We start from the raw sequence: 144,179 nt of genomic DNA on the forward strand, positions 1-144,179 counted from the left end.
TGTTATCATTCCTTCAGAAGCTCACCCGAAGGGGATATTCTGGTGATCCTCATCCACTTTCCAGCTGCCTGACAGGGGCTGACTAGTCCCTTCAACGTATCTCTTCTTTCTTCCTTCTACCCTCTACCTCTGGGTAGTCTTCCCTGAAAACACAAATTCAGATATCACTTCTCTAGGGGCAACTAGTCATCACCTGAGACTTACCTACAAATCTGACAACCAAACTACATCTAGAAAGAAGATTCTTTCCATGTAGCATATTTTAAAAGAGGAATTTTCCATCCATCGTAGTGTCAAAACTATCATGCAGATTCTTATTGACAAATATCTTGCTTTTTGCAACATTGTATTCTGTGAATTTAAATCTAATTTAGCCTGCTGTCTATCTAGCAGTGTGTTCTTGGCTGTTAACTTTGATTGTAACGCTCTTTTCTTTCATATTTCCACTGATCCTTCCTCATAATAGGAAGCACAAGCTGCTTGTCTTCTCTCTGAAAGCACTTCTTGCCTATCACACCTCATGGAATACTGAGAGTTTACCTGCAATTGCCATTTGATCCAGGATGCAGGTCTTCATCACTCAAATTCTGGATCTTTCATATAAGTGCTTTCATACTGTCTCCTTAACAGCCCATCATGCTTAGAAAGAGCTCTTGATAAATACTTTTAAAAAAAATGATTTAATCATATTCTTTTAAAGTTGTCATAGCTGTGTTTCCTACCAAAGTCTTGAAAACACCACTCCAGTCCAGTCTCCTGCCTGTTACAGACCAACAGCGTCTCACTCTCTGCAGATGTTCCCCATCAGCTGTCTCGGTGTAAATCACATCAGGCAGTGGCCAGGAAGTAGCCATGTCCTGCGCTTACATGGCATGATAGTATGCTAGCCCATGGCTAGTGCTGCCAGGCATTACGTGGGCCGTCCGTGGGGGTTCTAGCCTGCCTGGCTCAAACTGAGTGTTGAAATCCCAGCCAGCTCCTGAAGCCTGCAGGCTTCCTCCGCAGAGCTGGCTCCTGCCTGGGCTACTGCCTCCCCCATTGCGTACAGGAAAAACTCAGTGCTGAGGCTTATTCCTGCTCTCAAAGGCTAGGAATTTCACTTGCAGATACTTTCCTCATGTTTATTTTCCAGGTCTGGGAGACCTTCAAAGGAGCCTGGGCTGCAGAAGGGTGACAGGTTCTCCTTCCTTAAGAAATGAGGAAATGCCAGAGACCTCTTTCCCCTGAAACCCAGTACTGCACTGCACGTCGCCTTCAGTGTCAGAAGGCACCTTTCTGAAAGTCCAATTATACTTTTATATAATTCAGACACATCCAGAAATGGAGTTGTATTTGTGGGGAGGTCCTGATACCACCGTTTACAGAAAGGACTCCGAGACTCATCTCTGGGTAACTGTTGAAGACTCAGCCCCGTGACTACGGGTTTGTACACCGTACAAAGGAGATCAGTTCCTGGGGTCCTCACAAATGTAGTTAACACTTCTGTTTGATTTCCCCTTCCTCTGTTTGAAACTGTTACTTCTCATCCTATTGCTCCACTCCCTGACAAAGAGTCCCTCCCCATCTTTCCTGTAGGCCCCCTTCAGGTACTGGAAGGCTGCTATAAGGTCTCCCCGGAGCCGTCTCTTCTCCAGGCTGAACAACCCCAACTCTCTCAGCCTGTCTTCGCAGGAGAGGTGCACGCTTTTTATTTGTGCATCAGAAAATTGTACCCATGTACGCTAAAGATGCTACTCCTGCAAAAAGTCTCAGTCTCAGCTGTCTGTGGCACACAACCTGTCACATGAAGTTAGAGTGGATATGGGAACTACATGTCTTGGAGAACTCAGGTTGCCTGTAGTCATCCTCCACTAAAATAAAATATGGCCTCTGTTGCAACAAGTTATTTCTCTCTCTCTCTCTCTCTCCCCTTTGGAAAGTTTCATTGTGTAAGTAGATTGGGGAAAATAAAGACCACAAAGCACATATATACATGCCTTATTTTTTGCGCTCTTTCCCACAGCATCCACTCCAAATCCACTTGGAGACCACTGACGCTGGAGCTGGAATGACCTTGACTGCCCTAGTACTTAGGTCTGTGTTAATTAGTTGGTGGGTCCCAGCTCTGTAATTCCTGGATTATGACAACACTGAAAGGTATGAGGTGCCCTGCGTAGCACAGTGGGATCTCATACACCGTAACCGCATAATGACAGTTATGATAAATAAAGATTTGACATCAGGAGATATTCTTATGTATTGTTATTTGACTTTAAAAACTCTTTGCATGTCATACTAGTGGTTAAACTAGTATAGTACTACTACTGTACTACTACTGTACAGTAGGTAAGTGTAAAGAAGGGCAGCCCAGAGGTTACAGCATTGTCCAACAACTTGGAAAACTCAGGACCAAGTTTTGACAGTTGCATACATCCCTTTGGATTTCAGGCTCATTTTGTATTCAGCCTCTTTGTGACTCATTCTGCTGTCTGCAAACTGAGGATACTGATGCTTCTCTGCTTCAGAGGAATATTATACCGATAAATACAGTCAGAAGTTCTGAGGTCTCAGGATGGTAAACACCATACAGCCAGACTTCATTTATCTGTGGTCAGATTGTCCGGGCCGTGGATGAAAAGCCAGCTTGGGTCTAACACGATTTATTAGCTCAGGCAGAGCGCCACGTGAATGCAGTTACACTCTTCCTAGAGCCAGCTCCGCTCTGGATAGAGCACATCTGCTTTTGTGAGAACCTAGCTGGCTCCATCCCGAGGCAGCTCAGGTATTTCAGCACCGCATTCCCACAAGTAGAAGTGTTGAGGGGTGGAAAGGAGCAGAAACACCCAGCACAGAGCCGGCCTGGATCCAGCTGGGTTTACGAGTCCTGGCTTTGTGCCATCAGTGCCAGACCCACGCTGCCTCCCCAGCCTTCGCACCTGCTCCGTGGCACCCCAGGTCCTATGGGGCTCATTCGGTCAGGCACAGCAGGTCCAGCACCGCGACCAAGGAGCCACAGTCCATCGGTACCTGCAGCGCTGGGGAACAGGCTGTGAGCGAGGAGCAGAGAAATGTCTCTGTGGGGTCAGTGTAGTTGATGCTATGAGGAATTAACAGACCCTCCTGCATCAGAGCTAAATTAATCTCGAACCTCTTGGGCGCTCCCTTGTTTCATCCTCTCTTATTCATGCTATTTGGGTTCCCGCTTTACCAGCTCTACAATTCCTCTGCTAAGTGGCTAGAAACAGCTAAAAACCACTTGCTAAAGTTGTACTTTAGGATTTCAAGAGCCATCTTCCCAGCACAATGAAAGTGGGACACCAAAGAAGAGGCTCTGGAAGGTGCGAGACAAGATTTTAGGAAGCCAGAAGAAAAGGACAGGAAAATAAAGGTCTTAAAACCAGGGGTGAAAGAAAGAAAGAGAGCTAAGTACCAAACACTGCAGGAAGGAAAAAAAAAAAAACACCACCAAAAAAAAGAGGGAGAGAAGCGAGCAGGACAAGGCGCCCCGAGGCTCTGAGCGGCGCAGGGAGAGGACGCGGAGGGTTTTCGGGGAGCGGAGCAGCCCGCCGGGGAAGAGCCTCCCGGGGCGGGGGTCTCGGTGCTCGGGGCGGGCGCTGGGGCCCGGAGGGGCGGGGGCGGGGGCGCGGCGCCGGGCGGCGCTGGGGCCGGGCGGCGGGATGGCGGGTCCCGCAGCACCACCTCCGCCCCGCATCCCCGCCGAGCCCGCACGGCCCCGCCGCTGCCCCCGGCCGGCGGCCCCCGCCCCGCCTCATAAAAGGAGCGGGCGGCGGGCGAAGCTGGGGGGGGAGCCCGGCGCGGACGCATGTGGCCGGGAGCCCCGGCCCGCTCCTGCCCGCGGGGGGCTGTCCCCCGCACCCGGCGGCGGGGCGGGATGGCGGCGGGGCCGCGCCGCGGAAGGTAGGATGGGGTCGGGGCGGAGGGGGCGGCTTGGCCCCGCCGTGGCCGCGACCTGAGCGGCGGTGGGCGGGGTGCGCCCCTGCGCCGGGATAAATAGCGCTTTCCCCCGCCTGACAGCCCGTCCCCGGGGCGCAGGGGGGTGCCGAGCGGCAGCGCTCGCCCGCGGCTGGCGGGGAAAAGTTGGGGCTCTCGGTGACTGCGCTCTGTGGTCCCGCTCCTGCCCCGACCTGGGGTTTTTGGTTTAGTTATTTTTTCCCCCTTTTTTTTTTGTTTTTCGGGGAGAGACGGAGAAGGGGGAGGACCGGGAAAGCCACGAGCCAAGCTTTTCCCCTCTCTCTCTCTCTTTCTCTCTCTCTCTCTCCCTGCAGCGCGGGGGAGATGCTGGAAGCGGCTGTGAGTTTGCAGCGCCCGAGAAGGGGAGCAAGAGGCGTGTGAGCTCCTGCCGGGTCCCTGCGGCGCGCCGCCGGCCCCTCCTCGCCCGGGGCCGCTCGCAGCCCCGCCGGCCGCCCCTCGCTGCCGCTGGAGGCGGCTGCCCAGCCCAGCGGCCCAGGATGCGGTTTCGCCTCTTCTCCTTTGCCTTGATCATCCTGAACTGTATGGATTACGGCCACTGCCAAGCCGGCCGCTGGAGACGCAGCAAGAGAGGTGAGTAGCGCCGCTCGCCCGGGACGCTCGCCCGAGGCGGCGGGCGGGAGTGCTTGCGGGGCAGGAGGCGGGCGACCGGAGCGCTGCGTGCCCGTCCCCTCCCCGCCGAGGAAGGGGAACTCGCCGGCAGGTGAGTCGCCCACCCGACTGCCTGGTAGCCACGTGGGGCGGCGAGCAGGACGGGGGGGCGCGGGGCCGGGCCGGCGTGGCGACCCCGCCGCGGGGCTGCTCGCCGCCCTCCTGCCGGGGAGGCCGGGCCGGGAGCGGGAGGAGCGGCGTGGACGGGAGCTCCGGTGAGAAAGGACCGGCCGGAGCGGCGCGGCCGCTCCGCCACCCGCCTTGGGGCTGGCGAGGACGGGGATGCGGAGCGGTAGGTGCCACCCCCCGAGGTCCCCATCCCCCGCTGCGGCGGTGCCCACCTCCCCAGCGGGGCCGGGGTCGCGCAGGGCGCTGCCCGCCGCGGGAAGGGCGCTGCCGGCAGCCGCCGCCGGCCCCGGCCGCAGCCAGCGGTGGAAGTCGCCGGTTTCGTCCTCGTCCAACAGCAGCCGGAGGGTCGCCCTCAGCCCCTGCTGTTGAGGCTGGCGAGGCCGTGGGTGGGCTTTGAGGCTGCCTTCCGTGGACGGACCCTTGGAGTGACCGCGGCGTTTCCGCGGCTTCCCCCGGCCGGCCCGCGGGAGAACGGCGGCGGCGGAGCCAACCGCGCCTTTCCCAGCGCCTGAACCCGGGGGTTTCTCTGCCGCCAGCTCTTGCTCGAAAGGCGCAGAGCCCTTTGAAGGGGGGAAAAAAACCAGAGAGAAACGGTGCGATAGGGTCTGTTTTCCTGAGATGCTGGTGCCGGGATTGCCAGGGTTAGGAGTCGGGGCGGTGAAATGTGCCAGTACAGCACCCATGTGGACGAAAAGGTTTACTGCAGCTCTGCCCCAGCTGTCAGGGCTGTCTGTGGGGTTTCTCTCTTTCTTATTTTTTTTTCCTTTTTTTTTTTTTTTTGCGGGGGGGGGATACACCTTCAGCATAAAATGTTTTTATTATCCACCTATTCTGAATTATTTTTCTATCCCTTTTCCTATTATTTTCTCGGTCGTGTCTTCCCCCCCCCACTTATAAAGTTAGCTGAAAATCAGGTGGCTCAGCCGCTGAGAAATCTGTATTTTTGAAAGAATTGCACTTTTAGCACAATTACTTGGAAGGGATGGGAGCTGACATCTCCAGTGTTAAGCCGGTACGAACAGTAATAAAAGCGTGAAAGGAAAATAGTTTGCGCTTTCATGCGTATGTCACCTTCAGTGTAGGTACAAATAAAATTGTAAAGCGGTTTAGTTTTGATGGTTTTTCAACAGATGGTTTCCAGAATTTAATTTTTGTGTGTGTGGCTAAACCGATAGCAGTCCTTTAAAGTGACCAGACTATCTGTGCTAACAAAGGGTATACTGTGTCTTTAATTAAATGTGGAACTACTTAGAGTGCTGGCTAGACAGCGGAGGGTGATAGTGGTATTTCTGCTTTACAACAGAGCTTAAGGATTGCATTGTGGGAGTACCGAAATGAATAGACATCTAACTCGAGTTGTGTGAATTGTCCTCCTACAAAAACTTAAGCTGGTTTTAATTGATCTCATGTTCGCTGATTGATCTTAGACCAATTGTTGTGCTTGTCGAACAGTTGGCTTTTCCAAAGGAGATTGATTTAAATTAGTTTTTAGTTTAGTTATTGGATAAATACCGTCAGTATTGACAGTTGACTTACTGGCACTGTTTTGTGCTATCACCTAAGGGTTTTGTTTTGCGCTTTGAAGAATGCAGTCTTTTTCAGTTAATAAGGCTCAAGAAGTGAGCATAGCCAGTTCTAAGCACTGAAAGCAAAATCTAAGAATGTATTCAAATTATAATAGACATTTGCCATGACACATGCAGTCTGAAGTAATGCTTTCGTACAGGACCCAAAATTCCAATAATTTCACAATTTTTCCATATCCCATCTGCAAATAATCAGGCATTCACTGTGGGGTACTGGCAGTTAAAATTTCTCTGGCATTCTGTTTTGTCTGTTACATGATCTCAGATGCTCCATAATATCATTTTCTTAATGAAATAAAAGTTTTGGCATGGATTAAGTCTCCTGTGCGGTAGAAATCAATTGCATTCAGTCTGGAATTATGGGCAAATATCATGTGTAGCTGATTTTTTTCTTTTAAAGCAGCTAAATGTACAGTAAACTTTAAGTCTATATGCCTGTATTGGCATCTGCGTGGATTTGCAGCTGGTGGAGAATACTCTAGTAAACAAGAGTTTAGTAAATTTGTGGGGGATGGTTCCTGTTCAAGGAGTGTCATAAAGGCGAAGATGCATACTCCCCTCCTGGATGTTCGCACTCCGTATTAGATGTACGTACAGAAAGGGGTAATATCTGTGGCAATGAGTGAATAGTTAGCAACAGTGGTGATGGCAAAATATCCTCAGGTGGAGATAGGAGGAGTGCCCGGGGAAGGAAATTTCCCCAAGTGTTTCTCAGATCTCAGTATAGCTCCGTGGGTGGTGTTTATAGGAGTATATGTATATGTGGAGGAACACAGTAGCTGGAATCAAAATTATGTCAATTAAATCTCTATCATCTTAATGTAAGATGGCAATCGCGATGACAAGCCAGTTATTAATATAGGAAGCTGTTACATGGATTTTCAACTAGAAGAAAAACCTGTTCAGATATGGGGGAGTGTAATTTAGCTAACGAGACACTTACCTGAGACAGAGATAATCTTGGAACCCGTCTCAGTTGGATTGTGTGGTCAGACTTTGGGGAAGATTGATGATTTGAGCACTAGGGAAAAGGAACCAGTGTTAGAAATATTCGATTGAAGTAAATACCACATCTGCTTTTATAGAGACTTCACTAACTGCAAAAGAGTAATTTACTATCTGAAAAAAAACCCCAAACCCAAAAAAGCCCCAACCAAACCACAAAGAATATCTTTTAATTGTCCAACATTATCCAATAATTTACCTATTCTATCTTCCTCTCTTTGAACTGGAAACATGTTTTACATTTGGAGGACATTTAACTTTTTGTCTATGGGTTAGGTCTTAAAATCTTATAAGGAAGCTGTACTTTGAGATATGTGTTTTCCTCAGGTGTTACGTTAAATGCTTGTAACAGAATTGGTAGAAGAACAGAGACATGTTAACGCTTTTGGGAGTAATTTCCTTGGTACTTGTGATCAGTAGTAAAGCTTTGGAGGGTAGCTTCTGTTCCTCAGCCCCTTACTACTTAGGATAGTTAGTCATTAAACATTCTTTGTATACACATCATTACTACAGCAGTAAGACTATCCTAATAGTATAAACGATTGAAAAGTCAAAATTTTTAAACTTTCAGCAACTTACCCTCTATTGTCTGGTAAGTCTGAGGAAGTTTCTTAAACTGAAATGTCAGCAGAAGTCAAAACTTCGGTGTGAATGGCTGAATACTGAAGCAGCTAACGATGCAGTGTTACCGAGGATGACCAATGCTCCATTGCACTGGGAAGATTTGCAGAAGAGATGCTCAAAATGCCAAGAGCGCGATTCACCATGAAAACAGACACCCAAGTTTAGATGCTTGGTTCAGTTTCCCGAAGTAGGTTTCTAATGCTGCTTGTGATATTTAAAAGGTTATTCCTTCGGGCCTGGCATGTACACGACCTTCTTGAGCAACCAGAGGCCAGGCAGGATGCTCTGGAGCGAGTCAGATGCATCTGACACCCTTTAGGTATCTCAAGGCCCATTATGGCGGAAACTGAAAATGGGGAGCAGTGCTGGGTGTTGCTGTAGGTATGCTTTCCCTTGCCTGTATCCATCCCTTTAGCTTCCATTACAGGTCTTTTGGGGTGAGGATACTGGGTTAGATGGGTGCACCTGGTCAGACCTTGAAGTCTATGCTTATATGCTTTTGTATTAAAACCTGCGGGAAGACTTACATTGTGATGAAGAACTTACATTTTTCTGCTTGATAAATATGACTTAATTTTTTGTTTTTCCTATTTTGGGGAAGCGGGGGATATATATTTTCCAGGGCTTGGCTGAAATCTGTTACTAGTGCAACGCAAAATGCATGAAAAATACCAAAAGTGAGTTTGTATACTAATACAGGGAAGCTAAGATGGTAACGAAGAATGCAGTTTCTCACTTAAACATGTCATTTAAAATATACAGGCCAGCATAATTACTGTGATAAAGTATGTTAGCATGGTGTTGTTTACATAATCTGCTTTTAATGAAAAATATGACATTACTTAAAAGCTAGAAAGTGGAAGAGGTGTTGACTACCAAAATTCAAGGCATAAAGAAATAAACAATGGTCTTTCTGTAAGCTGTTTCTTTGTTTTTTTTTTTTCCTTTCTCTTGCTATTTCTGCCAAGAGCGTGACTATCCCATGGAGGGCTGCATTTCATTTCTGATTATCTAGTTATTTTTTAATACCCCAAAACCTTAGCTAACCATAGTTGAGAGGGGACTGTCTAGTCAAACCTGCAGACCATCACCGGCTGCAAACTTTTCCCAGTATGCTACACATCACTCAGAAGCTTATAGCTGACCATAACGTCCTTTTCCAAAAGTGTGTCCTTGATTATAAACTCCAAGCGTGGGATTCATGTGGCTACATGTAATTACCTGCAACATGAATGTCTACATTTTCTTTTATAATTGATGTAGTGCTAGTTGGTACAGTCCATGGAGCTGTCGGTACAATTTAACTCATCCTACAACAGGTGCCTGCCTTTGATCAGATAAAGTGTACCCCAAATTCAATAAGTATAAAATAAGATGACTTGATTACCGCAATCTGTAATTGAGGTGTAGTTCAGATGTACACGTCTTCATTGTTAGCCCCTGAAGTAAGCTGAAATCAGCCCCCCATGAGAAGGGATCCACCACATCCAATCTTCTCAGCTATATTAAAATTTCATGTTGGTGCAGCTCTTAACTTTAACAGATACGGTCCCTGAAAGTTTTATTTTCTCTTGTATTAGAGACTTACTTAGTTTCAGGTATTTTTTTAATGCTAAATTAAATTCCTCAGGCATGCCCTCTCTTTTCACCTCAGAGTTTTGTTCAGGCACAGTTGGAGAACCTTCTGTATTTGTCTAGGCTCCAAGTATTTGCTAATCCTTTCTTAGTGAAAAGCATGACTTCATACATGTTGGCTCTTGATAATGCACAAATGTAACAGCTTGATCCTTTCATCATGGCCTGCTTTAGACACCAAAATTAGGTGCTGCCATGGTTTGTATACTCATTGTCTTTGTACTTGTTTAGCAGATGCAGTGCTTCGGAAAGTGTCAGTTGAGTGCTGCAAAGTCACTTTGTGCATGCAGAGTAAATCTGTCACTTTTTGGGACAGTAGTGTTGGGCTTAAAGCCTGTTCCCAAGTAAGTTTTGGTGTAGAGTATTGAACAGACTTGTGATATGACTCTCTGATACTTGGCTTCTGACAAATCCATCTTAGGAAGTAAAAAGTGTCAAATGGATCTTGCTTCTGAGTACCATCAGGCAGATGCAGAGTTTGGGTCGTACAGCTATTTCTCCTGTCTACATGATGGCTTTGTCCAGCCAGCTCCATACATAAAGGCTGTTTATTGACCAGGGTCTACTGTTACCCTTGTTGAACTTTGCAAATCTGTGTGCAATAAGGTAATGTGTAAGCCTGACTTGAAACCTAGCTGCATCACTTCATTCTCTCTACATCTGGCTGTTCCAGATCTCACAGGGTTTACCATGAGGTGAACCGTCCTGTCCATTTTTATAGAATCATAGAATGGTTTATGTTGGAAGGGGCCTTAAAGATCATCTAGTTCCACCCCCCTGCCGTGGGCAGGGACACCTCCCACTAGACCAGGCTGCTCAAAGCCCCATCCAGCCTGGCCTTGAACACTTCCAGGGATGGGGCATCCACAGCTTCCCTGGGCAACCTGTTCCAGTGCCTCACCACCTTCACAGTAAAGAATTTCTTCCTAGAATCTAATCTAAAACTCCCCTCTTTCAGTTTGAAACTGTTACTTCTCATCCTATTGCTCCACTCCCTGACAAAGAGTCCCTCCCCATCCTTCCTGTAGGCCCCCTTCAGGTACTGGAAGGCTGCTATAAGGTCTCCCCGGAGCCGTCTCTTCTCCAGGCTGAACAACCCCAACTCTCTCAGCCTGTCTTCGCAGGAGAGGTGCTCCAGCCCTTTGATCATCTGTGAGCCCTCCTCTGGACCTGTTCCAACAGGTCCATGTCCTTCTTATGTTGGTGTCCCTAGAGCTGGACGCAGTACTCCAAGTGGGGTCTCACCAGAGCGGAGTAGAGGAGCAGAATCACCTCCCTGGAACTGCTGGCCATGCTTCTTTTGATGCAGCCCAGGATGTGGTTGGCTTTCTGGGCTGTGAGCGAACATTGCTGGCTCATATTGAGCTTCTCATCAACCAACACCCCAAAGTCCTTCTCCTCAGGGCTGCTCTCAGTCCATTCTTTGCCCACCCCTAATTAGCAAATACTTTTTCAAAACTCTGAGGAGAAATGAAGTCGAAAGGGATCAGGGTGGTGGTCTCCCCAGTGTATGGCCCCAAAAGGCAGATGATGGTGCAACATAGTGTCAAACATGGGAGAGGTCAGAGTGAAAGAATGAGTCTGACAGACACTCTAATTAATGTCACTTTTCAATGCAGTTTCTGCAGTGGGAGGGAAGGCAGGAAGGAGGAATTACAAGAAACTGGTGTTTGTACATAATCCTATTTCAAAATACTTAATTGATGTGAAAGTCGATGTTCTGAGCATGGAATGGAGATGAAAACTGTAACTCATCTAAAATGATGGAGTATCACAATAGTTTCTTATGTAGATCTTCCTCTGAGACTACAGGGATTTGAGACCTTAATCGTGTGCTTTACTTTGGGATTGTTCCATTTTAGCACCTTGATTTTGAAGCTATGCACATCTCTGACCTTTATCTATCAAACTGTGGTCCACGGAGCAGGCGTGAGCATTTTCTGGACATGTACAGGTCACACTGTCTCATCCTTGTGTTTGTACCTAAATACTCTTGAATGCAACACTCCAATGAACATATATAGCTTTGCTTTAATCTTGCTCTATTTGGGTGCAATTGCTTGTAGCTTAAATGCGAAGTTGTCGCTTCAAATTTCTTTTTACTTGGTAGCACGTGAAAGATTGGTGACTAAGTTTCCTGACCTTTCCTCTTGTTTATGGACTTGAATGTACAAAGCCAAAGGAAAAAAAAGCAAAAGGACAGAAAAAAAAGAGTAAAATTGTTGCACGGGGCAGAAAGAGATGATTGGTTTTTTTAAGGGAAAGCAGAGAAGCAACTAGCGTTTTAGGCACCTTGATTATGTGATCAAGGGGAGGTTTTTAAGATCCCATCTATTAAGATCCAGTGAGCAGTGTGTCCTGGCAAAAAATATTCCTTCTCTTTGTTTCACTGTAATAGGAGAAATATCTTTTGATAGCAGGCACTTTGCAAGTCGTAGCATCCAGTAATTAATCAGTTATGTATTTCTTTTTAAACACCAATTTCAGTAGAGCCAGGTACCTGATGTATCTGTAAGGCTTTGTCCTTTTATGAGGGAATGGAATTTATGCTATCTGCTCTCATTCCTTTTTTTTTTTTCATTGTTTTTATGGCATGTTTGTATGACTGTAACAAGGAAAGTGTAAGTAATTACAGGTAATATTTAGAAGAGGCATGCAGTTCCATAATTATGTTTCAAAATAAACACTTTTAATTGAATTATGAATGTTATTTGAAGAGGGTAATAGCAAATCTCATGTAGGATTAACATAGATCCAAAACATTATGAAAATCTTTCTAGTACGATTTTCTGTTTTTAAAAAACAATTTTTGCTCTCTAGGATTTAAAAAATGTAAATCTAAAAATAATCCAGAGCATATGGTTTAGGGATTATGAGTCTCAAATTTACCTCACAGAAAGTTTTGTCTATTTTTTTGGAGAATTGTCAAGGTTTTCTCCATCTTGATGAAAACCAGACCCAAACATAGATGTAGTGAGATGGAGGGAGGGACTTAAAAGATAAATAGTGTTTGTGATGTTGGCTTTTAGGTACTGCCTAAATCGGTGCTTTTTTTTTTTTTTCAGTCACTGGGCAGTTGCATGAACACTAACTGGATCATGTGCAGCAATGAAGACCATGTCTGTGCCTTCTTATATATTGGGAGAAACTTGCACTGCTTTGCACTGCAAAGGGACAACAGTATTTGTGTTAGAGAATTGCAGCGGTGTGACAAAATATAAACTTCCTGATCCAGACACGTTATTTTCTTTTTTGAATTGAAATGCTGGCTGAAATATGTTACACACAAATACATACTCTGCACTAATGTATGGTCTTTTCAGCCGTATGGTTGCCACCTTTGAAATACCAAAAAACCCCCAAACTAGCCACATCAGAGAAATGGCTGTTGTGCATGCACAGATTAATCTGCACATGTAGAGCAGCGCTGACAACACCCAGCGCGTCCATACTAAAACTTGCTGGCCAAGTTGGAAACCACTGAAACAGCAACCATGCTTAGCAAAGATAGGTGTTACTGATTTCCTCTTTTTTCTTTCTTGAATTACTCAAAAAAAAAATTGGTAGATACGATATTGTGTGCCCAGGTGGCCAAGAAGGCCAACAGCATTCTGGCTTGTATCAGGAATAGCATGGCCAGCAGGAGCAGGGAAGTGATCGTGCCTCTGTACTCGGCACTGGTGAGGCCTCACCTCGAGTGCTGCGTTCAGTTCTGGGCCCCTCTGTACAAGAGGGACGTGGAAGTGCTGGAGCGTGTCCAGAGGAGAGCTACCAGGCTGGTGAGGGGTCTGGAGACCAGGTCATATGAGGAGAGGCTGAGGGAGCTGGGCATGTTTAGCTTGGAGAAGAGGAGGCTGAGGGGAGACCTCATTGCCCTCTACAACTACCTGAAAGGAGGCTGTAGAGAGGTGGGTGTTGGCCCCTTCTCCCAAGTGAATGATGACAGGACCAGAGGAAATGGTCTGAAGCTGCAGCAGGGGAGGTTTAGATTGGATATTAGGAGGAATTACTTTACTGAAAGAGTGGTCAGGCACTGGAACAGCCTGCCCAGGGAGGTGGTTGAGTCACCATCCCTAGAGGTATTTAAGAAACATCTAGATATGGCGCTTCAGGGCATGCTCTAGTGGCAGAGATTGTAGGTTGTTTGGTTGGACTCGATGATCTTAAGGGTCCTTTCCAGCCATGAAGATTCTGTGATTCTGCGATATATTTTCATCATAAGCCTACCAATTTACCTAGTGATTCCACTGACAAGTGTGTAGCTACATCTCTTGAATAGGAATTAAAGTTTCATCATCTTTCACTTTGCCTATATTGAGATGGTACTTAAAGTTCCCAGCTGAGGTGAGGCCCTGTAGCATTGTCCCTGCTTAGACAATAACCTCTGAATTAATGTTGCCAGAGCAGAATCTGTCCCGGATTTCCCTCCACTAGCAGAAATGTTCTTTGGCCTTTCATTACAGCTAGTTCAGATCTGGTCTAGGTGTCATTTTACACAGTGTATGCTAATAACGTTAAGGAACACGGATTCAGTTTTGACTCAGCAAGAGTAACCGTCACTCAGTGGCAATGCACCCAAGGAGCATTAGGTTGTGTTCACAGCACAGCAACACAGCAGCTACTTGCTTTTAGTTTGATTAAAACTATTGCCAATTATTGCAAGATGCTTAGAAGTAGCCTCTGATGGCTTCACTCTTGCAAGGGACATAAATCCAACGAACATTTTATAGAGGGTTTGTTTATTTATCTGCCCTCAACAAATTACATGTTTTAATACTTTAATCATGAGCATTCCCAGGAGGTGTTTCTACCTCTAAATTTGGTCTCCTGTTCTCTCCAGAATGGTCAATCTTCTCTCCCCTACTTTGCTGAAGAGTCTGTTGTGACGAAAGTTGACTTTCTGAGGGATGTCCAAGGGAAGGCACCTTTCGGAGTAGGGCAGTTGTGTGCCTTTGCTGTTGTGATCTACTCCTGTGGCAACAGATGATGACAGGACAGTTCTTCAACGTAGGCTCCTTGCCTGGGACATCAAAAATATATCTGGCCTGTTTGTGTCTTTTTTGGTGATTTTTAAGATGTTCAGCAAAGACTGATTGCATGTGGGCAGATCACCTGTCTCATGTCTCTGTTGTCTATATGACGTGGTTCAGTGCTGGGAACTCTGCCTTGCTGGTAGGAGGGTACCTTCAGGAAGTCAGAAGGATTGCTTTCACTGTTAGTCTTCCCACAAGTAAAACTTTTGGTTACTACATGTATGCGTCAATGGCAATGGGAATAGAAAATAAATCCCTCTTTTATGTAAATGCTTAGCAGCGTTCCAGTGTGAAATGTTAATATTATGGCAGTGAAGGAGTTAATGATGGAAGCGTCTAATTGAAATGGTTCTTCTAGACAGGTGCTTTGGCTTCCAACTGTATTTCTCACAGCACTACTGCAGCATGCTGGAGCGCAGCAACTTCACTGCTGCTGAGATGACAGCGGGTCATGGGTTCTCTTTTTAGCTCATGAAACTGCAGAATTACAAGTTCTTACCATAACTCTTTTATTCAGTCTCAGATTTTGCAGCACTTCACCTGTAGCCCTTGCCCTTCAAAGGTTTTATTTGGAATTAAGTTTTAGCAAACATTTGTAGCTACGGCTGGGAAGTAAAATGAGAAAAAAACCCAACTTTTTTGTAGTGTTTAAAGTAACTGTTTTTTTCTATAAAGCTTGCTTCCATTCAAGTTTACTGTGTTTTGTCTGGTTTTTTTTAGTATAGGTTGTTGTAGAAACAGAAAACTATGAACTGCTTCAATGCAATATGTGCTGTGAAACTGAGAAGCAAATCTTCTGCAAAATCCCATATTTAGGTGAACAGAACCTGTAGGCCACCTTGTGCTATACGGTGTTTGTCTCTACTGCTGTACAGATGTGTAGTAGTAAAAATAGGTACTTCTGAAGGGTTCAAGTAAACAAAACTGACACGGGGTAGGAAGGGAAGAGGAGGCGCAGAATAACCTTGTGATTAACAGTTTGGGACAAAGCTGGCCATCTGAGCTCCAGTTTTGATTCTTAGACTTGTTCATGTTCTCTGGATTATGTAACCCCTCTGTGTTAAGGGCACGTGCTAGCACAAAATAAAGTATTTCCTCCATTTCAGATAGCAGAGTTCAGCCTCATCTGTATCTCTCTCAGCAAGGAAGTCAACAATTTTCCTGTTATCTTCCCATATTTGTGCTGCACATGCTCTATCCATCTCTCTCTCGCATAAGCTCTTCAACCCAATACAGACTCCTATATTGCGTCGAAGGGAATTTAGTTTCACTCAACTTTGGGTACAAGAAGAGGAGGATATTGTCTGTTCTTCTGCTAAAAGTGTCTTGTTATTTGCATCTTGTGCCAGCAGTATTCTGGAAATTACCCCCTATCCAGGGGGACCTCAACAAGCTGGAGAAATCAAAAGGAACCTCATGAAGTTCATGAAGAAGTGCAAAGTCCTGCACCTGGGAAAGAACAACCCCATGCATCAATATATGCTGGGGGCCAACCGGCTGGAAAACAGCTTGGCAGAAAAGGCCCTGGGGGTCCTGGTGGGCGCTATGTTGAACATGAGCCAGCAATGTGCCCTTGCTGCAAAGGCTAATTGTGTTCTGGGCTGCATTAGGAGGAGTGTTGCCAGCAGGCGGTCCTTCCTCTCTAGTCAGCACTAGTGAGGCCACACCTGGAGTACTGTGTCCATCTCTGGGCTCCTCTGTACAAGAGAGACATGGACATACTGGAGGGAGTTCAATGAAGAAGCACAAAGATGATTAAGGGACTGAAGCACCTCTCCCATGAGGAAAAGCTGAGAGAGCTGGGACTGTTCAGCCCACAGAAGGCTCAAGGTGGATCTCATCAGTATAGCTGAAGGGAGGGTGCAAAGAGGACAGAGCCAGGCTCTTTTCAGTGGTGCCCAGTGTCAGGACAAGAAGCAATGGGCACAAACTGAAACACAGGAGGTTCCCATCAGGAAACACTTTACAGTGAGGGTGACTGAGCACCAGCACAGGTTGCCCAGGAGGTTGTGGAGGCTCCATCCTTGGAGATACTCAAAAGCTTTCTGAATGTGGTCCTGGGCAACTGCATCTAGGCGGCCCTGCTTGAAAAGGGTGATTGGACCAGATGACCTCTAGAGCTCCCTTCCAACCTCAACCATTTTGTGAAAGGTGGTTTGGAAAAGTATCAGGTACCTAGCTTCTGCCTGCTTGGTTTTTAGTAATAGTCAGCTGTGGAGAGGAAACACAGAGTCCATTCCCTTTAGGAGTCCTTGGGTTACGTGATTCATGTGCAGCTGCAATCACTCTAATTTTGTTGTAGTACTGAGATCAACCCAGAGCAGCCTCCTGGTATTTAGCAGTGACACAGGACTTCCCAGCTCTGTCACTTCCTCTCAACAAGTCTAGCAGGACTCTTGAAATAGCACCCGCTCCACCTCTTACTTCCCATCTCCCTCCTATTCACGTTTCCATGCAAAAAAAAGCTGATGATGGGCAGTGGAAATGAAAGGTGAGAGATGAAAGCAAAGGGAATACAAAACCCCCAAATTTTTCTGGGTGATCTGAGCCATTTAAAGTTATCATAAAAATAAGGTTCTATATCATGCTAATTTTGCATCATATGAGTTCTTGCTCCCCCAGTTTTTTTCTTTCAAATATTTAGAAATACCAAAGAATGCATTGTGAATGCAATGATTAAGATACTAGATCTAACTTTGGTCTCACTCATTTTATTGTAAATCTGAGCATAATATCAATATGTCTTGGGTATAGCGTATATTTCTGAAGTGGTGCTTGCTCTGGTATGTTGTTCCCTCATGCAGTATTACTGTCAGATCCTACAGAAAGACTGAAAGTCAGGCGCTTCTCTTTTTTAAGAGCTGAAGTTCACTTTGCTAATGCTGTATTTGAGAACTCTTTTTCATTACTTTTAGTTCTTTCCATCAGACTCCTGGAAAAATTCTTGCTGCTTCCAACTTTTATTTCAGTTATTGTAACATTATCAGTGGCATCAATATGTAGGGTTTTTTCAGCTTTTGGAAAAGGGTTGAAATGTGACTCTATTAAACCTGAATCTGAAGACAGACTTGGTTTCATATTGTTTTCTCCTAATAGCTTTCCAAGCAGCCGCTAAGTGAAACTACTGCATATTGAGCCCGGTGTAATATGAGGCTCATTGGGTAAAATAACATTAGTCTGTGCTACTTAAACACACTCTGGAAGGCTTAAGGAGGAGAGGAAGGAAAATATTTGAAGAGATCAACTGGATGTGGTCGAATACAAGTAATGTCACCTGAGAAGGATTAGAATTTGCCAAAGCTTGACCTGAACGAAGACCTCCATTTAGGGCTTGTGTTCCTACCAGATCAGCTGCGGTAGTTTTTCCATGCACAGTTTTCTACCAGCAGTCATATAGTGAAAGAGTCCAGTGATTTACTTGGCTTCTGTGTGTCAGCTGCATTAAAGTTTTCTTTTTTTTTTAAAATAAAAAAAAAAAATCCCAGTTTAACATTCCTTCTCCTTATTAGCTGCAGCTGGCTTTTTCTAATTACTAAAGCCTTAACATTTTTTTCATCTACTTTCTGTTGCTTTTATCCTTGCTGGTAGCTCAGTGTACGCACTCTAGCTGATAAATAGCTACGTGTGTAGTTCATATCCTTAGATGCGGACAGCTTCAAAAAAATACGTGCATTGACACTTCAAAATCCAGGAGAAGACCCAGTGCAGTGGTTAGTAGCAATGATATTTCATCCACCTTTGTCTTTGTTTTCTGATTATGTGGGGTTAGCAAACCCAGTGGCCTCGTATTCTTAATAGCATGCCTACTGTGATGGTGTCTTTTAAAATCACTTGTCTTCTGTTTTGTGATTGTGTTTTGGAGTGCTCAGGACACTTTCCAGTGCACCTCTCTGAAGCGAGGCGTATCTCTTACAGGTATAGAAATTGAGTCCTGGGGTTATAAAGGCCCGAGTTCCTCCATAAGGTAAAAGAGAATGAGGATTTGGGATGCTTAACACCTGTGAAAAAACAAGTCACAAGTGATTTTTTTACTCAGCCCTGCTATGGCATTGGGATAGGGGTAGAAGGAAAGCAAATGATTGATGGTGCCCACGTCCTCCTGCGACTGGGTGGATGCTCACCCCAGCAGGCTGATAGAGCCATTCCTGCTAAGTCTGAGGTTTGACCATTGCAGGGTAAAGTAGGAAATACTTTTTATGGAAATAAAGAAATAAAAACCTTATTAAGATTAGAGTTTTTCAGAGGAATTACTTCATCTCATGCTTCCAGGTTTAGACTTGAGTATCACAGACTGGCAATATTCTTAATGTGGAGAGGAATTTGCCTTTACCGACAAGAGGTTTCTTATACCTTTTCCTAAAGCATTATTGACCGCTGCTGGAGCGAGCAATGCTTTTGCTCAGTATATCAATTTCCGTGTAAAATTTTCATTACAAAGTTTCTGTTTCTACAGAAAATGGTAATCGATTCTAGATTTTTTTGTGAGGTTCAGCATAGCATGTGCCTTTCTGGGCTCCGCCTTTCTCCTTAAAAATACCTCGAGTCACAGTGAAGCCTGGCGGATACGTAATGAGAAAAAGCCCACAGTGAAATGCAGCGCTGTGGAGCAATAGCATGTCTCTCCAGGGGCTTGTATTGAAATGATTCAATGTCAGAACTATTTAGTGTTATCCTCCTTTTGCATTTACACCTCACACCGCTAACTTACGAAACTGTGACTAAGCATTAACCATTTTGTTTGGCCACAAACATAGTTGACTGGTTTTTCATCACTGCTTGTTACCGCGTTAATTTGTTCCTTGATTTTGTCATTCATGCTTAGTTTGTAACAAAAACGCTGTCTCCTCTTTCCTTGTAGTAACCATGTAGAGACCCCATGATATTCTACTGCATGGAATTATTTCTCTTTTGTTTACATATGTTTAGCCAAGGAGAAATCTGACTAGCTGAATGCTCTTGATAGTATTCAAATACATCCTAGAGCTTTGCATTTGCTGTTTGATGTTCCATTTTACAGCTTTACTTAAATGCTCTGCAGGGATTGTGGTTTAGCGGCGAGAGCATGAAATTTGAATCCAAGGTGCCTGGTTCTCTTACCAACAGAGCTGGTCAGCGTGTTTAAAACCAGATTCTTCCACCCTACCACCCCCATAATGGATTTTTGCATGTGTGTCTGAAAAGAAGTTTTTTTCCCCTTAAATAATTGTTGAGCACTCGCATCTTAAGCAGGCACTGAAAGTCTGTCTTTCACTTCTGTGCCTCAGTTCCTCCGGTGCAGAGGGCAGTGTTTTATCACAGTGCGCTTTAAATTATGTCAGTGACTTGCATGGCTAAGAGGTCCTAGAGTGTTAATCTCGAGGCAGGTATATGGTTATTATGAAGGATAATAACCACATAAATAAGTTTCCTGCCTCCAAGTTTATTGACTGAGCGCACACCTGCATGCAGAACATTTAATCCATGGTAATGATCTGAGAGATTTAGGAAGTGCTGGCTCTATCTGATGTGAAGTCTTCTGCGTTCTCGTGTCTGTCGGGGATGAGATAGCAAAACCTGCGTGACTCTGCATTACTGCTCTGTAGTGTGCAGAAATTACTACCCTTTTTTTCCACTACAAGATACGTGTCTGAAAAAGTATTTAAATGGAGTTTTATGCTGACATATTTTATCAGCTTTCAGGTACAAAGGATGGACAGTTTCATATGTAAGTAGGTACTTGCAGTAGGCTGACATAATTGCTGTAAGAACAATTTATGTGTTCATAAAAAACAAAATATGTTTTATTTCATACCAAAATAAGATAATTATATTATCAGATTTTGAAAATGACGAGAGCCTTGAGGCATCTCAGACTTGGGCCATGAAATTGAGAAGTTTCAGAGGCCTGCATTTAGAGATACTTAGCTGAACACCTTACTGACTTTAACTTATCCGAAAATGGAGACATAATTTTGAGAATTTCTTAAATTTTTAAAGCTAAAAAATGTATGTTTCTTATATTAAGAATGTATTAAAAAAGTATGTAGCATATTTGTCTTTACCTCCTCTGAGCTGCCAGTATCGTTCCTTTAATTCTACAGTCTTATTATTCACGTTACAAACTTATGTAATGTAAGCCAAGTGGCTTTTAGTTTTTCATAAACATATGACTTGTCTGTTTTTTAAGACTGTATTTGCATTCCCACAGAATAACCAATAAAAAATAAGTAGCCCCTTGCCAAATACTAATTTTAATCTCTGCTTGAAATGTGCTGAATGCTAAGTAGCCAGAACGCACAGGTAAATTTAATACATTTGTATTTTTTATCTTCTTTATGAGGGAATTCTGATTTGGATTAAAAAAAGCCCTGTAGCCATTAAGTGTCATTCTTTCAGGAAAAGACCCAGCCTGCTGTGATTTAAGTGGATCTGAAATACAGAAGCTACTTCATTTAATTCCATTTTTAATGGTATTCCTGCAAGATGAGGAGATAAAGCTATACGTATCTGAACAGCAAATACGCTCCATCTGTTCTACTTCAAGATTTCTAAGTCCGTCATCGTTGTTTGATGTCTCAAACTCTGAGGTCTTGGGCTGACAACAGGGAGGATGACAGAAGATTTGGTGGATGTTTTGAATGTGCTAAGTACATGCAGGATGTAAAGCACAGTGCTGTTGGATTGAATTAAAGCGATGTCCTGCAGCTATTAGCGTAGCGTGGAAACCGTGGGAGTTTGAGTTGCCTTTTCCATATATCTTTCTGTAACTCAGATACATTCATACGTGGTAATATACGCCTATTTCCAGAGTTATAATTTTCCAATCTGGTGTTTCTCCACTATGTTTGAAGACCCCTATTCTGCTCTTCTACCTTCCCCATTTCTAATTAGATTGCTTTGCTGCTCCTCCTCTCAGTCATCTGCAGCTTTGACGTCATTTTCAGCATTTATTCTTCCTTCACGGTTTTTCCAAAGTGTCTATAAGCTCTTTTGTCTTGCCTGCAAGTCCGTCATTTTGTCTCTGAGCTTATTGCTGAAACTTACGTATTTATTGGAAGTATCACCTTCTTCCTGTCCCCCAACCTCCAAAAAAACCTGTCTTTATTGAAAATGGTTGTATTGGTTCATTTTTGCTTTGGAAGAAAACTTTGTAGGAAGTTTTTGAAGTCTTTTAAAGTTTTTGAAGTCTTTTAAAATTTAGTAATTTGTGTATTTTAAAGAGTTCTATGAATTATGGTTTTGCAATGGTTATGTTCAGTTTTACTAAAGATTTAGAAGAGGATGACTGCAATGATAAGAAGCTGCCTCAGGGTACAGATCTATTTTCCCTTCCTGACACTCTGCCTGTGTGACCTTGGTGAAGTTGTTCAGTCCACCTCCTGTCTTCACCTTTCTTCATCTGGAAAATGGGACTACAGATTTGCCCCTGGCATAGACGTGTAACAGCACTACAATGGTGAAGACCGCACATGTCTCAGAAGAAAGAAATGCAATTCTCTTATCTAGTTTCTACTTGCATTCTGCTACATATGCTTTTTTTGTTCTGATGTTTATAACTTGGAAGACCTGTTCCTTAGCATTCAGTATTTTCTGCTTTTAGTGCCTTTATCCAACATGTTCTTTGGAAGCTTTCTCCATAAAGAGCATCATGATGGTCAAAACCTCACGCTTGGACTTCAGAGCAGCGTACTTCTATTTGTTTAAACTGCTCTGTAAGTTCTTTAGGGCAAAGATATAGGGAGAATTCTGGCCCCGTGAAAAGAATGGCTCATCTTATGTTCACCTGAGTGGAATGAGAATATCACCATTGGTTCACAAGTGCCATCTGAAATGCTGTGACAGTTGGATATGTCTGTGAACAAACCTTGCTTATCCAGTGATTTTCCTGGTTCTGGTAGGACTGTGTTCCTTTGCTTATTTGCCCAGTACTTTCCATGTCTTGTGCAGATTACAATGAGGCCTTAGGTACCTTAGAAGTAGCTGAGGTGAGCTGGAAAATAGGCTGTTTCCAGTACAGAGTCAAGCTTGTTACTAATGCACAATAAAAATAAGAGAATAGGATTTCCTTCAGGTTTCTGAATTTTATTTACTCAGCATAGTCTTAGCATGTAAAATCTTATGGGCATGAATGAGATTAAGTAACATACGCTCTTGTTAGCAGTGTTTCAGACTTGGCAATAAACAAACGGTGCCCTTTCCAGCCTCTCAGTAGATAAATGCTTCATATTTTATTAGAACAATTTGGCTCCTGACATGAACTGTAGGCCCATTAATCCTGTAATATAGTGAATAAGATTGGAAAAATACAGGATGTAAATATGTTCTTCATTATGCAGTTTAATACCAACCAGATATATAGTGTGCATTCTAGAACATGGTAGTCGGAGTGTACTAAGCAACTAGCAAATTGTTGACAAGGCTCATCTGCTATTGGTTTATTTTGGGGTTAAGAGCAAAAAGCCTTAAGAAATTTCAACTGTATGACATTATATGTTGATGCCTATCACATTTTGCTGGATATAGCTTAAATAGATAGGACCAGTGGCTTTGTTACCTTCAGCTCAGGATTCTTCCTTGAATCCAGAAACAAGACAACTTAAAGAGTATGTGAAGAGTTCTTCAGTAAGTCTTACAGAAGAAAGACAACTCAGTTATGAGAATGGTTATATTTTTACATCGGGGATAATGATAATAATAATAATAATAATTCTAGTCAATGAAGCAGTAAATCCAAGCTCTTTTTAATTTGGGACTAGTTTTCCTTCCAAAATTTAATCTGAAAGTTACTCAGATCACTTAAGAAGCGGGAAAGAATAAATTCCTATTGATACCATAGCGTGAGCTACAGGAATCTTAGAAGTGATGATCATAACGGTCTCAGTTGCCATACGTTCAGGTGCTACTCAGCGGGGAAAACAGACGTCCAAACACTGGGCTCCAAACTGGAAAGTATACTCCAGCGAATAGCCTGTGTATCTTATCTGTAGCTCATCCGTGGGGAGCATGCGGAAAGGAAGCTTGAAGGCCTTTGAATACAGTTTTAATTTTCCCATGCAATATTTTCCTCTTGGATTGTCAAGTGCTAGACTTCTGCTTGAAATTTGTGAAGGGCAAAATATTGATCAAGGGCCTTCATTATATGCAATGTTTCATAAGTTTTTGAAGTCTGTAATTCCAGAAATGGACCCACTGTGTACTGCAGAGTTTCATATTGTTTATATTGAAAGCCATCATGTTTTTTTATAAAGTTTCCCTTTCTTCCCCATGGAGTTTGTCCTGAAGATATTTCAATGCGTTGGCTTCCAAGACTTTCAATACATTCGTGTAAGTGAAAGGGCAGTCACGTTATAAATGAAGGAGGAGATGTTCTTTTGAGACCACCTAATAAATGCTTGATTACTTAATTATTTAATAATGCTGAAAAATTCTGGTATTGCGTTAGTGTGCTGTCATATTACTTCCTCTTCTTACAAGACAGCGTAGCAGAAATTTCAGATCTTCAATAATGGCATTTGTAAGAACAAGCCAAGTTCCACGGCACTGGCAACCGAGCGGCGAAAGACGCAGTGAAAGAGAACTTGTAGCCTTACTTTGTTCCCTTCTTAAGTCTCAGATCTTTCCTTTAGGACCGAGATCACTGTGCTTCCACAGCACAGATATGCTAATGTGGAAAAAAGAGCAAAGGAAGGAGTGTATTTGGTGGGGAGAAACGAGAAGTGTTTTCCATTGTTGGGGGAGGTTAGGCAGAGAAGTAGGAAAAAAATCCCTTTTCGTGAAAAGCAGACAGCTTTCATAGAAAGTATCATTTAGTAAAGAGAAAAATAATTGCCAAACAAGACATCAGTGTAGAAGCTTACTAGCAGTCATAGAAAACAGTACCAAATTCACTGGTATGGGATTTTGGGGTGCAGGTTTTATTGGGTCTGACAAAGTGAGTTGTGATCTCTTTGGAATGAGACTTCATGGAAATATACCAACAGCCTGTGCACAGATTCAGAAAACATTCCTGTATTTGAAGTGGTTTAGCAAAATTCATTTATCCATTAAATCAAGAATTGTGTTTAGGCTGCAGGACCTGATGGCCCACATAATGTGCACCGGGCTCCTAGCAGTCATATGTAAACTGTCTAATCACTCTCAGCTGTGTTATAACAAATAATTGGAAACTTAATATCTACCAGCAGTGGTACCTGTATCTGTAACAGTAGTAGACATTTCTCTTACAGTTCCTTAAAAAAAGATGAGATCTCTCAGAAAAGGTTGTATAGTTTTCTTTAATTTTTTTTTTTTTTACTGCTACTTTTAAAAGCTGCTGTTACAGCTTGGCTGCCTGTTGTCCATGTTGCATTGTTTTCTTTGAACAACAGCCAGTCCTTTTTTGGCAAGTACTTTGCCATTTGAACAACTGTCAGGAGGGAGAGATGCATTTCTGTGTTGATACAATGATGATTTTAACAGGTCGCTGGATGCAGTGGGGGACGCTCCAGAAACATTCCTGGATACAGAGGTCCTGGCTATGAACCGTGCGCTGTGCACCCCAAGGCGGCGTGCAGTGGGCAACTCTGTCTCATGCGCTGTGTTGGCTTTCATGTTGCTTAAAAGACCAGTAAACCCTTTTGTGGTAGCATTTGATATTACTCCTTGCTCACTTTGGGTGCGTGGGAGGCAAAAGCAATGAAAAAAATTGCTCCCTATGTTCTGTAGAAAGATTGCTTCTGTTTTTGTAATGTTACCCGATCTATTGGAATTTTCCAGATATTGAACTGAGGAACCCAAATCTGCTCAAATGTGTTACAAGACCTGGGAGAGTACCCTGAAGGTAGGGTTGTGGTGGTAGATAATACAGCGGTGTTTTATGTGCGGTCCTCTTAAAAAACATAAAGGACATATTTATGTGAAAAATTATGAATAGTTGAAGCAAAGTTGTAATGAGATCTCTTGAAAACTATCATTATGTGCACTTTCATTTTAACTCGACTATGAAACGAGAAATCTTTTTTTTCCTCAACGGCAGTGCCTGAGCAGATGTAACGATTTTGGTCTTCTATAGTTAGCCCAGTAATTAGCTGATGATTGCTCAGCAAAGAAGCCAACAAATCAAGAATATAAAGAGTACCATGAGTCATCTGAGAACATTTGCTGTGTGTTATATTTGATTGTTAATTCTTAGTTATGTGATTGCTGTATGAAGCATTCAAGGGTTTATAACTACAGAAAGGAGATAAAGTGTAAGAGCTGGCTTTCAAAGGAAGGGCTTTTCTCGGGTTCATGTGGAGATGATCTTTCTCTTTCCCATTCAGAATAAAGCCAACGAGGACAAAACAGGAAGGAAAAAGCTGCAATAGTGTTGTTGTAAAGTTGTAGGTGATGGTATCTGCTTGATTAACTGGGAACCTTTTATTCACCTAAGTCTAGCTTCAGCTTCGTTTGTAATATTTAACAAGTGCTGATAAGTATTAGCTGCCAACATTTTCCAGGATATGATCAACTCCTTTTTGGTCTCCTCCTGAGCTGAACCAAGCTGGTGATGGGGTCAGTGAGACGCAGGTCTGCTCAACAGAGGACCTTGCACATCCTCATCTCCACGGCCTTGTAACACTTCACAGGCCGAAAGCTGGCATGTGAGAATGAACAGTCTTAAATGGATGGTCCTTTCTTCCCTCCCCTTTTCTTCAGTGTATTTACTTCTAATGGCCAGTGTGAGATACTGCATTCGTGGACTCTCAGATTCCCTTAGAACTCATGGCAAAAGCTCACACTTGATGGGACTAGATGTTATCATGTTGAATTGAATGTGGTCGTCATATGGACTTAAAAAATTGCCATTTTCAGTAAGAGACGGACGTTAGTTCCTTTACTCCCATTTGTGTCTTGGAAAATCTTTCTTCTTAACTACTTCAGAAGTTTACTAAACCTGGTCTTTTTTTGCATTTTAACTGCATTTCCCAGCGATAGCGGGATGAGTAAAGATAAGTGAGCTCTCCCGTGTTGCTTTCTTTTAGTTAGTCTCTGCTGTGAAGTTTTTGAGTGACAATCCATATATGCATAAGTACATGTGCAAGTGCAGTGCATCTATATTTTTCTAAGTATCTCTTAAGCTTTACTTCTTGCTATTTGTTATTTGGGTATGATGGTTTGCAAGAAGACAGTCACTTGAACCTTGCGCGTGTGCCCTGGTCCTTGCCTCTTGGGATCTTCCGTTGTAGCCCTGATCTTGAAGTAAGGTATATGCAAGGGGTTTTGTAGGTTCATAATGAGCTCCACTGGATTCAGGAACCACATGTAAGACTGAGGCTAAACTGCTTTGATGAGGAAGTCCAAAAGAGCATAAAGAAAGAAAGGAAGGTGGGAAAACATGGTGCTGGTGTAAGAGGGCAGAATGTGGCACCAAGAGGAAGGAATAGTGAAAAAGACAGTTTTTATTATGGAAGGGAGATCAGCTGAGTTGATCAGATTCATGTGTGGGATTCTTTTTTAAAATATTTGTTTATAGAATTAAATGTAAATTCCTTACTTGGGAATATTGTGGTTGAGTATGGTTATGCATGTGTGACAGAGGATAGCAATGTATACATTAAAAAAAAAAGAGAAAAAGAGACAAACCATGCAAAATATCAGGAGATTTACAGGAGAAGCACCTCTTCATTGACTTTAACAGCAGCTAAGTTGTGTGTCCCTGACTTAATTAGTGTCAAAGTTATTTGGCTCTTGTCATATTAATCTCCTATTTGTTACAGTTAGCTGAAAAACAGTTCTTGACATTGTTTCAGTTTTAGGTGCTGATGACAAAGGTTGTGCATCTTATAAATTGCATGCAACGTGTAGAACTCTTATTAATTGGTGGTGGAAGTTACAATCCATATTTTAAATAAGTAGCATAATACAGCCATTCAGAATTACACCACAAAAAAGAGAGAGGTTTAATGGACTCCATATGTCTGCTTTTAGAACTGTTTGAGTAAAACTTTGCTATACCACATAATGGTAAACCATCAGTGCTATAATGTCTTTGGGGTCTTTTAAGAACCTTCTTTATAGACACTCTTCTGACAAAGATTAATTCATTAATGGATTCAAGCCAACAGTACTATGGTTTATATTGTTACAATAAGCAGGCATCAGCCTTGGTTGCATTGTCCCTTTAAATTCCTGAAAACTGAAATGCAATATCCCTGCTCTTGAGGAAGAACTAATTTTGAACAGCAAGCAGCTTTTCAAGTATATCACTTGCATTTTAAGACAACTGTTTCAATGCATACCTTAGTTTATGTTCTTTCAGAGCAAAGACTAAAAGAGTAGATTTAGGAAAATGTGGATATAGGATGCAGTCTTCCTGCATCAGTGATAATTTTTTATACAGAAATGTTAATAACTAGTTCTTAGATGTTTTTTTCATGGCTAAACATTTAAAAAAAGAAGCATCTCTATTTATAATTTTGGAGAAACTATTGCTTAGGTACTAATGGGTAGGTAGCCTAGGGCCACATAACGTTAAGTGCTCCAATTGCCTGCTCCTCCTTCCTCCCCCCCCCCCCCAAAACCAAAAGCACTTCACTTGGGAGTATTTCCAAACCCAGTGACCCCACACGGGTGCTGCCTGGCTTAGCCACTCCCTTCGTAGTGAAAATCAGATCACTGGATTCTGTATCAACATTCCTGGGGCAGACCACCATGTTAAAAACTCTGCAGCGATCCCTCCTTGGCGTCCACCCTGTAGGCACAGGCTGGGGAGGAATGTCCGTACCCACATCACGTCAGGGGATGCGCCGCTTCCCCACCCAGACCTACTTGGGTCTGCCGCTGCACAGACCGAAACCACAGAGCAGCACTGAGACATCTGCAAGAGCCAGACAGAAACTATGGATGGATTCCGAGGTGGAAATTCTGGACATTTGCATAGGTGTACCCTAACGAGACAAGCATGTTTTGGTAGAAAACAAAGGCCTTGGATCTATTAAAAGAGCACAGACAGGAATCTAATCTTCTGTATTTTCATTATATGTCTTAAAATTACTTGTGTGGTTCAGAAAAGTGCGTGTAAATGTGTGTGTTTAAGTATGTGAGAGCATATAGGGGAATTAGCCCATACTGTTGACGTTCTTACTAAGTTCTATCTAGGTGTCACAAATAAAAATCTTAGAAAAAAGCATATAAAAATATTCTTTTCCAAGACTTTTTTGGAAAAACTAATAAATTTCAACCTTTCTATTACTTTCCTTCTTTTTTTTAATCTTTTCATATTGAATTATTAATTCCTTGAACTGTTTAGGTTTGCTTGAAAAAGTAGACTGACTTTGAAAGGAGCTGTTTTACCACCCGCTTTGAGGTCACCCCCTCCAAGTGACAGCCGGAGCAGTTAGTTCTGCTGTTGAAAGCCACAGACCCATGTTCAGGTGCATCTCCCACTTCCACGCTCCGCACGGATATTCACACTTCATCTCCGATATTTCTATAAAGCAACGGAGGTAAAGCAAAAAATTAAAAGCTCTCGTGGTCTGTAAAGTATTTCATGCATTTCAAGGCTGTTGTACAGACTGACTGCAAACTCAGACAGACGCCGCTTCCTCTTTTTTTCCCTTTCAGATCTTTTTTTTTGCTTTTTTTTTTTAAGAAGAAAAGATAGAAATTCCATTGTCTGCTTTTTTATTTATCACAGGAGTCCAAGACCCGGGTATTTGGGACCCCATTCTCCCATATCTTAAGCGTTGGCAATGCCACCTTTTGGGGGCTCCGCTCTTTGGCATCAGCCCTTTTTTAAATGGCAGCTGGGACTAATTGATCTACCAGGGCTCGTCCACCCATGCATTTCACCAGAAAACCAGATTGCTGCTGGAAGGAAGGGAATGATACAGCTGTCAGAGAAGGGAAGGAGAGCTCTCAACTCACGGCAGTTTATTCTTAAGTCCTCATTTCTGTTTTCTTAAAAGGCTGATAATTAATTAATTTAGTTGCCTGTCAGCCCCACATTTGATAAAGAGGTAGTTACTGTAGAAACAAACATCCGTTCGCTATTTCAGATGTCGGAATTTAATACATGCTCGCAGTTACCTTCTGCACATATGTAATACATTCGAGCTTTTTATAAGGCTGTTGGTTACAAATAGCTTTGAAATAACAACCATGCATTCCAGCTATAAAATCCCATAATAATTATTCATTATATCACCATCACTTTTATTATGCGAAAAGGGATTCCTCCACACCCCCTCCCACAGCAGAACAACGCCGTAGAAGGGATTTCATTTGCCCACATTAATTCGGGATTGTTCGCCACCGCAATCCAGCTATATCATCTTTGTTTTAGGGGAAACCGAATGGAGCGAGACGGCCGCTCCATGAAACTTCAGTAATTGGATTCATGTTTAAATAACGTGTGGGCAAAAAAACCCCTTCAGCTTCCTAGCTTAATTCTTTTTACTATCTGCATGTAATCTGAGTAGGTTCTAACTAGAAGTTCTCTAAGAATTAGGCTAGCTGGCTTTATAGCTATAATTTAGGCATAGTTATACATACCTCTGACAATTCCCACTTCCTGTTACATATTCAGAACATAAAAGACAAGGATGTTGAGATGGTAATTTGTTTCTGAAAATTAATTCTGATTCTTTTCCTTTTAACCCCTCTTTCCCCAGATCTTAGAAATATTTCTGGAGCTTAGGGACATTTATTTGTGTGTGTAGTGTTTGGGGTTTTTTCAGTTGGGGTTTTTGGTTTTGGTGGTTTTTTTTTGTTTGTGGGGTTTTTTGGGGTTTTGTTGGGGTTTTTTTGTTTGTTTTTGTATTGTGTTGTTTTGGTTTTTTTTTTACATTTAAAACTGCCAGAATGAAGTCTGATTTTAACTTAATTTCAATGTGGTGTATGCCGTTATAACATCCAACTGCTTAAACATATTTTAGGCTTTAAATGCACTCATTTAAGCTGCTTCGGTTCCAGAGCATCTGATTTAGATACTTGTGCGTTCACTTCATAAATAAAGTGAAAGCATATTGTGTCATACAGGATTTTTTTTTTTTTTTCTTCATTATCTGATCCTTATGCATTTGAACTTAGGCTTCATTGACAAAGACACAGTTGTTTGTCCGCTGATTGAATTTAACAAGAAGCTGGTGTTCTCTAAGTACGAGCGCCTCATTTCCTATAGCGTAACAGTACAGTAATGCTGAATGCACATATGTACAGAAAAGCATTAAACCCCAGAAAATCCCCTTAAATCTCAAAGCTGGAAATTCAACCACTGAAAGGTAATTGTACTGAAATTTAAGCCAAAAGTAATTTTCTTATGTGGTTAAGGAGTTTTAAATGTAATAAATAAACTGTGATAAAAGGGATCTTTAGAGGCAACCTCAAGGAGATGGTATGAATTCATGTGCAGCGAGTGATCATTTCCAGCCAAATGCACAGCAAAAAGATATTTTCAGCCCTCTTGTGAAATAACAGGCAAAATAACCCTCATTTTACTGCAGCTTCTCAAGTCTTTCTGTTAGATATTTATGTAAATGGTATATTTTTGGAGCTGCTGCCTAGTAAACAGATACTGCTGGCAAGCATCTGTCTGCCTACACTAAAAGTTAGCATCCTTGCATTGCAGAGGTTGTTAGAACAAAGAGAGTATAAGAATGTCATAGATTAAAGTTTAGAGAGGGACCCATTTCACTTAGTTTTAGCCATCTGAAGGTTAGATTCAGTCTCACCCAGCCGTTAGTCAGTGAAACAAAATTGGCATCTCGGCAGGGATGTTCAGCCCACTCAGCCTTTAGGTTCTCCTACAGTCAGTGGAACAGGGCGAGCATCTCCAAAGGGCAATTCGTCTTATCCCAAGGGGCTGACCTAAGAGTGGATCCTAAAGGTTTTAGCTGGTGAAGTTTGGTGAGGTGAATTCCATCCTTAGCTGGCTGAATATTATAGCTTCTTACTGGGCCATACTTGTTTATGACTTGAGAATGATTCAGGATGTTTGTGGGGGGAATTAAATCACCATTCAGTTGTTACGAACTTTAATAAAGCAGAGCATTTGTTTTAATGTAGTTGAGCACAACAGCATTTAGAGTTGTGAATTCGTGAAAAGAAATAGCTTTGTCAAGACTCAGAATCCCCCCGGGTGGGCTCTGGTCTGGGAAGTTCTGGTAGAGCTTGAAGGCCGAAATTTCAGTGAATTTTTTTGAAATATCATTGCATTATGGAACGATAGCAGAAAGGATTATGGTATAAAAACACTTTTAAGAGGGAATTTAAAAGGATTACGACAAGTATTTTACATTGTACAACCTGCTCAGGTCCTTTTCTGTTCTGTATTCCTGTATTTCAAAACTTTGACTTCACAAAAGTAGATTGAAGTCAATACATCCTGCAAATCTTTGTGTACACAAAGCTAACGCAGTTCCTACAGATGACGTCCCTATTGTCACAACTGTCAATGAGTTGATGGAAATACTTACCAAATAAAGAAAGCTGCTTGTTGCCAATTCTGTTAAAGCAGCTTAAAAGCTGAAACCTTTTCAGCAGTGGTGTTCATGGAGAGTCTTGCCATGGTAGGTTGAATTTCAGGATTGCCTAGAAAGCACGTGAGGATGTTCTGCCAAGCTCCTAATCTTGGTATGTTCACTTGCACAGAAATATTAACCTCTCCATAGTATTCTGTATATATAAATAGGTTATTGTTTTCTTCTGGTTCCTGTCTGTCTTTGCATAGTTACCATCCTGGGCTGTTTTTTGGTGAGGAGGGTGGAGCAGTGGTTTGGCTCTTAAATTGTTTTGCTTTTTGGCAGTGGTGCTTTACTGGCTTCTGCCTTCTGTTTAATTCCTAGATACTTTTTTCTTTGCATTGTAGTTACTGATCTTTATCTCTAATACTTACATTTGTGGTGATATGTTTGTTGTAGAGTTTCCACAGTATGCTATAATTTGTTCTTTGTATTGCTGCATATGTTCACTTACTGACTTGGAGAGCAAAGAGGAAAAAGAAAAAAAAAATAAAAAGGGAAAAGTGTATGTTTTTTTTTTTTTTCCCAACATTTGTAGTCAACACAAAATACACTGTGGAAAACACAGTTGTTTCAACAGACTCTCAAAGCTGAAACCTGGGTAAAGTTTATAGTTCCAATGGGACTCAAGGGAACGCGCATTTTCTGCCAACTCCAAAAGGACTTGAAAATGTGTTGAAATCTTATATGTATTGTATTTGTTTTGTCTGTGTAGGCAAGTGCTTCTGTGTGGCCCTTGCCTTTCTTGATATTCTCTACAGCTGACCTGGTAGGTGGGTTTTATGTCTCCGGTGTCGATCAAAGGAAGTTTGTAAAGTGCTTTTAAAAAGTGTTTTAAGAGTTGGTCTGACTCGTGTTTCATGGGTTCGAAAGATTTATTGAAAATATGTTCAGCAAATTAATTTCTTTTCTTTTCTATGAGGAATTTGAATTCAGTTTCTTGAGTATTTAGATTTTTTTTCCCCTCCCTACTACAAAAAAAATAGGATTTTCCTAAGGTATTTATGTCTTATTTAAATAGACAACAGAGAATTCCAATTTCATTCTCTGATTCCTTGTAACTGGGTGGGTAATTTTTCTCATGGTAAAGTTACTGGACATGCGCAGGTGAAAATACTTGACTTGCATGCATCTGTACGTTAAGGTAGGTTTTTTAGAGTGGTACGTATGGTCTCGCAACTTCTAGCGCCTCATTAGAGCCATTATTTGTGCTTGTCCTTTCTTGTTGCTGTGAGCCACCTTATTCCAGTTCCACCAACACCTATTACTGTAAGACCAGACTTGGTGTAGCGAGGGAAGGGTTTGGGTATTCTGCTGTGTCGCTTCAGCTGGCAAGGAGAGAACAGGTACTTGCTTCTGGATGTCAAGTGAAAGAACAGCACTTGGTCTCTGGGACACGGCTTGATTGATTGACTTATTGTCCCAGGCGTGCTGGTTTGATACCAGAATTGTCTAGGCTCCCCTATCATTTCACTTTGGAAGTTACTTTCCATACTCAACATTTCCAAACAAATTCGAATTTGTACAGATGTAACTCATTTTAAATATCTAGTCAAACGAGGCTGATTTCAAGACAGTTAAAAGTAAGGAGTAGCAATATACTTTCCATTTATGGCTATCGTGCAACTGTTTTCCTAGAATTGCACAGTGACTTGGATTAAGCTGGTGATGGATTCCTGTCACTACAAGTGGAGCTGAGCAGATTCGGCCTCATCTCTCCATGATGGTCTCTTCTTCACAAAGGTTCTGTTCTTAGTCTGTGAAAATGCTATGCACAAGAAGTATGTAAAGATGGGAGATCTCACAAGAACATACTTGAAACTGCACCACATTTGTAAGCAGATGTTATTTTGTGGTTTATAAAGATTAACTTTATTTTTTTTTCCCCCCAGCTGTATGCCAGAATCTTGCATTTGTGCACTTTCTGGATACGGTCAGAAGTTGATGTATCAGTTTAGCAAAAACCAGTCTGTTCTCTCATACATTTGTGCCTGGTGTTGCCAAAGACACTTAGATACATTTGGATGAGCTTTTCCTCCTTTGGATGCATTTTTATTTGTTTGTTTTGACACACGATATTTTGAGATCACACGTGTCTGCAAGAGCAGCAGCCAGAAGGAGATGAGACTAATCCTTAGCGTAAACAGATCAAGGACTAAACTGTCACAGTATTGTTTTTAGAATCTCCGAACTGTTTTACTACAATCATATATTTAACTGCCTCTATTTTAATAAATGCATTTTTATTTGAGAGAGGGGAAATTTGAGAAGGAAGTGATTTGGGGGATTAGAGGAGGAGCTGATGTCAGTCTGGGCTGATCTTTGCCTTTTTTTTTTTTTCCCCCTTGAGTTTTACTGAGTCATGGTCTCTTTTTCCGATGGCAAATGGTGGAGCTGTTCAGCTAGAGATCAAACGTGTGTGTGTGTGTGTGTGTGCGCGCGCGCGCAGTGTTATTTGAAATTCTGCTTCCCGTCTAAAAGAAGCTTAGGGCTCTAAGAATAAGAGTGAAAGAGCCACCCCTATCCCAGCAGTGCAGGCTAGCTTTCCTTTCTTGGCTTTTTCTGAAATTTATATCAATCCTTGTTTCTAAGGACAGGTACTTTTCCTCAAACTCTCTTGTATTACAGTGTTGAAAAGTTCCTACCAGCAGGTGGAGAGAGATTAAAAAAGGCAAATTGACCAGATGCTTACTCCTCGTTATGAAAGGTTTTCCAAATATCTAACTTCATTTTTCCTGTTCTAAATCCCACTTTGGCATATCCCATTAAATTCTGTTGGCTGGAGAGCGTATGCAGAAAAGGGCATTTGGAGGGAGATTTCCTGAGCCACAGGAACCTTTAAGGAAAAGCTGATGAACGGGCAGAGATGTTACAGCTGCCCAGCGGGACTCCATAACGTTTTCTGTGCCTGGAAGAGCCTGGTGATTCCCTGCTTTTCCAGCTGAGCCTCCTCCACGGGGATGAAAAACCTCCGAGAATTCTGCAAGCCCTGCTAAGTGTGATCTGTCCCTTCATGTACATCAAACTGACAATTCCTACTGCTAAGTGAGAGGAAAGCTTTGGGATTAGCACATTTGCAGTTAATACTTTCAGCCTTTCTGGTCTGGTTCCAAGAAGCTTTTTTTTTTTTTTTTTTTGTCTTCTATTTTGAGGACTTTACAGGTAACATACCACAGGATGGTTAGGTTTTTATCTAGCCTAAGGTGGTCTGGTCTTAACCCCTGGGCTTGTGAACTAGATGCCAGTTTGGGGTTTCTTCTCTGGGAGACGGCAGCAGCAGAAGCTCAGGACAACCTTGAGCTGTGTTGGAGGCCGACCTCTCCTGCTCCTGGCTCCTCTCCCGCTCTGGTAAACAGCAGCTTGCCGTTCTGCTGACTCTTCTTTCTTCCCCCCTTGAAGAAAACTGCAGCACGCAGGTTTCCGCGAGGCGTTGTCGGCACGGGGTGGCAGATGCTCCCAGCCCAGCTGTGCGAGGGGCGGCTGGCTGGGCCCTGCTGCCTGGTGTCCCTCCTCCTCCTCCAGGGAAAAGGCGCTGGGCCAGATTCAGCTCGTTAACTTCCAGCTGGATCTTACGAGCCAGTCTGTCCCGGCAGCCTGCAGAACTGGCGGCTGACATCCAGGAGGTGAGCGTGGAACTGCGGACTGTCAGAGAACAGAAGAAATGTGAAGCAGCACCTCTTAGAGTATTAACTGGACTTTTATACGATGCAGAATCTATCCAATAATCAGTCGTCAATTCTGAAATAGCCAGGACTTGAAATCAGCCAGCACCGTGAAACAGGAGTATTAACAAACTCCCTTGCTGGCTTTACCTTGGTGTTTATTTTCCCGTCCCTTTCCCACGGGAGCTTTGTTCTACATCCACTCCTCTGCACACCACCTTCTCCAAGAACCTTTCCTTGAAGCCTGAGGAAGTGGTTTAACGCTGGATGCAGATGCACGCACACAGACACATCCCATCGTTAGAAAAGGAGTGTGACTTCCTGTACACAGCGGGATTGATGGGGGTGGGAATGGCACAGTTGCTAAAATGCAAACAGCAGAAAGGCAGTCCCCAAAGTATATAAAATTCCTATAATGTAAATGACTAAATCAGCTGAACGCTGGTAAATGTTCGCCTGGTTCAGTACAGAGTCTAAATGCATAACCTGCAGCCTTTCTGACAACCAGACTTGGGCTGTGGAGGCAAGGAAAAAGAACTGGGGGATGGGGGGTGAAAGAAGATAGTAGGAATGGGTTTAAGCATCTTAGTGCTCAAAACTAGTTGCCATTTCACTGTCAACTAGAAATAAAGATAGGGAACGTAGCTGCAGCATAAAGAATTTCTCTGTTGAAATGTAACCTAGGTTTCCTTCTTACTGTATCTGCCTCTCGTTGGTAATGTGCATCTCGTACAGGAAAGAACTGAAGTAAAGAGCTCAAGTCAAATGCATCCTGGCCTGGAGTAGGGTTGCTTGTGGTACTTTTCCCTCTGATAAAAGAGGTGGAGTAGCATAAAAATGGTGTGAATGTGATGGGCTCATTTTCCTTTTGGAACCTTTTCGTGTCTTTACTTCCCCCATAGGTGTTCTCCCCCTGTAAAACGGTGTTGCACACTAATCTCCTTGAAAACTTGTTGAAATTCCTTCTGTACGCCCTGAAGGTTCTTACGTGCCCTCAGACCAGCCTGGCTTGTGGCCCTCTGGGGTAAAAAGCTGATGTGACCTGCTTCTCTGCTACAGAACACATTTAATTGGATACTTGGGCATGTAAATACTTGAGCATCTCAGTTCCTAACTGAGGTGTTCCTAATTCTCTCTGCACCTAATTAGAGGATGTAGACCTTCCCGCAGGGGTCCGTGCCATGCTCGGTGGTTGTACGGGGCTTGCAGGAGGATCTGGTAAGACAGCATTTGGCTAGAACTTCCCTTTATGAGGAAAGGAAAAGGATAAGCTGATGGTGGTACAACAAAGAGTTTTCTGAAGGATCAGTTGAAGGCCTTAGAGGTCTTTAACCCTGCAGCAAAGTCTAGCGGTGCATGTGCCATCAGTAGGAACAAAGCTATGAGAAAGGCGACATTCATGTTTAAATAAAAAGGGAAAGGGAAATACCGGCTTGATCACAGTCAGCTGGATGAACTCAGAAAACCACTTCAACCTACTCATTACCAAACAAAGCACTTCTTGCTTCTCCGCCAGCTATTTATGGGGAAGAAATCCATTCTTGAAAAGAAGAGGTGTTGAAACTACCATCTCTTTATCTGAGACCCCTTCTGAGCCTTGTGGTGGTGCAGACGTCTAAGAGCACCGCTTGGACTGAAAGCATTATGATGATTCTTTCTTTCTTTCTTTCTCTCCTAATCACCACATTCTCCAAAAAGGCTGCCCCAGTGGACATGGATTGTTCTCTGTTCCTTTCTTCTTGTGTTTTTGAATATGATAAACTAACTTTTACCCTTAGATAACTTTGTGTGCCTACAAAATTTTATTTAGATGTCCGCGTTCCTAAAAATAGTACACGAATGAAGTGTTCCAAGCAGCAAACCGCAGCTTCCTGAGGCAGCAGTGGCTGCAGTGCAACTTCGAGTTCAAGGATTTTGTTTTATAAGTGATATAACGTTGCAGAGTCTACGTCCAGCTTTACAGCGTTGCTTTGCTGTGCACTGTTTGTTTGTGTTCCCTTAAGGATAGGTGGATGCAAAGCATGTGTCCTGAGCTGGTTATACAGCAGCAGGTCGCTAGGGCAGATGTTTGGTGGTGTGTGTGCCCCCTGCACTGCTTAACAAGGCTGTTTAACCTAGGTGTTGTTTCTAGCCTGCAATGATCAAAATACTGCCCACACGTTTTAGCCACGTATTTTATCCCTTACATACTCAAAGTTATATACTTTCGCAGAATATATTCAAGACTGAAAGTTTGGGTTTAGTACTCTGGCTCTTGGTACAAACTGTTTTCCTGGTGCCTAAAGCCCTGCTTGCTCAAACAAACTTTTTGGTAGAAAGGGATCTGGCTGGGATTTGGTTGCCAAATGTGTTTAGAAAAGGCATCGTAAATGATAAATAACGATTTCAAGTTTATTTGTCTGGGACTAATCCAAGCATGATATGTGTTATGTTCCAAAATTAATTCAGCAAAATAGGGTGGGGGGAAGTAGAAGGGGGCAGAGTGAAACGGCCATTTAGCAATACCGAAGTAGTTAATTTTCTTGACAAAGTTCTTAATATTTTAAAACATTTCCATCTTTTGGACAGAAACCATACACTCTCTAATTACTGGCAGTAAACCGAAGTAAAGGATTTAAGACCTACGAATGTTACAGTTGGAGGAAACTATAATTAAGGCTGGTAAGACTGTGTTTCCTTAAGGAAACAGAGAGTTCAGACAGCTTTTAAAAGGACATGGTAATTATTTTTCCCACTGAATTTCTATGTATTGTTAAATGCATGTTCTTCAATCTTCAACCAGTAAGTTAAGCAGTAAAGTATATACTAAGTAACTTCTTAATTTGTGTTTCCCAATGGGCTGTTTTAGCTCTAAGGCGATTTACCTAGTAGCAGTTATAGTTTCTTCTGATTGTAAATCAATATTCTTCTATGCTATATTTTATATCCTCTGCTGAGAAAAAAAGAGAGGTGTAGAACAAAGTCAAATTTAATGGATAAGATTAAAAAGTAAGCTGGTTCTAAAATACTGCACTGTGTATGTATTTACATGCACACTCTTGTAGCCTGTCTGCTTCCAGGGAGACTCTGCCGCTCCTGAATACAATAACAGGAAGATTGTTAGTCGTAAAATAAATGTGGGCGTATGGAAATACTGCCAGTCAGTAGGTCATTACATGCAACCAAGTCTGGACCATCTTGGAATCACTGCAGAAACCAGTAGCATATTTATAAATCCTTCTCAGACTGGTGGGCTTCCCTGGCACAGTATTTTGTAGCCAGGAAAGATGCTGGGAGGGGTGGTTGCTGCAGCTCCTGAGCTCTGGGGCTCTCACTTTACCACCATGTTCCAGTGCTGTCGGGACTTCGGCTGCCCCAGTAGCTTCCCAGGCACTGTGGGAAGAGCAGACTGGCGTGCCTCGGTCCTCGTCACTGGGGGGCTTCCCTTTAGCCTGCTAAATACTGCGGAAGGGCGCTAAATACCTCTTAGGTGGGAAGCCCTGGAGATGCCGGTCCCCAAGTGCCTGGGTTCCTGCTCCAGGCCCAATGACTCTTGCCACGTGGGCAGCACCAGAACTTGGCTTATCTTTGAAATATTTATTCCTACTTTATTCTGCACGGAAATGAAGACAGATTTTGAAACAGCAAGGTGTTCTGTGAAGTGGGATTTTATTTCCCGTTCATCCCTGCAAATGAGAAGGACCATTTTGTACCAGGGGGTTTTGGATTATTAGGTAGACTCAGATGAAGAGCTATACGGTTAGGGAACAGAATGCTTAACCTGTATGTGGAAAGTCATCATACCAAGTGGTGTGGGAGTACAGGATGACATATAAAATTCTCTTCTGCTTTGTATCATTTTTCCAATCGACTCCCTCTTCCACAATTGTTATTAAATTGGCAGATTAGTTGCTGTTTGAAGAGTCGAGTATTTGTGGTGATTTTATTTGACTTTTGATGAGGCCGAGTTCATGGCTCTGGCATATTACCAGTTCATTTTGTGAATGAGTGAGTTTCTGTAACCAGATTATTTTGAGTGAGTTTGTGTAACCAGATCATTTTGCATGTTTGTGAGTGAGTTTGTCTTTGAGTCAACTTCAGCAGAAGCTGGTTGTCCCCCGTTAGAACTGTCTGCAGATAAACTGGTTGCTGCAGAGCTGTGAAGAGGAAGGGTAATGTGTTCATGCACCCTTCTGTCTGTTTCTCCAGATATAAATAAGGTAATTTTTAAAAGCTAAATTAAAATGAATGTGTTTTGCAGCGCTTGCAACAAAGCGGAGCTAAGTATAGCACAATGTTTTCCTGCAAGTATATGGCACAACTATATTTTTCGCTCCATTCTTTGAAGATGGAGGAGGCAACTGTTCAACAAGGACCATAGTGGAGAGTGAGGGAAATCTGTGCATTTTTGGCACCTGGGATTCTTTTTCAGTTTCTAATTTTTACATGTAACGAACCCTAAAAAGGCACACAAAATGTTGGAACATAAAGTGTTAAAAATGACTTTCCAGGTGACAGGTTACGTTTTCAACAAGACTTGTGTTGTTATGGCTCCTGCTAATATTTCTGGAGTTAGAAACCTGTCAGGGTTTCCATTTGGAGAGAGGGAGCTATAACTGTCTATAAAAATATGTTCCCAGCCAAAGCGTGCCACCTGAGGTCCTTGCTGAAAAGCAATTACAGTCTGGCAGCTTTGAAATGAGAGGAACATCAACAAGACTGGGAAATCTGCTGCTTTCTGACTGCGCTGCACTCCTAGAAGTCAGGAAATGTGTGACGATAGGTGCAGGGTGGCTGTTTGGGGTCTGCTTCTACGGGCCACTCTGCGCAGAATCAGGTTTGGATGGATGATTTTTGTTTGTGTAGATGTCTTTAGTGTCAGATTTTGTTGTGCTCTGGATGTCATTTCATAAATTACGCTCTTGATGGTTATTTTAACACCTTATATCCGTTTCCTAAATCTTTTGTGCAATTGGTCCTTTTCCTCTGGTTCACCACAACTTTAAGTAGCTCCAGCACACCCTTCCAATTTACGACGTCTCCCTGACTCGCCAGCTGGACTCCACACATAGCCTTGGTGCTCCAGGAAGGAAGACTTGGCATCAAGTGAGTCTGGGGTTAATGAAAGCCTGGAGTGGGAGGTTATAAAAATCAGATGGTTATAGTAATTGTAAGGGGCTATATGCTGAGTTTAATAGCTCCACGGGGAATGGTGATATATGAGGAGTGTAGGAGGAGAGAATGGGCATAGGAAGGTACCATTATATATATATATATGTATATCCCTCCTCCCCCTCCCCTTTCATTCCCTCTTTGCAGGATATTTTATATCTTTTTGCCAGAATCTAGTCTGACCCGACTGCACTGCGTCATCGAACAGTCCCTACAGAAAGCTTGCAGAGAAGGGGAAGCTGTTTCCAAGATCCAGGCCTTTCCTCTGGCTGCAATGAAATAGCCAAGTCTGATAATCGCACGTGATTCTCTCTCCTGCATTTTCCATGGTGATTCTAAATCATCTACTTCATCTTTTATCTCGATCAGATACTCACCCGTTTCATTTTATGTTCGGGCAGATGTAAGACAAGGTTTTTTAAAGGAAAACAGCCACAAAGTTAACATCACCTTGTATTTTAGTGTGCCACAAGTTCAGGGTCAGAGTCGCAGGGGCCAGTGCTCCTGCTCAGGTGGAAAGAGCGTGTAGCTGGAGGCAGGTTTATGGTAAAGGGCTGGCTGTAATCACAGACTCGCCGTCACAGCCTGCCTGTGATGACCAGCGTGGAGGCAAGTCGTGGGGAGCCCCGCGTGGAGGCACTGGCAGCCCCTGTACCAGGCCTTGGTGCTCCCATCCCGCTCCCTTCACAGAGGTGACGCCGCTCCTTGGTCTTCGTGACTCGGACCCTCCTGTCTTGTCCCATCACCCTGACTGTAAGGAGACCCTGGTGTTACTTACTAGGCATAAGAGGACGCTAAGATGAGGAACTGCCTCATGTTTAGGATCATGCTGTATCTGGATGATTGTAATAGCAGTTGCTGAAAATGAATGTTTAGGCAACAGTTAATAGTACTACATTGAGACATGGGGTTTATATTTTGGATTAAAAAATAGATAAAATAATCTTGGAAATATAAAAAAATCTTTTATAAGACAAAATCTTTTCTCTGGGACTATCTTGCATGCATTCTCTATCGTTCTTGCTTCAGTGTTAAAAGGTGCTTGTTTGTCCAGTTGACTTTGCAAAGCCAGCATTGTGACAAAAGATGCTTAAGATTCCAGCTTGTATATTTAAAGAATAATGAAATAAAACTGCGCTGGAAACCTAAATTCTGCCTTCATTTACATCTCCTTTTAATTTTGAAGGCCATGTTTTTAAGTGGATTAATAGAGAGCATAGTGAGTACAAAACCTTTGAGGGAGATACAAACACCTTCCATGTCATGATTTAATTAGTAGTTTTGTAAGGCTGGTTTTGGCAGGGAATGTGTATGCATGTGTATATGTGTGGATGTACACATTTACATGCGTGCAACTCATAACTTGAGCAAACTTTGTTCTGGAAGTCCTCGAGGCACAAGTGTGGAACGCCACAATGTTGTTTTTGCTGTCATGTTTTGGAGAGGAGCTGTACTTTGAAGAATATTCTAAATGCATCACTTTCTCCATTTTTCTAACATGGTTCGGTACTTCAGGTTAGGAAAGCCTGTTTTCCATATGCTTCACAATGTCAGAAAATACTAAAAACAAACAAAGAAAAACCCAACACCATAGAGACTACACGAGTAACTCAAGGTTTCAGTTTAAGTAGCTGTGTGTTTAAATATCAATGTGTTTAATGATGTTTTTTTTCAGAGGCAAAAGTAAGTGTCATAACTTCCTAAAAAATTGCCTCTGGTGGTAAAGATGAAAATGTGCTTATGATTCTCAGCTGCAGCTTTATGTGTTAAAAACATCTCCCAAAAATCTTAAGGAATTACAAACTCAAGTAAATCCAGGATACAAAGTGAGAGGTGGATTTAAATATTTTGCGCTCTTCCTGCAAAATAACTGTGTGAAGAAAACAGGTGTTTTAGGGGATCATTTGCATGCACTTTCCTAGGTCCATGTGCTTGCACTCACGTACGCAATGAAATAAATTTGTTCTCAGTCATTTGCACTTCTCATTTTAGAGCCCAGACCTGTCCACACCAAGGCTTCTTTTTATAGATAGTTATGTGAATGAAGATTTACTACTTTTTTTTTTTTTGAGGTCCTAGTATGTGACTTTGAACAAATATATATGAGAGCATGTTTAGTACTGCTAATTTTAGGTGGCTGTTATTAAACGACAGCATGCCTATGATTTTCTTTATTCAGATGATGCTTTTTGGCCTCTCCATGGGCTTTCCTAAGTCCAGTTCTTAAACAGCTTTTGCCTGTCTTTACAGAAAACTCATATCATCTGCTTCCAGTGGGAATAAGTGTTTTCTTTCTTCCAGTTAATTACTTCGAGTTAAAAATCTAGTGATGAGAGCTGTAATCATGATACGAATTAGCAGGCTGAGTTAAGTTGCGCCAAGGCTGTACTACACAGTCCTTCCTCTGCAAAACGATCCACAAATATTTATCGCTAAGAAAACTGTACCAAGACTGCCATTGACTGGCAGTGATAGTTTAATTTTTTTTCTCTTTGGCAAATGGTCTTGCATAGCTTCCTTTTGTATGGATGGCAAACTTTTGATTACAGCTGTGTTATCACATTGGGTGGATACATCCTGCTTTATTCCAAACACGAGATGTAACTGTTAGGCTCTTTTGCTTTCTCTCTGTCTGTTATTTTAAGTGTTAGAAATATGGTTTGGTATTCTGGTCTCTATTCACTGTTGAGTTTGGGGATTTGAGGGCTTAGAGGGGTGGGGTTGGTTTTTTTGGTTGGGTTTTTTGGATCCCTTTATGTTATTTGTCAATTATCTCAATTTTTTAACTTACATTATTTGCTATTTATGTCTCCTTTGAAGCTGTGCTTTGATACCACTTCCACATAATTATTCAAATTTTTTTAGTCAGAATGGGTTTTTTTTGCCCTACATTTTTGTTTTGATATGTGTGATACTATGGCTTGTTACTCACCCAGTAGAATATCCTTAAACAATTACCAATTTTAACTGTTCCCAACTTCTAATTTTTGTTCCCGGTCAATTATACCAACCAGTAATTTAAGCTCGGCAAATTTGGCCCTTGCAAAGTTGAAAATAATCACATTTCTGGGTTATGCTATGTACTGCTTGTACAGTGAAAATGTAGCCAATCCAAAACTCACAGGTACATTGTCAACTGCTAATTTTTGATCAACAGTTACCTGGTTGTTGTCTTAAAAGTTAATCTAGTTGGATTTCCCCAATGCCAATGTTTCCTGGAAATGCCATTTCTCTTTGCTGTTAGCTGATGGCTAAGAAAGAATTTATCCTGGTCTCTTGGGAGGGCTGGAGGTGGTAACGTTCTGGTCTTGTGAGTGGGCTTTATAGGCCGTGGAGCTGCTGTACTGTGTGTGCGAGACACTAAAAGGTAACGGTTGTCTGATGCAGAATCCTGCCCCATCGCCGCTTCTCCCAGTCTCGCGTCCTGGAACGAGGTGGCTGGGTAGGATATTCAGCATTTGAACGTACAGGCCTTTCTCCTCAGTCTTGGTAATACAAAGTGGGTATCTGTATCCAAATTCTCATTTTAGGAGTGTGATAATGAAAGCTCTGTTCTGGTGTCGGAGTAGGGTAGGGTGGTTTGTGCTTGCAGGAGCTCCTCTGCTTGCAGGAGGCAGGAAGTTGCCACCTGTCCTTCTGGAACATCTCTGCTTCTTTCAAAATATAGTATCTCTGGGGGAAGCTTCCAGGATTTTTGGCCAATGGTGGATGTTGTCTTGTGCTTTCCTGGATGTCGTCTGGTTTGATCTGAGCTGTATTGTTACCTATAGGTCTTTTCTTCTGGTGAGCTTTTTTCTCTTAAGATAGCTCACTTTGTGTGGGAAAGCATACTTTCAGCTGTGAAGATATCATAGAATAGTTTGGGTTGGAAAGGACCTTTAAAGGTCACTTTGTCCAACTTCCCCTGCAATGAGCAGGGATCTTCAAGTAGATCAAGTTCCTCAGAGCCCAGTCCAACCTCACCTTAAATGTTTCCAGGGATGGAGCATCTACCACCTCTCTGGGCAACCTGTTCCAGTGTTTCACCACCCTCATTGTAAAAAATTTCTTCCTTAGATCTAGTCTAAATCTACCCTCTTTTTGTTTAAAACCATTACCCCTTCTCCTATCATTACACTCCCTGATAAAGAGTCCCTCCCCATCTTTCCTATAGGCCCCCTTTCAGTACTGGAAGGCTGCTATAGGGTCTCCCCAGAGCCTTCTCTTCTTCAGGCTGAAGAGTGCCAAATGTCTCAGTCTTTCCTCACAGAAGAGGTGCTCCAGCCCTCTGATCAATTTTGTGGCCCTCCTCTGGACCCACTCCAACACATCCATGTCCTTCTTATGTTGGGGGCTCCAAAGCTGGACGCAGTACTCCAGCTGGGGTCTCACGAGAGCGGAGTAAAGGGGCAGAATCCCTCGACCTGCTGGCCACGCTGCTTTTGATGCAGCCCAGGATACAGTTGGCTTTCAGGGCTGTGGGTGCACATTGCCAACTCATGTTGAGCTTCTCATCAACCAACACCTCCAAGTCCTTCTCCTCAGGGCTGCTCTCAATCCCTTCATCCCCCAGCCTGTATTGATACCAGGGTTGAATATCCTTTAGGTTCCCTTATTTGCAATTACAGAACATTTCCAAAATGTTTTGTTTCCATTTCATTGATACTTTTTTCCTCCCTCTATGGGATCTCCAGTGAAATGGAATATATCCGGACATCCAAAAAATGTTCCATATCCCCATGTGCTTTGTTACCTCTTTGTCCTCCATCAGAAATGTGTTGCATATCATGTAGCTCAAGCTGCTTCCTTCTTCAAGAAGTGAAATATGGTTATTCAGATGCAGGTCATAGAACTACAGGATAAGTCAGTCTGGAAGAGACCTCCCAAGCAGGAGATTCGACCTCCCGTATCAGTCTCCTGCTCAAAGTAGGATCAGGTCTGCGGCCAGACCAGGTTAGTTGAGGATTTATCCAGTTGGAGCTTGAAATGGTTGTACCTTCCTTTACCTGTTCAGGAGTATGGTGATGCCACTTGGAGTCCTGGACTTACTGAAACTGGGTAGCTGTTGGAGTAACCACAGCTTCCATCTGGCTTTGCATTTCCTTCCTGGGCAAGGAGAAAACCGCATCTGCTCTCTGCCTAGTGCTTCAAAAGAGTTGAAATGGATTCAGCTCATGTACCCCACCTGGGATCTTGTAAGTGCTATCATTTTTTTCACAGTACCCAAATGAGTTTCTCTACAGACTTGTCATATCTACCTGGAGACTACCAGGCTCGTCCTCTGCAGTGGCGTGGGGAGCAATTTTACTTCTGTGTGGTCCAAGCTTCATTCTCAGCCTAATGCCTAACCTGAAACCCAGCTTGCCTCCATCAGGCTTGGACATCTGGCAAATCTGCTTGTACAGACCCCCACTGAAGCTTTGCTCAGAACTAGCTCAGTGTAAGGACCTGTACAACATTTCTTCTGCAAAACTTATGATATTGTGAATATAACCTTACATGCACTTCAAAGTTTCCTACTCAGCTTCTTACGTCTGAGGCCATTAAATCTTCCAGTCTATTCCCAACTATCTAAACCTTATATTTCTTCATTCTTAGAGGGTATCTCTTTCTGTACTTTCAGTTTAATAATGTTCTTTAAAAAAAAAAAAAAAAAAAAAAAGAAGCAAAAAGCTCCACTTACACGCTGTTCAACATTTCAGAAGTTTGGTGTTTATGAAACATTAACCAGTGTGTTCACTGCTTTATAAACTGGAGAAATAAGGCATGTTCTTCACTGGAACAGATTTACAATCACAGTCAAATGTTTATTTGTTTGGCATTTCCTTTACATGCCAGTTCCTGTTGTACAATAAAATGAGATAATAAACAATAGTTGAGCATGTAGTCATTAGTTTAGCGATGCCTAATATAACAATGAAAAGAACTATGTAGTCTTTGCCTCTGTTAATTTCTGTTGGAATTGCTGTATGGATTATCTAGCTTCAGGTTTTATATCTATCACTTTTAAAATATGTTGAATTTAATCTTCCAGGAAGTGAAAAGAAAGACTTGAGCTCCTTCTCTGACTACTTTTTTTTTTCTGTTCTTCAATCTTTTCTACCTTTTTAGGAATTGTTCGATAAAAGTGAATATCATGCATCATACATAACGTCTTCTCGTATGTCATTGTACTTTGTGTCTTAAGCAGAGTGTTCTGGATCTTCACCTCTTTAGCTTTAGTGCTTCCAATATGTTTTGTCTTCAGTGGTTTGGGTGGATCTGGATTTGGAACTGTGTTTTTGTTGGAACACCTCTATGTTGGATCCCCGCAGTTTTCAGTGCTTGGAAAAGTTATAACTTACAACAGAAGACAAAGTAAACACATCATCAAAGGGGAAAAAATTAAATCTCTGTTTATTCACCTGCATGCTAGAGATGAATCTTATTCACAGCAGCTAGCTGAAATATTCTAGATATTAAAAGGCTTGGGAAAAAATGAATTTGTTTAAATGCCTGGTACTTTGTTGCTATAGGATTTGTGTCCCAGATGTTGCTTTGCGGCGGCAATATGCTGGATGAAGTTTGCTGTTGAATGTGCCACCAGATAGCGGCACATAGAATACGTACATGGGGAAAATGCATTTCTGTGCAATTTTGTAGTTCAGAAATAGGCTGTGACAGCCTGTGCATTTCTGGATGACTATAGCATGGGAACCTGAAATGGAAAGTTCTGAAACTAGTGTCCAAGTGACTTTTAACCACCTTAGAGGTAGAAATATGCTGCATTGCGGACTCCACTGACCAGGCCTCCCCACCAGGGTGGTGCTATCAGGAAAGTAAAGGCACGTTTGGCTTTTATTTTTGTTTCTCTTTGCAGCTTCCACATTAATGCACATTAATAGCATAACAAAGGGTTGGTCCAAGGTATAGTAAGTCTCTGGAAGGAACACGACTGTTTCTTCTGTATTAGAAGTGGAACTACCAGGCTGTTTGAGCGTCTGCTCAGGCTTCCCAGTTTATTTTCAACGGAAGGCAAATAAACTTCCCACTTGAAATAAGCTGGGGAACGTGGGGGTTGTCACATACTGTCTTCCCTGCTTCCCTCTTCCTACGTACAAAGCCTAGAAGGAGCTCCTGCGCCTCATACGTAGGTGAGAGGTAGGAGATGTGATTTTCAAAAGCCTGTTTGGGAGGACACAGCGACTGGTTTTGAAAATTCCCGATTGCTGCTGTAGACAGTTTATGGTCAGCTCTGTGTGGATGCAGAGCTCCCGATGCTGAGCATCTAGGCAGCTGATGCTCACACTCTTCTGTACTTCCCTGTCTGCAGGAGACCTGAGACTGGTGAGTGGCTGAGTGGTGGCCTGGAGAGAGGCAGCTGTGGACATGCCCTCGATGAAACCAGCCCACTGTGCCACTGAGGCAAAAGACCCCCGCCACTGCACGAAGGGCATGCCAGAGAGAGCTGGGCACTGGGGGTAGATCCAAGGGGTGGAACAGACTCTGTTCCATCAATTGGTTTGTGCAGTTTTCATCAGATGTAACCAATCTGTGCTGTTGCCAAAGGTGCTTTGCCTCCATGTCTGAATTGCTGGGGTTCAGGGAAAACCCCAGAATCTCAGGTGTGATTATTTTCTGGTGATTTCTACATTTTACCCTATAAACGTGTGAAAAGCTGAAGGAGTAAGTAATGTAAAATCTAAATAAGAGAAATTGGAAGACAAGTTGTTCTTCAAAAGTATAGCATGTAAAAAATCCGATTTAGTTTTATGGTTGGAGTTTCATGAGGTTACTATACATGAAGCTACCCAGCATTTAATCAAATTATCTGGGGCTTATAAAGTATCCTAAATCATAAATATGCCTGATGGAAGTTAATTTAAAGCTTCTATGATGGCTGTTTTTACAGAGACTGAAGATGCCAGATAAGATAAAGAATTTTGAGATTTGGAGTAGAAAAAACTGCCCACAGCTGTGCAAACAGTACAATGATGGGCATGTATTGGCCATGTTTTGGTACTGCAAGACTACAGGGTTCCTAAAAAAGCATCATTCTAGCAACTCATAAGCAGATGAAACAGAGGTCGTCTTGCAGGAACTCTTCTCAGTGTGATAACAGCTGAAGCAGCCACTTTACAAATCAACAATTTGAGTGGATTAAAGGAAATGGCCGGTCTATCTGTGGGTGTAATGCAATTTCTTACTATAGCTGAAGGAGATTGGCCTATAAATTAAAACTCAGAAGTGGGATTGACAACATGCACATGAATGTGCATCATGTAAGACTTTTGAACACTAAATGTAGGCATTTGGGGGGCTAGGCTTCAATGCAGGGGACCCATGAGTGGTATTTGTGAACCAGTTGGTTGGTAAGGCTTGGTTGTTGTGGTTTTGTTTTTGTTTTTTTCTGACCAGGCTATGTAGCCGACCTGTACGCATGAACACAAAGGAAGAGGGCTTTTTTTAGTATATTTTATTTTACCTTTTTTTTGTCTCTGCATGCACTTTGTAGCTGTGATGCTTTGACCTTTTATCCCCAGTGTTTCAAGTGTGAGTGTTGAATTACTCTCTGTCAGTGACAGCAGGAAGACCTAGGATAAAACCAGTGAAGCTGTAAACAGCAAACAGCAATAAAAGCTAATATTTCCTATGACATTTGAACAGGGAGTGGAACATTTTCCTCTCTGTGTCTATTTCTGTACTTGAATTTTAGGATGACAGGTGATGGAGTGGTGTTTGTGACCTGCAACAGATGTTCCATATTTTTTTTTCCATCCGGTAGCCAGAAAGGACTTCCTGTGTGTAAAACATAAATTGTTGACAGCTCTGGATTTGTGGACTGGAAGGATGAGTACCGTCACTGGGGAACACTGGGGAAATGGAAGAGGTCTGAGCAACCAGACTGAGGAAGCATTGCTGCTCCATGTCCAGGGAGAGGGGAAATGTCCCCCAAGGAACTGAACAGAGAGAAATTGTGGAGGAGTGACATCAGAAATAGAAGGAGGAAGCAGCATTCAGTAGAGCTGAGGGCAAGTGAGGACTGGTAGGCTGCAAACAGTAGACAGAAGAGGACAAGGGGATTTAAATGTTTCCAGTTGATAGCAGGTATCCGTAAAGTAAGCTATGAGACATGGCTTTAACAGCTCCAGATGGCCGAATGAATAAAGACGGGTGAGATACCTCTGTGACTGGTAGTTCAGCCCAGCTGGAAAGAAAGTCAGTAATATTCTCAAAATAGCTAAGCAACCAAGGCATCCTGAAACCAACATGGATGCCATTTTATTGATAAAGTAGGTTCCTGAATTTGGTAGTCAGTATGCAATGCTGATAATGCCTATAGTCACTGAATATTGCAGAATATCTCAACGTGTAGGTGATTTCTTGAGACTTGCCTGCAGGAGAATAACACCTCACTGATCACAGTGATTCTCCCTACCACGGTGGTGGGGAAAACAGTACAGAAAATTATGAAATTATTCAGCTGGATAGCCATGTGGCAAAAGTAAACTGTTTTGATTTGGAAGTGGAATAAAGTCCACTGTCTTTTGAATATATATGGAATGAAGACAAGTCTTCTGAGGCCTAGACTAGAATAATCAGAAGGACATTATATCAATAATGAGAGAATGAAATGAGCTGAAAAATTAGAGTAGTTTAGGCATAAAATTATGATACTGAAAATATAGTTAAGACCTCCAAAGGAAGTGAAGAAATGGTTTCATAATAAGCAGGCAAAATTGTTCACTTATGAGCATAAATTTGGTGAGATTTATACCAAACTCATTGAAGTGAAAGGCCACCCTACAGTTAGTCTATCTTCAGAGGAAGAGTGGGGAACGTTTGGGTCTTCTGAGTTGTGAACAACTTCAGAGAAGATGATCACGAGTGGTTAAGGCCCAGTGTCTTGAGAAAGATAGCATGGGGTGATCTCCTGCATAACTCCAAAAAATGGCTGCCTCCTACCCAGAGCAGCGTAGTACTTGGTAAACAGTGTCTTTGTGGTCAAAAAACTTACATAACTCATGAATGTTTCAGGACAGTAACATCTAGGAAAAGCAGAGAAGTTATATCACTTCGGTGTTTGGCACTGGTACAATCGCTTTTCCATTGCTGAACTCTTTTTTGGTGTCCATAAGCCTCTTGATAAAATGGTAAGAGATTGATCAAAGGACTGGATACTTTGCCTTGCGGTGAGACATTCTGGAATCTTGCTCTGTTTATCTTACCCATGAGAAGGCTAAGACTTGACCTGATCAGAGTGTCTACATTGGGGAAAAAAACATTGAAAAACTGTTAACAATCTGGCAGGCGAAGATATAAAAAGGTCCAGTGGTTGCTATTTGAAGTTCAAAATTCCGCTGCAGATTTTCAACAGTGAGAGTGATTAGCCCCTATGATATCTTAACAAAGGTTGTGGTGGTTTCCTTACCGCTGACAATTTAAAAATCAAGATTGAACGGTTTCTTAAATGATATGTTTTAGTAAAGCACAAGTTCTGTGGCTTCTTTGTACAGGGCATTGGGCTAATTGTTCATAAAAATCCCCTTTGACCTTGAATCTCTTAATTCTCCTAAAGACAATGAATGACTAGAGTCAAGCTAGCAAAATTTTTTTCCTTTTTTTTTTTGTTATTGATGTTTTCTGCCCAAAACTTACTTTTGCTTTTACACAGTTCTAATGAAAAATAGGTATTTTTCTTGGCCAGCTTCCGTTCATAGCCCATCAGATGCTTTTTAACTATAACGAACTTGCAGTCTTACAGTGTTAGTACATTGGTATACTATGTAATATTGGTGTCTCTGTAAAGCTGTATTCTCTGTTCCATTCTTTGGTACTCTGAGGACACATGCCAGGCATGAGCGTATTTTAATTGGATTTATTGAGATATGTATGGGATATCTTTAAAGCATTAATTGAATTCAGCATTATGAACTCCACTCTTTCTGCAATAAGTGCAGCTTGTAGTCATCTTTTAGTTGCATCCCTCCTCCAAATCCTGTCTGCACACCTCATGTTTACTGTGATAAGTGTCTTGGAGACATTCCTGCTAGATCTGAACTAAAATCCAATTGCCAGCATTTATGTGGCTGCAATCCCAGTTAGGACAACAGTGCCATTAAGCTGGCCGTTGTACCAGCAAGCTCAGTTTCTGACTTCAGAGAGTACAAAACACCAAAGATTGTCAAAAAGGGACAAAATGTCAAGGCAGCAAGTGATATTAGGAACATAATGAGCATGTTAGCCTGGCCCTCTAAAGAAACGGTGTTCAGGGAATGACTTTTTGTAGTGCTTGTTTTCCTGCCAGGCCCTCCTCTTTCTCCAATTGGTTTTGGATTCATTTGTCTGTTGCAGCCTGATTTTTACAGAAATAAAAATACCAGGTTCTTGTGGTGAGCCGAAGCACCAGGTTCAAAAGAGGTTTGTGACACCTAACAAGTGGGTATAGAAGAAGGACACAAATTAGTAGCAGTTGTTGTGGTATGGGCTGCAAGACAGTAAGATGATAGGAAATCAAATGCTTGTTCTCTTGCTTACAGAACAACTTGTGTTCTTGTGGGGAACAGGCTAGACTCATTTTGTACTGTTGATTCTCTTGTGATTTCAAATAGTCATAACAATTCACTTAAAACCGCTTCAGCAATATGGCTTAAATACATTTGATCCAGACAAGAGTTAAAGTAATTAGCTGACATTTGATTTTACTTGATATGGATCCAAACCATGAAACTTTGAACACCCTTAGAGTTCAGAAGTGTTTCATTCAGTGCTTGGGTACTAGTCTGTGTTCTGAAGTAACCTTTGCAAACTTGGCAAGTTTAATCCCAGATTTAAAATAAAAAAAGCAATATAGGGAATCGAGTCCGTAAATGTTTTTTCTTTAAATACAGAGATGCTCTGTAGTATATTTGTAGATGCAGCAAGCAGAAGGAATAGAAGATGCGTTATCTGCGTAAAGGTGTGTGTTTATGTGCGGTGTTCACGCCCGCGGACATGCTTATGTGGCTGTACAAAACATTCCTCCTGCTGCAGGGACCTTAAAATCCTAACAGCCAGCCAGGGCAATCGTGCGCTTTGAGACCCGGAGGATGGTGCTAACTTAGAGCATGTGTGCGTTTTCGGTTTTATGATGTGACGACAGCAGCGCTGTGACACTGGTTAGCATTTGTGGGCCTTGTGGAAGGAGCGAGTTTCCATGAGGGATTTGGCTGGGGGAAACCTGCCTGCCTGGCACACAGAGCCAAGGAGGGCGTTCCAGGCAGGGTGGAAATGGAGATGAGTAGCGTGATGTTTTACATCGCCTATGGTGCAGCTGGTAACTTGGAATGCGATTGACCATGTTTTGTGAGCTTGTTATTTTTTCTTGCAGTTTAATACAGGAAGAAAAAGTCGAGGTTATGAAGAAATTCCAAAGGAAGTGTATAGATGTTTCTGCTGAACACAGAGGCAATCACTTCCTCCTTGAAAGAGCAATTATATGAGAATTGAGAAAGCTGAATGTGATAAGACTACATTACATTTGCCATGTTAAGAAACCAAGATGGAAAGGGAAGACTTTGGGGCAGGGGGCATTTTGGAGGATTAAGTAATAGCCTGTGTACATAGGGCCAAAGAGAGAAAGTTAAGGTGGTATCTTCAAGATGGCATGCCTATATGACCCCAAAACCAGTGCTACGGTATTTGATTTGTTAAAGTATATGTTCAGTAATTTAGTAGCAGAGCATCTCATGATTTCCCCTGCTTTGGGACAAGCTGAACTGACAGAAAGGTCACAGAAGTCAGCCTGCTTCCCGTGAAGCTCTGAAAAGGAACGACAAAGTGGAATAACACCAGTTCTGTGATACGCAGTTCACAATATCTCGCTGCATGCAAAATACCTGGAAATTATTCAGCTTGGTGCCTAAGCAGCACTGTGGGAAGTTTTCAGATTCTTTCATAAAGTTTACTCTCTCTATTACAGCACACAAATCATATTATCTCCCCTCACCATTGTATAATTCTTCAGTGATTTTTTTTTTTTTTTTTGCTTAATGTGGTAAAGAAAGAAAAGAAAAATACCTGATGCATTTTTATGTTTTTATTATAACTTCATAACTAGGAGAGCAATAGGGAAAGTCATCACTATGTGACCATCTTGAACTCGGTTATCCAAATTCAATGTATGATTTTAATAATCATTCATTTAAGTAACAACACCTGTGTCACATCTATAATACCTCATATCTGAGGATTTCAGAGCAGTTTACAGCTTTTGATGAACTGAATCTCACAGTGTTCCTATAATAGGGGAAAAAAATACAGTCATAGAAATTATAAATAATTTGTTAAGGCTGCTCAGGAGATAAGGTAGAAGGAGAGTCATGGTTTGGGGAACGTACGCACAAGTTAAAATTTTGGTATATATATACACACACCTTACAAAATTACTGTATTATTGAACTCTTTCATATATCTTGTGTTGACCTTAAACCATGAAAGATGTGCTGTCCATTTCCTAAACAAAGGATAGCATGGAATAATAGAGGATCATTTTATGCTGTTAACTCCTTTTCATGTGACAGTTAGGACAGAGCTATGGCTGAAGCCCAGAGAAGTCAGCATAATTAAATTTGTCTGCAGAACAAGGGCTTATCAACAAAGACTGCTTACCAGAAATAGAAAAAAGAGGTACTTGAGGAGAGCAACATGTGGGCAGTCGTAGATAAAGGGAAGTTGGACAGCAGAGTCAAACTGAGGCACATTTTGTAGACAAGAAGTCTGAATTTTAATGGAGGTCAATGAGGGAAGGTGGACATGAGACCTACATGGACACTGCAAATCTATCTGGTCCAGAGCCTCATCCCTGCTCCTCAAGTGACACTGTGGAGAATAGTGGCTTTTAACTATATCCATGCTGCTCAGCAATTGGCCTGGCCCTACGTCATAATCATGTACATGCTGTATATGAGATCCTGACTTCAGCTGATTCAAACTCCGAAGACCACTTTGAGTGGTGAATAAATTCAGGCATCTCGCATCTTTACTTTTGCTTTGTTCCTTTTAATTCTTTTGTTGTAGTACAGGCTTCTCTGAGGAACCTTGAACAAGCTGGAAGTACAGATTTACCGCGAGTGAGATGCAAGGAGACTAAAAGGGGATTCAGAAGTCTACAGGATTGCCCATCATGTGTTAAGCAACAATTGTTTTGGAGTACATGGTCAAATAGTATTTGATGTGGTTACAAATAAGCAATCCCTGCCGACAGTGAGATGAGGAATGCATCCAGGCCTTGCTCATCATCTGTTTGTTTCTCTTCTTGTATGTCTTTGAAGATGTGGATTGTGAATGAGAATAGTCGTAAGAGGAACTGTAGGAAAAGTTATATCTGAGGTCTTGTGAGCAACAGGAGATGGCAACTGGTTTAGGAGTATAAGGCAGTTGGTCTGGTAGGGTGTGTTGTTATGAAAGGGTTAACGGAGAGCTAAAGAATCGTCTGTATACCATAGAGAGTAAGGATGCTATTCCCATCAAGAGGCTCTCACCAAGTGAGCCTGGTGCCAGAGGACTCCAACGCTTCACATCGGGTCACTTGGCTTCTTGTCCTGCTTGCCACCCACTAGGATTATTTTGTATAAGATCGGAGTTGAATGCCGTCGTGCTGAACATGGTGAGGCATGTGTGGGGGACGGGAGCAGAGAGGGAGTGGGAATGTGGTGTGCAGATGTGTGAAGGTGAGAGTAAAGCTTATCAGCTACTGGTTCCAGAGGGTGGTGGGCTTTTCCTTTTTTCTTTTCCTGGCTCTGCTGGTGAAGTCATCCATTGAGCAACCTCAATTATCCAACCATACAAGATAAAAGTACCAGAGTACTATGTTAGGGTGTGAATACTTTCAAATATTTTAAAATATAACAATTAAACATAGTCCTTGCCCTTTTGGCCAGCTACTCTCAGGGTGGCCTCTATTAAAAAGCTTTTGAGACCCTAAAGGCGCTTTCTTTCTGTTGCGTAATATTTTTCTTTTGTTTCCAGTAAACCAGGTTTGAACTGGCAAGTTTCTGTGAAGTCCTGTAGCCAATTTAATATTTAAAACAGACCTGTTAAGTTGTACTGGATTCAGGAATGTCTTGAGCCATCCTCCCCCTGCTAACCTGCTGTGCTGACTCAGCGCCTGAGGAGGAATTGACAGCCCATGGGGACAGGGGAGTGTTCCGCGACTCTGTAGAAAGGCAGGATAATAAAAACTCATAAGGGCAGAGAGTGAAGCAGCTAAGGTTTGTGTTGCAGTTATCAGCCAAGTAATTACAAAAAAAAAAAACCACCCAAAAAATGAAACCAGGGAATAGAATTGAAGGCATGGCAGCTGGTGACCTAAAATGGCAATCTAAACTAAATGTCCTCCTTCGGTAATGTCTGTGCATATGGTTTTCAACCCATTTTGGGTAGAAACGTGTAGAAAAAAGCTCTTAGAAGTTAAAACTACTATTCTTTTTTTTTTTTTTTTTTTTTTTTTGGAGGGGGGAAATGTCTTGACGTTCTCATTAGAAAGACCACAAAGAGAGTGCAAGAAGACAGCTGTTCTAGGACCATGAGAGCTGTGGGCCAGCATGTGTTGCTAGTGCTGTACCTGTTCTGCAGAGTTCTCTACTCTTGATATTGCTCTCTTCACAAGTCAGAAATTGCATTAATGTGGTTGCTGGATATCCATGGACATATCAGGTGCATATATCAGGGTGCTGATGTTCTTATATTTTGTTGCTGTTGTGTGCTTACGTTCCTAGCTTCAAACTAGAATTCAGCACCTGGGTTTTATGTACATTATACTGGTGAACTTTATATAGCTTGGTCTCTGCTTGCCTGTACCTCTATTTTAAAAATGTGTAAATTCATTAAATTGCCCTACATACAATTAAAAATATAGAGATTGCATTTCTTTTTATTCACTCGCCAGCGCAGATATATGAGAGTGAGCGTGCTTTCAGAACCTTCCTTTCAAAATTACTTGTAGTCATGCGGTAGATAAGAAAAACTCTAGAGGGAAGAGGACCTCCAGCCAAAATAATTTCCAAATGATCTTAAAGTGTAATTTATCTTCTTATTTTGCAGCTAGCTATGGACCAAATCCAATTTGCAAAGGCTGTTTATCTTGTTCAAAGGATAATGGGTGCATCAGATGCCAACACAAGTTATTCTTCTTCCTACGACGAGAAGGGATGAGACAATATGGTGAATGCTTGCATTCCTGCCCATCGGGGTACTACGGACTCCGGACGCCAGATATGAACAGATGTTCAAGTGAGTTTGTTTTTTTTTAACTCTTACATTTGCTTTTGTAGGAAGGCCATAATTCACGCTCAGTTTTTAAGATGATATGTTGTGGAACACGGTGATATTTCCACGGATGTCTCAAGATCATCATAAAACTCCTTTGCTAAAGAACGTCCCAGCTCATTCGAAGATATGTAACAATCAGCAGATTAAATAGTTGATGCATTAACCTAGTTTTTATTGTTGTTGCTATTTTTATTGTTATTATTGCTTTAGTTCGAAGGGAAACGTAGGAAAGAATGATGATTTAAGCAGATATTCCAATTTTTACAAATTCCCCCTATGTGAAAATAAAAAGGATTAAGTATTAATTTAACAGTGCCTCATGTAGGTACTAGTGAGTACATGCACTAATATATGGGTGGGCTGCTTGTCATGCTTTTTGTTCCCACACAAATTTCAGGTGACCAGACACCTCACACCAGACGTGCTTTAATATGTAAGTGTTGCTATTTTAATAAAACAGATGCACTATTAAAAACAAACAAACAACCTTTCACTTTTAGTACTGCAGTTTATTTGGAAATTTACAACCTGCTAATGTGCAACAAGATTCCCTGTTTGCATGTTTGTGCCTAGAAGCACAACTGTTAAGACCAACAAGTGCTCTGGTATCTCTGTGCATTATCTCGCCGCTGTCTGGCAGTTGTGCTGATCCGTATTGATTTTTCCATATGCTCATATGCAGCGTATTAGCCATATGGATTATTAATCATTGGTATTACCTCTAATTCGTATTTATGTTTTAGGGTTTTTTTTGTGCATGTGTCATAGTCTGACCAAAATTAGGTCACCGAACCTAAGAACCTGAAGTGAGAAATAGCTTTTCTTTGCTTCCTGGAATAATCAGGTGTCTGTTAAACGTACGGCACTCTCCCCCTCGGTACTGTGGCATGTTGCTGGGACGCACGGTGTTGTGAGAGAGCGGGTGCTGCCTTTCACACCACACATAATCTTGAGACCCACGTGAGGTCACGCCGTGGCAGGTTGGGCTGGATGAGGAGCACTCGCCTGGAGCCGTCCCAGCCCGTGCAATGACATCCCGCCTCTTTCTCCCCGTTCTCTGCACAGGCTCTGTGGATGTGGTATTCTTCGCCTTGCGTTCCCAACGGCTGTGTAATATTGCTGAGTGCTGCCTAATCTATACCAGGTGGCTAGGTTTTGATGAAAAATTAAATGAGACCAGTATACGGTTTATGTATCCCTTCTGTAAAGTAATTTAGGATCCTGGCCTTAATTTTCATAACACGTTTGTGAATTCTGCGACTTGTCCACTTTAAACCTTTCAAAACTGGGCTGTAAAAACTTGCCCATGAAAAGATGTTTTTGAATATAGTTACTACTTTGGGAAATAGATGAATTTATCTATATCAGCCTGTACTGTGCTTGTGAGGTAGGAAAAGTAGTCCCTACTGGCAGTCTTTCTTTACTGTCTTAAAAAGAAAAAAAAAAGTTATTTGCAGAAGGTGGACGGCGAATTCAATATAACTTTTTTTTTTTTTTTTTTTTCATTTTTACCACTTACAGAAAGTGGCCTTTTTCCCTGAATTACGGGATTGGTTTTGAAAAGCATAAATGCAAGTTGTGTCCAACCCACATTGGCGTGTGTTGAGCGCTGGATATTTAACTCACCCTCATGCCTTTGACAGTCTCCCCCTGTGAGAATAATGATGCAGTTGCATTTACCGACCAGTCCTGGTTCCCCTCCAACGATTTTTATGTTGTATGTTTTTATTATAGTGTAACTGCCAACTGGTGTATTTATAAATCACATCTTTTCTTTTTCTCGGTTTGGTGATCTTGCGTGGCACATACGCTGCATTGTGGACACACAGACATTTTGTGGATTGAAGTTGAGTTAAAATAAACATTCTTAAAAAATAGAATAGGTTTCTTCCTACTTGATGTTAGATAGTTTTAGGTACGCTTAGTTACAGACTGCATTGCTCAGATAGTATTATCTCAGCTAAAAATAATAAAAATTCTGGCTATGTTAAAATACTTCTGGGAGTTACAGGGCTTGAATTACATAAGTTGAAATGATTTCTGTCCTATTAATGTCTTCATAGGCACAAAAGCTGTTTAACATTTTATTGCTGGAATCCTTGCCCATTTTTGTTAGAGAAGCTATAGAACATATTTTTATGGAAAATGTTGACATGATTTTAAAAGCCAAACATAGTTAGTGCCAAATGTAACACAATAAATACCACAGCCAAGTGCAGCAGCTCTAAAATGATGGAAATTTTGAATTTGAGGACTAATTTTCTTTTCTACATGTAAGCAGTATGTGTGCCTTGAATTTGCGAATTGGTTCGAGCCTGTTTTTCTAGTAACAGTGAATCATGTAATTTTGAGACTGCTTGTCTCTAGAAATCAATGTGGATTTTCCTGCTGGAGATGGTTTTCATCTTGAACACCGCAGTATGAGAATGCAGTACATTTGGCCACGAAGTTGGAAAGTGTTGAATCTCTTCTGTAGAAGAATGCCCAAGAGAAGAGCTACACTTTGTTAATTTTCCAAGAAATTTTAATAATTAATGACTTTGAACTGAACTGCTCCAACAAGGAATAATTTCATGAGAGAAAAACAAAACTGAATTAAAGAGTAAGATGAAATCTGTCACCTGTGTCATTGGTTTAAAGTTGGTCTGATTAATGGATCAAGCCTATCTTGAACCTTTCAACTTGGTCTGTGTCCATAGTAACCTCTACAATTTTAGGGGGAGGAAGCACTCGGAGTTTAGAAATTACAGCTCCCTTCAGCTCTGCTTGGCTACTCCATTTGTTTAGGTTTAGCTTCTTTCTCACAGGAGGGCCCGACATTGCTAAAATTATAATTTCCCCTTCCAAACAAGATAAAGAGAAACTTTTAAACAAATCAAGCATTTATTAAACACATGTAGTTAATTCACTGTATTAAGAAAGGTAATTATTTTTTTAAAAAAACTTTGTTACAAAATAGCAAGACATCACTAATATATCATGTCATGGCTATTTCTTATGTAGTAGAGCAGAGCATATGACCTTCTGAGACTGTTGTACTCAGTGCAATTCTAACAGTCTGTCAGGGGGTTCAATTACTGCAGGAGCATCAATGTTTGCTTTAAATAAAAGAATGTTCCTGACGTTTTAGGAATAGCTTTCATTACTTTTTATGTTTCTTTCCTTCACGTATAGCTTTATCTTTTAGAAACAAGCTTAATATAGTATTTGGAATTTTGAAAATGAAGTTAGATAGCCAGAAATCGATGTCCACCTATTATTATCTTATAGGCATTTATTTTTTTCTTTCTTTATCTCTTCGACTCTTTTTTCCTCCATCAAATGGATTTTGGATTTTTTTCTTATTTTGAAATTTATGATTTTTGGCCTTACTTTGTATTTCGATGGAAGAGTTTTGTTCCATCCGTCTGGCAACAAAAGTCATCATAGTGCTTTGAATTAAGATTTATTAAATCTGTAATCAATTTAGATTTAATAGGGCAATTGTATATTTGTAAAGTACTAATTGCAAACACTGTGGTTTGGCATTTATTTAAAGGATCTCAACTAATAATGAATCAAGATTAGAACATACTGGAAATGTATCGCTAAGTGTTTATTAAGTACATTTATTTTAAAAAATATCCTCATTCTGGTATTTTATAATTAGCATGTTGTATTCCAAGCATGGTTCTCCATGAAATGGTAGACCTGTGGTAAACTTCAGGAACTGTTATGGTCAAGTGGCTGTGTGTATCATTCTCTAGCACTCATGTTCAGCCCCTGCTGAAGTTGTAGCTTAAAAATTTTTGTTTGTAGTGTAATGATAATAATAATAAAACAACCTGCAAGTGCCTAAGCCACCTCTGCTTAGGAGGTTAAATAGCTAGCTCTGTTCCCTTGTAGCTGAAAGCTCTTTTGCTTATGATTTTCCTCCTCTCCTTACTGTCTCCTTAAAGTCTTTCCTGGAAGTTTTGGTCTCTCTTCTCTTTCCATTGGTTGTCTAACTGATACTCCGTCCCCTACAAGAACTGCTCACATCATAGCTTTCTTCAGCTCCTTGCCCCTGTCTCCTGCTCTTGTTAGCACTAGCACAGTCTTTGTCCCTCCTGTGCCATTGTGTCCTCAAGGTGAGTTATGAAATGTGTAATCTGTCCAGATTTTTGAAGTCTCTCCCAGCTCAGGAAATGCAGGAGAGGATTAGCACAGGAGGTGGCGTGGGTCAGTGGCAGACTGGCGTGGAGTGACAACGGGTACGTCAGGACGGCAGTGTGAAGTCTGTAGCACCAGTGCTATTCAGCTGAGCAGCAGCGGGATGGGACAGGAGCTGGAAGGAGTGAGTGTTGATGGGCAGGAGGACAGTCTGGGCTTGGGTGGTTAGGATGTTCTTGGTTGGAATAGGCAGAGAGATCTAAGGCAAGAAAAGTAGGGAGCTGTGAGTCAGAGCTCACTGTAAAAGAGCAAAGTAGGTGCTTTGGACCCAGGAATAGTTTGTCACACCCCAGGATTACCAGCCTCACAAGTTACAGGCCCAGAGGCTCCTCTGGAGTGATGCCTTAATGGAAAGACTGATTTTGACCTTCGAAAGGAGAACCCTGACTGTAGTGGATCATCATCTACCATTACTTTGTCATCTTAAACGCAAGGGGACACCTCAAGCAAGCATCCAATTTCAGTGCCAAGACTACCAAGCCCTTCGATTTAGGAATGCCACGTTTCCTTGCTCAGCTTCAGTCTGTGGCTTCCCTTTGCAAAATATGACCATTATCTCTCCGTCTCGAAGGTGTTCGGTACAGTTCAGTACAGCTCTCTTTCCTGCGGTGCTGGTTACTGGTTTCCACTCATGCAGATCCCCTCATGTGTTCTCGCTTCCCTTTCCCGTACTCAGCTGGTCTTCACTGGTGTCTGTGTTTCATGCGGAGCAAACTTGCTGTGAATCGTTGTTTATAAGGGGGTTATGGATGAATATTCAGTCAAATTGCTCATGTTTAGAAAGGAAAAAAGTGACAATGGAAACACTACAGAACAGGGATCACAAAGGCAAAATAAGGCGATGTAAATTTTTCAAGATTATGCAGATCAGTAAAAATACCTTACAAATGAGTAACCGCTTTTTACAGTTGAGATAGATAGACATCTTTTGACCTTAAAATTCATCGTATTGCACCTTGCGTGAGAAGCTAATATAGTAAACTTTCTTCTTGTTAAGGTATGTTAAAATATGAAGAACATGCATCTCAATATGGAGCATTTTATACTTTATTTTGAACTTCAAATGAATTATATTTCCCTACAATTCAGCTTATTCTGCCTCACCTTATAAACTGGTGATAAGTTTTACTATGGAAGGGTAGTATCTTTGTGACGTTATGTTTTCTGTAATAATAGTGCAGAATGAAGCTGTTTACAGGAGCACATACTCTTTTTTTGCAATAACGAGCACGTGTACCTGGGTCTAAACTTAATTCAATGTCTGAATTTGTATTTTGAACTTCTGGGCTTTTGATTTCTCCTCTAAAATGCAAATCTGCCAATTCTTTAATGCTTATTTTAAGAGAAGAACGAGTAAAAGTGGTTTATCATGACTGTCAGGAAGCCAAAGCAGGTCAGGAAAATCTTTTAATATCACTGTGATTCATCTGCTTAAAAAGTATCTCTAATTTGGGCATTATTTATAATCCGAGCTTTCTCCTTCCAGAGTTCTTTAATGCACCATTTATGTAGTTTTCTATACATATTGTAAGTTTCATCCATGACAATCAGATTTGGGTTTTTATGCTATTTAAGTAAATAGCAGAGAAATGTTTAGGAGACATAAATGAGATTATAAAGCCTAAATACAAATATTTTATTTCTAGCTGGCTAAATGCACTTCTTACAGACCAGATTGATTGCCCTAACCTTGACTGAAAAATGCTTCATAGCTATTACTTTTTTTAAAAAAATCGGGTGTATGTGTGAAAGCACTTCAGAAGAAAATTATTTCTGAAGTGTTCTGGGATGCATACTTTCCTTACTGAAAATTAAGGAAAAGGGGACTTCGGCTCCTAAGTCCTTGCCACTCTGTTTCAGTAAGCAGTCGAAGATGTTTTAAATTTCTGTCTTTGGATTCTTTTCTGACAACGGCCTTTTTGATGGAGATAGTATGATCTTTTTTTTCTTTTTCTCATCTGCAGAACAACCAAAGAATCTGGTCCTTCAGTTCTGTAGGTTTCCAGGCCATTGACTGAGGAGTGGCACAATATTAGCTGGTGGAGATACGTTTCTTTCTTGAGCGTATTCTGTAACTGCTCTCAAACATGGAGGCACTTTTGCATACCATAATCTACCCTTGTGCTGCACTGAAACGTCAGTCATTCAAGTTGTTACTCTCCTGTCAGCCTAAGTTAAGAGACTGCCCGGAATCAATAGACATTCCGTTGGAGAAGGTATATGTCTTGTCCCATAAATCAACACTTCAGAGCTCTGTCAAAGGGATAAGTTGTTGTTTCCCTTTGTTTTGTCTAAACACTGAAGATACTGGAGCAGAGCACTTCTAATTTCAGCCCAGCTTAGCTTCACCAGGCAATGTAGTGACTTCCCTTCCACCCTTTCCCCTGAGAGGTGAAGTCGTGGAGCTGTGGATCTATAACCACTCCTGTGACAGTTTGAGATTGAAAAGAGACTTCTGGAACGTTAGCTTTTATAACTTTTGGAGTACTGCTCTTCTTCAGTTCTCACTTTTCACTTTATGTATTTAGCATGAAAGATTATATCTCTTTAGGGTTTTTAATATTAATTTTGCCTATTAAAGTCATTGCAGTGGGTCCTGGTCTATCTGATGGGATAAGAAAGTTATTAGTTTAATACTGCCCTTGCTGAAGCAATTAGGACTTTTGCCATGGATTTCAATGAGGTCAGAATGTTTTTCTTTTAGCATTTACATACAACTTTGGTGGGAAGTATGGTGTAACACTTAAAAAAATGTCATCTGTTTAGAAATAGGCTGTGCTAATCAGACACACCAGCAGATTTCTCTGGGCCTCCCTGGGTGCTTTGTTTACTCCAGTTATGTGAGGACGGTACCAGAGGAAGATGTATAGGCTTCATGTGGGGCTGGCTTTCAAGGGTGTTTTATACCTTTCATGTGGAAGGATGGAAGCAAATATTTGACTTTCTGACCTTCCCAAGATAGAAACACTGGAAAGAAAATAGGAGATTATGCTAGAAGAACTGCAGTAAGAGTGTTATGATGAGTCTGAGAGGTCCTGGCTATGTAGAGGGTAGTAGAGCCAGTGGGATATAAGGAGACATGATGCTGAGCAGGAGTAGAAGGCATTTAAGGTCTGGTAGGAAGCAGACCCTTGATGAGACACTGCAAATTGAATACAAGGGAAAGAAGAGGTAGGGACTCACAAGTGTCTGCCCCTAACCGACAGACCTCTTGTCGCTAGCTAAATGGGAAGAGCAGCAATGAAGCACCCTTTACTTCTTCACTCTCAGGTTCTGAAGATTAGGTTTCCAACCTTGTCATTGTTGCCCTGCAAGTATGGTAGGCCTGCCAAAGGTATGTGATCACTCTTTGGGGTTCTTCTGCACGACTGAATTTATCAACTCTTTCTCCCCTCAACTCCAATTTCATCTATCCCCGTGCCTCCTAAGCTTCCACTTTTAGGCTCCCTCTCCTTACTGCTTCTAAAATGTCCCAGACGCTTACGCTTCTCTGTCTGGAAACCTCAAGTGGGCACCATTTTCTGGGTTTTTTTCCAGAAAAGAAATCAAAGCATTTCTGAAGAATACTGTGGGTTATGCAATATCTATTTCTTTCCTCTGAAGAGCTCCTTGGGTCTAAAATCTTAGCTATGCTCAAGTGTTTTGGTCTTGTTTCCTTTGGGGTTTTTTGGTGTTTTAAACTTCTAGGTAATCTTTTAAGTGGAATAAAAAGAATACACTAGCAGCATGGTTTAGCTACTGAAATTATACAGAAATGGAACGACAGAACTGGTGAGAAAATCAGCTGGATCTATAGGTAGTAAATTGAGGTAATAAAATCACTTTTGACAAGAAACTTCTCCAGATGAAAAAAGAATATTTCTTATTCCATTTTATTATATCAGTAAGCTAACTAGTTAATTTAAAGGGAATCTAAAAGGATTTAGAAAGGGGTTTTGAAAAGTAGGAAAGATTTTGCTTTCCTTCGCCCAAGTCGGGCATAAGATGATGAGATCAGAAAGTTCAAAGGGTTGAAAACTGTGACAATCAGAAGAAAACAGTTCAGGTCATTAACTTTAAAAAATATTTCCTTGGGTTTTTATTACATTATTTTGGGTAAAGGCTGAAACTGTTTTTTAAAATGCTGTTTTTTTAAATTATTGTAGATCATGTCAAACGGCTCTTCTGTAGGTTTCATACTAGATTGTTGATTTGTTATCCAATTTATTATTTAAATAATAGAATGCAAAAAATTTTCGAATCCTGCAATATACTTCCATTAAGACTTATATTTAACAAAGTATACATAGATAATGATGCTGATTAACAATAAGAAATACAAAATTTGACACAGTTAATTTTAGTTCCAAACCAATGTATCTTAATATTCATAACGGCGTATCAGCGTTCTTTAGGACTCCAACTAAAAGCATATATGGTTTTTTTTCTCTCTCCATGTTGTTATATTTAGCTGTAAAACCAAAAGAATTTAAAGAATTCATTTATTCTGGCTTACTAACCTCAGTCTCAATTAAAGTAACGTATTAATGGCACTTTTATTTAAAAAAAAAAAATACCCCAAAAGCATTTAAACAATAGAATAAAATGAAGCTAAGCACCAAAAATAATAAACTCTTTTAAAAATTCTTTATTTCATAACCACTCCTGTGACAGCTTGTAATTGGAAGTAGACTTCTAGAAAGTTAGCTTTTCTAACTTTTGCAGTACTGCTCTTGAGTTTAGTTCTTCAGTTTAGTTTATTTAAATTTTATTTAAAAATCCCTGCAGGACTTTGAGCTGCAGTAGCACCCTTCATGATTTGAAACCGAGCGTATGGAGGATGTCAAAGAGGAGTAGTTGTCAGTCCCAGTTAGTCTTCAGCTACAGCGTGGTCTATTACTGATTAAATTACCATTATGAGCAGCACCCAGTAACCCCAAGCATTGTGCTGAGTATCACTCTGGTGAATTAATGTTTTAATTTCCAAATTCTTAAAGCATTTCTAATATTCTTTCAATATTTTCTGCTAAATTGCATCTGCTACAGATTAAATAGTAGGCATTTCATATCTGAAGTGATTTATCTTCATGGGAAAAACTGAAAATAAACTGCCTTGCTGGAAATATCCATCCAAACTTAACCCAGGAGCCCCTACTATTGCTTCCAAAATGGACTTACTGTGGCAAGGATTCTACTGTGATGCAAAAGAAAACTGGCATAGAAGGGAAAGCAAAAGATATTAATAGGATGGGAATTTTGAAGTATGATCAAGAAACTGGAAGAAGATTGATTGATTCATTTAGTGTTTAAATATGGGGTATTCACGTATGTACTGTTAAAGTGCGGTAGTTTTATGGAGGGTATCCCCAGCGTAAGGTAAACATGCCTGCTGTGCATGTTTATATGATATCAAAAGGCAACTTATACTGAAAGTTTTTCATTTAATCCCTCTTCCACACAAAAAAGTTCGAATGGAGTAAACTTTAAACATGTTACTCCCCAAAATATTTTGAAAGCAGTAGTTAAAACATTATTTCAAAAATATACTGGCATCACTTGGATGTGAGGGAGGGTCACATGATGCTAATTTTTCTTTTAATGTTCTTTTCTGCACCTCATCATTGGACTAAATGATTTGGAAAAACCTTGAAGTCTTTTCAAACTGTCTTGTGTGGGTGGGCAAGAGGCAAATGTTTTTTCTGAATATTTAAATCACTGGATGTTTGATTCAAGCATTGCAATCAACAAATATTTGCAGTACATCCTGAGTAACAAATCAGACTTGCAATTAACTTTTGCAGTGCAACTTCAGAGCAGCCCACCTTACCATTTTACCTTGCAGACACATGAATCTGGAGAATTGGTTTTGCAGGGTCAGTGTGTGGGCATTGATCTGCTCTTTGGAGACTGGTTCAACCCTCGTTAAAAAGAAATTACCATTCTTGGGAATTTCCTATAAATTAAGAAGCCCAACTTGTGCTGCTTATATGAACACAAGTTCTAAAAGCTCCTTTGAGAGATGCTGGGCACTGAAGTTGGTGGCGTGTAGGTTACGTGTGGTTGTGTCTAAAGAGATCCCGCAGAGCTTCCATTCGGCAGTGCAAGACTTCAAACTGATGTTCGCATTCCTTCTAACCAAAGAAAGGCGTACCAGCATTTGAAATCTTTTTTTTTTTTTTTTTTTCCATGCAATCTACCTAATTTTGTCCTAATTGTCCAATGCCACAAGAAACCTGATCTGAAAAGCCTCTTGTTTCCCTAATTGCTAACAAAGAATAATTTCCCACCACCACCCAGTTTAAGTGTTATGGTATGCCCTATTTTGGCCCCCTGAAGTTCAAGAACAAATATTAAAATCTGTTTTATAAAGATTGGCTAAATTTGAAGTGTTGTTAGGGGATATTTACCAATGCCTATTTCAGAAGTCCTTATGGTTTGTGATTTTTTACTTTAGAAAGGAATGAAGAATAAATGAATGACATAAGTGACCAAAAAGATTAGTATATTGTTGCATGAAATGAATAACAAATACAGCCTGCTGCACAGGATACAGTTAATGTACCTGATATAAATTAAATATGCCAGCTGAAGATGTAGATTATTGAAATTAATTTTAAAGCGCTCATTACTATTTCAAATATAATGGCTTTTACTTTTTAATCTTTGGAACATTTTTCCCTGGCATTTTTTTCTAGGTATGTATGACTGACTTGCATAAGCCTCCATGTAAGTATTTCAGCTTTTCAGGCGTGCATATAACGGTTGATCTCTCGTTCACCTCCCAGTTGCCATGTTTTAGTATGGAATAGGATTTTTTTCTGAACAGTCTGCTTCTGAGTCTGTAATCTATATTTCTCTTAAATTTTCCGAGAAATCCAATATTTCAAAAGGCAATAGTATTTTTTTTGCTATCGATTATAGCTTTATGTCTTTTAGTTATTTAATAACGGCTACATTTTATTCATTGACTTCATTAATAATGGAGAGGAGTTATATCCAGAAAAACAGAGTTTTTTTGCATGGTAGCACATGCACATGTGTAGATGGGGAAATCAGACATGACGCATAAAAGCATGCATCCAGCTCTTTATAGGGTCAAGTCATGGAAAAAAATTGTATCCTGCTTTCAGTGGCAAATAATAAACTGAATACAGTACACATAATACATGCATACTTCCCAAAATAATCTGTCACATCTTATTTTCCTCAAAATTACTTAAACACAAGAATAATTTAAATTGAACATTTTTCCCCAAAAAGATGTAATTAACTCAAATATCACTTAATTAGAGGTTTTATCTACAGTTTTGATTTAAAAAATAGGATTAAAAGGATATAGGGGAAAATGTGGTAATTTAATAATTACAGTTAACTGTAATTTCTCTTACAGAACAGACAGATTTCAGGATTACAGTATTCCTCATTATAGCACTTCTGGTTTTGTTGTTTTGTTGCTTTATAAATCCTTTCATTTTCATTCTCACCCTGACTTAGCTGTCTCATTGTTCCTTATGATCCTTTTGATTCAGGATGCAGAATAGAAAACTGCGACTCCTGCTTTAGCAGAGACTTTTGTACCAAATGCAAAACTGGCTTCTACTCGCACAGAGGCCGTTGCTTCCGAGGATGTCCCCCTGGATTTGCAGCCTTGGAAGAGCTTATGGAATGCGTGGGTGAGTCTTCTAGCGCAGCAGAGCCGATGAAGCAGCCTGTTGGCCAGGTGGCTGGGTTCAAATACTTACAATGCTATTTTTAAGCTGATGCTTAGTATTTTCTATCAAGAAATATTCACTAATGGATTATGTCCATTAATAATAATAAATTGTGTCCAATAATAATAATGGATTATTATTATCATCCTCATCCTCATCATCATCATTATTTCCAAACTTCGAAATATTGCATGATTGGGAATGTCACTCTGTTGTTCTGCATCAGAACGTTCTGTCCTCTTAACTGAAAATTGCCTTGTATGAGGATTTATAACTCAGAATTTGTAGGATTTCAGGAAGGCCAGTTTTTGCATTAGAACTCCTAAGTCAATGGCAGACTTGTTGGATTCTCACCCTCGTAAAACTACCGGCTCATTTTGTCTTTTACCGAGGCCAGAACCCAGGAGCAGGGCAGATGTAATTCCTGTAACATCTGGGCTTTAAATTCATTTTTAGTTTCTCTTCAGCTTCCTGCTTTTCTGTTAGAAAGTAACAAATATAAACCACCAAATAAGTGTTTTTAGTAGAAATGTACTGTGTAACTCTGAGCCAGCAGTGGCAGTTCTCACAATATTTGTCGAGTCTCACAATGTGCTGTTTTATCTTGAAGGCTGGGAACTGTGTCAGAACAGGCTCTTTCTTTCAGCAGTATTCCTTGCGTTTCATGATGGAGAGGACTGGAAAAGTGAACTCCTGAGCTTTGCAAATCCAGGATTTATTTATTAAAAGGAGAAAAATTTAAATCAATCTTATGATTTTAGGAGGGTTTTTGAATATGATGTCTATACAGATTGATCGTCTGATGGGTTTATGCCCAGGTTGATGTTGGCTAAGAAGATTCTTTCAGATTGCCTAAGATATTTTAGTTTTGCTTCTGAGTTTTTGCCTGTTGACAGTAAAGCTTTTAAGGGGTGTGTTCTAATAGTATATTCTTACTAATAAAAAAAAAAGGAAAAAATAAAAATAAAACCCAGAAGATTTGCTAACTCGTGTTTTCTTTTGCTTTACCAGAAGGCTGTGAAGTGGGTCAGTGGAGCGAGTGGGGAACTTGCAGCAGAAATAACAAAACATGTGGATTTAAGTGGGGCCTGGAAACGAGAACAAGGCAAATTGTGAAGAAGCCAGCGAAAGACACGATACCGTGCCCAACCATTGCAGAATCCAGACGGTGTAAAATGGCCATGAGGCATTGTCCAGGAGGTAAGCACAGTCCATGCCACAAAAATCTTTATGAGCTTTCTTTAACTGAAGTCCTATTTCTAACTTGAAAAAAGAGCTGTTTCTTCCCAGCTGGAGGGGAAATCCTGTCTCTGCCCTGCCAGCCGAGGCTGAAAGGCAGCAGTACGACGGCGGTCCTAATTTCTGGAGCAAGACTCCAGGGAAAGGCTCAACGTGGGAGTGATGAGTCTTGCAGTAGACTGCGAAGCTGTGTTTTTCCTGGTATGGTCATGGGGCTTTTTCAAAGAGGTGCCCCATGGAAAAACCGTAACGTGTTGCAGTTTGAACTTCAGCATGAAAATGATAATGATAGTGGAATAACTAATTGCTCTGCAAGCGGCTGGTGTGATGGGTTTTTAAATCAAATGACGTTAGTTACACATAGCATTGTTAGCTGGAACTATTGGCTGGAATGTGTTACTTGTTCTGAATATTGTAGATCAGGGACAAACTATGCTAGATGTGATAGAAGCAGAATAGTAATAGATATCAAGCTTTTCAGCATAAGACCAGCTTATGGTAATTACCACAAGTAGATAAAAGAAATAATCAAATTTCTTTAATGTGGTGTTCTGAGACTTAAGTAGTGATGCTGGAGTTCCAAATTTGTGTTCAGTTTTGTAGACCCCAAAGGGGAGACACGCCACTGGTAGAGAGGAGTTTTTGTTGCCTTTTAAATAGAAACGATGAACCTTTTACTTGTGCAGACTGAACATTTACAGAGTTTTCAGAGTTTGTAGGTGAGGTGGGTGATCAGCAGGTGAGAAAGATGCCGTTCCTTTTGGAATCATAGGATTAAAGAAAGATTCAGGCTTCAGGCTTGAAGGAGATCTCTAGTCCAGCCTCCTACTGCAAGCTGGGTAGAGATCAGACAAATAAAAAGGAATAAAGGGTTGCAGAGTCCTGAGAAAAGCCATAACCTGCTGAGTAAGATGAAACTGAAATAATCTTAGAATAGGTACATAACTAAGTATGCTTTGTGTTCTGTGATTATTGAATATGTCTCTCGGCTTGAATGTACTGCCCACCAGTATGTGTGAAAATTATACGTAAAATTTTAGTTTGCAGATTAAATTTGTGCAAGCTTCATTTTTGTCTCTAGGACCCTGACACAATCTGGAAGAGAATATAAAGCTGATTCTCTGTTATCCAGGGGAACTGAGTCTGTTATGCACTCTTTCTCCCTGTCCCACTCCACCTATGCATAGTGCATAGTCATAGTGGTATCGGGGCCCATCGTGCGGCACAGTTAATCTGCAATCTAGGTAAACTTCTCAAAGACACTGGAAAGCGGAAGCTGCAAAATGAACAGGAAGGAAGAAGAAAGGGTAAAAATCAAAGCTGATTTGGACTGTCGTGGTATGTGTCTCATGGTATCTTTGAACGCGAGTCAGCTGCACCTACATCAAAGTAGCTGCGCTTACCGGTGGCTGCAGCCTGCTGAGGTGGTTGAGCTGCTCCGGTTACTTCTAACAAACTCCGAAGCACACAGGGAGGTAGGGATCAGATCAACTGGGAAAATGTTTTAATGTGGAATGGAAGGAAGAAGAAAGAGCCTGGGTGAGGTTCTACAAAATCTCAAATCAATTTTTTTTTTTTTTAAATCCATTCAGATGCTGGTAGGGTAGAATTTGGGAAAATTGCAGAATATTTTCAATTCAGCTCCATGCGGTAGAGATTTAGTCATTTATGTACCCAACGTGTATGGAGGGAGATATTTCATGGATGCAATATTCAGCTTCTCTATAAACTCCTGGCAAGTAGAATTTTACTGATGTGCTTTTAGCCTTGTTAATATAGTTAGGATTCAAATTGCTGTAAATTGTTTGAGAAGTGTGCCTAAGTGGACCACAATATTTCTGAATGCTGCAGCATGTTGATGTTACTGTGCTAATATGGAACTATTGAACATTCATAGCTTTTTGTAGCAGATTCTCTTATGTCATTTCAAATTTTCTTGTCCAGCAATTCAGGTCACTGGTTAAAGATTTACCCCTCAAATTTTATTTGTAAAAAGGCACAGCGGTGGGCTTTCCTAAGAGTTAGGAAATGTATTGCCTAGTCTATGTCAAGATCTTTGACCAAATCTCTGCATTTTTTTTCATTACGTATCAGGAAAGTTATTGCTGCAAATACAAATTCTGCGTGACAGGCCTGTAGCTCCCTTTCATAACCACGGGCTCCGGTAAATCCCAAAGTCCTCTCCTGTCCTGCCACGGTGTGGAATTCCCTGCCAGTGTTTTCAGAGGTAAAAATGTATATGTGCAAAACTGCAGGTTTGAACACTCCACATTGGAGGCTGATGCTTAATACTGCTTCTGTGCAATCATATAAAACACTGGCCAGAGTATAAACTCCTTTCTCTCTCCTAAGAAACTCCTGGGAGGGAGTGGGTTAACGGTGTTTCAAGTGCCTGGGGTAAGTCTTGCCCAGGCCTGGTTATCCCTGCGGGTGAGGAAGCCACGGAGATTGTCCTGTTCGAAACTCCTGCTTCGTAGTATGTTTTAATTATGATTATACACACGGCTGGTCTAAGATCCCCTTCCTTTATCATATTTAATTTAGTTAGCAGGTTGGCCCGTTAGACATGAAGTGTTTCTGCGCTTGCTCACTCGCTGCCAAGGAGCAGGAGGCAGAGACGCAGATTACAGGGAAGCTGAAACCGAGCAGATCCTGGCTGTTAAGGAGGATATTCCGTGTTTTCAAAAATACAGTGTTTTCCTAATGTTACAAATTTTGTAATTGAGCTTTTAAACTGAGGAAATAAGAGAAAAATGTAAGGTCAGCACTACTGGGGGACTGAAGAACCGTAATCCCTGTAAATGTCGGTTAAGAAGCTGTTAATAAATCCTTTCTTCCTAATGTTCTCAGTACATAAACTCACACAAATGTGTAGGATAAGTGTTGGATTATACAGCTAAAACAGTTGTAGATTGCGATGGATTAAATTGAGCACAGGAAGTAAGGATATTTTCGGTAGAACAGGGTCAAATAAAGTGCTTTTGACACATGCTTTCTACTTCTGTACATTTTACAGTTGCTATTTATGGTCCGCTTTAGAGAAAAACTTCCGAAACACATTTCTACACGTTTGCAGAAGAAGTGGAGTTAAATTCAGTTTTTCTACTAAGTACTTCAGTTTCATATTTATCAAGGATTGAGATGTTGCCCATCTGGCCATATGGCTGTGGTACAAATCTAGCCGATGCAGAATTCTTCATCGCTTTCCCAGTATTTGCAGAGTTGTAGAGATAGAAGCTGGAATGCAAGTGAAAGATGATTTCACTTCTCTCCTACTGAAGCCAGCAACATAAAAGGATACTCCACTTGATTTCAAATATGTTACTCAGTGGTGTTTTCTTATTGTCAGTACTAACTGATTTAACTGTTATTACCAGATGGGAATGTCACATTTGTGTATCTGTTCATGTTATGTATGTTACCCTGTGGCTTGGGTGTAACATGACTCATACTGTTAGAGGTTGGACTTAGGAGAAGATGACTTGGATCGTTTAGGCCACCTCCTACCCGTACTGGTCTCTTCCTGATAAGGAATTTTCTCCTCTTGAGCTCAAAAAGAAAGAAAAAAAGAATTTTTAAAAAAGAGTGATTGCATTACAAGCGATGGGGAAAATAGCAGGCAGAAATGTTCTATGGGCTGATACAGCTTGCTGTCTGGAAGATTTCCCACATATTTATTATAAATACTCTCTTTTTACCTCTTATTTCGACATGTTCCCCATGTTCACCTCAGTAAATTGCTCCTCTTTTGTTTGTAACCTGGGGTACATGCAGATTGCTGTCACGTTTCTTATTAAGTATTACAAAGGCAAGCAAAGAAGCTCTCTGCTTCTTTTACTCTTAAGACTAAAGTTCTTTTGGTCTTCAGACTGCAGTACTTCAAGTTATCTGATACACGAATATTACTCTAATATTTCTAGTAAAAAGCATTATGCCATTTCTGAATGCTTATTTTGGACATGAAGAAAGAGAGGTGAAGATGGGATGTACGTATATGTTAATTTCCTGAGCTCGAAAGAGGGAAGGCATCAGGACAGGTCCTGAGTCTACAGTGGGAGAGAGTTCTTTCCTTGACACAGACATGTAATTGAATAAACTTCGTGCTTTTTGATTGGACTTTGGAGGCTTTTTATGCAGCAATCTTTCTTCTTTCCATTGCTGCAATAGAATTTAAGATGATCAGAGGGCTGGAGCACCTCTCCTATGAGGACAGGCTGAGAGAGTTGGGGTTGTTCAGCCTGGAGAAGAGAAGGCTCCAGGGAGACCTTATAGTGGCCTTCCCGTATCTGAAAGGGGCCTACAAGAAAGCTGGAGAGGGACTTTTTACAAGGGCATGTAGTGATAAGATGAGGAGTAGTGGCTTCAAACTGAAAGAGGGTAGGTTTGGATTAGACATCAGGAAGGAATTTTTCACTGTGAGGGTGATGAGACACTGGAACAGGTTGCCCAGGGAAGCTATGGATGCCCCATCCCCGGAATTGTTCAAGACAAAGTTGGATGGGGCTTTGAATAACCTGATCTAGTGGGAGGTGTCCCTGCCCATGGCAGGGGGGTTGGAACTAGACGATCTTTAATGTCTCTTCCAACACAAACCATTCTATGATTCTATGATTCTGCAAGAGCAACAGTAAAAAGACGCAGTCAGGCTTTCTGTCCTTATACTGCAGTTACATTTCATTATTAATATTCAGAAATTATGACTGAAAAGATTAAAAGATTAAATAATATATATACTTAAAGAAAAATAATAAATATGCAAAGCTGCAAAATGCATGTTAACAAACTAGTGTGAGTTCTTTTAATCTGATAAGCTACTAGTGATGTGTCAAACAGGGAGTTAATGATCCCAGTTTGAAAAAATATTTAAGGTAGGATAAACAATATTTAGAGTAAAACTGTACGTACACTTTGGTGAAGACACTAGTTATACACTTAAAGTATACTAAACTAAAAGCATCATTTCTAATAGAAGCCACGTTACACGTATAGTTATCTCAAGAAGGTAGGTGTTTTTTCCCTCGTTTTAAAATTTCTGACTTTAACTTGACAACCTGCAGTATAAAGGGTCAAAAATGTTCTTGTGTCGTCTCCCAGCTCCCCCTGAAAGTTTGGCACTAACATTTGTTTTCTTTTAAAACCTGGGAAAGGGAATCAGGATTTCCCTCTTTTATTAGATTTATTTAGAAGAGTCTAATTGAAGAAATTTTTAGTTGCACAACCAACAAAGCCATAGAATTATCGAATAATACAGGTTTGAAGGGACCTAGAGAGGTTATATAGTCCAGCCTCCAGCTCAAAGTAGGGTCTGACAAGGTGATCCAGAGCCATGATTTTGCACTTGCCTTTGTAGAAGTGAGATTTCATAAGAAATAATGTAGAAGTGATTTCTCATAAGTGAGAAATGGAAAAAAAAAAAAAAGCACCGTAACTCAGTGAGTGATCTCTGTGGTCAGACAGATGATTATGGTTTTTTGAGCTTTTTTACTATATCTACACTGAGGTGCCCAATATGGAAAAGTTTGTAAGCCAGGATGCTTTTGAGACCTTAATTTATAACTTGCACTTGTAGTCACAAGTAGGCACAATACCTACAAACACCATCTGCCTTTTGAGTGTCAATGCTAGGGGTCTCTCTAGGTGCATCTCAGTAAACGTAACCGCCACATTTTATGTCTCTGTTTGGTCTTGCTATGTTGCCACAAGAACAGATAGCCCAAGTGGCAAAGACCAGTCCAGAAACAGCAAAAACTGTTGCCTCCTCCACAAGGACAGTTGAGCAATGGGCTAGATTTGTCCAGTAGCCTGTGCAGTCACCATCCTTGGAAGTTTCCAAGACTTGACTGAACAAAGCCCTGAACAATCTGGTCTGAATGGTCTTGATGCTACCGAGAGCAGGAAGTTGGACTGGGGACCAACCTGGATGATTCTGCTGCTGTGAAAGGCAGAACATGCTGTGGGTTTAGGCTGAAAGAACACTATTCTTCCTGTCCGGGCTTTGCAAAATTTCCGATGTCTTCTACTCCCAATTAGAGAGAAGCTGGAATGACTGGTAATAGGGAAAAGGAACAGAACAAGTCTTTACCTTGTTATCGTGATGAGATCTCTTAATTTGGCCTATTTTATTGATGTGGAAATAACATGCAGAGTATGTCTAATGTTTTGAATATAATGCTAACTGTTGTTTCATGCATTTCCGAGTTTAGCTTTAATCGGTATGGAAGCTTAGTTGGAAGTGCTGATTTCTTAGTTTATTATTTTTTGACCTATTCACTTAACTGTCTTTGGCTGAGTGCTGCACATGTGTAAATTCAAAATCTTGCATAGGATCGAAAAGATACATAGCACAACATACCTTTATTTTAACTTGATGCACTATGGCTGTCTAAGAGAACATGGAAAGACCAGCAGAGGTACTGTAGAGATGCAGATATAGAACTGTATTGTAGTTTTAGAGTTGCTTTGACTTTTCAACTCTTCAAGTCCAGTCTAATTTGTTGACATTTTTAGTAACTTGAGGATTTCATTCCATCGTTAGTTGTCATGACATAAATGTATGTGGCATGTTATAGATAAAAGAAAATGATCCTACTTTGAAAATATTATCTTATAAGTGGAGGCATGATCTGAAGAGGGATAGTAGCAAACAGAAAGCATTGTGGTTTTGGGAAAGATGACAAGATTTATAAACAGTGAGATCTTACTGCTTTGGTTAGTATTGCGTGAATCTTGAGGACATTGGAATATTATTTATCACTGTAATACTAAAAAATAATGCTTACAATTCTTATCAGCATTTTAAACAAGACTGTTGCACATACTATTTACTGTCATTGCCTACTGCAGCTCTCTGTTAATTTTGCATCAGCATTGCACCAAATCTGCCCTTTTTTGCCCTCAGCAGACAAGTAGAAACTGCATTAAGTGTAGCTCCGCTGAGTACTGGCTCTGCTAGAATGTCGGTATCACCAAGCAGGCTTGCTTCCTTGATGTATTCTGTGAGCACCAATTACACTCTGACCCAGAAGGCTTGGCCTTAGCTTGTCTGAAAATACAACCCATAATTTTCAGTTACAAAGCATGATTCAAAACTTCTGAAGGAAAAAAGGAAAAAATATTTCAGCATCAGCAGAGAGCTTACAAGAAGTAAACTCCAAAGACACTTGCCCAGTGCAGGTTGGGAATATAATAGTAACGAGCAAATATTTCTGTGAGTGTTTTAAGCGATGGCCGTTCTGCACGTTTTGTGAAGGACCTAGCAATTGGGAGCAAGACGGGATGAGACGAACGTGGTTTGGAGACTTCCCAGAAAACAAGAATGGTTTTATAGTGTGGCTTAACCCTCGGAGCCTGGCATGCTTGTTAGCGAGTTTGTTCAGGAAACAAGCTTTTGTCAGCTGCAGAATCTGCTGGTCTGGGTTGTCAATATCTGCTTTGCACAGAGAACGTTGTGCTGAGCCTATTAAAATGTTTTGGTTTTTTTTTTTCTGATCACCTTCGGAAGAGACTGCTGCAGGTGAAAACGAATAGTAAAGGAAATCCAAACCCTAAGGAAAATGAAAGCTGTAATACTGGTTATTTCAGTGAGAGGGCCTGCAACTAGACTTCAAGTATTCTTAATTAAGGCATATAGGCAAGAGGTATAGTTATATTATCAATAGTCAGTAAGTTTGTGCCAGCTTCTAAAAAAGAGCACAAAGGTTGTCATTTCTATTTGCTAATAATAAAAAAAAAATATCAAAGTCGAATTAGTAGTTCAGGTTGGCGAGTACCTCAGGAGGTCATCTACTCCAGCCTCCTGTTAAATCAGGTCAGCTGTGAGAAAACCAGGATTAGCTATTGCTCTGACAGTCCTCAGAGATTAAATATTTTCCTGTTTTGGTCATAGCTCTGTTCCTCTTCATATGTTTATTTGTGAGATGCTGATTTATACGTTATAGGAAAAATGGTGTTATTTGTTTCTAAATGAAAAATATAAAAATGCACAGCAAATTTGAAATTACATTTTCATGATGTTTTCGTGCATTCATTTACATGCAGATGTGAAAATTTTTATAATGCACATATGTACCTTTATTGGAGCACTTCTATACCTGATGCCTCTTAGATCTGCAGCTAAAAGTTAGACAGCGTACCTCTCAGCTGATAGGATACTAAAAAGTAACTGAAATATAGCAAGTAACTCTGATTTTTATTTTCTGCATTAAAATATAGTATTTTGTATTATTTTTTTCTTAGAAACAGAAAACCTACACTAATATTTCTTGTGTGCTTGCCTTCTTTTTCCATATTGCAGCAAGGATAGGAAAATTAGGAATCTGCTGATAGAGCAGTGTTCTTATCCATACTGTCATATCAAAGTAGTAAAGAAAATTAAGGTGTGTTAACGATGAAACATGAGCAGATATGTTCTTTCCTTAAGGCTGATCAACAAAACAATCTGTTAGATGCTGACAACCCAGTGTGCAATGTTGATGTTCGCAGCTATAGGACAGAGGTACAGAAAGTTTAATATAAACATTATTTTTCAGACAGTATAATTTGTGTGTTATTTGGTCATATCAACACGGAAATATGTGATTGAATGAATCTACGAAATCCTGTTCTGAAACTTCCCTTGCACACAAAATGTTTCAGCTGGATTTGTGTTACAGCAGTTGTTATAAAAAAAAAACAAATCCTCACCCACGCAAAAAACCCAAAACCTGAATACATGCAGAAAAAACCAAAAGCTGAATACATGCATGTGTGTGAGCTAAGAGATTATGTAACTGTTAGACATGCATTTGATTCATATTCAGTAAAAGAAGTTCAAGTATAAACCTAGTGTGACTTTTTAAAAATTGCTGTTATTTTTCTATTACACTGTTGGAAGCAATCCATTCCCTAGTTATTTTTTAGAGGGAAAATGAAATCCGATTAGACTCGTATCTGAAAAGTAGTTAGAAATAGTTTTTATAATCTATATAAACTTGAACATCAGTTCGAGTAGCAGTCAGATTTAATTCTAAACCCAAGTACTCTCCGGCAAGGACCAACATCCAGGTTTCCTTTGCAGAATTTAAATTAAAGCAGAATTTAAAGGAATGACTCCGCTGTTATTAAACTACATCACACTGCTTGATGTTCTAGATGGCTCTCAAAACTCTGTGAACAAGATATGGCTGTTAGCTAATTGTCCTCCGGTTTCGATGTGCTTGAAATAAGGTCAGTTAAATCAAGCAGCTAAGCAATTAAATGCCCTGAGAAATATCAACATATTAAAAAGAACCCTTCCAAGACTTAGGTATTTAGTATGTTCTATCTTTGCTTGTTCCCATTTAGCGTTCATAGAATTTCTCAAAGTTTCAGGGGTTTTTTAACCCCTGGGCTTGCATTTCCCTTGAAATTGGTATGGTGGATCTTGCATGGAAGTCGAGACAGCTTGATGTTGAGTCACAGCACGCCTACAAACCTTTTTTGCTGATTTATTCCAGATAAATATTACAATGGGTTACAACTGCAGTTATTAAAATGTGTGGGTTTGTGTGAATATGGTGAAATAATACATTATTTACGCTGAAACATGTAACTTAGCTTAGCTATAAGTAGCCTAAATTTCCATGGAGCGCTGTTGTTGTGAAGTGTGGTTCTGGTTTGTTTGCTTATTTAGTGGATAGTTCAGGTTTTGAAAGGTTTTAAGGGGCTTAGTTCTCTTTGACTTAAGCAGAATTTAAAACTTCATCACTCTTTTTAAGACTAGAAATAAACTCTGTCTAAAATGACCTTTAGAGGGATTTCAAGACATTAGCAAAATTTTTTGTGGAAAAGCGTTGTTGTCATCTGATTTGTTTTCTTTTTCCTTCTTTAGTGCCATTGCCCAAAGCATATCTTGTAATGGACTATATATACCTGAGTGCAAAGTTTTAGTTCTACATACCTCATCGGGACAATTCATCATATGGAATTTTGTGTATTGTTTTATCATATTGCAGCATGATACATTTTCAACTTATTTTCAAAGAATTATCAGGGAGTTACTGGCCGTACAGAAGTGCCAACTCAAGCAAGTTTTCCCTGTCTTTCTGAGTATAAATCATCCTTCAATCTTTTTTAGTTAAAGGAATAGGAAATATTTTCTTGGGAAGATTTTCACAGAGTTTTTCCAATCATTAAAAGGTTGTATGCACAATTTATTTGTTGCCATTATTATATCTTAGACCAGATAAGTGCTTTCAACATGTGTGTTTCCTTAAGTATATTTTATTTCAGAAGTAGCTTGAATATCATGTGATGCAGTACCTCCTATGGGAGTTATCCGGTTTTAATGAATAACCGAGTAAGTACCAGAGTGTAAATCCTGGTAAATGACCAGAGTGTGAGTTAGAACTGTCTCATGGCAATTACACAGTTCAGGGTTTTTAAAAATGCTGAAAGAGAGCCAGCTGCTAATCCACATGGAAATACAAATACTGAAGAGCTGCAGCTGATCCAAGTGCACAGATTGAATTTGTCCATAAAAGGTACCTGACAAATTTTATTGTGCATGCCCTTATGAAGTAACTCCTGTTGGTTTTGTCTTTTGCTCATTCTGAAGCTGCAGTCCACCTGTAGGAGGAAAAGCCATATACTTACTCATTTCTGAGCCAGACAGCTTTTTTTCATACATTGTAGTGTCAGCTGTTCCAGTCACAGCAGAGAAACCAGCGAACACTCACCTACCCGAGATTACTTTTCCTTCCCTGAGGATCAATCAGTAAGGCACAGTTCTGTGTGTATCCTCTCCCAAACCACAGGCCTGGGTACGGCAGGTCTGGAGAACCATCTGTTTCAGGTGTGGCATGACTAGAGAGCAATCAGCCTCGCTCATTTTTAAGGGTTCATTAAGGCTTTCCTTGCACAGAAGTCTGTTCTTAAGTAATAAACATATTAGGCTATACAAATATTATTTGTTTTCACAACATTGATATAAGGGCCACATCCCGACGTACTCCTGGCAGAACTTTTGGTCGGGTGTTTCAGATAGTCCTCAACTTTTGCACAGTTCATCTCTCCAGCAGAACATGTACTAACAATGGCAGTGTTTGGATATCGGAAGTGTTATTCCTTAAATAACAGCCACTGTGACTGAAGTAGAAAGATTTCATCATGAAATAATATTTAGAAAATAGGCAGTATTTGTATATGCAATATTTAGATACTGCCTGCCTCATTATCCTTAAGGATGGTGTAAGACAATCCGTGTATGACTGCATGTTGAGCCGTGATCTGCAGGACTGGCTTGGCGGCCTCTAAGCAGCTGTGACAGAAATGAGATTCTTTGGATGCACGTGTGATCACCAACAGTTAAATTACCAGTTTGAGTAGATAAAGCTTTTCAGCTGAGCCACAACTAACCGGGTGCATACTCCTTGCACAGTACCAATGCAAAATACATTATCTAAGCATATATCACCTTCTGACTTGCAGAAGGCTAGCAGTGTACATGCAGCTAATTACAGCTGCTTTGCTGTTAAGCTAGGAACTCGTTACGCTGCTGTAACGTGATTGATCATGATGGCCTGTCTGTACCCTTTATAATAGCTTTCTTCTTCTGGAGAATCATTTTGAACACCCTGTGGCCTGCTTGCTCGATAGCTAGTGGCAACCTAGGGAGGTCCCAATTGACTGGAGGTTAGCAAATGTGACGCCCACCTACGAGAAGGGACGGAAGGAGGATCTGTGGAACTGCAGGCCCGTCAGTCTGACCTCAGTGCCGGGGAAGGTTGTGGAGCAGCTCATCTTGAGCATCATCTCACAACATGTACAGGACAACCAGGAGATCAGGCCTAGACAGCATGGGTTTATGAAAGGCAGGTCCTGCTTGACTAACCTGATCTCCTTCAATGACAAGGAGACCCGCTTAGTGGATGAGGGAAAGGCTGTAGATGTTGTCTACCTAGACTTTGGTGAAGTCCTTGACGCCGTTTCCCACAGGATTTTCCTGGAGAAACTGGCGGCTCTTGGCTTGGACGGGCATACGCTTTGCTGGGTAAAAAACTGGCTGCTTAGGTTAATGATTTGACTCGATGATCTTCAAGGTCTTTTCCAACCTAAATGATTCTGTGATTGTAACCTAAGGTAGGCCAAGGCAGGGGTCTCGCAAATTCAGATTGAATTCAGCAGAAATTCTTTCCTCCTATCACACAACCAGGCAGGGCAAATCTGGAGCGTAAAGAATCCAGCACAGAGGAGGCGAGAGGAAAGAATCAGAGAAATAGACAGTTCTGGCTGCTTCCTGTTCTTTGGCTCTTTAGAAAAAAAATCACATAGGGACATTTGAGTCCCAATTAATGGTTTTGTTAGCTGAGTGCGAAAGGTAAAGCCTATCCACACTTGCTGCTTTTTTTTTTTTTTCACTGACTGGATTCCAATGCCTTTTAAAATCTGACACACAATGGGCACATCTACGGTGATGGGTAGTTCAGAGGCTCCCAATCTAGTGCTGCCCAAGGTAGCTCATGAAATGAAAACAGTTTAAAAGTGTCAGCATAATGCTGTGCAAGAGTTAAATTACGCCTGCTGAGAGACAGGATTTATTAGATCTGGCACAGCTCCATGCAGATACAGTGTTTTCAGGCCATGAAAATGTTTGCGATAAAGACCTGTGATCTGCTGTGTGCATGCAAGTGCTAACTTGGGGGACTCATTCTCTTGTGGGGTTTATTCCTGTCAAATGATGATTATCATAGAGGTGCTCACAAAAATTCTGGAAAGACACAGTGCTCAATTCATAAATGCAGCAGCTTCCAGCATGCTGCTATAGGACTGATTTAATTTAATTAACTTGCACCAGCTGGCTGCAGGAGTCCAGGGGGAATGCCAATAGGGAATAGGTGGAGGAGCAATCTCCCCAGCTGCTTTCACTTTATCAAGTTGCCGCCAGTGTAAGAACTAGGCTGGAGTCATCTGCACTGATTTTTAAGGATGTGCTATGGAAATCCTTTACAGAGAGCTTCGAGGTATGTCTACATCTTTACCTCTCATGAGCAGCACAGAAGGAAGCAAATGGAGGAGAAGATCCACTTTTTTTTAAAGAGCTTTCTGAGATAATTTTACCTCAGATTGGAAGGGTTGGACACTGATTCCTGTAGGACTTTTTGCTTTGTGCCTCAGAGGTGAATGAGAAGAGCTTCCTCTTGAACAGTCTGAATTCCAGGTTCATCCTGAAGAACTACAAACGTGACTGCAGATAACGTTTGAAAAAGGAGTGGTAACGTGAGCAGAGAAGAAGAGCAATAGAAAGCAAGAACTGCTCATGATGAACAGGGAATCCCTACTCTGCATTGGTTTGACATGGTATTATAACCTCATTAAAAATGGGTAGATTTGAATAATTTTCTGACACAGTCTTAAGAATGAATTAGCCTAAAATGAGTAGTAGCATGTAAAATAGCAATGCAGTGCCACAGAGGTAACTCAGAACTGTACCTGTCAGAATGACATTCTGCACCAGATGATTGAGCATAAAAGCAGTATTAATTACGACAGACACAATATTGCACTAATATGTTTGGTTCCCAAAGGGACTCCTTTATGCAATGAGTCCTCTCTCTTAGAAACATACTGGGCATGTAGATGTAGTGCTTGGCAGTGTTAGGTTTACAGTTGGACTTGATGGTCTTCAGTAAAGCCTTTGACACCGTTTCCCACAGCATTCTCCTGGAGAAACTGGCTGCTCATGGCTTGGATGGGCATACACATTGCTGGGTGAAAAACTGTCTGGTTAGGTTAATGATTCGGCTCAATGATCTTACAGGTCTTCTCCAACCAAAATGATTGTTTGTGTATGATTCTGTTTATTTTGTGTGTCTAAACTGTCACAGTTTAGATTGTGAAGGGGCCCCAAAAGTCTAATATAAAATGTCCCTCACTGAATTAGAATCTTGCATCATCTTTGCCATTTATTGTGAGAGTTTATGTTTCTTTATACAGTGTGAATCAGGAAGAAGGCTAAGGGAGTTCAAGTGAAGGCTGAGTTTATACAGCCTTACATATCACCTCCAAGTTTGATACTTCCATCTTATGTCGTGCACATCTATTTACTGCATATATATATATATTATAGACACTATAGCAGCCTGTTAGCTCATCTTTTAAGACTATTCATTTGAGATCTTTCTTCTTGTAGAACCCAGTTAGCTTAGTTGTTCGTATATTTGTCCATTTTAAGCCTTTTTACTCAAATTATAGTTTATTGGTTTCCGATGAGCTTTCCTTTGTATTCTTAGCTGATCAGACACCTAAGTCTGATAACTTCTGGGAACCTGGTACCAAGTCAGACTCCACTGGGAGCAGAGAAGCATGCAGGTATCTAATTGCAGAGCCGCAGCAGTAGGACACCAGTAAGAGCAGGTGCTTTACAGCACGTAAGATTTATTAAGAACTTTGTTTGAAAAGTTCAAACAAGAGGAATAGCTTTCAAGTCCCTATGTTGGAGTTATACTATCATGTAGCATAAAGATCACAGGTATTTCCAATGACATTAATATCCCATGATAACACCATGGCATGCATTACAGTGAATTCCTGATAAAAATGACAGCCAGCTCTTAAATTATTCTGCTTCTCTGTCAGATACAAATGTGAACACCTTGAATGGCTTTCCAACTCTACTTATACAGAGTTCAGCACAGTAGAAAGAATACTGTAAAAACTGTCTAACTTTTTTACTTAATTCATTGCTTTTAAAGTTGCACAATGGAACTTTAGCTGTTGACTAGATTCAAGTGCCAAGCAGCTTTGATCAGATCTGGCATAGCCGTCTTGAAGCTAGATTGCATTTAGCTTTAATACTATAGTATCTTCAATACTGATAAAAGTGCTACATTTATCTGCTGCTTGAAATGGCAAATGCTTAAAGGAATTCTAAAACATAGCTAGTTAAAAACTACCACAAAGATGGTTAAATTCCAGCTTTGTATTTTTGCTCTGAATTTATGGACCAGGTTATTTTGTTACCTCCTGATTTACCATCTGTTCCTTATAACATCTAAGCTAGAAGAAACGACTTTTGTGAGGCCTAGTAAGGAAAACCCACAATTTGGCCAAATATAGGGAATAAATTTTGAGCATTGCGAAAGATTGTGCAGGAGAGATGCACTAAAAATAAGTTCACAACTTTGCTATATAGCACTAGGAGTGATATATGAGGACTATCTGAGTGTATTTACAACAGAAGAAAAGAGACTGTATTTGATAACTGATGGCTGAAGAACTTTCTAGGCAATAAAAACTCCACAGTAAAAAAATATCTACTGAGCAAGTCATGTGTCAGGCTTCAAATCATTGCTCTGGTTAGACGGTTAGAATAGCTGGTGGAAGGTTTCTAGCTAAAAGAAAGTACAGTGGCAGAATACAGGGAGATAATTCTTGAAGGAAGAGGAAGTTGGTTTCAGGATCATGACAGATTGTGTCAGTTTCATATTACAAAATACTGACATTCTGATGTAACGGTCAGAATCAATTTTTCATGATCATCGAAGGTAATTAAATATATATTTGCTGCAGGACTTATGGATAGATGCTATCAGCTGTAATTCGCAGTACTCGGTGCATGATTATTCTGCCACCAGACTTTCTTAATCGGCTCTGCAATCGAATGCCAGCTTGAGCGTAGGCTGCGCTAATACCCCTTTTGAGAGCAGGGGAAGCCAGTGGATCATGAGTCCCAGACATATAAATGGAAAAATCCTGGGAGATAAGGTTCATTTTCTCTTGCAGCCCTGGCAAGGAAAAGGAGAAGAGGGATTTATCACTTCTGTGGAACTCGGTAATAGAGATGGCCCAAAAACCAGCAAAGTGTTTTGTAAGAAGTTTTATAACATGCTGAATATTTCTTTCAACTGGAGTTTTTTTATTAAATAAGTAATTGTCCTTAAAGTTTCAAGCTCTAAAAAAAATTGATTCATACATCTTTTCTAGAATAACGTTTTTCAGGTGGAGTGTGTTGAGAGAGAATAATGTATTACTTTTTTCTTACTTTTCTTCCAACCATCTGAATTATTTTTCCAGGGAGATAAAAGATACTGCATTTCTTCGGAGGGGAACACCCTCCCACCCTCCCTTTTTTTACAGTGTCATAGTTTTAAAGTATCCCAAACTGTGAGTCAAAAAAAAAAGATACAACCAGTTGAGTGTAGAATAAGAATTTAAATAGCGTTGCAGGACTTGAAATTATAACTGGCTGCATCAGTACGTGCACTTCAAAGCTGGGAGCGATGTGTTGCAGAAGAACTACTTTTTATTTTTATTTTTTTTTTTAGGCAGTTGTCAAAGTCAGCATCTTCATATCCTCTTTCAGGGCTTTAAAACAGGGTGTGGATCTATTGATAAGGGTGTGTTTGATTTTATGTGAACCAAAATTTCATCTAATTATGCAATTAATTGTGTAAACTCCCTAGAACTGTTCAATATGTGGTAAAGACATCACATCAGCTCACTGGCAATTGAACTCTTTTGTCTACCTTTTATACCACCTATATTATTTTTTCTCATGGTTTTGTTCTAAGACAATAATAAACAAGAGAACAGGGGAAGGGTTTTTTACTGAGAACAGTGTGATGTGGAAACTTTGGGCTTTGCCATCAATCAAAAATGACTGATTTTGGAAAGACACTTTTTCAGGAAGTGAAACTCTGATACTGTCAGCATTGCAATGCTTCAGCTGCCAAAGAAAAGGCACAAATGCCCTGAAATCTATAAGAGTATTCGTCCCCTGTGGACACTTGGGGAAAGCTCAAGTACTTCCTTCAGCAGAACTCTTTGAACTGTGGAAGTTACCGTGCATCACTCGCAGGAATTGTTATAAAAAGGCTTTACCTTATTATTCCCTAAGACAATTAAGTGAAGAAAATAACATAGTAATGAGGAAGTTAATGGGAGTTCCCTGTATTGCTTTCGTGTGTGATTTTTGTCACCATTTTCGTGATTTCTTAAAATTCGCCTGCTGGAACCACCTCATAATAACAGTTTTCACATTTTATCTATTTTTCCAGTCTTTGTAGCTGCAGGCAAATGCCTGAAAATATGGACACCCTGAATGTTTCAGCACCAGAAATTAAATAAAAAGCACTGGAAATTAATTATTGCTTTAAAATCTAGTGGTTTTAAATTTTACTTGCGGCTGGCTCAAGATTTCTGACTCAATGTGGTTGCCAAACTTGTATCTGACATCCAACCCAAAAAGGAACATGTTTAAAGGTGCTAGTTAAGAGTTTTCAATGTTTTCCAGAACACTGCGTCTCATTTAGGTATTCGTATGAAAACTCTGGTGTATTTCTGTATGAAAATTCTTGTCATATAATTTATGAAGAACAGAACGCTGTTGTGTAAGACTGTGGATTTGTCATATTTCCAAAGAGCTTGCTTTCATGGTATTTATGTAAAACCTAGTCAGCAGCAAAAAATCAAGTGTTATTAGTGAGGGAACACTTCAATGCAATGATCTAGCATGCTAATTTGAGGAGATTAGAAATTCGTATTCTAGTTTAGGCTCTGAAAGCGAGCTAACACAATGCATTGTGAGTGAGCTAAATAATGGCTGGTAATTTACTTCCTTGGTTCCTGTCAGCAGTTGCCTTTCTGTCGAGTAGGTATGATTGTGTGTCCTCACGGAGATTGCACTAAAACCAGTTATGAGATAGTCAGACTTTCCAAATCCTTTATTAAGCACGGCAGTTTCCTGCTACAGATAAAAATACTTCAGCCTTTAGTTATATTTACATTCTGCTAGTAAAAGGTAGCTTTTTAAAAAAAAAAAAATTAAAATTGAGTTGAGTTGATTGAAGTTATCCTGTTACATTAGCTCTTATGAATTTGGTGTTCAGCTGAGCCAAATTTAAAATAAAAATTGCACATTTTACAAGATTGTGGAATGGTAATGATGCCACCATGCTAGCAAACATACTGGATTTTGAAAGCAAGCGCTTTCTGATTGTTTAAGAGTCCAGAGCAGTCGCGAGGGGAAAGCGTGGGAGCTTTCGAGCCTAAGCCATTTTACAGAAAATGAAGTGATAACCGTTACTGCCGTTAGCCATGTGACTCAGTAGTAACTCGGAGAAAAATTGTTTACTCTTGGCAGAAGTTAATACTAAACAAGCTCCATAATCTCATTTTTTCTAGCAAATGTATTTTCCCATTAAAAAGGAGCTAAAATGTACTTATGGTGGTCTTACACTTCTGAAGATAAGTGCAAGAGGTGCTTTGGCTGGTTTGGGAGTTTTGGGGTGTTTTTCTGCCAAATTAAAAAAAATAATAATAGTAATCAGATCTAGACCTTCCTTGCGTGAATCTTCATAGAGTCTAGCTTTATTTTGATGGAAAAATAGCAGGAAAATGAGTATTTAATTGTGTATTTAATGTTAAAATTTGGAAACTTTTTGTTTGAGTTACTGTAGCTCAAGAGCCAGCATATTATTCTGCTTTGATTTTTATAACTCCTAACGCATTTGGCTAAGATATGGAAACTTAGATTTTGTGTGTGCATAATTTTTTTCTAAATAGGCTTGACATCTCTCATGTTTTTCATTTATATCGAAAACTTACCATGTTATCCCCAAAAGCTAATGCTCCACGCTAGAGAGATTGGGACAATAGTAGTTGGTTTATATATAATACAAATATTAATATGTATGCATATATGCCTAGAAATAAAATGTTTCTATGCTTCCAACCTCACTAGTATTTCTTAAATCCAGAAGATACTTGCAGCTAGAATAATTTGAATCTTTAGCTATTGGCACTTTGTTTAATACACAGCTGTTGCTGTTCAGGCTTTCAAAAATTTGTTCCATAACAATTTTGTTATTAGCAGACCCTACTGAGTGCTGAGGACTTTCGAATGTTTGCTACTGAAGAGTATCCTTTCAGAAGGATGTGTTTTAAGAGATTCCTCCGGCTTTTTTCCAAATGCTTTACTGACTTTTGGACTTGCTGTTCTGAATCCCTTGGGATTTGTGAAAACGTCCATCTTAAACTTTGTCTTTGTCTACCCAAAGTAATGGTCTTGTAGAGCGTGCAGTGGGATTTTTGCAGTCTATATTTCTCCATACTAAAATTCAAGATTATAAAATGCTAGATTACAAATAGTCCCGTAGAATCGTGTTCTTTTTTTTTTTTTTTTTTTTCCCCCCAGAAGCAGTGACATAATTTATGAACTATTTCTGACTATGTTGCAGTTACAACAAATGGGACAAAATAATCCAGTGGTCACATGTGCTGCACACTCTTCAAAGAACCCTCCGTGACTTTGGTTTAGAAATGGGCTTTGAAACAGTTTGTCAATAAAACTTTTTTTGCACTGTTCTTGGAATTGCCTGGTATCAGTAAAAATATACTCAATTTATTTTCAAGTATTTAAAACCTTATCTTTAGAAGAGTTAAATCAAGGGGTGGAACAATGAAAGGAAGAGTGGGGGACAGGGATTTCTTTATTGTAGCTACCTGTGAATTACTTATTAGTTTGGAATAATGATAGCACAGTATTATGAATACAGTCAGGATATTAACCCACATCTCTAGAATCCTAACCCCAACCTCAAGAATGTTTAGCTTGCTATATCATTGCAAAAAGTCTTGACCATCATTTAATTTATCTATCTTACCCTTAAAAAGAAGGGATAAACATTTCAGTAGAAACATGTAAAATCTCACCTTGAAATCTTGCCATAAGAACAATCTTTCTTCCAGTTTTTTTGAGCTTCCAGTACTGGCTAAAAGTAGGAATTGCAGAAGCATATGAAAATATTCAAATCGTGGTTAACGGACTGTGTTTTGTTTTGCATGATTATATTGTTATTGTACTGTGTATAACTGTGTAACTTGACACAGAGCAATTTTTCTAAATGTCAAGATGTGGCTAGTAAATAACCTTAAAACTCCATTTCATGGTTACTACAATAATGAGTTTCAATGGAATAATGCAGTTTGGAGAGGAGACATAGCTGTTGCACACACTGTGCATATTTTTGGGGACTTCTCTACTTCTGGGTGTTGGTTTTTTTTCTTTTACTTAGCTCTCTAACACAGCCACAAAAAATTTGATATTTTTTTTTTGAGTCACTTCAGGGAAAAAAAAAGTCTGATAATATTTCATAGTGTTCCTTTCAAATCTTATGCATAATTTGTCAGACCTGTATTGAGACAAGATTTGAAGGAGCGACTCTGCACTCAGGATGCTCAGATGAAGACAGACCTGCTCTTGTAGAGGTGCTTGCGTAGTGCATACTGAAAATCAAAACTCCAGGTCTACACCAAACTGTAGTAGCTTTACCAAGAACTGAATTTTCAAAGTTGCTGAGCATAACCCTATCGGTTTTCAGCCCTCCCATAAAATAATTACAAAACTTGGTTTTAAAAATAATATATTAAATCAATAATTACTTCATTTTGAGGGTGATTACAAAAAGCATCACATAACATAAATTTACCAAAATGTCATTCCCTCTGCCTTTGGTTATGCCTAACGACTGCCAGGCTCCTGGCACAATTCAAAACTATTTCTGAACATCTCCAGTTCTCCTGCTTCCTTTTTTCTTCTCTCTTTGACACAGTTCTTGCTCTTTAACTATATTCCTCCCCACTTTCCTGGTTTTCTTCTGCTTCCTTCTTGCATTTTTTTTTTTTATAATCAGTTTTCAACTCTATAAGCCTCTTTTATTTACTCATTCGTGCTATAATTCACTCTTTCACTTTTGCAAGCTTTCATTCTGTGTGAAATAAATTCATTGATAATATCCCTTTTATCCATTTTAGCCTACCAGATAATTTTGACATCTTGTGATGGTACTGTTTGTATTTAATGAGTAATCTAAGTAAAGGTTGTATATTTTTACAACCTTTAAATAAGAAATTTCAATATATTTATATATTTGAGCCAGCAATGTGCTGTTACAGCAAAGAAGGCTAAGATTGTCCTGGGCTGCATTAGGAGGCTGTTGCCAGCAGGTTGAGGGAGATCCTTCCCCTCTACTCGTCACTGGGGAGGCTACACCTGGAGTACTACGTCCACCTCTGGGCTCCTCAGTGCAAGAGGAAGAGAGACGGGGACATACTGGAGAGAGTTCAATGTAAGGCCACAGAGATAATCAAAGGGACTGGAACATCGCTCCTGTGAGGAAAGGCTGAGACAGCTGGGACTGTTCAGCCGGGAGAAGAGAAGGCTCAGGGGGATCTTATTAATGTGTGTAAATACCCGAAGGGAGGGTGCAAAGAGGACAGAGCCAGGCTCTTTTCAGTGGTGCCCAGTGACAGGACAGGAAATAATGGGCACAGACTGAAACACAGGAGGCTCCCTCTGAACATCAGGAAACACTTTTTTTTACTGTGAGGGTAACCGAGCAGTGGCACTGGTTGCCCGGAGAGGCTGTGGAGTCTCCCGCCTTCGAGACGGTCAAAAGCCCAAGACATAGCCATGGACAACTGTCTCTACATGGTTCTGCTTGAGCAGGAGGGCATAGACCAGATGACCTCCAGAGGTCCCTTGTAACTTCAGCTTTTTTCTGATAGGCATAATTTGATTTCAAAACACAATTTGAAGTGACATCAAACTAACCATAAATTATTATACTAGCTATCTTTAAAAGCAAGAATGTTGCCAGCGGTAGAAAGTGGATGGGGTTTTTTTTTTAATTAATTATATATGGTTCTCCATTAATAAGAGAAAAACGAGTGATGCAACATGTGCCTTGGTGCTATGTAGTTTAGGGCACCTGATATTCTAGTTCGGGTGTGGACACTGCTGTACTGAGGAAAGGCAATTTATAGACTAGATGAGCGATGGGAAGCTGTACACCTCTCTGGAACATTGAGGGCGACTGTGGAGAAGATTTCTGAAACCCGTGGAGTACTACGAAAAAAATTTTAGTGAGAACTTACCTAAGATACAATAATGCCAGCAAAATATCTGCACCTTATTTGATGTATCTGAAGGTAGAATATCATTTTTTGTTACACTGTGGATGCTCTTTCCTTACAACTGAGACACTATCACCATTTTTTGTCTTTTTTATATCCTAAAATATTTCCTCTATTTTACATTCAATCTATCAGTCTCTCTCTGCTACAATAATAATTATCATCATCATCATCAGTATAATAAGTGACTGTAGAACCTAAAAAGAGTCCTTCTGCCTTGAAATGCCAATATTAAAGCCTGAAATCCATTAGCCACTTTTACTTTGATTTCTGAGTTGCCCTACATCTTAATCTTCTCAAAATAACATTTACAACTGAAACTGGTTGAGGCGGGGGCATTGACAGGAAGGCACTGTGCTTAAAATTCTCCCTTAAAATGCTTATTGAACCCACCATAGTCTTCTGTGCGTGGGTTCTTACTCCGAAAATCCTGGATGATTTGGCTGCGTTATATTCAGCTGCACATCTGCAAAGAACTGTGATCATTTGCATTAGCACAATAGTTGGCTGAATAAGCTTGCCTTGACGCAGAATATTAACAGATGCCTTTCTCTTTTCTGACCCCATTTAAGCACAAGGGAAATAATTTTCTGTTTCCTTTCTCAAAAATGATAGGGCTCTTACTTCAGAGCGTTGACTGATCTGGTCAGCTTATGAGAGAGGGAAACTTAACCACTCGTTTTATCAGAAATTAGTGTCTCCCCATGCTTTCAGCTCTCGTGTAACTAACATTCTGGGCCAGTCTTTCAAAACTGTGGGTAATTGAAAGCCATAAGCAAAAATATGCAACCATTTTCTATAGTAGTAAACCTAGGATAACTGAAATGCAGGTGTTAGGTGCCTGATTTGAAGGGAATTTCATTAGAGGTGGAGTAATGCAAGCATTTTTGGATAATATACTATGGAGCTACAGGTTTTTCAGTGGCAGCCTCTGTGTGACTATGTGATGCTGTGGGTTGGCATTGCAAAAGACGTAGGTTTGTGTCCTATCATGTCAGGGATGGACCTGATGTGCAGGGCCATGAGATAACAAGTATCCTGATTTTAGCAAGAAAGCACTGTTATGGTCCACTCTTTCTTCCAGTCTCCATTAGTCTCATCTCACACAGCAGTTCAGGTTTTTCCTTTATCATGTCTGGTCTCTCATGTCTCAGGCAGTACGTATAAGACTCGCAGGTTCCATGCATGTCTCATGCTTTTCCCCTTGGTAAGCCTAGATTTCATGCATTTTCAGTGCAAATTCCGCTGACCCTCCTGTGCAAAAGAAGTTTGGCCTGATCTGTAATCAGCCGAAAAATTATGTGAGAAAACGTCATAGTTGCATGATCCAAACTAGTTTTGCAGGATCATGAAGGGGCAAAGAAGTTACTGAGTGGCAGAAGGGCAGATCGTGGGGCTTTTCCCCAGATGCCAGAAGATGCTTTCCCCAGCAAAAACCTGTTTGCTGGCCCTTCCACGGTAAGTGACTCCGTATGGCCATGTACATGCCGGGCCTCATGGAGGGCAGTGAAGTATTTTCTGCGACAGGGAACATATATTTTTGTTCGACTCTTATACTGTTACCGACATGTTAGTTTTGGGCCACTGTTACAACAGTGGTTTCGGTGGATCCTTGGTTGACCCAGAGCAGCCGCTTTCATGTTTTTGTATTCCGATGCTACCAGCTGACTGTCTCAGCCCATAACATTATGCACATAGGCTTTTAAGGATTTGTGAAATTTGAGGGTCAGCACATTGTTCGAGTAACTTCTATCCGATCTGTTGTTTGAAAGCTCAATTATGTTCCCAAGCAGTAATTCTTGCACGTAAGAAGAGAATAAATCAGTTCTTCAAAGATGACCATGTTTTCATTGCCAGATGAAATTTCAGAACAGAATCACTTATCAAAACAATGTTTTTGAGAAATGATATCAGGCCAGTTAAGTTCTTCATTATGTAAATTATGGATTGAAGTCAATCCCATCTATTATAATTTAGAAAAGAAAAAGAATGTTCTTCCCACTTTGTGACATATTGTATTGTTCAGTGTTAGTCTTAGCTTCTGTTCTTGGCCTATTCATAGATCTGCAGTCCATTACAGTGGCGCCTGTTAGAGCAAATACTGTGAAAGTTTTGCCAGTTTTTCTATGATAACCGTGTTTTCCAGGAATTCATACTTAATCATAAGAAATTCCTCGTAGTTGAGACTTGGCATGGGAAGTCTTGATTCACAAGGATTTCACTTGTATATTTATCCAGATTTTCAAAAATAAATCAGTCATCTAATTTATTAAGTCAGAGGTATTTCAAAATAATGTATTGTTTAAAGATCGTAGAATTGTATTTGTTGGAAACAAATAATATTATGGTCACTTAATATAAATAGACACATTTCCTGACAATGAGTAATTGCTTTGTTGCTCTTACCTCACAAATCACTCTTAAATGTTTCTGTGTGTTTTGTCTGTTGGGTAGATCCATGCAGAAATTGATCAGTAGTTTAAAATGGTCAAATTAATTTCAATATTCTAGAAATACTCAAATGACTATGGTATTTTCCTTTGAAAAGCTAACTGTGTCTCAATGAAAATTTAACTCTAACTTATGGTATGATGTTGATACTGCGTTCTAATGTGCATTTTTAAACTTATGCTTTCTATATGGCATGCTTATTTTATAGGTGGCAGAATTTTTCCATGTAGTTGATTACATGTAAATAACTATTAATGCGTGTTTTGAATGTTCATGGAGATAAGAGTTGATCTGCTGTGTGACTCTTACCTAGGATGTTTCCATAGTTCTAATAGAGACAAACTATAACACTGGCAATTCCTAACTAGTAATCCATATAAATGTGCATATTTTAATTGTCTGCGTAGGCAGACAAACAATGGAGAAATGATTATTCTTTATTACAAACATTTCTTTTCGACTGCATATTAGTATTTTATGTTTCCTGTTGAAATCAGGTCTGGGGGAAGAGCTATTACCTAAAGTTTATTGACACAGAAATTAACAACAACAGAAATCATGTATTTGAAGCCTGTATTAGTTGAAAGAAGTTTGAAGAAGCGTAACTGGATAGCATTAGGGAGTAAGTAAGTATTCGGCTACACAGAGGGAAACTGGAAGATTCCCTCTGTGGGATCCAGAAGCATAACTGGAAGGAGGAAAAATTCAAACAGGGTTTTGAAAGGAATCTCCTGAAGTCAGCAAATGAGAAGAAGAAAATGTTACCTTCCAGTCTGAGTTAGAGGAAGGAAAGTGGCTGTAATAGTGGGTTAATTGTTCAGTAGAGAAAATAAACAGTGGAGTGGAGACTTGTAACTAATTTGATAAGTATGTCACACCCTCAATGATCCAGTTGTTACCCACTGTTAATCTTATAGGACAGTTTGAATCAACACATGGAACAGATTGTGATGAAGGCACTGGCCAAGAAATGAGTATTTGCTAACACGATGAAATAATTAGCATTCAGTAGACATCAACTATACTTCAATGTGAGAAGCTGATAATCACTTAGCTGAGCTTGGTTCAAATAAATACTTCCTTCCAGCGTTCAAAACAGTGTCAGCCCAGCCTGAGTATGTCGCCAAAGTTATACACTTGCATATCTGGTTTTCTGGTCTATGTATTCCTGTCCAGGGGCTTATCACATATACATCTAAAATCAGAACTGTAAAAATTGTTCATCTTGAAATACAGCTGCTAATTTGAAATTAGTGAGGTCTAAAGAGTTTGGGTAAATGTTTCTTCCATCATCTCTTGACCTTCTGCAAAGAATGTACGGCCAGGAATGTACCATTCTTGGGAGAAGTACTACTTGGCACAAGTCAGAAACACACCAGGAAACCTGCTACTGTTTGAGGACAGCATTCAGCCCTGTGCTCTGGCTCTTTTTATTTTATTCATAAGATGTTGCCCTTGCAGCTGGCCACCGGTTTAGCAAGGATTGTGGTTTCTGCCACTGTACCTACTGTACCATACTGCGGGATGGGCTCTCTGTGACTGCCAGCCTCAATATCTACCTGTGGAAATCGCCCTGGTCCACAAAGAATCATTAACGTCTTAGAATTACAACAGGAACTTCTAAGCAAAAAATAAGTAGATCTTGAACAATTTCAGCTACGCAATGTCCTTAAGCTAATACTGTCACAAAATAATGAAGCCAAGATCTCATATCCATCAGAAGGTCACCCAAAGTAGCCATAAGAACATGATGACGTGGAGCAGGAATAGCATATACATTTATATATTTCATATGGTTAATTAAACCCATGGAATCATTCCGTACATGCTAAGGTTTTATTGGTATTAGAATAAAGAATTTCTTTTTTCAAAAAAATAACTGATAATTACTTCTCTCTGTGCTTCTAATCAACAGCCTTTGATGTACATCTGTTTTTTAAGTACATCTGTAACTTCCAGTCAGGAAAAGCCTTTTATGGCAAGTAGCCTTTAAGCTGCACACTGTGTTTATTTCATATATTCTTTTTCCTTTTCTTCTCAAGGAAGCATCCACACATTGTCCTTCAACTTTATCAGTGAATATATACTTTAAAATGTTTTATGCAGGAAAAAAACTTTAGTTTTCAATTTAGTTCAGACTGGCTGTTTAAACTGATGGTGAAGATTATGGTGCTGTCTTTCTTGCAGATGTGTATCAGAACGAGAACCTAATTTGTCCACTCCATATGTATTATTAGACACCACGTTATACTGCTTCTTATATCGTGTGATGCCAAGGCGGTATCCAGCTGCTGTGTAGATGAGGGGGGAAGAGAGCCTGCTGCGGTGCTGAGAGCATCTGCAGCAATAGGCTGTCCTTACAGAGATGCTGCAGACCGTTTCCTGAGCAAATCCATGTCTTACCCCTGGGAGAGGAAAGAAAGTATTTGTGGTGGTGGTGTTCTTCAGGTCAGTGCTAAATGTAACAAAATCATGTTTTAAATACGTGTTTAAACATTGACGCATGTAAGCTCAAAATACATATACGTTATTCAGTCTTTCAAGCTGATAACAGTAAACAATACTCTAGAGTAGACCTAAAGAAAAACAGCTCATGTGGGTAAATTTATTGGCAAGGGCGTATTTCAGTTTAGTAAAATAATTTCCAAATAAGCCTCTGTTCAGTTGTGCGTGGTTGCCGTGCGTGAAGCTGGCGCTGCCCCATTGTAGGTGTTCCTACACCTACAGCAGCTGTGCTGGGGGAGGAGCTGAGCACGCGTGTGCTCCTCATCCAGCCCCCTGCGGAGCTGCCGGCTGGCCTTCAGAACCTGGGGACTCAGTCCGAGCCTTCCCGCAGGCACAATTGTGTACATCAGTGCATTAGCAGTGGTTAATACAGCCTCTCCTGCCTGCAGAGCTGCGAGAGTGGTCATTGCCAGGTGGTGGGCACTGAGCAGCAGCTGGGGCAACAATGTCCTCAGCTGCTCCAGCTGGATCCGGAAAAGGGGCATTCCCCATAACCGCGGTGATACTGGTTTCATTCTGGAAGTACACTCCAGTCAGGCTTCTCATGGCTTTTCCTAGACATAAACTTTTATGGTGAAGGTGAATCACAAGTCCAGGCTCTATGGCACTCTCCTGATAGATCACATTTTGTTATTGGCTCATTGCAGCTTTTGTTGTAAAACTTGTTAGAGGCACACGGTTAAGTGCAGCCCAGGTTGGCATTGTTTTGGGTTTTTTTTTGTCGTACCATCAGCAGATAAGTTATCCAAACAGAATTCCTTTCAAAGTAAAAATTCTTTGTGTGAGGACTAAGCCTGTACATTCCTACGTGGAAAGCTCCTGCAAAGTCAGTTGAGTTCTGTTTGGATTTATATGTGCAGCTGCAGAAATGAAGCTAACAGAAGCATCACAAAAGTCACGACCCGGACTAACTGTGATACTCAAAATGCATATGCTCAAACTTGGGACTCTCATAAATCTATAAAGTTTTCTTATCTTTACCACAAAATAAAATTAAAGCGTGTGCTGGCTGGATGTCTTGGAAAAAGTGATGATGGTCTTAATATGGTTCAGTAAGCATTGTTATTTGTTTCAGTCAATTAAAAAAAAAATAATCTGAGGATAACAGTAAACAATACTCTAGAGTAGGCCTAAAGAAAAATCTAGGTTGCTTTGTAAAATGGTCCTATTCAAACACAACTAATTAATTTTCATTTAGTTACATGTGAAGTTATGCTGGAGGGCTGAAGAATTATTGAACTAGGAATGCATATCTGCGGATGAGAAATGGCACCTAAAAATAGTGTTTCTCAGAAGAAAACATGAGTTCACTGCAATGTTGAGAGAAAAATTTCAAATACAAGTCTTGACTGAGTAACTTTCGTAATAAGGAAAAAGCAAATAAAATAATTTTATCCTCTGTATGAGCAGAACTGTAACTTACAGTCTGAGACGCACATTTTATAGAAGATACTGTAAAACTGAACAGAGTGCAGATAAGAGTCACAAACTTGTTTGAGGGCTACAAAATAAGCTTTAAAGAAAGGTGCACGAAAACTGCCATATGTTTAACTTCTCGGAAAGATGATGAGCAGAGATTTATCCACAGTGCATAAAGAGAGAGGTCTGATCAAGGAGAGAAAGGCCTAATGAGGAGTAATAACTAGATATTAAAATTTAAGTTATGACTTGGGCACATATTTCTGGCGGTGGAATGATTAACTGCTGGGACAATTACCAGAGGAAGTGGTGGATCCTCTGTCTCCTCTTGTCTTCAGATCTAGACCGGATGCATTTCTCCAACAAGTCATTAGCCTTAACAGCATGCGAGAGTAATGTTTGGTGGCTCGTGTTTATGTAAGAGATCGCACTAGACATTCTCTTGACCCCAATTCTCACCTGCAAGCAGTGCATCATCTTAAGTTTTAGAGACTAAAACATGTTTTCAATCATATTAATATAAAGTGGAAGCATTCTTAAAGAGACATGCATTATCTAATTTTCCCATCTAGATATTTATTATTGAATTTAAAGACTTGTAAAAAAGTACGCAGGTTTGAGATAATCCTGATGCAGTGAATTCCAGATAAGAACTCGTTCAGCTGGCTTCAAGGCAAACAAGACACTTTAAGTTATTAAGTCTAATAATAAACTTTGAGAAATCACAGGTTATTTGGCTTGTGGTTTGTCCTTACTGTGATCCCGTGTGCCTCTGCAGTAAAATTTAATACAGGGTACATTATATCTAATGCTGCGATTACCTGCAGACTTGAATTTATTTGGAAATGTCATAGAGCATAATTTAAAGAAAGTACAGCATAAATTATTTTTTTCTTCCTGAATTTCCATTTTAAATAACCATAACTTTGAAACCACTTCATTTATTTCCTTCAAATGTGACTCCTTCACTGTGAAAATCTCCAAGCATATAAAAATCAAGGATTTTCTGCTTCTGGCTGTTTTTAATTCTATTCTGATTAACATTAAAACAAAAAAAGAAAAGAATGCCTGTCAATAACTCAATATCTGCAATACGGCAACAGACGACATTAATTATTTTACAAGCCGTTCAGTGAAACCCATTAACCATCATATTTTTAAAGGCTCATGATACCTTGAGCAAACTTATTTTTCCAGGGAACAAGAATTTCATGAGTGGTAGCACCAGTTTAGTGCCTTAAGGGGGGGGGAAAGTTACGTGGTCCCGTGGTCTGTTTATGTATTACTTTGGAGAAAGCAAGAAAGAAATACTTCTAAGCTCAGTTTATCTTAGGTCCTTGATTCTGATTTACTGATATTTCCTCCCATCCCCAGCCAGCTCATGTTCAAGCCTCAAGTGCCAGTTGGTCAAAAAAATTTAGTTAACACTTCACAGCAATGCGGGGACATTGAAAGAGCTGCTTGGGGGGGGCGTTTGTGGGGATGGGGGTGCAAAGGTTTTTCCTGTGACAAGAATTATGCAGAGAGTCGAACCAAACATTGCTCAAACGGAAAAAAAAAAAAAAAAACACAAGAGGAAGCTTGAAGAAAGTTGGTTCAGTAGTTTTAAATTCATGATGGATGTTTTCACGTGGTTCAGAGTTGGAAGTGGCCCCCACAGACACTGCCTGTGGGCCAGAAACACAGACGGGCCAGGAGCCAGGGGTACAGCAAAGCTCTAGGTGCGTCGTGTATGAAAATGGAAATAGGCTTAACAATACTTTATGAAAGAAAATAGACAATAACACAAACAGCCAATGGTCATGCAGCTTCTCGTTCTTTCATGTTCCAGGCTGAGTCTGTCAGGCAGCACGAAACAGTCAGTGTCTGATATTTTCATCTGAATAAGTCTCCTTTAAAACTGAAGAAGTTACACACTGTGTACGTGCTGGTGAACGTATGGTAGTTGTGTACCTGTTTCAGTAACAGTTTTGGGGTAGGGAAGGAACAATGTTTTGCCCTGGACTGCTGAAACTCACCCTTTAGTCCAGCTGTTCCTTTCCCCAGCTCGCTCTATGGCATGTTTGCAGCAGAAAAAATAGCATCGGCCTCCTGGGAGAGCTGTGCTGCCACTTCCCACGGAGGCAGTGGACGGGCTCCGGTGCGGCGTGACAGTGTTACAGAGGGATTTCATCCTCATGCCCTTCTGCTTCCTTGCAGAACTCCTCATGCACTCCTTTCCCAAAGGTAAAAGCACAGCTTCAAATGTTGGCCCAGATCATAGTTAACAGAACCCAGTTGGGTGATTTTATGTTCCTAAATTCGTTGTGAAAAAAAAAAAAAATTTCTGTGCTGCCATAGGCCATAAGCTATTTCTACAGTTGTGCCAGTGGTTTGATGATACTAGTACACAAACAAGAGCTTTAGCAAGCTAAAGTGCCATATCGGATACTGTATGTATCCATTTTTTGTAAAATTAATACCACTGTGCAGTATTGATTTTAATATCCTTGAAAAACTGGTGTGTGCCTGTTGGGAAACAAGTAAGATTTAGGGTGAAAAGTGCCCTTTCTCCAACTTCTGATGGTGAATAAACCTTCTGTAGCAATATGGTGTGGAATTAACTGGTTACAGCGTAAATCAAAGTGGCATGCTTATGAACATCAGGTCCTCTTAGGTAATTTTGGGAAAGTGCTTCTCTTTAAGCCAGCATGAAAGCTATTGTAATACAGTCAGGGATAAAGCCATGTAACTCAGGACATCTTTTCAGTCCTGACTGGACATGGCTCAAAGGTAGCCTGGAGAAGAGGAGGCTCCGGGGAGACCTTATAGCCCCTTCCAGTACCTAAGGGGGCCTACAGCAAGGATGGGGAGGGACTGTTTATCAGGGAGTGTAGTGATAGGATGAGAGGTAACGGTTTCAAACTGAAAGAGGGGAGATTTAGATTAGATTCTAGGAAGAAATTCTTTACTGTGAGGGTGGTGAGGCACTGGAACAGGTTGCCCAGGGAAGCTGTGGATGCCCCATCCCTGGAAGTGTTCAAGGCCAGGCTGGATGGGGCTTTGAGCAGCCTGGTCTAGTGGGAGGTGTCCCTGCCCATGGCAGGGGCATTGAGACTAGATGATCTCTAAGGTCCCTTCCAACCCAAACCATTCTGTGATTCTATGATTCTATAACTATCTCTATAGTAGTTAATTAAACGTTCAGGGGTGTTGTCTGGCACTGCTATTCAGTAGGAGTCTTCTTACTGGGTAGTACTTTACTCCATCGTTACGTGTTCAATTTAGCCTCTTTTCTTACTGGACTTCAATAGGGTTTCCCGTGCATTACTTGCAGAGAGGCAGAAGTGATAATTAAAATTATCTTTGAGCTTTAAAAAAATAAAAAGAAAAAAAGAAAAAAAAATCCTGGAACAAAAGTTTTCCTCAGTTCTTGATCAGAATCCCTAAAGGGAATTAAAAAAGACAAACCTTTTAGAACTAAATAGTATGTCACAGTAGAAGAAAACCTCTAAAAAAAAATCAACTTTCCAGTGTAATCTCTCTCTCTGTAAGAAACTCCTAATTGAACAAAATGCAATTTACAGTGTGAAATTAAACCTTGCAGGTGCAACAAATAAATGTTGTCTCAGTAGAATTTATGTTCTATTCACTATATGATGAGACAAAGATAAAATTAATTAAATTGTCTAGTAAAAGGGGAAATGGAAGAAAATTAAAGAATACCGGACAGAGGAAGTTGTAAGTCAGATCAGAGTCGAATCAAGCCTAGAGAAGTTCAAAGCCAATTAGTTCTCACCTGTAATTGTTGCATATAGAGTTAAGATATATTTACACATGCATGCATATTCCGGGCTGTGTATAAATATTTTTTATTATTTTGAAATTTGCTTTATATTGTGCTGTGAAAGGAAGGAAAACAAACCAACCCAAATCTTTCATTGAAAATATTTTGCTTGGCTCTGCTTGCAAAGCATCAGGTCTGACATGGTGTTGACTGAGATAAGAATAGTGTGCAGCTGATGTTCCTATCATATCAGTTCTGATAAACATTTTTCGGCTGCATCAAAGACCCACCAGTTTTCACACGACTGTGACTGAAAGAAGGATGGGACTCAACATTTAAACATCTATAATACTAAATTAAACATAGGTCTTCTATCTGAGTTTTCTGAGGGTTTCTATGTTACCTTGAGTTTGCTAGTTTTCCTTTTTCCCCAGAGTGCTTTCTTTTGCTTTCTTCGCTGAGTCTGTATGTATGAGTTCCTAATTGCAATTTTTATATTATTTAATAAATAGAATCAGTTGCCTTATGTTCTAGGCAGAGTAAATGGGTATTTCTGCGAAGAAAAATTAATATTCTTTGAAATTATGGTAGTGGAAGCCACTTTTCAGTTAATATTTCACTGCCATCTACTGTACATGTTGGAAAACTGCAGTGTGGGAAATACATTGCGTTTCGGCAGTGTAAGACGACTCTTTTCCCAGTGAATTTGCCCTAAAGTAGAGGAAAAATCCACTGAACTCTCAAAAGGCTGTGATATGTAAATTCCATTCTTTGTGGAGGAATCAGTATTTCTTAAACAGATGACAATGTCTGATGATACTCAGTATGGTCCAGAAGGAAAGAACATCATATTTTAATTTTGCTTAGATTTGCTTTTTATTCAGGCCAGAGGAAAAGTAGATGTGTACTTCGGGAGGAAAAGAGTACCTCCCTTTGCTTATTCCTCCCTTAAATAGTAAAACCTTTAATTTCTTAGTGGATGTGTCAAAACAAGAAAAGCTGGTGGGATTAAGATACAGAAACTTGGTATAATTTGATTATTTTTTTTTTTTTTTAGTTGAGGAATTATTCTTTGCTTCTAAATCGGCTTTCATCTCAGTAGCTAATGTCTGGTTTTATTACACAAACACCAAGTATATGAAATGTTAAGTGCTGGTTGGGTTATAATCATTTACCCGAAGTTGTGAAATTGAAAATAAAATACCAGGATTCTGGTTGCCAGGAACTGAATAAGATATCACGCAGGTTAGCTCTGCACTCCCAGTGCTTTTGCGATGATTTGTGTAAAAATTACAAAGTTTATTCAAGACAGAAAGTTCCCTGATTTTCATCAGTAAAGCTGACATCAAATGGGCAAGAATGTGTGAAAAACATCGAACTATGCATTTTACATAGGGGAACTAATTTCCTTAGTCTATTATTATAATAGCTTTATGAATTTCAATTGGCCAGGAATACTTATTGCGTTAATTATTAGTATTCTAACAAAAAGTACAAAAAAACAGTAAGCCTGCAAAACCAAACACTTTGAAGCTGAAGAACTGCCTTCATTTGCTCCTTCTTTGTATCACTTGTGATAAAGTCTGTAATTATGGTATGGGTTTTTTTTCTATTTTTATTCAGTAATTGTTCTGGAAGCTAAGTTGTTCAACATTTTTCAACCCTTGCAAACGAAGAAAGATTGATGAAATAATTCATAATTTTTCTGTGGTGTCCATCGGTACCATAATTCAGTGCTTTGAAAAAAAAAAAACAACCCACCTTTACAAATTCTGGCATTTTGGGATTCAAAATGGTGGTGTGGGCGGCTGGTGTGAGGATACCGTCCTTTCTCTTGTCATCAGAGGCAGCAGAGGGTGGCGATGCCCGCGGCGCGCGAGTTGCTACGTGACTAAGGCTCTTTGCGGCCTCTTCCTGTGGGCCGCTTGGCAGCCTTGGTTTGTAAGTCAGGCTTTAGGAAGAGGTTGACCTTGTAGCAATGGGAGAATTTTTTTCTTTCATTGAGCATGTGTTTATAAGATTTCTTAGCAATTTGTGCATTTCTCTGGCAGTTTCAGTATCCAAAATTTTTAACCCGACTGAAAGCCCCAGGAGATAAATTACCTCTGGGGAATAATTTCTGGACCGAATCCTTTGTTTGCTTGGTTGTCAGGTTTTTGCAATCGCTGTTTCTGTGTAGTTTGATGTGCGCTGCAAAAGGGGAGGAGATGACGAGGCATCGGCGGGTTCGTGCAGGACAGAAGTTGTCCTGCGAGAGAGGGCTCCTCCAGAAGCTCTCATCTGCCGTCTTCCTCTTGATTGGATCTGACTGGTTAATGATCGAGGATCTCTATCGTCTTTCCGCAGCTGCCATTAGTTCCCCTGGTGCCTGCCCATCCTTCAGTGATACAACTTGAGTGTAATAACTTTTCTAACTTGCCAGTCAGAGGAGACGCTGCCCCACACGGGGTCTATGATAGAACTGCAGCTGTAGGAGAATGACATTTAGCTCCTAAAAGGACAAATGAAAGGGAAAAAAAAGATCAAAAGATGTTTTTAGCAAGGTCTGCTATTATCCCAGGACACCATTGTGCCTTTGCTGCCAGCAGTGAAAGTTCTGCATAGGAAAATCCAGGGAAGGGAAGCAGGCAGACATCTTTGAGTCCCATTATTCAGTAGTCACCCATAGAAGAGGAAAAAGTTTTAAATAAAGAAAGGAGGACTTAACATTTTTTTTGTCTCTAAAATAACAAATTGTGTGTGAAAATGCTGAAAAGCCTGTGAAGGCATTAGACTCTGAAGTAAAGCTGCAGATAGTTGTTGCTCTTTTTTTCTATTATTAAATGTTTTAAATTTAAATCCTTGCTGCCCTCATGTGGATGTATACTGTTTTTTCTCCGTCTGCTGAAACGAGCAACGGACAGATTTAGTTAGAAGAGCAGTACATATAACAGTATCTAAACAGCAGCTGAAGGACAATTCAGGTACCGAACTGCTGCTGTCTGTCTGAGCTGAGGATCTCAAGAAACGATGCTGGGAGTCCCTCTGGATACATTTGCTGCATTGTGGTTCTTCTGGAGAACCAGGAGTGCCCTGAGTGTTAGGAATCTGCTGCCTAAACTCTGTCTGGAGAAAGCTGCCTCTGCACCTGACAGAAGGTGATGAAAGCTCCTTCTGAACCAGGTAAAGTGTATCCCAAATTGACCAGGTGGGACCATCCAGAAGGAACATGCAGTATTTCCAGACACCTTCCAGCTCAGTGTGTGAGCCAAAGCAGAGAACTGAGCACGAGTCTCTAATATACCAGCGTGCAGCTGCTGCAGGAGCAACACTGATAAAATGGTACAAAAACAGGAAAAAAAGAAGAAAAATAATCCAGCAAGAGCCAAGTTAAACAATCATTTTCCTAGCTGTTACTTTCTGGTGTACAGACAATTGCTGTGTATATATTAGCATAAATAATGGGGTTTTTTTTCAGGAATTCGTGTTGGAATTGCATTTTTACCTATGTGTTATTGTACCATTTCCTATATGTTATCATACAATTAGAAGTTGTGGTACATTGTTAGCTAACTATAATGTTTCGTTGCATAGTGTATTATTGTCCATCTACCTCCCAGAACCAAGTGGGCCAAACAAACGTTTAAAGAATAGCACCCATTGGGATGGGTTCCTGAGAAAATGAGGGCTTGTTCATCGGTAATTTATAAAGCAAATAGCAAAACTGAATTTGGTAACATTGCAATAAAGGGTTTGAATGAATGGCTTTGCCAATCTTGCTTATGTAAAATAACCTGGGCAGAAATACGAGCTACCGAATGATAGATAAACTTTTAAGACTTTTATTTGCTAGATAATTGAACACCGAATCCAGCTAAGTTTCAGATCTTTCTTAGGCCCTATACGTTTCAGTGTATACACAGACTTTACAGACTATTAGACAAATTCTGTAAATTATGTTCAGAGCTGACTCTGCTAACAAAAATTGAGGAGCTCTTTTTTAGACGGTCAGATAAAAAAAGCTTTCCAAGGAAAGTTAGTTAGCTAGTTAGTATGCAAGGGAAAATGCAATCAGAATAAAAATAGGAATACAGTAACCTGAACAGTACTCAGATATCCTGCTCTTTGCATGAATTATTTGTATTTGCTCCCATTGCTGTTAACACCAAAGGCTTTCAAAAACAGATTGTCCGCAGTCATAAAACAAAGATTGAGGATGAGACCTGATGTGGAGGCCTGTAACGTGGAAAGGAGAAGCAAGGCGTGCGGCTATCTGCCAGATGACAAGCAGGCGAGTTGTCACCGGGAAGGATGTAATGACGCTTAAAGAGTGGTGCTGGCTGCGGACCCCAGGCGGCTGCGCTGGACGATTTGCTCACTTGGGTTCTGTTTCTGATCAGGAAGGTTTATAGGCCAGGTGGATCAGACTTAACATCTCGGGTATTGTCATTTTCTGTCTTGTGCGGTAATGCTATAACCTGTTATTGATAGCGGTAAAGCCACTTTAGAGAGAGTCCTTCTGCTCTCCCTCGCCGTTTGCTTCAGCCAGGAATTGCCTTCTGTGTGCAACAGCAAGTTCTGGACTATAATACACTGCTGCTGAAAATCCGCTCCTTTTCAACTGCCCCAGCAAAGCCGAGGGGGCAGAGCCCTGCTGCTTCCCACGGGGAGAGGGGCTTGGGGTCAGGTTCTGCTCTCAGGAGCAGTGAGGTGGTGAGGTGGGAGGGAGACCATGGAAGGCTCCTTGCCCACCGGGTTCTCCAGACCCGACCCCTGGCACCGAGTGGAGGGACCCGCTGCCATCCCGGCCCCACTCCATAGACTCTCCTCACCCCACTGCCCTCCAGTTGGGCAACAGGGAGAGTCTGGCTCCCGGATCCTCTTTGAGGATCTACTTTCCATATCACAAACATCAGGTTCTCCAAAAGATGTCCATAGCAAGATATTTGGAAGTTGCTTCTGTTCACTGCGCTTCTGCTGACAAAATAAGCACTGCAATTGAAATCTGAATTTAATAAAAGTTCTCATGCGTGGGGACTTCAGCAGCATACTTTGTTTGAACTCTTTAATCTTTATAGTCACGTTTTTCTTGCTAATCTCTGTTGCGTTCTAGTAGCAATATGGGAACCAGTGGTTAGCCAAGAAATACCTTTTATATTCAGTTTTCTGTTTTAAATGACAGCTGGAATTTGGGACTCTGTTAGCCTCACCAGCCATCTGGATTTTCTCTGTGTGGTTTAATATTGTCCTGAAAATAAGGAAATTTATTCTGTACAACAGGGTGCTTGGAAATATAGTGAGCAGCCCAAGAGCTTACTAACAGGAGAGCAGGTTATCAGGTATCAGTGTCTCAGTGGTACTGCTTCCGCACGGGTTGGTACTCCACGGCACAAGTAAAAGAAGATAATTTGCCTTTGGTGTGCCGTGGGGCAAAAGCAGGTGTGGGGACAATGGCTTCAGAGCAGCAGAAGCACAGTAGAGGTTTGGGTTTTTTTCCCCACAATGACATGTCAAATCACTGAAATCTAGTCCAGTTCATTTCTATTTTAAGGATATCATATGGGGAGTGTGCTGGCAATTTGATTTTATGGTTGCATTACAGCCTTACTTTGTAAGGCATTGACAAATAGATATCAAGTGGTTTATGTGTTGTTTTTTCTGTGCTTTTCAGGGGGAAAAGAATAGAATCTTTCTTAAACTTAGAGTAAGCTTTTACTCTATTTGTCTGGAGGAGATCGTAGAGAGTGGCACATGTGGCACTGTCTGGAGTTTATATTTCCTTTACTAATTGGTCTGTACAGTGAAAAACCTCAGAAAGTACGATCACTGAGCAAACAGAATAGCAAAACTCCACTAAAGCTCTGACCGATTCTGCTGGTCTTCTGATGAGCAGCGTTATCACTCATTTCAAATTGTTTCCCCTCCTCTACTTCTTTCTTAACAAATATTTCAAATATTCAGGTTAAAGAACCCAGAATATTTAAAGTGCGAGACAGACGACAGAGTTCAACTGTACATTCATCCCAGTTCTGTTGCCTTACAGTACACCAACTGGGAGAATCACATAATAAAATTTTGATATGGAAATTTCTATAATTGAAACCATCTTGTTGTAATGCCACTTTGTGTCAAGTATTCCTTCCCTCTGACCTCATTAGGTGTGCCTAGTCGTTAGATACCGTGTTACTAAAGCGTTTTAACTTAGAAGCTGCTTTGATTAATGATTGGTTGGACTGAGGTTTTACTGTGTAGGATTAACTAGATTTAAAAATGGCAAGATGCCATAGTAGCATTAATGCCAGACTTTAATGAGAAGCAGAAGTAAACTCCAAGGTCCCTTATGATTTTAGTATGGACTGAACTTATGTGCTCATTACCTTAATGTCCTGTCCTATTTTATATACGAGTATTCCAATAATTCCTAGAGAACAGTAGCCTAGACAGCGTATTACAAATATGTAATCTCAAGCATATAACCCTCTATTTTTAATGGGTCATAAATTTTGATAGTTTTAGAATCAGATTTATTCAGTATTATTACCAAATAGAGAAAAAATACTTCATACTGGCTTGGGCCTTTTTAGTTAAGAAAAAATATGGAAATAAGACAAAGCCAGACTGGCAAACATTTCTCCCAATTAATAATGTACTGACATTGTAGATGAAAAATGCATTTCCACATTTTTGTATTGTCTGCTACTTGAATTTCCTTTTACTGTCTTCTTAAGTTAATTTAGTTCTCCTGAAAGTTTGCAATGTTGGCACCTCTAGAGATTAATAACCTTATTTTTTTACCATTGATCACATATTTCAGTATATGGTACTGCCAAGAAAACCCAGACTGTTCTCACCCCAGACAGCGTTCGGTCGTCTCCTTAAATCCTACTAGAGTTGATAGGATTTAAGCATATACTTAAAAGGTAATGCATTGCTGAATGTGGGCCTTTACATCTAGCATTTTTTCAGTCCATGGTATCTTTGCTGAGAGAATTAAAGGGCACTGATTTATTAGTAGAGCTGACCAGGAAAAAACTTTCCCATCCCAGGAGTCCGAGATTATTTTTTTTCCTGCATTGATCCTGATTTCCTGATTTTGGTTATTTTTCAGTGACCTTCCAATAACAAAAAGTGCGTAATGAAATTTTTGTTTCTGCACAGTAATATGGTGTGAGAATTAGGCACAGCGTACTAATAAGCAATAATAGCAGTTCTTCACAGAAGCGGCACTGTTTCTGCCAAAGCACGTAGGGACAACATCCAACCAAATACTTGGGCTGTAATGCCTAATTTCTCATCGAAATCACGGATGTATTGGACTTGACTTAAATAGGATTACTCACTCAAGCAAGTTTACGCAAGGGTCTAAGGCACGTATCCAGCTTTCAGTGAGTTAGGAGTCTACGCACTTGTTTGGCGCTGAGCCCCAGGCACTTGCATAACGTTGCTTGCGTGAGTGACCCTGCCCAAAGCGAGACCTACATCAACACGGTTACTCACACCAGCAAAATCCTGCCTGTGGACAAGCGATGACAGTCAAGGATCCCGATTCCTCTTGTACCACATTGAAAACTTCTGTTTTCACTGATGCTTGAAGCTTGTTAGCCAGTATTATTACCTTCGCAGTCCCCATCGATAGTTTCTGTGCCACTGAATTTTTCGGCTGCAGTCTAATATCGCTTCCGTATTCTTTACTTCGTTGACTCTGATATTGTTTTTCCTTCTTTTAGGAAAAAGGCCAGCAAAAACAAAGGACAAGAAAAAGAAGAAAAAGAATTTGATGGAAAGGGCTCAGAAGCAGCACAGCATCTTTTTAGCAACAGATAAAACAAGCCAGTAAAGACTTGGTTTTCTTTAATATATTTTTTTTGCGAAGTGCACAAAAGCTGCTATATGCTCCTGCCCATGGATGCACTACGATTCAGCTGCTTTGACAGTATTGGTGGCAAATAACTTGTGAAAAAAAAAAAAAAGCCCACAAGCTTGTTTGGTTTATTTATATATTTTTTTATTTTATATTTTTCTTCTCATTTTTGACCTGAAGACTTCAAGGTCAGGAGAGCACTGAGTTGAATCAGTGGAAGTGGTGCTGAAGTGCATCAAAGATTTTGTCCCGAGTGCCTGGTCACCGCGTTGACACGGAAGGGAAGCAGGAAAGAAACCTACGTATCACCATTAGGCGGACTTGTGCATATTTAAATAAAATTTAAAAAGTGAAGTCTTGGAGGTGTAGGTACTGTTGCATTTATGGCCTTTGTTTCCTATATTTGTACATTTCAAGAGCAAATGGATATGACTTACCTACTCTAGCGTAAATGTACGTTGTTCTCAGCACCTGCTACATTGATACAGTTGTGTAATAAAACTGCTTTGAGACAATATACCACAGGAATTACTGCTTAGACTTACAGAAGCACAACAGACTCAGTGTGTACATATTACTCCGTCTACATATAAATGAACATATTTACTGTACATCTATGCATTTTTATGTATAATACTTTATACATTGTTTAAAGTTACGTCCTGTTGGTTCTAGTAATATACTTTAAAATAATCCAGTAAATGTTTACTTTTTACTATGTTTTAAGTATCTTCTCATATTTCTCAATAGTTACAAACTGGATTTTTTTTTTTTCTCGTTTGTAAAGCACATTCAGATGGCTGAACTACCTTGTACTGACCCTCGCAGTGGAGTGTCAGCTCTGAAGGACACTTACCAGACTAGTAAACCGCGAGTCTTTTCTGCTATTCTGTACTCCTCTCTCAGTGTACTTTTGTCTCCGAAAAAGAAGTGTAACTTTTTTAAGATGAGGCACGATGATGACAGATGTTCTGAGTGTCAGGAGAGAAATTATATGGAAATTTCTTGGTATCTAAGATTGTATATGTAGTTTTTTCAAATCTAATGCACAATGTTTTATTTCTGTTAGTCCTGATCCAGTCAGATACGGCAAACAAATACCTGAATAAGGGAAAAACAAGAACAAAACCAAAAAAGCTACGTAAGTTGAATCATTCAAAAGTATAGCAAAGCCCAGTCAATGTCCCAGTACTGCCTGTTATTTGCAGAAGTTTGGCAAATTTAATCTGCATCTGTTGTTTGGTTTGGGGTTTTTTTTTTTTGGGATGGGTGGAGAGAATGTCCTGTGTAGGAAGTTAAAATGGCTCAGGATGTGTAATTTGGTAATTTAGCTTTCTTTGGCTTACATTCAAGGAGATTTTTTTTAATATCTGCTGGGAAAAGCCCACAATAAAATGGCTGTCATTTATGCTGTCACTTAGGGAAGTTGTTCCGGTTCTAGGACTAAAGCTTGACCTACACAAAGCAAGGAAAAGGTAAAACTGATCCCAGACCCCTACAAAACTCTTTTTTACATATAATTTAGAAAGATCCCACAAATCTCAGTTTTAGTTTTATGGGTTATATGCTTTACAAATAAGCTAGGGAAATAAAGCGTCTATAAGCACAAATATATCCATATTTAGCTAGGACAAGTGTTGCTACAGAAATGTGCAGTAGTTAGGCACGTGTGAATGTTCCATGAAACCTCTTGTGGACTTCCACAAACCATGCGGTTTTCACCATCTTTCATTTAGGATATGTTCATACTTACCTAGAGTATAATAATACAGTAAGATTATTCTGATCCTGGGCTGCTATTTTGGACATTAAATGCTCACTTCAAAAAAGAAAAAAAAAAGACAATAAGAACTGTAGCTGCCTGTTTGCTTACTGGTTATCAAATTTGGCTGTAAGTGCAGTGAATGCCCTCGTACAATCCTTTTAGTAGTGATTACTAATATTGTATTAGGCATGTCATGGAAAGAGTGCTACAAAATACAATAAAATGATGTCACAAGCTTCTGAGTAAAATATTTTTGGTCCTTTTTAATTCAAAGAGTGTATTCCTTTGGAATAGCATACACATAGAAGAACTGGAGAAGGTGTGTGGATGCAGATTTTCTCCCACTGGAGTGAAAAATTTGGGGATTTTTCCAAACAGATATTCAAGCACGTGTTTGAAAAAGCTCTGTGCATTAGATATACATTGATTTCTCTTATCCCAGTCATCTTCATATTCAGAGTTTCCTTCAGAGTGTAGACATAAAAGACATCCCTAAGTAACAAGTGCTACCTTATGCTTGCTACCAAAAAACCCAAAGGTTCTTCTTCATGCTGGACATCTGTTTTTATCCTGCCTTTGCATGGTGGATCCTACAAATGTGTTCATAGCACTGAGGTTTTCGAAAGATCGTAATTCTGAGGTTGGAAAGGACCTTGAGAGATCATCTAGTCCCTATCCCTGCTTGAAACAAGGCTAACCTCAAAGGTAAATCGTATCTGCCCGAGGCGGAAGATTTCACAATCTAGTCTGTGTTTGACCACCTTCACAGGGAATTTTGTTTTCCTTTCAACCAGTCACAATTTTACTGTCACAATTTGTGTCCATTGCCCCTTGTCCTTTTGCTGTGCGCTTCTCAGAAGAATTGGGCTCGGGTCTTCTCTATAAGCCCTGTTGAGGTAGCTGAAGACTGCCATTAGATTTCCCGTTAGCCTCCTCCAGGAAAAATACCTGCAGTGTCTTTGGCCTCTCTTCAGATGTTGTGCTCCAGCCCCGTAACTGTTTCAGTGACCTGCCACTGGACTTCCTCCATTCCCCCCTCACACCAAGTACTCACACCTGGGCACAGTACCCCACTGGTGGCCTCCTGAGTGCTGAGCAGAGGAGGTTCAACCTCTCCTGGACTACTTCTCCATTTTGGGATTCCAGAGATGATCTTTACAATGGTGGCTTTCATCCTTCTGCTGGGATGCTTGGAGAACTGGGGATAGCTCTGGAGAGGACTGCTGCTTCAGGATCTGCAAGCACTCTTGCTTGATGAAGTGCAGAAGAGCAGGTTTTCAAAGCCAGATATCACAAAATCAGCCTGTGCCACTCTGCCTCTTATTTCCCTTAAATTTGATCAGAAGTGGGCTTGCAAAGGTCTTCTTTTCTGGTAGGCAGGCCAGCTGATGCCACTTTTTTTCCCCCTTGCAGAGCTGTCATTGCCTTTCAAATCTAACCATGTCTCTCAAACAGTGGAAGGATTCGCAGCAATGGAGCTTCTGTCTTCACCATGTTTTTGTGCCTCTAGTTTAACCATTAGCTATTGGAAATTTGTTTAGGAAAGATTCAAGTTAGTAGGATGAAGAACTTTCCACGCTGTAATCATCAGTTAAAAAAAGTGTTACATTGCAATGATGTGCAAAAATTTATTTTTTGAAAGCATACATTCTTCTTTATTTTATTCCCCTATCCCAGAAGAGACAGTTGCATTGCCCGACTTGGCATTTAGGATCTCTCTGTCCTCAGTATGGCTTACCTTATCCTGACCTCCTAGCATCTGTCTCTAAATTAAAAAAATCCAAAATCCCCAGAAAAGCAGGAGCAGATTTAAAGCAATTATTTTGTGGCTGGCTGGTCTTTACTGCATCTCAGCTGTTCTTGCTGGTGAGAAATTATTGTTACATGTGTCTGTTCTTATTCCTGGGGAGAAAAAAATGTTGCGTTCCACGTTATGGCAATGCAAACCTTCCATATTACAAATGTCAGTGTTAGGAAATTGTTCTCCTCTTACACCTATATGCTTAACACAAAGATGTCTATGAAAGAAAAGTGAAAACTTGGAGAACTTATATGATATGTCTCCTTTTATCAGTATGAGCTTATATTACAGAGCAAAAAATAATACAAAATATATTTTGAGTTAGCTAAAAATAAAGGAAAAATCAACTAAATGCTGGTAAAAATTGGTAAAACCTTGATTGAAAGCTTATAAATTGAGAATAATTTTCCAGACAGATTAAGATTGAAGTTAGTGCTTCAACTTTGTTATGCTGATGAAATAAAATATAGAATAAAAATAACTGGATACTACCAGCACACGTGCCATGCTTTTTTGCATGGGTACTGAAGACTGATGCTCCCACTTACCAGAGGGTATGAGAGATTTTTGAATTGAAACTGCACATCTCTTTCCCTTTGCCGACAAAATGTACTTGTCTTTAACACTAGTTCGCTTTCACTTCTGATGGTGTAAGCCAGCATAAATTCCAGTAAACTTTAGACTGTTGTTATTTCGGACTGACACCAACGAGAACAAAACGTACCCTTCTGAAAGTGTAACCCACAAACCACTGTCAGCTTTTTGTTTAGTTCTTTACCGAAAGGTCCGTGCTGAACCTGCCGTTGTTTCTTTCATGAGAAGTCTCTGTCCAGGAGTGAGGAAAGGACATTCACTTTGGGAAGTATTCGAGCAGCTGGACCTACAGGACACCTGAGGGAAGGGCAGGCCAGTGTTTGGGGTGCAGTTCCTCTCAGGAGTGAAAAATGCTGTAAGGAAAGTATGATTAGAAAGAGCGTCCCAAGTGAGCCCAGCATTTAGCCCATCATCTAACTCCTCTACACTTCAACTGATTATTTTTTTTAATGCAAACTAGCTCTGTTTATGTCTAATGAACATACGTCCTCAACCCCAGTGAGGTTGCATCCTTACTTAAACTGGCCAGTGGGGTATCTATGGTCCTGCCAGCTGTGAAAGAGCTGCCCAGCCTCCTTGTTTTCAAATTGTCTCTTCAGTGACACTCATGTAATCTTGTTGGTTTTTATTGGGCAATACCAATGAAACTAATAGTTCATAGACCACAAATGAATAAACACTGAAAATGAGGCTGGTTTGTTTTTCCGCAGTCACTTCTCAAAATAGACGTTCAGCTCAAGAGAGCAAACAGCGGCAGTCAGAGAATATGTCTTGGCTTGCAACTGCATCTTAGCTTCCCTGTCAGACTTTAAGGGGGCTTTATGAGAAAGATAAGAGTTGTGTTTGGTTTTTTTGTTTTCCCTGAAGTCCTCTTTGTATCAGAAACTTCTGTGAGAGGTTACGTTAGCTTTTACTTTCTGAGTGGACTTGGAGGTGTTGGTTGCAATCTGCAGAAGTGGAGGCGCTCAGTTGCAGGGGGGCTCCTGATCTTTGCTCCAGAATTGTGTCGGTCTTTTATCTAGCTGTCATCTAGTGATATATACACAAAAAAATCCCAGGGACATGGATTGCGGTCACAAGATTGCTCTGTCACAGTTCAGCACTCTCCTTTTGGCCTCACGTTCCTTGTTACGCTGTGGCCTGGCTTCGGCGGGAGCAGTGAATGGCCCTTCTACCACAAATGTCTTCTAGTCTGATTATTCTCTTGGCTAGGGTGTGCGGATTCAAGCTCTAAGGCTGTTCCTCATAATTTATTTCGTGATCAGATGCTTTCTCTCTAGAGATTTGGAGAGAAATTCATGGACTAAAGGTTTATACACAGACGATGAGAGGAGTAGGCAAGTATGTATCCTCTCACATCCATAATCTAAAACAGGAATAGGTAAGTATAGAGGCAAGTGTAATGACCATCCCTGATCCAATGATTGCAGATGCCGAGGGAGTGCGACATGAATGGATTGCAGATAATGGCTGATGCATTCACCTCGCATTGCCACTCCTGGAGGCAGAATATTGAACTATTGGTTTGACCTGTTAGAACCCCTTTTTAGGTTTTTATATAAAAGTATATAGTGTTTGTTGCTTGCCTTTTTTTTGTTTTTGCTTCATCATGTATTCATCATGAATTTATAAATTCAGATCAGTTCAATCCCAGTTCAACGGGATTGTTCAAAATCAAAGTCTTTGCTCAGTTCTGTTGAGACAGTTGATAAAGACAGTTGGTCACTTTGTCAGGGAAGGTACAAGGTTCTTATCTCCTAAAGGTATATTTTACTTTGAACTAAAACCATGAAGAATTTTCCAGTTTACGACAAGGTGATAGTTCATAGAAGATTGGCAATAGTAAGAAGGAATATGGAAGACACATTTTCAGTCTGAATTTTGCATGCAGTTATGATAATGATGCATAAATGCTGAATGATAGCATTTTAAAAATTATATTGAGATGATCAAAATTGTATTTCTTGTCATTATAGATGAATTGCAGCTCTACAATTAGTTGTTGAGCTGATTAGTTGAATGAGGCAATCATTTTTCATTCTTACTCTCACTTTGTTATTATTTTTGCTTCATGTGCAGCACAAGGACTTCAGGGTTTTCCTGCTCTTTCTTCCCCTTCCCTCCTGCTCCCTGGTGCTCCCTATACCATAATTCAAGGAATTCCCACGAGTTCTAAACTGCAGATTCTTTGCAGTATGTGGCTGACTTGCAGATGTTTTGGCATGTATTTCTGAGTTATGCAGCCAGACACTGAAGAAAATCCAGATGTTACTCACAGAGAGAAAGTAGGTAGCACATGCAATCTGGAGAGTTATATTAATTCTTATGATTTCTCTGGTCAGCTTCATTTTTTGAGGTGTGATGTAAAAAGAAAGGGCAGATATATTATCTGTGAAGCCTCCAAATCCACTTCTTGGAGAAGTTGAGATCTTTGACCATACTGGCACCGAAGAATATTGGTGTGTTTTTAAGCAGAATGCTAGTGTTACTGTGCTGAATACACAGAGGAGCTGGTTTATCATAAACCCAAATTACCTTTTCCCTGTTAAAATGGTTAACTAACAGATATAAATATAGATGAAAGCTTCTTGAGCAAATACAGGTCACTTAAGGTTGATGGGCCCTTTGCTAATGATGAGGATGTGGTGTGCATTTCAGCCTGGACTATTGTATCACCAAGGCATTATTCAAGACCAGTCTTGAAACCCAACATATATTTCTTAAGATCTGGAGTAGGACTTGAAACCTAGAACAGGACAACTTTGATTCCTAAGCAGAATTTCTTCTGTGGATTATATCAGGTTATACAACATAATTCCTGAAATGTGTGTTTACCTCCATCTGAGTTAGCCTTAAAAAGAGCAAACCATTCATTCTCTCCACATCAAGCATCCACATCTGGTGGGAGTGCCTTCCTACAACCTGCTTTCGCCTGCCTAATTATTCCAGCAGCAAAACTGTCCACCAGCTGTAGCCTATTTTGAATGCTACATTTGCCAAGCAGTATTCACTTTAGTTTCCGGTAGAAAATTTTATGCCATCCCTGTCCTCCATAAATGATTTGAAAGTTTTGAGAGTAGATCATGATCCAGAGTGGAGCAGTCCTCAGGGTGATTGACAGCAACAAGGTCCTTTGTGTACACGATACTGTGTGTCCTTTTTGCCATCTTGGAAACTCATCAAGAGTGGGTTGATCAGTCAGACTGAAATGTCCAGAGAACCCTGGAGTGAGTGAGATTCTAAATTTGACCGTGGTGGTGCTAGTTTCAATGAATTTCTCACTTATAAATTATATTCAATGCTAAGCACATGTATCCTCTGCTCTGTTGATTATGTGCTATTCTAGTTCTCTTTTGTCACACTAATATGAAACTCCTCTTATGCTGATTTTTGCTATCTGCTGTTTGCAAAAATGCTTTTGCTAAGCATTCGCTGAAGAAGAGTTGCGTTGAAAGTTTTGTTGATGAAAGACCTCACACAGGACCAAACTGTTTTAAACATGACACCCACACATTTTCCACATGGCATCTGCTATGCAAAGTGCACCTGGATCAGCAAATCATAGTTTAAAAACTCTCAAAATTATATAGCTGCTTCTGTATGAAATGAAGAATACAAATCCAAGTGAGGCTTAATAGAAAATCCACCTCAGTGTATATATAATCCTGACTTGTTAGAGCTTTGCTTAGCCTGGCCTAGCCTATTAATAACACTTTTGCCATCTGTTGGACATAAAACCCCAACTAAGTGTGAGCTAAGCCATTTGTAAAGGCGAATAGCTACATGAAAAGGAATACATGATAGCTCTGCACGCATTTATTGGTCTGAAGGGCTAGATGTGCATATGGCCAGAGAGGAGGGCAATGCACAGCCAGTAACCGATTTTTAATTCCTGTATAAATTTGTCTGTACAGTTGAGGTGGTACTGTTGAAGATTGACCCACAAGCCTTCTTTAACTTAACGGGCACAGCCAGGCACTTTGGAGTTCCCACCTGTCTTCTCCACAGACTGCCAGGGGTCATCATCACCAGCCTTTCTCCTCAGCTATGCTCATTGAGAGCCATGCATATTCATCTCAAATGAAATAGATGGATATGTATCTGCGTTTAGGATGTTATAAATTACAGCAGCCCAGAAATAAGCATTCTACCATGTAACATACAGCTACGTTGCATTAATTTTCAGAGCGGAGCTGAGACGGAATCTAGGTGTGGGATCTTCATTGGATCTTGCAGCCGAATCTTTGGATCTTGCTGAGGTGAAGCTATCAGAAACCACTGTGTTCATCTTGTTTGTGAGTTCCCAGAAAGCCCATAGAGACTGCGGTAAGTCACCACGCGTCTGAGCAGGCACAAATCTGTAAAAATGCAGACTCGGCTGGTGTCTAAAATGTCATCCCATTTTTTGGAGAAAAGTCATATTGGTATTCAGTCAGTTGCAGATAAAGACAAAAACACATTCCAAAAATTTTCTACCCAAGCTGAAGAACAGTATAATCTTAAAATTGCAAGAATCAAGATAGCAAGAATCCTGCCCTTAAACTTTTTGGAAGTTAACATCAGATGTAACCAGAAGCACAGGCTCACAAATGTCAGTGAAATCTCTCTGTAGGTAGACACTATTCAGCTTCGGATCTTCAAAGGAAAGAACATCTAAAATCTGCATCGTACTTACACCTTTAATAACTGTTTAATAGTATCAGTAATAAAAAAGACATAATATTGTGTATATACTGAACTAAAAAACGTCAATTGCACAGGACACAGATTTTAAGAGGAAAGGAGGCCATCCCACAGGCTATGTCCAGCTGTACCTGTAGAGTTGTTCAAAACCATGTGCCATACAGGGTAGTAGTATATGACACATTTAGACAAGTAGTTGAAGATCTGATACATGGGAGAATCTGAGCAGTGTTTTCTTTGTAAATGGGAACTCAAAAATGCTATTTAATTTATAAAAGCCGGCCTTGTAGATGAGATCATCTTTACCTCTTCCCATTCAATGTGTGTAGGTAAAGCCTTCTGGGCAATAAATCCTTTTTCTGGTATTCATGAAAAGGTATAATTGCAAAGGTAGGTTTTCATCAGTGGGGGACAGCAACAACTGAAAAACTAATATAAGCTTAATAAGCCCTCAAAATTCTGAAAATGCCCTCATTTCTTCCGAGAGTATTATTTTAACTAATCCTGGTATCTCTGGATCATGGAAGAGATAGAAAGCATGTGTGCAAATATGAACTTCTCAACAGCGTGGGAAGCCATTGGCTTGGACCCAATGTCTTGCGTATTCAATGCCAGTTCAATGCCAGTTATGCAAACTGCTATTTAGAAGACTGCAATCTTCATAACTGTTACTTAGCTTTTTAGAGAAAGTGACAGGCGTTTAATTTTTGCTCTTTTGTTTGAAAAAAAAAAAAGAAGAAAATATTATTTCTTCCATAAATTGTTTATTTCAGTAAATGATTCAAAGGGAGATGGTTGCAAGTTGCTGCCCAGAACTGGGGTACGATTGGTAAATTGTCAAAACAACTTTTTAAATAAAAACCCCTAAACTTGAATGTCTATTTTATATACAAATTACAAGTTCAAAGGATTTTTTTGATAAGAAATACTTGGTAGTGTGAAGCATAAGAGCACAACGTAAGTGTCTGAGGTATTAGGAATTCAGTGCTATTTTCACAATACCTTGTCATACAATCACAGAATCACAGAATGGTTCAGGTTGGAAGGGACCTTAAAGATCACCTAGTTCCAACCCTCTGCCATGGGCAGGGACACCTCCCACTAGTCCAGGCTGCTCAAAGCCCCATCCAGCCTGGCCTTGAACACTTCCAGGGATGGGGCACCCACAACTTCCCTGGGCAACCTGGTCCAGTGCCTCACCGCCCTCACAGGAAAGAATTTCTTCCTAATATCCTAATAATCTAAATCTCCCCTCTTTCAGTTTGAAACCGTTACCCCTCAACCATTTTATTTTTCAGCACACACTAATTTTTTCTGAAGTTATATTTGGCATATAGGCATAAGCAGGCATAAATTACAGGTTTAAAGTCGCAGAGGGAGGCAGTGGTGACCACTGTGGGGAGGCTGTGAACTACCCTGTGATGGTCACAGATGCTTCCAGCTGGGTCTGAAACAAGTGTTGTCAACAGTGGGAAAATTCATCCCTGATCAAAACCTTAGCCAAACCCAGAAGCCCCCAGTGCTGCTACTCAAAAATATTTTAGAAGGACAACTGCAACTGCCAGGGTCTGGAGATGCACCGTTGGAGCAGGAGACTCTTCACGTTGAAGCAGATATGGACACCCTGATGGGCCTGTGAGTGACCCACACCGGCGCAGGTACACCCCTGAGGGACTGCAGCTGTGCGTGACCAATGCCAGGGCAGGGAGACCCCTGAGGGACTGTGGCTCCCCATGTCACTGGATGGGTTTTGGTGGATTTAATGTAATCCATGGCAGAAAGTAGGAAAATAGAGACTGAAGATGGAGGAGGATAGGGGGTTATGTAAAGGGTTTTTTGTGTGTGCACGTTCTTTTTCTCAATACTGGCACTCCAGAAAAATTCCCCAAATCTAGACTGCTTTGCCCACAACAGTGCAGGCTGAAGTAGACTGGTAGAGCTGATAGTGGTGGGGTCCCAATTTCATATGCAAAATTCTTCTTTATGTGTGTATTTGTTTTGCAATATTCCTGAAAGCTACTCTTGAAATTTGTTGAGTCCTGGTGGGAAATGCTGAGGGTGGTCTATTTAGAAAAATAAATGTCCATCAGATTAAAAATGATTGATGAACCTCTGGCTTGTGGTGTCGTGCCAGCTTGGGAAAGCTCTCAGGGTTGGCCCTGCAGTGCATAGTCGCTTGCTTAGGATCAAAGAAACAAAAATATATATCAAAAAGACTGTAGCAGGAGGAAAAAGGCAGGTTGAGCTAACACTGTGATGCTATAGAGAGAATCATGGCAGAACGTTTTAGTCAGTCATATTTCAAATCAAGTGAGTACAACTGCAGTTTTAACTTAAAAAGTCTCCATACCTTGAGATGTTTGGCATGAGAAATAGTGCCAAGCTGAGGGGACTGCTAACAACATTCAGGTTAGAGAAGTAATAAAAAGGTCCCAAACAGAATAGAACATCAGACAAAACAAAACTTTTTTTCAATCTGAAAAAAACCCATAAAGCTACCTTTATAAGGAGGTGGTAAAGGAAATGAACTGTGTTGGGTTTATTGGCAGCTTAACATTTATTTTGGTTCTTTGCTTCCTTGAAATTGTATCAGAGGTTGTGTGCAAATATTTCCAGGTAATTTACTGTCTAAAATGATGCATTTGGCAAGAGCACTGCAGAAAAAAATGAGTTTCAATCTCTGATTGGAAAGGTAACAGTAGTCCTATTAAAAAAAAAAAAAAAGAGAGGGAGAGATAATTAAAGTGCTTTAAATAAGGAACTCCTCGTTTAGTAGTTCCACTTTATTGTCTCTTACTTTGTGTCAAGTGGTAGCTAGCAATATTTTTTGCAGACAGTAATGGAGACCTAGAATAGAAACAGATGCTTCACTTCACAAAAACTGATGGTCTCAAATGCCCCTGTGTTACAGGATCTCTGATGTTACCCTCCCGTCTCTTAGGTAAGAGTCAATTGAAATCCATTTAACCTATAAGCCTGGGCTTTTAAGGGGGCCTTGGCCGAACACGCTGTACTTGGGGCATACACAGCAGCAGAGCCAGTCCAAATCAGCGCTTGAGCCGTCGCCTGAACAGATGAGCTGATACCACAGGTTTTGCTGGCTCAACGAGTAGGAATTACCATAAGTTGTCGCAGCTGTGGGGTATTGCAGTGTTAATCCTCTTCCCAAGAAAAAGTCACTCGGGTGAGCACTTAGGCCACAGTGTTCTGCAAGGAATCCCGTTTGCACAGAGCTGGCATTTTATTAACTGTCTGCATTAGAAAGCAGTTAGAGAGGTGTGTCATTAGAAGGAAACATGTGAGGGAAAGTGTTTTTCCCATCATGAAGATTTTCACGATTGGCGTGCTTCCTCAGCTCTGTGGGTGAGATTTTGCAAAAAGCCTGGGGCCTGAAGATTCACGTGACTGTGTCCCAAGCATTGTTCTCTAGCACTCTTCCAATTGCTCGCTTGACCTCTGTGCGCGGATCACTGGCTAGATATCATCATTCTGACTGAAAACTGGTGAAAAGACAGGAGTTTCTCTCCTTGACGTTAAGAAATAGTAACATCCCAGCCCTAGTAGTGCAGCTATTCTCTTGTCTTCTGCTACTTCTGTTGGGAACCCTTCAGAGATCCTGAGCCTGGTGCCTTCAAGGGAGAGACACATTTGACTCTAGTTGTAGAACTGTCAGAGAATGCCCATTCAACATGATGCTTTCTTGTCATGAACTTGCAAAGAGAAAGGGCAGAGACAAAACTGCCCTCAACACTAAAACAGATGAAAGAATTGCTGGCAGAAATACGTTCAGGAGGAAAAGCCAAAGCAAGGCCTCTCGTTGTGCCACTGTCTGCCCACACAATGACAAACTGGAGTGCATCCTTGCCTGTGTGTGAAGAGGAAATGAATGGTCACCAAATTGTCCCAGACAGTACTTGTCATAATTGAATCTCCACGTCCCTCCTCCACGCTGGAGACGTGGACAGGATGAGACTTACCAAAGCAGCTGGGTGCGTTTGAGTAGATTGTCCCTCGGGCACCAGTGCTGTGCATCCTGTAAAGGAGGAGTTCAGCCACTCTGGAAATGCTCCAGAGGGAATCCTCTGTTCTGTTCACTTCTGCACAGGAGACACAAAAATTACCTTCTTCTGGACATCAGTTGCCTGCTACAATACTTAGTAAAGCTGGGATCCTTCCTTAGATTAGTACCTCATATTCAAGCAGCTGCCAAGCCTGAAGAGTTTAAAATTTTCAAAATGTTCAGTTTCTGCATCAAATCCTCACTCATGGCTCATGTTTGTTGCCTTCATGCATTTTCCCTGTCTTGCTGTCTGCTCATAAAATCCTCCTACCCCATGCTGTCTTTTAATTCGAACTCTCTGCGCAAAACAAGTGGAAATATTGAGGCATTGCACAACAAAAATGTTTATAATAGTGGAAGATACCAAGAGTGTAACTAAAACAATAGCAAAGATGTATTAGCTCAAAGATGTATTAGCTCAAAGATGTATTAATAAATTTAATGTTAAATAAAGCTGAACCTTCAAGAGGTAAATATTTAAATCAAGCCACAGAGATGGCTCAAATTGTATAAAGCTTTGAAGAAGGATGGAGTGTTTTGTTGAACACAGTTCTGCAATGAGAATGCTAAAATTTGCATTAAACTTTATGCAGATTTCTGTGTATTATAAAACTGAATAGAAGCCAAAGAGGATGTTTTGCTTTGTTGTGTAAATTGGAAGTCAAAGCAGCACTCAAAGGGCCCGACTGACTGTTGTTTGCCCTCCATGCCTATAATAAATGCTGTCAAGTGAATAGCAGCACTTCATTTCTTTCTAGTTTGTCCAGGCCTTTCTGGACAAGACCCTTGACAGGAAAGCCACCCTGGAGGAAGAGGAGGGCAATAGCATTCCAAAACTCAGCAGAAACATTTTCATCCTTGTTAGCATGAAAACTCAGAGCAGCCCAAAAAGTTCTTGGGCTTTTTTTTTCATTTCCCTTAGCAACTGCAGAACTTCAGCCCATATGAAGAAGGGAACTGTCATCCAGTGAGAGACTGACAAGTCTTCAAGGAAAATTGAAAAGGGAACACAGACTTCTGCTCCATCCCTGCAGAAGGCCACAGACTGTCCCAAGACTTTGGTGGAGCATGTGACTGGAGAGGGGCATGATGCAGATGATGCAGCAGCAAAAACTGTGCTGGTGCCCCTTCTGTTACAACTGTCAAATACTGCCTCCAAGTGGAAAAAGATTCATTTTTAACAGCAGTCCAACATTCCCCTCTATTGCCTTCAGAGAGATGGAGAAGGGGACTGCTTTGAGCACATCCCCTCCTCGGACTTTTATGTACACCCTTTCGTCTGACTCAGTTCCTCTGATCTTAATTTTTACCATAAATTTGTTTAATTATCATTCTTTTACTTCAAGAGTAATATGTTGCCTGCCAGTTTTGTATTAATGCAATAGTACTCTATTGATGAAAGGGTTGTTTGAAAAGTTTGATGTTTTACTATTGTTTTCCAGTTTGAGCAAACAGATTTCCACACATATCTTTCTTACGTGTAGCCATCTCTGCTTGGGTAGGAATCAAAAACGCTCAGGTTTTTTTTGGTTGCCTGGGATTTCTTCTTCCTTAGTCTCAAGCCCTATGAAAAATACTGCTGTATCCATCTATCATACAAGGCTTTTAATTAGAAACTTATTATCTTTTAGTAAGATATGATCATCTACTCATTAATGGCTCCATTGTTTTTCTGGCCATTGCACAAAAGGAGACAATGTTCCACTGCCTTGCCTAAATTTCCAGTGGAAAGCTTCATAAACTGGCTATTACAGAGTAGGGACTGTGCTGTGCTAATACTTATGGTCACCATAAAAGTAAACTTAGATTTTGTGAACATCGTACATTGGGCAAGGGGGCAAAATAATGCCAGATAATTTTCTGGCCCACATCTAACTGTGAACATCATTGGGATCTAGGACACTGTGTATGTTAGCATATATGACTAGTCAACTTGGTTGCTGTTACATCCCAGTGAGGGACGTTTTGGACAGGGCCCCTCCTCTTATCTACCTGCCACATAATTTTATTTAAGCATAGATGGAATATAGTGTCTTCAGTCTTCTTCACACTGTGATTCGTGCACTCCTGGGTTCTGCCGAGGGACAAAGCTTACCAACCTTTCTTTTCCTGGAACATCATCAGGGTTGCCTAAAGCTTCTGGTCTGTGGCTTGTGTCCATGCCACAGGACTCTGGGCACTAATGCCAGCTCTGAGTTGCTCTTGAAATACCACCATGTTATTAGATATAGTCCTGTCCTGTTCATTTCTAGTCACTTGCCCTGCTTTTTTAAATACCCTTTCATCCTACACTTTTCTGCATCAACTGCCCTCCAGCCCCAATGTCCTGATTTGCTGTTATCTTCCATGGGGGATAAATCAGGACTATCAGCACTGGGGAGGAAGACTGCTACCAGTCTTTCATGTTTAGTCAAGAGGAGTCAATTACTTTATCGTCTTCACCCCATCTGTAATCTCTAAACAGTCTGTCACTGTTTAGCAGGGTATAATAGGACATTATTATCTAACAACTATTATGTTCATGTATGACTTCCTGCTAACAGCTTAACAGTTTTGCATCAGAAGTAGATTAACAGATTAGATTTCACAAAGAACCCACATCACACAAATCTTCAAAAGATCTTCTCAAAGGAACAAGAACCAAACCAAACCCTTCTTGAAAATAAGGCAGTTGATAAAAATTGACCACTTCTTCCTTTGAAAGTAATCCAGTGAAGATTTGTGGGTAAAAGGCATCCTCTGGAGGCAGTGAGATTGTTTGATTTTTTTTTTTTTTTTAATGAAAATCTATATATTAATAAAGAATTTAAAGTACTTCATTCTGCCTAAATTCAGATCAGAAAAGACCCTTCATATGCAAGTGATAATGAGTACAGAACACTTTTCCTCTTGTTCTTCACATTATAAAAGATACTGTAAAGACAGCAGCTACGTATGCCAAAACTATATGGTTTAGACTTTAGATTTTTTGCTAATTCATGTTCAGTTTATGCACAAAATAAAGGACAGTTTCTGCTTCCGTCATATTAAACATTACCTGGTTATGCAGGTACTATTTGATTGAAGAAAAATGGTGCGCATCATGAATAGAGATGAGAGATTTTTCTGTCATAGCTTTTAGTAACAAAATGGTGTCTCGTTTCCAAAACCTCTCTGATGCTGAACTATGAAGGAAATGTCAGATCCACTAAGCCTAGAAAAGTTCTCAAATAAATCCTAACAGGTTTCGGTTTATTGCCTGAATAGCATTTTTATTTTTAAAAATGACAGAAATTATCCAAGAAACCTTGTCTAAGGACCTTTATCCAAGAAACTGTCCAAGAAACCAACATGCATATTCATGTGTTATACATTTTTTTCTGTGGATTAGAGTAAGAGCATTTTTAATAAAAGGAGACTGACCCTTCAGATTTATCTCTGAACAAAATCATTACAGTAATATGTGTGTGTGTGTGTATGTTTATTTTAATATTCTCATGCAGAAATAGGAATGCTGAGTTACTATGGGAAGCCGTTCTCTTGGCACTTCCCTCTTGGCCAGAGCCAAGCATAAGAGTTATTGCATAGATACGGCACAGCGCTTTTGTTTTCCTTTAGTTTTGTAAGGATACTTCTAAAAACCATGCAGATTTAAAAACAAGAGTAGTTTCTGATGGGAAATGGCCCTACAGGGTAGGAATAAACGGGCTGCAGATCTCGGGAGCGCTCTCCTCTCTGGCCGCGGAGTGCGAGTGCTGCCCAGAGGCCGTGTCATCCTTCTGCTCCTCCTGCTCCTGGTGCTGCTAGTCCTGCTGCTGCTGGTGGTCCTGCTGCTGCTGGTCCTGCTGCTGCTGCTGGTCCTGCTGCTGCTGCTGCTGGTCCTGCTCCTGCTGCTGGTCCTGCTCCTGCTGGTGGTTGTGGTGGTGGTTGTGCTGCTGCTGCTCCCTCTCCTGAGGGTATCCCAGATTTATGAGAGGTCTTTTCACCCCTTAAATCCCTGGTGTTTGTCTTATAAGGGTGAGGCAAAAAGGTCGTGGCTCTTAAACTTTTCACATATCTCCATCTTATCGGGCAATGGAAGAAAACAGTGCTGCAATTCATACAGCGGCATTTCTGCAGGGTGGGGAGAAGGACCCTTTACAGCAGCTTATGGCAACATATGAAGCTACATCACTCTTTATGAAATGTGAAATACTTCACATCAGAAGAAAAAAAAACTTTCATAAACTATGGCTTTCTGATTTCTGAACCGTTGATTTCCAAACTTAGCAGCACAGCAGAAACGTCAGACTAACAAACAGAACATCCATTGCAGGTTCCTGACAATCCACATTTTCAGGTGTGTCTGGCCCAAAAAGAGGCAATATTTCATGAGGGGAATTTTCAATACTCTGTGTGAATTATTTTTTTAGAGCCCTGCAGAAAGCACTAGGAAATTTTCATTGGGCAATATTGCACAGTTTAAATATTTTTTTTTTATTTCTGCCTCTGGGTGGGGGCATATATCCTCCTCTAGACAGGAGCTGTTTTTTTCCTATAGATCCTGCACCAATAGTACCTATTTCGTGGAGACTGTGACATGAATTTTTCTCTGATGTGTATTCTTTTAATTGAAAAAATTATCAGAACAGTACATAGATTTTATTATGTTTCAAAAAACAAATGCAGTTGGACTAGATGATCATTGTAGGTCCCTTCCAACTAAAATAGTCTAGTTCTGTTCTGTTCTATTCTGTTCTATTCTGTTCTATTCTATTCTATTCTATTCTATTCTATTCTAAAATGAAGAGACAACCTGTCTGAAAGGCTGAACTGAGCTGAATGTTGTTTGGAAGGTAAACTGTTTTACTGTTAAGGAATGCGATATTTAATATGATATTTGTTAATCTCAGTTCAGATTAGATTCAAGGAGGAGATCCATTCTCAGTCTTCACTTTGACTTTTCTTCCACTTAATATTATAGCCAAATGAGAGCTAGCATGATAAGATTCATCTTATGTAGCATGCTCACATCTTCTCTGGATGTACTGACATGGCTTTGTCCTATACACTCAAAGCTTAAAGAAAAATGAGATCCTTCTCTGCCCTGTTGATGTTACCTGTGTTCTTTATATGCACAGCTATTGTGGGTGCAATAGTTAAAAGAAATGCATATCAAGATTTGGAAGGGAAAATAATTTTTTTGTGGGCCAAATTAGTCTAATGAAAAATATAAACCTTCACTCCAAATCTTGCCCATTGTTTAATCCATAATTACATCTAGGCCCATGATGAGACATTTCATTATCAAAAGACAAAGGGAGTGTTTTTGTCATGTCTTGAAGTACTGCAGTTAATTTTTTTGCCTGCTCTACACTGTGGGAAAAAAACACCATGGCTAAACCCATCATGTTTGCAAAAATCAAGTACAAATTAAGTATGGCATAGCTTGCTTTCTTTAATTGCTTTCAGTTCAGCTATGTGGCTTTAATATAAGTTACCGTCATATGTTCCTGAAGAAATATCGCTTATACTGCTTCCAGGGTATCCAGGACTTGTCACTTGCAAGATACGTATGTTTCATTTAAAAAAGAGAAGAGTAATATCCCAGTTAGAAGCACTGGCAAGAATGTTTACTTTGTAGTTTTACCTTGTTTCTCACTTGTTACTTTCAGTTGGCATGCATTTTTGGTATTATGTATTAGAAATCTTTCGCATTTCCAGTGAATTCCCAAGACGAAAATGGACTGAAAGATTTAAGCTTTTCATTTTCATAAGAAGGGAGGTATACATGGAACCAGAATCACAGAATAGTTGAGGTTGTAAGAGATCTCTGGAGATCCTGTGGTACAACCACATGCTCAAGGCAGGATCAGCTAGAACAGCGTGCTCGGGGCTGTGTCCAGCCAGGTGTTGAATACCTCCAAGCATGAGGAATCCACAACCTCTCTGTTGGAACAGGTTGATCAAAGTATTCAATTAGCTTTACAGTAAATACTTTTTTCTAAGTTTACATGGAATTTCTTCTATTTCAGTTTGTTCCCATTGCCTCTCCCCCTTTCACTGCACACCACTCGAGAGTCTGGCTCTGTCATTTTTATTCCTTCCAATCAAGTACTTTTTAATTTATATTTGTAAGATCCTCCCGAGCCTTCTCTTCTCCAGGCTAAACAGCCCAAGCTCTCAGCCTCTCCTTGTACAACAGATGCTCCAGTCCCTTAGTCATATTCATGGTCTTTCAGTGGACTCACACCAGTTTGTTCATTTGTTCCTTTGCTGGGGAGACCAGTGCTCTGGATGTGTCTCACAAATGCTGTGTAGAGGGGCAAGATCACTTCCTTCAACCTGCTTTTTTCTTTTCCTTCTTTTCCTGAGGTAGATCTGGATGCTGTTGGCCTCCTTTGCTGCAAAGGCACATTACTGGCTCATGTTCAACAAGTTGGCCACCCTTACTAAAGTCAAGAACCACTGCTGTCCCCTCATTCATAGAACCACTCATTGCAGAAAGCTATCAGGTTGGTCAAGCATGATTTCCACTTCATAAATTCATGTTCGCTTCTCCCCATTATCTTATGTCCTTAATATGTTTGGCAACAGTTTTCAGGACTATTTGCTCCATCACCTTCACAGTAATTGAGGTGAGGCTGAACAGCCTGTAATTCCCCAGATATGCTTTCTTGCTGTTCTTAAAGTTAGGAGTGACATTTACCTTCTTCCAGGAGTGACATGTACTTTTGTCCAGTCCTCCCCCATTTTTTCCCCCATTTTCATCCATTGGTGCATCCCATCACACCCCATGGACTTGCATAAGCCCCATTTGTTTAAATGTTGCCTAACCTAAACATCTTCCATGGGTAAGTCTTCCTTGCTCCAGACTTTACCATAGGCCTCAGAGGCCTGCGATTCCTGAAGGCTTGGCTTACCACTGAAGACCAAGGCAAAGAAGGCATTTAGCACCTTGACCATCCCCTTGTCCTTTGTCACCAGGACCCCTATTCCATTCAGAAATGAGCCTGCCTTTCTCCTAGTCATATCTTCGTTTTTCTACTGATAAATCTGTAAAAGCTTTTCTTGTTGCTCTCCATATACCTTACCAGATTTAACTGCAGATGGATTTGTCTTTCCCATCCCTGCATTCTCCGACTGTTTCCTGGGTCACCTGTTCTTGCTTCCACCTCCTGCATGGTTTCCTTTTCTGTTTGAGTTTTGTCAGGACCTTCTTGTTCATCCACGCAGGACTCCCCTAAACTGCCTTTGCTTGATTTCCTGCACATGAGGATGATCCACATGAGCTTGGCCAAGGTGATCCTTGAAAATCAACCAGCTCTCCTGGAGTGATCTTCTCTCCTGGACATTAGCCCATGGGATTTCTCCAAGCAGATCTCTGAAGAGGCCAGTGTCATCTCTCCTGAAGTCCAGGGTTGTGATCCTGATAAATTACATTGCATGATCCTGCTTTGTACCTTGATCTCTCCTTTATGGAAACAAAACAAGCTTGAAACAGAGGGTAGATGAATCGCATGCTGGTTACTTGATAATTATATGGTACCAAACTAATAATATTTCCTTTGTTTGGTCAGCTTGCTCTGTCTTGAAATCTTTGATTCATCTACGGTCCAACTACGTTAGTTCTAGCTAATAAGAATACTGTAGTTTTTCTTAATTAAAAAAAAATAATTGCATCCATGATAAATGATGAATGAAGGAAATACATTTTACATAATTTTACATCCTCATTTACTTAAATCTCAATTCCATTTCAAAAGAAAAAACCCCAACATGGAGGTAAAAGAAAAAAAGATTGCTTTTCTCTTTGAAGTGTTGAGTTTATTCTTGGCAGCCTTACACTGAGAGCTGTCTACAGAAACCCGAAATTGATGCTTTTTCCTCACTTTCTGCCCTTTTGACTTTTGCCCAAACCTGCAGTTTGTTCATGCTAGTAACTCAGGTTGAGTTCAGAGGGGATACATATACATTAGATAAACTTGTCCTCTCAACTTAGGCCAGAGCGGGTGGATTTGGCTGCTCTTAGTAGCTGACAATAACTATGATATACAATGATGCACCAGTAGATAACAGGAAAGATGAAGCTTTCTTTCACATTGATCAGGTTTGTTTCCCTTTTGCTTGGACAGTCATGTATAAATGTACTTAAGGAAATAGAAAAGACCCAGAGGAATGTTCAAAAAAATCCCTTTCTTTCTTCTCTCTTTTTCAATGTCAAGGACATAAGAAAGTCAACAGGGAAAAAAAAAAGGCTGGCTTGAGACAATAAAAAAACCTTTGTTTAAGGATGCTTCTTTCATATTTTCCTTTTCAAAATCTTATATAAAGCTGAGAAGAGAATGTCATTCCTCCAATTCCATGCCAGAAACAGAAATAATCAAAAGCCAGAACCCAGGGAGATCAGGAGTCTCAGAGCAGCTGGCCAAGGAGATTGTTAACAAAGTCATAGAAAAACAAGAGGTTTTGCAGAGCTATGGAAATTTGCTACAGTTGTGTGGAAGAGCCAAAGAGATGAGCACGACAGCAGTAACTATGAGAGAAGAGGCAGACCACCTGGCTCTAAGCAAGTGAGGGGCCCTGGCAGCCATCAAGAGAAGGAGGGCACACTTACATGTTAAGATTCAGGATCAAAATCAGGTTTTCTTAGAGGTCAGGACAAAACAGATGTTCCAAGTACACCATGTACTTCAGAGTCAAGCTTAGATATGACCTGGGTGAGAGGATACTGGTCAAATTTGGAAATCCTTACAGCCATACAGTTCATGGGATGTGACGTTTCCAGAGAGAAACAATTGGCTGATGAATAGTGCCAAGATATAGAATCAAAGGACATTGCTAATCCCTCTTTTCAGCACAGGAGGAAACATTTTGAAAGATGGAAGGTGTATTTCCTGCACATTTTGGTCCATGTCTCACGCCAAGCAAATAGACATTTGTAGATATACTGGCTAGCTTCACCATCTCAAGGAACTGGACTAAGTCACAACACAGCCCTTAACCCATCTCCCCATTAGAAAGTACAGTCATGACCATTCCTTCCCCCTTTTTGTTATTATACTCTGTTACATATATACACTGTGGTTTCTCTTCAGATTGTATTATTATAGATTGACAAGGGAAATGCTTCCTAGTTCTGCTGGAATTGTGGCTGGGACAAATGAGAGACAGGTCGGACTCTGAAGTAATAGCTTTCCATTAGTTACTGGCAGGTAAGAGCCTCAGAGCACTGAACCTGCAGGAAGACATGCATTAGAAGAGTCAGACAGGATCTTTGTCCCCATGATATTGTTGGGAATACAGGGGACAAACTTCATAAGATAGCAATGGGAAACGCAACCTGAGTCTGTAACTGGAGAAGACGGAGTTGCTGAGGAGGCCGTTGTCCTGCAGACTCTTTGTACTAAAGGCTAAAAGCTTGTCCTAAGTCATCAGAGAAAGGAAACAAAGAACCCCAGCTCCTGGTACTCACCAGAATTATAGCATGCTCCTACTGTTTGGGAAGTGAGCTGACTCTCTCCTGCAAACTGGCCATAAAATCATTGAGAGGCTTTGTAGACCATGGAGTATAGTGCTTGTTTCATCTCTCTTGCACAGGCCGTTCTCTGAAATGTCCCAGAAACCCCAAAGAGATCACCTCCAGGGAGCATTGCAGACCAGTGGCTCAGGAACACCCCACATCCCTTAGTCAGCAGAAAGGAGTCAGGTACTGCAGGGCAAGGGAAGCTCTTTTCCTGCATCAGGCAGCAGTCCCAATACCTTAATTTGCCAGAGGTCTTCTACGTCACCTGCACGCTGTTGTCCTGCCACTTAGAGAAAGAGCTGTACCTGCTAAGTACAAAGTAATACACTGCTGGAAGCTACCAGGAGAAAGACAAGTTTTATGGTGAGAGTAGGACTGTTTTCAGTGATTGCAGTAGCGTGAAAACCCTTGAGCTTAGCTGACTAGAGAACCTTTACAAAGCCAAGCAAGAAAGACACTGCCGCAGGCACGGCCTCGTTGACAGCTTGAAGACAAATAAGTGTTTTGAAAAGATTACCTCATTGCGAGTATGCAGCTAGTATTGGTGAGTACTCTGCTATTATTACCAGATTTTACTTGCAAATATTTTCTCAATGATGTAGCTACATGCAGAGGAGGCAGCATCCTAGCCAAAGGCAACTGAAACAAACTGCATTTGCTTTGTCTAATTTGTTCTCATTGACTTCAAGGAGCTTTGCATTCTACTGTGTTTTCATTGTAAAAGTGCATCTGGTGTTACAAAACATTACTAAGCTGGTCTTTTCTTGAGGGGATAACAAAAGACAAGCAAGAAAATCTCAGAAAAATCAGTAAGAATAGTAGAAATATATTTTAAACACAAGATGAAGAAAAATGCATAATCCCCAATAATAATGAAGTCTATTTAAATTGTTTTAGACTGAGTTATATTACTGGATTTCATATCAACTTTAGAGACAAAGCGATAATTAAATACATGTGCTGGTTTAGGGTGGGATAATTAGTATCTGCCAGAATTAGCTGTATGAAAAATAAAATAACATATACTGCATCTTAGCTGTGGTTGCATTCAATGATTTTGGTTTGTGCGTTTGCAATAAATCTTCTACAAACTCTTCAAGGCATAACTTGCTGCTTCTTTCTTTCTTTAAATAGTAATCTGGTTTCAATTGTAACATTAAAGTGATAGTCATCCTTTTAATTTCCACTAAACTGACAGCTGACTCCAATTTTTGTGTTTATAGGAGTAAATGAAAAGAACACAAAATGTGCTCTTCAGCAGCCCTTCATGGTATAACGTGCTACTCTACTTACATCGGAATACTTGGTAGAAAAACTAAATCTTACATAAACAATATTGTACTTATAATATAATTGGGGGATCAGTGATGGTAGAATGGACGCCAAATGAACAAAGGAATGAAGTGACATTTCTGATGTCTTGGCCCCCATGCAAATGCTGTTGATTTAACATGGCGCTCACACAAGTGGTGTAAGACCCATTTCCAAGGGTGCGCTCTGGCTGCTCTGCGGGCGGGTTCTTCTGAGCCCTTGTTGACATGTTGACTTTCAGAGCTCAAATCTCTTGCTGGTCTGCTGGGGTCTGGCTCTTCCAGCTTGGGATTGTGTTCAGCTCTGTTAATTTGCTTATTCTTTTTTCTTTCTTTTTTTTTGCTCATTTATAAAAGTCAGCAGAACTTCTCAAGGACATCTCACTTTAATGAGATGTTACTCATAGGAAATCTTTTTTTCTTAGGTAATTTGTTTAACAGTGGAAAAAGATGGAAATATCACATTCTAAATGAAAAGCATTTGACATTTTTGTACAGTGGTTAAAGGAACAGTTATGCAATTTTTCCTCCTATTTCATCTTGTTAGTCTTAGGAGAAAATATAAAAATATGCAGTTATTTTGCTACAAGGGGTTTATTTCCTGAGTTCTGTGAATGACTTAATACCCGAATGTGAAATGTCCCATTTTTCAGACTATCTTTTCAGACTCTGAAAACACTGGCAGATACTGCATTCAAAACACGAATCTGATATAAAACATAATGTAAAAAATGGTATTTCCCATTGCATGGGTAATTTATTTTTATTTTCATTTTTTCTAAAGCAAAACCATTGTTCTTCTGGAGCATAATATGAGACACTGGAAAAGAATATGTTGTTCCAAAACTTGTTATCCTACAATTCAAACTCATTGTCAGCATTTCAGATCAGACAACAGAGTAAGTTAAACCAAGCTGCTGTCGCTTCTCTTCTTGGCTTACCATAGAGTTAGAGCTTAGCTAGCTTCTTAATATTTCTAGAATAGATTTCTGTTCCATCCATCCATCCACCCCAGAATCAAGTGTAACAATTTGGAGGAGGAGGCCTGCTGATGAAGGCTGGATGAAATTTCTTGTTGTTTCCCTTTTGTCCTCAAACTGATATTGTGAGAAAAAATGCTCAAGTCTCTGTCATGCCCTGGTTTCTCCTTCCCATGCAGGTCCCTCCATCTTTCCTTTTCCTGTTGGGCCTTTGGAAATAGTCTGGTAGCATATGATGCTGATGTTTAGGGGTAAGAAATATCAAAAATTCATCCAGGCCAGACCATATTTTGAAGCAGCAGTCATTTGAGAGTTGTTTGGGCAGTTTCCTCGCTCCCTATGCACCAGCTAATACTTGGACAAATTGTTCCAGGCTCAGATTTACTATTAAAGTGAATAGAAACTTTTAATGAGGAAATGAAACTCCCTCTTCTTTTCTTAGATTACAGTTTCAAACTCCGTAGGGAAAATATTAAGACAAATTGTTATGCAAATGAAGAATTAAAGGGATTAGAATATCCAGCACATTTGAAAACTGCTTTAATCATAGATTGTTGATTGCCAGCTGCATGTCGTACAAAATTCTTTGAGCAGTATTAATATTACAAAAAGTACAAAGTGTTGGGAGACAATGGGGAATATAACACTTAACGTGCAACACTGACAGATGTGAAGAACAGGAATTGTTAAACCTCGAGTAACCAGCCCATGCAGTTAACTCCAACATCCCTAAACTCTTTTTATTCCCTCCATGAAGCAAATATATGCATTCTTTTTAATGCAAAATTGTTTGAACAAGGCTATCATTTCTCTACATAGTCTAATAAGAAAGTGACTGATTAAAGAGATCCCAGATGAACAGACCTAACTGGAACACGCAAAAATACTTGACTCATTTAAAACACATACAGAATTATGAGAAAAGTGCATTTTAGAGGGTAACTAGCCACCAAAACGGAAAGAAAGCAATTTAGAATACATTTTAGACTGACACAGGGGAAGGTCTCTATTAGTGGTGCATTCCATCCATGTATATTCTTTATATATCTGTAAAAAAAAAAAAAAGTAGAATTAAAGAAGAAAACCACAATGACAGTTTTATGACAACTCATAAAATCAACAAAAATATTGCAGTGTTTCAGTTGCCAGGGTTAAGGCTTTCAGCAGTTGGCTTGAAATCCCTCAGTGTACAGTTTTGTCCAGTGTACTTTACAGGTCTTGAAAGAGTTAAGTCAACTCTTCTTAAACCTGTATTTGTGCACCCTTAAAACTTACACTGGATGCTGAACAACGTAGCATCTAAGCACGTTCTGTTCTTCTTATATTCCTCCATAATGTCAACGAACATTCACAGAGAGACGGGCGCACATGAACGTAGCTATCCATTCGGGTTTCTAGACATTTTTTCCAGATTAGTGTATTCTGAATTCAGAACAGTTGCCTGAGTATGAAACACAATTAGAGACTTTTCCCCTCGCACAACCTCCCAACTTTTGAATAATTAGCTGGTTTTGTAGGTGCCTGCCTAAGTAGGATTAAGTTTGTTCAGCTATGTGGACTTCTCTGCACATACGGATCTTCAGGTTTTTTTGTATTCCTATTCATTTAATTAGCTACCGACAGGTATTAATATTGTGACCTCAACTGAATTACCAGTAAGCCATTATATGTTTTGTGTTCTTGTTTGGGTTTACAGAGCAGCAGACCAAGGTCTTGATTTATCATCACTTTTCAGGCCCCAGGACTTCTGCTTGACAAAAAGAATGCAAATACAAAATACTCTGATAATTTTGCAGCACAAATTGCTGCTCCACACTTCCAGGAGCAATACAGGGACCTGTTCAATACAAGAAACAGTATGATCTTCACACATTTTGGGAAAAAATACTGTAAAGAATGGCCACAAAGTGGTTAAGAAACCACTCAAGTGATTCTTTAAAGATATAACTAAGCTGTTTTACATTACTGATGAAAACAAATTTTTGCTCAGTCATCTGTATTTTGCGCTTTTACAAATTAAGGGAACTGGGGATGGAAAAGTCATTAGATTTACCACAGATTTTACTAATTCAGGGAAATGGTGTATTTATTATATAATTCACTGCATCTGTTCAACTCAGACCTTGTTAACTAAAGATCTGTGAATAAATGTCATGTTTGGGGACAAAATATGACCATTTTGTAAAACAATAAGCCCAACCCTAAGTTGACATAGGAGTTTAATTCTAAAAATTGGTCAGCATTTTCGAAAAAAAAAATCTTGGGGATTTTCAACAGTGAAAGCCATTTTGAACTGAAAAAAAATCAAAGCACTCATTTAAAAAATTAAGAATGGATGACCTTTCTGAAGCACTTTTCCTTTATTTCCTGTATCAGGCAAATGATTTTTCTTGTTAGCCTCAGGAACTCTATGCTGCTAAAAACTCATCTAGTTCTAGTGCCAAGTGCTATTACATTTCAGGATTCACCAACAGGGGAAACGATCAAGAGGAATGAATTTATTTCAGGAGCTATAACCGTGTCCAGAGTGGATGGTGCAGCATGTTACAGAGATACCTGTGTCTGTTTCAGAAAACTTTTCCTACTGCTTCTGGACTCAGAAATGTCAGGAGGACTGCCTCCCCGAACCTCCTAAACCACTGAAAATTTCAGTTAATTGTCTGGGAAATACCCATGGCCAATGGAGGACTGGCTGATGACTTCTAGGACTCTTCTTTGTGCGATGTAGATGTATCATGTTCAGTTAGAGAAATCTAGAATAATCCCATTGCATTGTTTAGTGTAAGCTTAGTGTAAAGTAGGTGTAAGAGCCTTACTTCCAATGAAGTCATAAAATTCCAGTCACCAGGCTTTGCAACAGAAAGCAAGTGTGAAATTGCCTGCAGGACTTTTTTTATACGCACCATGCCAATGTATACTTTGTGAATTACAAGTCCTAAGAGAGTTTCTTTTGTTTATGGATTTTTTTTTTTCAGTTTGTTCTGACATGAGAGGAGTTAAGCTGTCACATTACAAGAGCAGAAGAAAATACCATGATTTACAAAAAAATCCAAATAAAACAGTATGTCTATAAATCACAGCTCTTAGAAAATGTTATTCTGTACTTCAAAGGCTGTTGAAACAACAAAGGAACTTTATAAAATAATTTAAGTTTTTGTTTTTGTGGCAAATTGTTGGGGGACATCTGTTGTAACATCTTCTAACAATAACACTTTTTATTTCTCCAGTAGTTCCTCCAAATATTTAAACATGTTTTACAAACAGCTTCTTAAGAACTTAATCCAGTGAGTGTTCAGGGTATATTGCCGATGTTTCTATCACTGCACCAAAGTTATTATTTTACTATGGCTCCAGAATTGGAACATAGGTAGGAATTCTATTAAAGAAGCACAAAGTATAAAAAAAATCTGAGAGAATACCTCACTATAATGGTGGCTATTGCTGTAATATCTGAGGATCACCTTATGAATAAATTCAATGTTAGCTTTCTTTCTTTTTTTTGTTTTTTTGGTGGTTTCGCACTCTAGCTTTTATCTTTCTTTTTTTTTCTATCACTGATATAGAAGTATGGAAGAGGGGATGAGTTATTCTATGATTATGGATAAATTTAAATGAAAAAATAATCAGTGAATTTAGCAGCATTCCTGGAAGAAATCTGCTTATCAGTTGCGTATTTTTCTGTGGGAGAATTTTTCACATTTTTACCTGATTCTTCAAAAGATTCTTTGTCCTGCCGTTGCAAATTACTGCTTTGCTTTTCTCCACAGAATACGGGCATAAAACAGTTTGAGAAGAGATGGCCCATCCAATATCTAGCACGTACTTCAAAAGTATGAAAGAACCCTCTTTCATAAGGAGGGAAACAGAGTTGGGCACTGAATTTTGCCATCAGAAGTTGACATTTGTTTCTGGTTCCATTTCACATAAGAAAATAATGATTGAAAACCTGGTTGCGAAGCATAGTAGTGAAGTTTCACAGTAAGTACATCTATATATTCTTCCAAACTGTCTCATTCCATTGTGTTTGCTCTTGCAAATGAAATCATTAATGTTATATTTTATTGGTTTATTCCTGAGTAAGTGTAATTAATGCATGTCTGTGTCTCCTATGATTTCATTAAATGCCTAGATTTTGTTTCTCTCCCTGTAATTTTTCAAAAATTCCATGATTTTTAAAAAATATTCAGCTTCCCTTTGCTCAGCATGGGATGATTTAAGAGCCCCAGCTTTCATTTGTAAAAAAAAGAGGAATTGGTTTTTTTCCATTTTTAAGGTAACAGAGTACATGAGATTTAAGGCTATAATTTTTACTAATTTCATTATTGTTTGTATCTCAATAACTACGCACATACTGAATACTTTTGAGTTGGCAACTGTTCTTAAAACAAAAACGATAGTGCTAAAGTTGGCTTTTAAGATCCCACTTAATTAAACCAGTGTAACTTGCCTGTAAGAAATAGGTCTTCTTTAAGTCAGTTTACTCCTTGGTATTTTTGGTTTACAGAGTTCTTTAACAACTATAATTCCTTATAGCTTCTTAGGTACATTTAATTCTTAAGAACATTTCCAGATATAGCTCCATTCTTATCTGCAGAATGAAAGCCGAGGCTTTTGTTGACAAGTAGAACTCTTTCCTACTCCCTTCATAACATTAATTTTTCATGTCTGTGTGTCCAAATGTCTCATAGTAGGCCCTGGTTTGGAGGGCCAGACGGAATGCTGAGGCCATCCAGCAGTTTATAAATGGACATTTAGTACATAATAGCACTTACTTTTATCTTGAACTTGTGGAATGTCCTATGCTTCCAATTCAAAACACTTCAGTCCCCTAGAGAACTTAACTAATATAGTTTGTAAATACAAAAAGATGATCACCATCTATACACAGTAAGGGAGATGTTGCTGAGCGTTAAGTCATGTTGAAAATAAACCTGTACAAGGGGAACTTCTTGTATCTATCTGTAGCATTCCCCTCTTTCACAGTGAAGGAACTGATAAAATACTGAACAATGCTGTGCTTGGGGATTCTCAGCTGTTTCTTGATATAGACAATTTTATTATCAGCTCTGAAACAGAAAAAGACTTTAAGTATCCCCCTGAAAGAAACAGCTTTTTGATGCCTCTGACCTGTTGTACATTGTTTTATTACAGCAGTCATTGTTCTGTCTGTAATAACTTTGTGCTCTGAATGATTCTATCCTCCTGTAGGAAGAGTATCTGCACTTCTCGGATGAAGTGCATAGCCTGTGTCAATTCATCTCTCAGCACTCATCTTATTTTTGTGTAGATGCCTTGAACTTGTCATCATTAGCGAAATAAATCCACATTCTTTGGCTCTCAACTAAAGTTTTGCTGAGGAATTTCTACTCCTGTGCCTTTGACAAGCTTCTTAGCTAGCTGCATGCTCCTAGTATTATCACTGTTTTCTTTATTCCTGAATTATATTTCTTGAATTCCATATATATATTTAGTTAATTTGTATCTTCTCTCATTTTTTTTTCACTTAATCCAGTGTCTAGCAATGTCAGTAGGAGTCTTTCTGTTGTCTGTAGTGGGCATTGCACAGGGATGTTTCTAATGTTTGTATGGTATAACCAGTCTGCCATGGCAATTTGAGCTGGTGTAGCATTCTCCGAGAGTTTGACTAGTTTCTTCTAAGTACTGCTTTCCAGATTAAAGGAGAGAGATGGATAAACCTGTAGGTAGAGTTCAAAAAGTATTCAATCGTGTTTTACTTCTTTTCATATGGTTAAGTAATTTGGATGACTGCAAGCTATATCCAGGAAAGGAGCTGAGAGCCTAAGGGTTAGAATCCTTGTTTGCATCTGTGCATGTAATTAAAACAGGCGGTTAGGAAATGTGTCATGGGACAATTTACATTCATATAGCTAAACGTTCTTTCTCCTATACCCTATGCTATCCCCAAACTGTTCTCAGATGTTCTGAGAGTGCTCTTTGGCATGAAAAAAGAAATGGGCCAGGAGGCTTGCTAGTGATTAAACATTATGAACAGTTGTATGTTCCGTCCATAATACCAGCTCTTGGACAAAGAAGGAAAATTCTGGTAAATGAAATGCAGAACCAACATGCATCCACATGCAAGGAACTGGAGAGTTTAGAACTTCTAAAGGATGGCCAAGGAATCTTGAGTTCTGAGGAACCATTGATTTGTAGAACTGTCATAGACTTTTATAAGGGCTATGGAAGGACATTTCTGTCCATTTAGGAGCCAGAATGTAAAGTTCTCTCCTGAGATTATGTATTTGCTCTTTGGCAGAACAGAGTAGTGCTTAATTTGTTGTAGAACAGACAGTAGAGGTTGTCTTTCCTGACCTCTATGCAATACTAAAGCAGTTAGAGCTCTTGCCAGGAAGTAGGAGTCTTACAATCAACATACTTTTCCAGCCTGTTAGAATACAAATCCACAGGTATATGCCCAAGTTCTCAGACAATGACAATGTGAGTAGTGAATAACATCACCCACTGAATCACAGAATCATACAACCATTTATGTTGGAAGGGACCTCCAGATGTCATCCAGTCTGACCCCTTCCTCAAAGCAGGTCTATATAGACCAGGTTGCTTAGGGCTGTATCTGGACCATCTCCAAGGATGAAGATTCTACAACCTCTCTGAGTGACCTGTTCCAATGTTTAACAGAAAAGCAAGTTTTCTAAGATCTAATCAGATTTTATTATGTTCCTAACTTGTGTCTGTTGCCTCTCTTCCTATGACTGCGTATTTGGAAGAGTCTGTCTCTGTCCTCACTGTATTGGTCCTCTAATCAGGTAGTTGTAGATAACAGTAAGGTCTTCCCTTAATCTCCTCTTCTGAAGGCTGAACAAGCTCAGTTTTATCAGCATCTTTTCACATGTCATGTTCTCTGGCCTATTGGCTGTCTTAGAGGTCCTGCTCCAGTGTGCCAGTATCCTTCTTGTACTGAGGAGCCCCAAACCAGACACGGTACTCCAGACGTGGTCTCACAACTGTTGGACAGATGGTAAAGACATGCACTTTAGTCCCTATTTGGGTACCATTTCAGAAGTCCCAATATTTAGGAATTTTGCAAATCAGTGGGATTTGCTCTCCTATGAAGCTTGAACTTCCACAAACTTCTAAGACTTGCCATTGCCATGATATTTGTTTTATTTCCTGAGAATCAGAAGGGTAAAATAGCTAGATGGTTATAATCTGATTTTTGGCATCTCTGGGGAACATTTAGAAGCTAGTTTCCTTGTCCTCATCTTGGAAGCAGCAGAAGTCTTCCTGTTTGTAAAATGATTGAAAATACAGAGCATGAGTTGCAATAATGACTCTAACATTTCAAGGATTCTGGTGTGGCAGAAATAGATGCACTTTTAAATACTCATGAAATAGTGTCTGAACTGCCTTACACCATAAAAAAATAAGACCACATATTGAACTATTATAAAGAAGTACATAGAGTAGTTGTGAAGGGTCAGGCCCTGCATCATGCTTTAGTCTTGCTACTGATTTCTACTCTCTCAGTTTTAGGGAAATTGTCTAAATTAATTGTTTTCTTATCTATTTGATAGACTTGAAGAATATTTACAGTGTTGTTCGAGAGGTTTGAATCAGTCAGTCTATAAATAATACTAAAGAAGCCGCTTACACCTTTTCCTTCAGATTTTCCAATAGTCTGAATAAAAATCAGTCTGAATAAAAATCCAACAAACAAGAACTTCTCTATATTCTATCTGTCTGTACTTCATCTTTTTGTAAGTGACAGGATCACTTCGGACAGGATTTAACCATGTTGGAATTTTATTGTGTTAGGCTTGTTAGAATGGAAAAAACATTCACTTTTGCACTGCGACTCATTTAAAAAAATCATTGTGTATGGCTGTAGCTATTTACTCCTCTGAGTTTGACGTGATACAGAACTGAGATGTATGTTGAGGAGTTCTGGATCCCAGTGTCACATATGTCAGACCTTATGCATTTTCTTTTTAAATAAATCAAACAATAAAATAAAAAGAGCTTCCATGTGCCCTTTCTGTTTGGTCTGTCAGCAAATAAGGATGGGTGAACTTCTCTTTTCAGAAAGGCAGCCCTTTGAAGATGTTTAGAAAAGAAATGGGGAGGCTAAGATCAAAAGACCCCAGAACCTGTTCTGTGTAGTCAGTCAGTATTGTTCTTGCACATCTGGGTCAGTTCAGAGTGTTTTTTTAGAGGCAGAAAATCTTCTCCCTAAAGGCAGAAAATCTTCTCCTTCTCTATGCACTGCATTCTCTTGAATTTATTATGTGAATTCAATGTTATATTGAAGTTAATTGGTAGTGACCCTAAATATACACAATCTTAGACAAAAACTATGCTAAGCTCAAGTTAAGGTCACAAGATGTAGCTATAATTTGGAGTAATAAAGATAGCCAAAGGGCATGCAGAACAAATACAAGAAACGCAGGGCTGTGTTAGAAACCTAAATGAATCTGATGAAGAAAATGCACAAGAGAGATATTCAAGCCCCCTCCCACCCACCCCCCTGACTGTCGTCCCCCCCGTCCCCCCCATACTTCATAGTGATGCCATGTGGCAATAATTTTATTTTTTTCATAGCAGCCCAAATATGATTACACTCTTTTAAAGAAACATGTTTCCTTCAGTGGTTCCATCCAGCAGATCTGAATCACCAAAAATCCCCAAATCACCCAAAGGTTTTTCTCACTAGTCCTCTGTTGTCAATGAACACTAGACCCTCTCTTGTTACCTTCTCTCTAAAAAAAGAAAAAACCAAAACACTTTGACAGTTTTATATTTTCATGAAGGAAAGAAACAAAACAATATAATCGGTAAATCTGCACGTCCATATAAAACACTCGAAGCAAACAGAAAATGCAGCAAACTGCATTTTCCTGTGAACGTTACTGAAGAAGAAACCTCCTTTATTTGGGACCTTCTCCACCTGCCCAGAAGGAAGGTGCTGTAGCATGTTCCGAAGGTCCACAGTGAGTATGCTGGGCCAACAACTGGGCCTATCCTATGCCTGACAGCCACTGCCAACCAACGAACCTACCTACTCTTCTGCTCCAGTTAAATCAAGCATTTCCAGCCTTTCCCCTTCATTCTGGCCCAAATAAATTTGATTTGCCCTTGTTTCCACAGTGAGAGATCAGCTGATTGATCGGGCAAACAGAAAATCTCTGTGAAGCTCTTTTGGGCTGCCACCACCCACCTGCTTTCTCAAAGTCATACTGGAGCCTGGGTATTTACTGTAATGCTACAACTGGCTTTTGTACCCACTGTGTTGAGACAGGCTAGTGAAGAAAATTCTAT

The 144,179-nt window shown here is 40.2% G+C and overlaps 1 protein-coding gene across 2 annotated transcripts; it reads left to right on the forward strand.

The window, feature by feature from the left end:
- Positions 1 to 3,789: 3,789 nt before the first annotated feature.
- Positions 3,790 to 112,190, forward strand: RSPO2 (R-spondin 2). 2 transcript variants are annotated; one of them, XM_054191642.1, is made up of 6 exons: positions 3,790 to 3,897; positions 4,266 to 4,542; positions 56,946 to 57,134; positions 68,873 to 69,016; positions 70,067 to 70,255; positions 110,072 to 112,190. In XM_054191642.1, exons 2-6 carry the CDS (start codon positions 4,449 to 4,451, stop codon positions 110,179 to 110,181), a joined length of 726 nt encoding a protein of 241 aa, XP_054047617.1. In that variant the 5' UTR covers positions 3,790 to 3,897; positions 4,266 to 4,448; the 3' UTR covers positions 110,182 to 112,190. The 2 variants fall into 2 exon arrangements, with proteins under 2 accessions (XP_054047617.1, XP_054047619.1); XM_054191644.1 differs by lacking the exon at positions 3,790 to 3,897 and having other exon boundaries at positions 4,177 to 4,542; positions 70,070 to 70,255.
- The last annotated feature ends 31,989 nt before the right edge of the window (positions 112,191 to 144,179 follow it).

This window comes from Rissa tridactyla, chromosome 2, assembly GCF_028500815.1.
Source record: "Rissa tridactyla isolate bRisTri1 chromosome 2, bRisTri1.patW.cur.20221130, whole genome shotgun sequence".
Classification (NCBI taxonomy): Eukaryota; Metazoa; Chordata; class Aves; order Charadriiformes; family Laridae; genus Rissa; species Rissa tridactyla.

Excerpts from the sequence above, each read along its gene's own strand:
- RSPO2 (XM_054191642.1), top strand. The coding sequence starts at position 4,449 with ATGCGGTTTCGCCTCTTCTCCTTTGCCTTGATCATCCTGAACTGTATG. Across the intron at positions 57,135-68,872 it reads AGATATGAACAGATGTTCAA|GATGCAGAATAGAAAACTGC; the intron begins GTGAGTTTGTTT and ends CTTTTGATTCAG. Across the intron at positions 69,017-70,066 it reads AGAGCTTATGGAATGCGTGG|AAGGCTGTGAAGTGGGTCAG; the intron begins GTGAGTCTTCTA and ends TTGCTTTACCAG.